The sequence below is a fragment of the Sciurus vulgaris genome (genome assembly GCF_902686455.1).
Source record: "Sciurus vulgaris genome assembly, chromosome: 14".
Taxonomy (NCBI): Eukaryota; Metazoa; Chordata; class Mammalia; order Rodentia; family Sciuridae; genus Sciurus; species Sciurus vulgaris.
The window spans coordinates 13,343,417-13,487,595 of record NC_136475.1 but is presented as its reverse complement, the minus strand read 5'-3'; the positions used below and the strand labels follow the sequence as shown (position 1 = coordinate 13,487,595).

Genomic DNA, 144,179 nt, shown 5'->3' with positions numbered 1-144,179 from the left:
TCCCTTAATGGTTAATGATGCTGGGTGCCTTTTCATGTTCTCAATGGCCATTTGGACATCTTCTTTAGAGAGATGTCTATGCAAGACCTTTGTCCATTTTTAAAAATGGATGTTTTTGCTGCTATTATTGAGTGGTAGGGCTTTTTCATACATTGTGGATATTCTTGGGTATATGCTTGGCAAATATTTCCCATGGCTTGCCTTTTTATTGTGTTGACAGTGTTCTTTGATGCACAAAAACTTTTAATTTGGATGAAGTACAACCTTTTCTTTTGTTACCTGTGTCATACCTGGACATTATTGGAGGGATCATGACAACGTGGGGACATGATAGCCCTTCCTCCCAGAGGCCCACACCCTCTGGAGTGTAGTTCCCACTGAGCAGCCTCTACGTAGCCAGCAGAATGTGTGGGGCACAGTGTCTGCAAATTCTATTTATCAGACCCGGAGCTCCCCCGTGGCAATGACCTTACCGCTCTGTTCATACAGGGCCCTTGCAAAGTACTGCACCACGCAGACCCGGGGCCGTTTAAAAGGCAGAGAAGTAAATAAAAGGGTAACTGAATAAATGGCTCCAGGAAGGAAGAAAGCGGCCTCTCAATAGGGCTGCAGAGCTTCAGACCTGGTTGTTTTCAACAACTCCCTCTCTCTTTAATTTCTTACTGCCCTGGGAGTTTGACTCCCAATGGAACCTGGCTTTTACCTAGTTGTTTGCAGCACAAAAATGTTGCTCTCCAGCTCCCAGGTGGTGGCCTAGTTTCCCTCCTTCTTTAATGAAAGGGAGGTGCCTGCTCTGGGAAATCTGTGATGTATTGAAACGCCCAGGACTGTTTCTGTGCCTGATACAACCAGGATAGACAAGAGACTTGCTGAGGGTAAGGAGGGAGCTGGACCAGCTACCTCTGGATAGGAAATTAATTTCCTCGTTCCTGGTATGTCCTTGCTGATTTGGAGCTGAGTTCATCCTGATGTTCTCCCTCAGATGGATGGCCCTGCTCAGGACATCCAGTCCAAACACATTTTAAATGAACTTCATATATAATTTCCCGCAGAGCCCCTGAGTTCTTAGAATGCACATTCAGTACGAAATCAAAATTGGGAGCATTCATTCTACAATATAAGAAAATCTACTGAATGGGGCATGAATGGTTGTTAATTATCTTTTCCTAATTTTTCATTCCTTTTTGGATTACTGATGTCATGAGCAGATAAGAGGTAGCAGGCATCAAAGCTTAGAAAAAGTAATAATAGGAGAAAAACATAAAATTAAGAACATTTTCTAAACTAATTATTTTGTGCAAACTGGCAAAAGACAGTCATTGTAAATCATTATTTGATTTTGGCAGCACAGTATTCCAGTCAAGTTTATACTCTGCCATTCTTGTCCTGCTGGAACAGGTTTGAAAAGTCATGACATCCTAGAAGGAGCAGGACTTTGAACTGAGACGAATCAGATTCAAATGTTTGTAGTATGTCTCTTCTTCATTTGGCATGATCTTTCATAAGTTATATAATCAGTTTGGGCCTCTGTTTTCTCATCTGTAAAATGGAGATAATGAAAAATGCCTTACTGAGCTGCTATTATTTTGAAACAGAATTTGTAAAGCATGCAGCACATGCTCAATAAATATCAGCCCCTACCTCCTCCTCCCACTGTATTAGCACTGGTTATGAACACTTCACTTCAGGGGTCAGGTGACTTGTGAAGTGATTGCTGATTTAAGTGATAGATGCATGATAGACCAGATGGCCAGGAAGATTATTTATTTGTTTATTTGTTTATTGCAAAATACCATCTCTATGCCCTACTTATTCCTTCAATGAACATTTGTGGGTGCCTTGAAAAGGGAAATTTTAGTAATAAAAGAGTAAGAACTGGACTTGGGCCTCAAAGCTTGACCTGGTTTATAGTTTGCTCTTTTCCCCTGATTTATTTCCGAATTGCTTCACTCTTTCAGGTTAATTTGGTGATCTGTGGTGGCTGCACAGGCCGGTGTCTGAATTTCCCATGACATGAGCTTCGATGGGCCCATGGATTTCATTCACGGCCACATCCCAGAGTCCAGCACACCACCAAGAGAGGTCTCAACAGTCACCACTGACCACTGACTTGCATCTAATAAACCACAGTTTTTGCCTTGCCTAACACAATATCATTTCTTCTTTCTTGAGATCCCAAATTAGAAAAGAGACTAGGGCAAGATGTAGCATATTGGATGGTTTGAATTCTTCCTCTTTCATTTCAGCGGGGCAGGAAATAAATGGAGAAACTTCCACTAGGTGCTGTCTCCCACCCCCACCTCCGGCCCCCAAGAAAACAAAAGGAAATGGCAGTGCATGGAAAGAACCTTTCAGGGTTGCAGGATTTATAAGAAACTGAACAGATCGCACTGTGCAGCCCAAAGGCAAGCGAGGGAAACTGGAATCCTGTTCATGGAAGAGATAGGAGGCACTTCCGTATTATTATTTTTTATCACAAAGTTGCCAATTTTTGTTCCCCATGGATAAATCTGTCTCCAGAAAAAACAAACTATAATTCAGATAACCAGAGGGAAGAAACCTCCCATCCTTGCTTCTCAGAAATTTTCTTCTGCTGACAAGATAGAGGGGAGGCAAGGACCCTGCCTATGGGTCTTACAAGGTGGAGAGACTGGCCAGCCAGGACTTCTGGGAGGAGAGTGGTTTCCCATCTTCCTTTTGGAGAAACAATTCTCAACAGAGGTATTTTCATTCTCTGTTCTCATCACTCTTAAAGAAAGAAGGCAGACAAGCTCAACCTCTGTGTTAGTTTGCATCACTATAATAAAATACCTGACTCAGGCCACTTATGAAGAAAGGTTGATTTTGGCTCTTGGTTCTGGAGATTCAAATCTAAAATCAGGTGAACTCATTTTGCCCAGGGTGTCACATGACGGTAGGAGCACATGTCCAAATGGCTGTTCACGTCTTAGCCAAGAAAGAGAAAGAGACAGACGGGGACCCCACAATCCTTGTTGACCTCAGAACCTCCCCCTGGACCCCACCTCTGTAAGGCCCACTGCACCTCCCCATACTGCCCCTCTGGGAGCCGAACCTTTATCTATGGACACGTGGGGGATGCTCATCCAGATCAGAACTATATCTTTTTTCCTTAAAGTTGTCCCCAGGTTGGCAAAGTCCCTCACCCCACTTTATGATTACCAGAGGTAATTTATTTACAACTAGGAGGCCCTTCTCTGCCGATTTCCTACCTCTCTCCAGAATAAGTGACATCACATGCTTGCATGTCATCCACGGTAGAAGCAGGTGTTCACTCAGCTCCGTCTTTTCCTGCTGAAGTCATCTACTCATTTATTGGATGTTCACTGTGGAGCAGGATGGTGCTAGCCCCCTGGGGACAACCTTCAGAGGTCACACTGGCCATCCTCAAGTAACTTAGGTTCTAGGGGGAAAGACAAAAGCAAGCAAATGTCAGGACTGTTGAGAGGTGGCTGTGTTTGATCCCTAATCACTGTGGGGATTGATGGGTCAGGACACATCACCCAAGAGATGAGGGCCTGTGAGAAAACAATCAGGAAGTTCATTCCTACCTGCCCACCAGCCCACCCCATCTCCCTAACATCCTTACCCCTGAAGTCACAGGGACGCAAAAGAATCTGAAGCAACAGGCCTTGCTAGATTTCCCCCAGCTTATTACCATTCAATCACCCATTTGTCCTTCAAACCTAGCATAAAAAAAACATAAATTTAACCATTTCTTTGGACATTCATGTCCTTAACCATGCTCCCAGGTCATGTAAAACCTCCATGAAACATATTTGTATGCCTTCGTCTTATTAATCTGTCTTTTGTTGTGGGGCCTCAGCCATGGACCTAGAATGGGCGATGAAAAATTTCCTCCCCTGTAGTGTAATGGGGTACAGGTGTGTCATGAGCAAGCTATGCCATTCACACAGACCAAGCACGTTTGTGTCTTTCCATATTGTCAGTGAATGATAAATCCACAGGCTACACCACTTTCAGTAGTGGCAGTTCACTGAACACCTGTGGGTCAGCTGTTAGTCATGAGCTGGGCAGTCACAGGTCCTTTTATTCCAATCCCAGCCACTAATACCTACAGCACTCAAGTCACACATCACGCTTTGCTCATTTACATACATATATATATACACATAAATATCAATGAATGCACATGCACACACACACATACACACACAAACACACACACACATTACAGAAAAGCTAAGAAAGTGTAGAGGCAGCCCACAGGATTTCAGGAGGCTGGGCTGAGGACAAAGGCAGAGAGCAGATATGAACACAAAAGTCACTATGAGCAGTCAAATAAGATGACAAAGCAATTGAAGAATTCATTCAGGCTACAGAGTCGTCAAGCACAGAAACTTCTAGGCCAGGATCCAGACAGACAGCCGTTTTAGAGTGGCGACTTGAGATGCCAGCTTGGAATGAGTAGGAGAGACCATACTCTGCTGAAGCCCGAGGACAGAAGACTTGGGGATGTGTGTCTGTGGCAATTTGGTGGGGGAGGCTTGTGGCGAGTGACCAGGTGATGGGTCAGGGTGCCTGTGTCTAGTCTTGGGGTGCTCTCCTTTTGAAGGGGTTGCTCATTGGACGGTCTGTGTGTTTGATAAGCTGAGGTCCTGGTTTTTCCGATATGAGTTTGATGCACTCATGCATTCATATGCTTCTGATTAATTTGATAAGTCCACCTGTGATCATTTTTATTGACACACTTCATTGGTTTGTGGAAGATGGTGGTTGTTTACTTGTACAAACAAGGTATATATAGTCATCTCTTTTTCTGGTACTAGGGATTAAGTCCAGGGGTGTTTGATCATTAAGCCACATCCCCAGCCCTTTTTAAAGTTTTTTTCTTAATTAAAAATTTTTATTTGTTTTAATTAGTTATACATGACAGTAGAATGCATTTTGATACATTGTATATAATGGAGTTTATTTTCTCCTTCTTCTGGTTATGCATGATGTGAAATTCCACCAGTCATGTACTTACATATGCATATACGGTAATAATGTCTGATTCATAGTTTGTATTTTGAGACAGGGTCTTGCTAAGTTGCTGAGGTTGGCCTTGAACTTGGAATTCTTCCTAGCCTCCTGAGTTGCAGGATTTCAGTTGTGTGCTAACATGCCTGGTAGTATAGACTCATTCCACATCTGCATTTAAATTCAAAATGAAGTAACTCCTGGCAAACTACTGTGTTACACAAAGGAGTAATTTAGGGTCAGGCACCATCTGAAAACAACAATGCTATCCATCCTGCAGTAACTCAGAATAGGATACCCAGTGTTCTCTTCAGTGGGTCATAGAACGGAACACGGTCCCGCAGGGCCATGGAGCCAGATGGGGAGCAGGTGGGCAAAGACTATTTTGAGCAGGTGTGAAAATATTTGTAAAGCTCAGGGTGTGACAGGGGGTGTGGCTCAGTAGTAGTGTACACAATTCGCATGCATGAGGTCCTGGCTTCAATCCTCAGAACCAAACAAGAAAAAAAAATTAGGGGAGGTTATAACAGGGCACAGTCTGGCAGCAGTGCAGGGCCTGGCAAGGGTGGAAACTCAGATGGTAGAATCACAGGAGTTCAAAGGGGAAAGGTCAGGGGTGAGGCATGGCAGTGTGCAACATCTTCCCCAAAGGACTTTGTACATGACTGTGAAGGCAAAGGATTCATGACACACTCAGGCTTTGTTTTGCTTTTTACCCACAGAAATGTGAAAGCATCCACAAAACAGCACAATGAGCATCCCCATCCTTGTTATCCGTGTTTTTAAACTGTCAGTGTATAGCCAGTTTTGTGTCACTTCTATTTTTCCCTTGCTTCCCTTCTCTCTCCTTGATTATTATCAAATCAGCCTTCTAGACCTCATATCATTTCATTGGTCAATAGCTCAGGATGTCTCTTTAAGAGAAAAATATTCCATTTAAGCAGACCATGATCTCATTTTATACATTAAAGTGAATAATGATTTCATAATGTCATCTAATAATGATTCAGCTTACCAGTTCCCCTACTCGGCTCAGGAATATCTTTCAGTAGTTGTGTTAAGCATTGGTGTTAACCAGCTGGATCCAGACAAAGCCCACGTTGGATCTGGTCTCCTCGGTCTTGTGAAATCAGCAGCAGCTCCTCCTTCCCCCTCTCTCCACACATACTTATTTGTTGAAGAGACCAGAGATGTGCTGCATTTGGGATTTGGTCACTGAGGGCATTGGAATAGGGGCACATCATGGCCTGGGGCTACTGGTTACAACAATCCCTCTAGGAAGGTAGACTGAGGAGGGCCTGCTACCTCCTCCTCACTCCAGGTCTACAAGGACAAGGTAGTAATTGTGGGGCGGGCACCCAACAGGTCAGAGACATTTAGGAGTAGAACTGGAACTTTCAGAGAGTGACAGGTGGAAGAAAATGAGGAAAGGTGAGGTTACCCAGTTGCACCAAGCTTTCTGGTTGAAGGAAATGGAAGTATTGGGTATGATTAACTAGAAGGAGGGAGTTGGGGAAAGAGAGAGTACTAGTCGAGGTATCATTGTGTCAAAGAAAAAACTTTTACAAAGTTGATTTGAGCAAGAATTTTCTAGAGCCTGGCAGCATCCTAGAGGGAAGATGGTTCAGAATGTCCCATCCTACCACATGTACCAGCTATCTTTGTAGCCAGAGATAAAAGGATGTGACATACAGAAACCACCTGATCAGCTGTAATCAGTGTCTGCCTTACGTGGACGTGGTCTGTGGGCAGCTTGATGGACTGAAGCTCGACTGCAGTGATTGGCTGAGACTCAGCTGCTTGGTTATAAGGTACACTTTTTGGTTAGGTTACAATTTATTTCAACCTCAAACTGGGAGACAGTTCACCATGTACAGAGGCTACTTTGGGTCAAACTTTATCACCCAAGTGCAAGAACAGGTTTAGGCCAAATTCATTTCATTTTAACATCTGGGATGCAGAGTCAATTGTATTAAAAAAAGAAAGCACACATGCACATGCATAGAGTGATTTAAATGAAAGAGGAGCTCATAACAATTTAGAACTAGCGTGGTAGCTCCATGGTGTCAGGACAGGAACACCCTCTGCCTTGTTCCATCATCCGCTGTTTAAAGATGGCTCCTTAAGGAGACCATATGGTCCCAGGGAAATGGAAGGAGGAACAGAAGTCTGGGGAACAGCTCCTTTTAAGGTTGTGACCCACAAGTCACCCGCATCCCTTTTGTTAGAACTTAATCACCTAACTATACCTAGCTACAGGGAAAATGGAAAATGCTGGCAGACACTGAGTTAAGACTCTGGGTTTATACTGCTAAAGGGAGGAAGGTATGTTAATCAGCTTTGGGTCACTGTGACCAAAGTACCTGATAATACCAACTTAAAGGAGGAAAGGCTTGGCTCGTGATTTCAGAGGTTTCAGTCCATGGTTGGATGGCTCCCTTGCTCTGGGCCTGAGATGAGACAGAACATCATGGTGGAAGGAGTGGTGGAGGAAAGCTGCTCACAGGAAGCAGAGACTCCACTCACTCTTCAGATTCAAAATATGTACCCAACAGCCACGCCCCCAATGAACCGCTTCTTGCAGCCACACCCCACCTGCCTCCAGTTGCCACTCAGTTAACCCCATCAGGGATTAATTAACTGATTAAGATATAACCTAATCATTCTCCTCCAAATCTTCTTGAGTTTTTCTCACATGTGAGCTTTTGGGGAACATCTAAACCATAACACAGTCCATGGCTCTGTTGCTCTGGGCTTGAGTTGAGGCAGTACATCATGGTGGAAGGAATGTCGGAGGAAAGCTGCTCAGTTCATGACAGCCATGAAGCATGGCGAATGAAAGGAAGAGGCCAGACACAAGAAATACCCTCAGTGACCTACTTCCTCCAACCACACCCTACCACCTACAGTTTCCACCATCTCCCAGGGGTGCATCCAGCCAATGGATTAATCCTCTGATGCAGTCAAAACCCTCATGATCCAGTCTCTTCACAAAAACCTGCCTCTGAACATTTCTGCACTGGGGACTAGCCTTCAGTGTGTGAGTTATGGGGGGGATATTCCAGCTCTAAACCATAGCAGAAGGTCACATGGATGGGATGAAGCAGACTTTGCAAACAAAACTTGGTAGACTCTAGTACAGACAGGTGTGACTTACAAGAGAGTTCTCAGGAGGAATGTTGGGTTTAGGATTGGCCCTTTTCATAGGGAGGCAGAGGATGTTTCATTAAGGGAGGCGCCTGACAGATCTGGGATTTAGGAAGGTAAACCTTGTGTGTTATTTGTGGGATCTAGTGGAGGAAAACAAAGTTGGAACTAGATCATTAAAGAGCAGCCATCATGATGTAGAAGACTGCAGGAGAAATAGCCATAAGACTTAGCAACTGATTAGATAGGCTAAAGAGGCAGAGTCGGGTCCTAGATGACTCAAGATCCCCAGCCTCTGTGTCCAGTAGTCAGAAAGAGGGACAGATCCCTGATGGGGTGGTGAATTGGGGGCTGGGTGGAGAGGAAGAGGAACTTGGTTTAGGCATTTTACTATGAAGTGCCAAGGGCCATCCAAGTGTCAACGGGATGGAGGGTGGTGAGCTCAGAGGTCAAATCCAGGTTCTGCCACCTCTTAGAGATGTGACCTCCAGCAAGTATGTAGCATCTCTGCCCTTCAGTGCCCTCATGTGTAAAATACAAATAGTAATTGCAAGACACATAAAAAGGGATTATAAAAATACAAGCAAAACATATACACAGTACATGTTCTCTATATATTTGATTTTCTTATTATAAGATATCAGAGTAAGTCCTTGACAGTTGGAAAGACTACATGCCAGAAGCTCCAGGGAGGGGTTTGAGGTAAAGACTTGGAAATCTCTGCAAGGAGGCAGCAGTGTGTGAGACGGGGAAGCTGGGAACTGTAAGCACACTCTTTGGGAACATGCATTTGTTGGGGGGACATCCCCAGATCCCACCACCTTTTTCAGACTGCAATTTCTGCACAGCTTTATATTTTGTTTTTAGTTGTTGTTTTTGTTGTTGTTGTTGTCTTTGTACTGGGGATTGAACCCAGGGGCACTTAACCACTAAACCACATCCCCGACCCTTTTTATTTTTTATTTAGAGACAGGGTCTCCCTACGTTGCTTAGGCCCTCACTAAGTTGCTGAGTCTAGCTTTGAACTTGCCATCCTCCTGGCTCAGCCTCCTGAGTCCCTGGGATTACAGATACGAGCCACTGCACCTGGCCAGTTTCATGTGTATGGGTCTCATCAGCATTACTGCTTTCCATTATCTGGTTTTCTGTTACACTGAAAACCTGTCTCCCTTAGCATGGGAACTTGTCCACACAGAATCCATCCCCTGTGCTGGCCATGCACCAGGTCGGTGCTCAGTAACTCACCATTTGAAGACATTGGGGGTGGAAGGATAATTTGCTGGGGAAGGAGCGTGGAAATTTTTGCCAAAGTGTACTTGATGGAGAAGAAAATCCTACGGTGAGGCTGAGGAGGGGGAGGACCTCTGAACTGGCTTCCCACGATTTACAGTAGGTACGCTCTACCGGAGGCTTAGTAGGCGGCCAAACAGTTTTAGCAAGGACGGAGTCCTGAAACGCGGTCAGCTGAGCAGATCTGATCACATAAGCCAACGAAAAATGAACAGCCAATGTCAGGAAAGGCCAATCAGCAGCCCCAAAAGGCACATTTGTGACTTTCCTCAAGGTCCTGGGGTCACCTTCCAGGTGTATATCCATAAAGCCCCGTGGGGACATCCTATAACTCGGGTGCTTATTTATTTGCAAACGACTGTCATGTGTTTTATGAACATAACAAATGACTCTTGGGGCAAGGAAATGAGTCTACCCATCTTCCAAGAGGGAAGACGGCCCGGCTGTGGGCACAGCGTTCTCCAGATGATCCATCCCTGTCAAGGTCCCCACAGAGGCTCCCACGTCCGGCTCCATGGTTGTGGCTAGAGCGAAGCCTCCAAGTGGATCAGGGAATGAGAGCAGGAAGGGCCTGGAGAGAGGCACAGTCGGAATGCTTGTTACCCCCACGTGGTAGGAGGGGCGGCCTTTGGGAAGCAGCTAGGTCCTGAGGCCGGGATCCCACAGGCACAAGATCGGTGCCCTCGTGTAAAGGACACCCACGAGATTTCTTCCTATAAGGAACAGGAGGCTGTCTATGATCTGGAAGAAGGCTTTCTCCAGAACCTGACCATGTTTATGTCCTGATCTGATTTTCGGTGTCTAGAATTGTGCAAAAATGAATTCCTGTTATTATAAGCCACCCAATCTGTGGTTGTTATAACAGCCCAAGCTGACTAGAGACCATCTGCTCCACCCACGTTCCCTCATCCTAATGATGAAGAAACTAGCTTTTCCTGAGTACCTACTATGTGCCTGGCACTGTGCTAGTGGCTCTCTCCCCCCATAAGTCCTCCACTGCAGCCTTACAGATACTTCCTGTAGCTTCCTGGAAACATTCACATGCATGTCTTACTAAGTGACAGCAACCTTGCCAAACCCCCTCAGCTGGTTTGTCATCGACAGATATCTGACCTAAACACCACGTCCATGCCTGGTAACAGCCCACAGAGTACCGCAGGGTCAGTTGTGACTCCTGTCCCTGTTCATCACAGATTCCCCAGGGAGGACAGAGGGATCCAGACCAGAGGAGGCGACACCATCACGTACCAAGAGAGGAGAAAGAAGAGAGTGACTGACACTGGCTGTAAACATGAGCACGTAAGGGCACAGTTCACTGGCCAACACAGAAGGCTCACCACACCCATCCCCAAAGACAGAGAGAGGAGCCCAATGGCATAGCAAGGACACCCTTGGGAAATCTGGGGGGCAGCGCCAATGGCTACCACTTATGCTCTTGCCGCCATCCCTCCTGGCCACCAGAGAGGCAGTGAGATGATCCCTGGGTGACAGATCCCCCAAAGTTCACACTTTTGCTGTTTTCTCAAGCTACCTCCCTCTATCTATCCAAAAAGAACCAAAATCTTAATTTTTTTTCTTCTATGGCGAATGTGAATATATGTCAGCAAACATTTAAAGATGCCAGACCTAAAAGGTGATACACACGGGACTAAAATTATAGGCTATATGATATTAAAAGGTAATATTTGGGTTTCCTGTATTTAGGAGATTAATGTTTCATTTCTGCATGGTGCTGGAAAGACTTTCCCAATTCGTTTGTTCATTTCTTTGTTTGCTTTCCTTCAAACGGCATGAAAAACTTTTACATTACTTTAATCTGAAATGAATTTAGGGAAGTAAAAGTATTTCCCAAATAGCCTAACATTCTAACATTCTAAACATGCACAAAAGTAGGATGAATGCAATTATAGTTTTTTAAAAAGTGTCTGCAGCCAGGGGTGGTGCATGCCTGTGAGCCCAGTGAAGCTGAGGCATGAGAATTGCAGGTTTGAAGTCAGCCTCAGCAACTTAATGAGGCTATAAGCAACCTAGTGAGATCCTGTCTTAAAGTAAAAATAAAAAGGGCTGGCTCAGTAGTTAAGTACTCTTGGGTTCAATTCCTGATACCAAAAAAAAAAAAAAAAAAAAAGTCTGCAAATTCTGTGGTGAGGTAGCACAACCTGGCAGTGAACACCTGGAAAACTGCTCACCTCATGACCAGGAAGCAACAAAGAGAAGAAGAGGAAGGGGCTGTGGCTCCCATATCTCCTCCAGGGACACAGCCCCAGGGCCAAACTTCCTCCATCTAGGCCTCACCTCCTAAAGGTTTACCATCTCCTCATAGCACCTCCCAGGGACTAAGACTTTAACATTAAGATCCAAACTATAACAGAGACACAAACCCAAAGAGACGTCAGGATGATGAAGGCAGAGATTGGAGTCACACATCCACAAGCCAAGGAACTTCAAAGGATTGCAAAGGATTTCCAGCAACCTCCCAAACCCAGGAGACTGGGTTGAACAGTCTCTCCCTCAGCACCTCGCAGAGGAAGCGACTTTGGAACTTCTGTCCTCCAGAATCGTAATAGACTAAACTTCTGATATTTTAAGCTATCCCATTTGTCTCACGGTAGCCCTAGCAAGTGAATGTGCCAAGAAACCCTTCCACCTCCAGTTGAACATTGGGTATATGCTCTTCCTCCCACGAGATACCTCTCATCTTTGCCAAGACTTATTAACATTCTAGTCATATGTGGAATTAGAATTTTGTACCAAATAAAAATAGGAGATCATCAACAGCAGCGAACCTATTACTCCAGTTTCCCTCTTGCTCAAAGGTCTTATGGTCCTATGTAAGCCTTTGCTGCCAGGGTCCAAAACATGTTGTGGAACCAGACATTTTTTTGTAGAGAAAGAGAATATGAGCTTTGGCCTCAGATAAAAAGGACTCCCCTTCATGTGGTACCACTTTGACCGGTGCATGTGGCTTTTGGGGAGCTGGTTCTTTTGTCTAAACCTTATTTACTTATTTGTGGGGAATAAAAAGGTAAACCCTTTACATTCCAAGTTATTATTGTGGGTTAAATGAGATGGCTTATGAAAAAGGCATCTCAGCCACATCTTCCAGGATGCTGACATGAGCTTTGAGTTGAAAGAGAGGAAAAACTGTGGCCAGGGCAAGAGATATGCATAATTAGAGTCCTACTCAAACTGTGATCTGGTTATTTTTCTCTCAGTTCTGGTTTTGGAGGAGGTGACTCCAGAAAGTTCTTATCACTGGAGGAAGCAGTTTCCACTTGCTGGTCAGGATGTGTGTCTATCAGGCCTGTGACCCTGGAAGGGGAGAGCATGGGGGGACTTCTGGGTACCACTCCAGTGATCTGAAGTAGGCTGCTGTAAATCTTGCCTCTGTCTTCAAGGAGGATGAGATGAGTTGGGTAAATTTAGGGCTAAAAAACCTATCATTAGTTTTTAGATGAATACTCCTTAAATGATTAACATGCCTACCTGCAGAGCTGAGCAGGAACCTGACCCAAAGTTTAAGGTAATAAAGGAGACAGACAGAAAATGAAGACAGAGATGCCAAGTTTACCCTGCTTTTGGTTACCCCTAAGGATCCTGCACATATACGAGTCCCTGCTTTTAGCAAAGGCGGCCTCCCTTAGTCCCTGTTACACAGGCAGGAGGTCACTAGAGGGTACCAGTGAAGATGAAGACAAGCTGCATCTGGGCCTGGCGTGGAGATGGTGCCCACAGGATCACCAATGCATTGGGGATGCAATGGGCCATAACCAAGTGACAGAGTGGACTGCAGGGGGGAGGTCCACGAAGAACAGGGTTCCTCATGCATGTCACTTTGCTCCTGAGCAGGAAGGGATTAGGAGGCAAGTGGCCTGCTTTGAAAAAATTTGAGATGGGTTTCAATACCAAGTCAGGCTGTCAAGGTTTAAGGTTGGATTGAGGAGTCAGGCATTTGGGGATCAGCCTGGGCTGGAGGTATTCACAAGGTAGTTAGGGCTTGTTTTAATCAGCTTTTTTGCTGCTGTGACCAAAAGACCTGACAAGAACAACCTCAGAGGAAGAAAAGTTATTTGGTGCCCGTGGTTTCAGAGGTCTCAGTCCATAGATGGCTGACTCCATTCCTCTAGGCTCAAAGTGAGTCAGAACTTCATGGTGGAAGGGTGTGGCAGAGGAAAGCAGCTGAGGACATGGCCACCAGCAAGCAAGAGAGACAGCCTCCTCACCAAGGACAAAAATCAAAACCCAAAGGCACACTCCCCAGTGACCCACCTTCTCCAGCCACCTGCTACTGGCCTACAGTTAGTTACCGCCCAGCCAAGCGCCCTTCAGCTGCAATCACTACCTCGCTGCCTGCCTACATAAGCAAAGAGGAAAACTTCCCTTTCCTTTCTGGAAGGTCTCTGCTTCCTCTTCTTCACCCACATCCCAGATACTTAAAGCACAAAGAAGTTTCTCAGTCCCTGATAGTCCTAGTCCCAGGGCTGGGAGGTCAATAAGAGGTCCATGACCTACTTATTTTGGGTGCAAAAGTTAAGGTGGTGCCAAAGAACCCAAGGAGCAATATAAATCATAAATACAAATGTTTCCTAAATAAAAAGTAATGCCAAAAGTCTATGTTGAACAAAATAAACACAGGATCATTGACCTATTGGAACCAGAGGCAAAGGGAAGTCAGGAATTCCCATTGTTTGTACTATGTGGAAAGGGGGACTTCTCATCCCTACTCAGCTTGGACAGCCTAAGGCCTGGGGCTTTTGTTTGTGGTGCTGGGAATGGAACCCAGGGCATTGGGCATGCTAGGAAAGTGCTCTATCACTGTACCACGTTCCCAGCCAGGATGCACACTGGAGGCAATGGCTGAGTCTTTTATGTCTGAGCCCCACACCAAGACGGTGTGAACAGAATGATAGGGAGTGGAGCCTGAGGCAGGCGGCCTGAGGGGGTGGAGCCTGAGGGGTTGGAGCCTGAGTGAGTAGAGCTTGAGGGGTGGAGCCTGAGGGGTGGAGCCTGAGGGGGTGGAGCCTGAGTGAGTAGAGCTTGAGGGGTGGAGCCTGAGGGGTGGAGCCTGAGCTGCTGTGATGTCTGCCCTCTCCGAGTGATCTTATTACATAGACAGGACTGAGAATCATTAAGTTAAACAAGGAAGTCCTAAATGGCTTAATCACTTTGACTGCCTGCCTGGTGGCCCCAACCACCCCTCTTCCAGGAATTTTCTTAGCAGAGAGAGAAGGAAGTGAGTAATGGTTATTTTTTTTCTGCACAGAAATTGAAGAAAAGCCAAAAGTTAGGGATCTTTATGCCAATTCCAGATTTATGGATTCCTGGAGAGTCCCTTATTAACCCAGGTTGCCTGGGGGCTCACTCCTCAACCCACCTGTCCATCCACCTGCATGTTGCTGAGTCTTGCTTCCTCACAACAAGCCATTAACCATCAGTCTCCCCTTCAGTAGCCATCAGTGTCCCCTTCTCCCAGAAACAGCACCCTTCTGTGCAGCAGGAACATGCACAGAGTCAAGGGCAGTTCTGGTCACTACTCTTGTTATTTAACCAACATTAGTATGTCTAACAGTGCTAGTGAAGATGGATGTCTGTATTCTTTTAGCTGAATCAACAGATTCTACAGGTGTATTTGTTAAACACCTCTGGGAAAATGTGCTGTGCTCTCCTCAGAAGCTCTATCAATTTTAGTCTGTCCATAAGTAGAGACATGGGCCACTCAATGATGGGACATGTTCTGAGAAATGCACTGTGAGTCAGTTTTTTTGGGTAAAAGTCATCATTATAACCCACACAGAAGAGATGTTTTCTACAGCAGAGCTAGTGGGAAACTGATCATGACCCTGAGTTCAAAGGATTCACTTCCTCAGGGCACCTGAGCTTCAGTGTATGGGATGCCCCTCTTTCCTGTCTGACCTCCAAAAGTTATGATTTTTAATTTGACTAAGTGAATGATGCTACAGGGTTTATTTAGTTTTTGGTTTGGTTTTGTTTTGTTTTCTGGTAACAATTTCATCTCCCGCAAACATTCTGCTCCTGTGGTTTTACCAGGATCTCATGATGGGTTTGTTGAACAGAGCACAAGGGTAGGAAAGCAACCTGCCCTGCTACAGAGAGCGAGAGTTTATGGTGCCCAGGAATTACTTGGTTGTTCCAGCCTTTGGTCCTGCCGTGGTGGTCCCGGATGTCTCCCCTTGTGTTTTAGTCAACTTTTTCCCTGCTGTGACCAAAAGACCTGACGTGAACAATGGTAAGGAGGAAAAGTTTATGTGGACCTCACAGTTTCAGAGGTCTCAGTCCCTAGACAGCCGACTCCATTCCTCAGGGCTCTGGGTGAGGCAGAACATCATGATGGAAGACTCTGGCACAGAAAAGCAGCTCACATGATGATAGGAAAGCAGAGAGAGAGACTCCACTCACCAGATGCAATATACACACCCCAAAAGCACTTTCTCAATGCCCGCACCCTACCTGCCTTCAGTTACCACTTAGGTAATCCCTGTGGGAGATAAGCCTCTCACAACCCAATCATTGCACCTCTGATATTCTTGCTTTGTCTCATACGTGAGCTTTTGGGAGACATCTGATATCTAAATCATAACACCTTGAGTAACAGTAAAGCAGGGATGATGGAGAGAGGGAAACTGGGGTGGTATTTAGCAGGGGTGAGATAGATAAAGGAGTGCCGATATCATCATGTGCAGAAGATTCCAGACAGGAGACCCACAGTGCAAAGGTCTTGGGGTAAAAACACTCTTGGCTGTCCCAGGAATCACGGAGGAGGAATGGAGACTGAAGCAGGGTAGGATGGGAAGGGACTGAGCTCTAGATTTTTATTCTGGATGCAATGGGAAACCAGTTGGAGTTTTATCATGACCACAAAGTCTAAGAAAGTCTAAAGACTTAGGGGTGGTAGACTGCTGTAGAAGCTGTCCCCCTCAGCTCTTCTTGGCCCCTCAGTTCTTCCCATAACCTCAGAAGGCAAATCCTCTGTTAATATTTCTCTGGACCCTGCCCAAAGCTTAGTGTTTGGGGTGGGCTCATGCTTGCAAGACAGGGTCCCAGCTTTAGCCCTGGGTACACAGGGCCACTCCAGAGGTCCTCTGGCTCTCAGGGTCTTCCTGATCTGCAGCCAACACTCTCCGGTCCCACAGCAATTTTTTTCACCATAATATATGAACTGCTGGGAGGGTTTATCTTTTTTCACTGTCTTCATAAAAAGAAAGAGAATAAGGCCCAAGGAGTCTGGAGCAGAATTTCTGAACCAATGGATTATTGACAGGACCCCTGAGTTCAAAGCGTCCAATTCCTCAGGGCTCCTGAGCTTCAGTGTATGGGCTATCCCTCTTCCCTGCTGGTGCCTTGGTAATGACTGAAAATTGGCTTGTGCCTGGGACCTCCTGTCTTCAAGGATGCTGGCTAGGGTTTTTCTCTAACCTGAAATAGCTGCTTGGCTCTCTGGTATTTGCTGCACTTCACAGCAGGTTAGACCCAGGTTCGACCAAGTGAGGCCGCAGCAGGGCACTAGGCAAGAAGGGGTGAGTATCTAGGGAGAACTTCCTGTGGGCAGGTTCAGGAAGGAGGGCTAGAGAACACAGGAGAGGAGGCAGGAGGCATCCAATGAGCCCAAGTGCAGCTTCCACTAGGTGCCAAGAAGATCCCAGATGCTCAGGGTGCACACTGAACACAGCAGGTGGGGGCCCTGCCTTAACAGAGCTTTTAGACCTGTGGGAGATGGCTCCTGTTTCGGTCAACTTTTCTATCACTGTGACCAAAAGACCTGACAAGGATAAATTAGAGGAGAAAAGGTTATTTAGGGTTCATGGTTTCAGAAGCCCATAGACAGCCAATTCCATTGCTCTGGGCCCCATGAGGCACACATCATGGGAGAAGCTTCCAGAAGAGGAAAGCTGCTCAGCTCATGACAGGGTCTTGAAGCAGAGAGAGTGATCTCCTCCTCCAGCCACATCCCACAGCCTACAGTTACCAACCAGTCAGTCCATTCAGACTACTATGGACCAATTAGGTTGCATCTCTCATAATCTAATCATTTCTCCTCTGAATATTCCTGCATTGACTGAAGCTTTGGGGGGACCCCTCACGTCTAAACCATTAACAGTTCACCCTGCTGAGCTACTGTCCCTGCCTCCCCAAGAAAAGTTTCTGCTGTCACAACTGAGGGATCAAAATTCTCTACCAAAGGCTTTGGTTGCAACCTTTCTACTCATCTCTTCCTTTGCAGAGTTGATTCAGAAACATCACAGTGACGAGAAAACCACTCAGCAGCCCCCACAGATGTGCACGTGGACCTATGTGTGCTCAGCACTGCTAGCCACAGAATGCTTATTGCTATTCATTTGATTATAAAAACGTCACATTAAAATAATTAATTGGAAGGTGCTATAGTTTGAGCCTGAAATGTCAACCAAAGGCCCATGTGTTAGAAACTTGGTTGCCAGCCTGTGGCAGTGGTGTTGGGAGTGATGGAAAATTTAGAATGTGGGGTATCGTTGAAGGAAGTTAGATCATTGGGGGGCATGCCCTTGAGGGATTATTGGGACCCAGACTCTCCTCTCTCTCTCTCTCTCTCTCTCTCTCTCTCTCTCTCTCTCTCTCTCTCTCTCTCTCTCTCTCTCCCTCTCTCATCTCTCCCTCTCCACTTCCTGGCCACCATAAACTGAACAGCTCACTCTGCCTCTTGTTCCCTGCCATGATATGCCACTGTACCTCAGGCTCAAAAGCACTGGGACTGACTGACTATGGTTAAAACTTTTGAAACCATGAGCCAGAACAAGGTTTGTCCTTTTTAAAGTTGATCTTCTCAGGTATTCTGTTATAGTAATGGAAAACTAACACAGAGGTCCATTAAATTGAGACAGCTCCCTGGATTCCCATGTAAGCGACTTAGTGTAAATGGTCATCTTCTAGGTCAATCAGGAATCATCAACTAACTTTAGGGACTTGCCACTGGAATGAGCTAAATAAGGCTACTGCTCTACTTTCACCAAATATTTCCTTTCCTCTGCTTCTATAAAAGTCTTCTCCACATGCCTCTTTGTTAAAGCCCTGAGTCCTGAGGTTTGAAGCTGTCTGACTCATTGATCACTATCTGCTCAAATAAACTCTAACATTTTATCATTTGGTATGTATTGCATTTGTATTTTTTTTTTTTGTTGGGTTTTCTGGCTGTGTAAAAGCCACAAGCATAAGTAGTTCACACCAATGTCTATGTGCATATTTTAAATGATTATAATTAAAATTAAAGTCACATGTCACATAACAGTTTTTCAGTGATGGACTACATACATGGCAGCGGTCCCATAAGATTTTAATGAAGCTGGAAAATTCCTGTTGCCTAGTGATGTCCTAGCTGCCATGACATCATAACACAATGCACTCCTCATGTGTTGTGTCACTGTTGGTGTGAACACACCTGCTGGCTGCCAGTCACGAGAGTAGAGCCTCATGCCATTCTGTACTGTAGCGAATACTTGGTAATGGTAATAGATGGCGGTTACTGATTTATGATTTACTGGGCCACGCTTTTTGTCATTATTTCAGACTAATTTTAAAAGGCGCACTATGTAGCACCGTGCCATGCAATGCTGTTCTCGTGCCTCCTGTTTACTACATCCCTTGACTGCACTGGGCACCCATGTTGAATGACTGACCTTTCCCATCTTGGACTGTGTAAGTGCACTCCACAGCAACACCTAGGAACGAGGTCTCAGAACGTAATCCTGTTGTCGTCAGTGGACACGTGACGGACCTAGATCAGGGTGGGTCTGCTCCTAACTTGAGTCTAACACTAAATTCAAAGGCAGGACTTGAAGACCAATAGCAGACTGAAGGGGCAGGCTGGGGCAGGGCTTGCCCTCTGGGACACGGTGTGTGTCCTTGGGTTGGATCCTGTGCTGATCTCCAATCTTGGCAAGAACATAGACAATCCTGAATCTGTGTTGTACCAAGAATTTGGACTTTTGTTCTAGTTTGAACTTCCTTTTCATTGACAAATCCTTCCTCCATGGGTCTTAAGTGTACTAGTGCAGCCGCCTTACACTTTATTCACGTGCCCTTCCCAAAAGAGCTCCTGACTGTGGGTGTTGTGCATAGTAAGGATTTAATGAATGTGGGTAAATTCCATACCTTTCTCTTTGTTTGTTCTTACCAACCACAGGAGAATGCAGCTGTCAGTATCCTCCAGGAAAGCAATCATTTGCTCTTCAGAAATGACATCATCTTCATTTTTCTGTATCAGTAGCACACTTCTCCCCTTTCCTTCCAGTCTTTTCTATTTGGTTCCATGTCTTCTTATTGGGGAAATCAACTGGAGGCTGCTTTTTATAACCTTTCTCGTTCTGGTTGATTTAGCTCTTATTGGACCATTTTTATTTCTTCCTAAAGTGTTCAGATTTAATTACATGTTTTTCTTCTGACTTTGGTTCAAGAGTGCTAATTACATGGTATTTAGTCTGTCTCAAGTTTATTATTAGATTTTTCATTGTCCCTCTATTTGCTAAATTGCAGAGAATTCGTATTTTTAGGATTCTCTCCATTCATAGTGTCACTGCTTGAGGGAAGCCAAAGAGATGGTTTAAAGTAGGCTTAACTCAATATTTCCAATGCAGGTGTAAATTTCTCCATACTGAATTGAAGCTGATTAACTCTGTTGTTGGCCAACTTGTGAGCGTTACTTTAATAAAGCCATCATAGCACCAGAGATTTCCCTTATGATAAATGGTTGCAAAGCCAGGGAAGTTGAAATTTGTTTCATCCATTGCTTTTGGTACCTTCAGTGTGACTCCTGCTGAGGATGTTGCTTTGCAAATAAAGTTATCCACGTGACTAAATGATGACTTGGTTCAGAACCTATGCCTTCTTTCTCCCATTGCGGGTTTCTGATTTTAGGAGGCCATTACTCCACAGTTGTTGCAAGGCCTTTGTTTCAGAATCAAGGTAGCCCATCTGCCCACTTTTGCCCACCTTTGGACCATTTTGCAGCTTATTAGAAGTTCTACCATAGACTGGTTGGGGTATGCCTGTGCTTGTTACTGTTCTCACCTGGCTCATGGCTCACTCGCTCCATCAACAGATACCTGCTGGAAGACTCACTGTTGGGGACAGAACTGTGCAAAGAACAACCATGGTCCTGATCTCATGGCATTTACTAGAAAGTGGCAGGAAACGCCCTGGTTCATTTGACCCATCGCACCTAGGTTTGTGTGAGTGAACTCCAGGAGTTTTCAAAAATGAAAGGTCCCAAGGCATGTGGATTGGAACACCCTTCCCCAGTGACTCACACTGTGCTTGTGTTCAAACTGCACATCGCGGTCACCATGGGCCAGTGATGTTCCTCCACCAGGGAGTAGAATAGTTCTCTGCCCTTTGGACTTGGCTGTATGGCTCCCTTTGGTCTATGGGATGCTGATGATGAGGATGTGAGAGGGGCTTCCTTGCACTTGCAGAGTTTGGCCTGCAGCCTGCCCTTCTGTCATTACCATGAGAACATGCCCTGAATAATTTCTGGTCCCAGAATAATCAAACACCTTGTGGAGCCAACTTGGACCCAATGTGCAACTTAGAGACAATCCCAGAAGACCTGAAGACAGAAACAGGACCACTTAGTTGAATCCAGCCTGGGTCAGTACTTCCATCAGGCCTGCAGATATGTGAGCATGGGAATAAAGGTTTACAGCCAAATCTGAGGGATGATTTGTTACAAAGCATTATGGAGGGAAGAGCTGACTAATAGATGCAGTGGAAAAGACTAGAATAAAAATAAAGCAGAGTAAGGAACAGAATGTACCCACTGCAAGAGAAAAGGAATAACATTATTTATTTTTTTTTAAGACAGCAGTGTGGACTCTCTAGATATGGTGACGTTTGCCATAAATTTATAGAACTCACTGTGGTTCATCAGTTAATACAACAGACACTGAGTTATCTCATTTATTTTTCAAATATTCAGTGTGGTAGGTGATTCTGATATCATCATTTTGGGGGGTACTCAACCTCTGAGCCACACCCCCAGCCCTATTTTGTGTTTCATTTAGAGACAGGGTCCTATCGAGTTGCTTAGCACCTCACTTTTGCTGAGGCTGGCTTTGGATTCATGATCCTCCTGCCTCAGCCTCCAGAACCACTGGAATTACTGGCATGAGCCACTGCGCCTGACTGATATCATCATTTTAAAGATAAGGACATGGTCACATAGGTTTTTTGATTTGCCCAAACTCTCACATATAGGGAAAGGAAAGTTTGGAATTATGTTCTGTTTCAACTCCTTCTGATTCTAGCCACCCAGCAGCACAGGCTCCACATGTTAAAGGGTACTGTCCCCAACAGTGCCATTACTTTAGACCTCAGCTCCAATTTGGAGGAGCTTAGGCAACCCACACACATCTGACCAACTGTCTATAAATTCAATGGTTTCCATAACCCCCTGAGGTTCCATAATTTTCTAGAACAACTCACAGAACTCAGGAAAGCACTATACTTCCGATCACTGTTTCATTCTAAAGGATACAATGAGGAGGACCAGCCAAGTGGAAAGACACGGGGTCTGAGTCATAAGGAAAGACACAGAGTTCTAAGGACTACGGTGCTCCCGCTCTCTCCTCATGGAATCAGGGTGTTAATTTCCCAGCACATTTTTGTATGCATATGTAGGAAACTTCCCTGAGCTTCAGTGTCCAGAGCTTTTGTTGAGGTCATTATGTAGGTGTGATTGATTGACTCATTGGCCATGTGATGGAACTCGATCTTAAATCCCCCTCTTTTTACTGGAGGACAGGTGACTTCAAACACCAATCCTATAGTCATGTGGTTAGTTTTTCTGTTGTCCACATCCATACTGAATTACCTAGGGGCTCAACATGAGTCATTTCATTAGTGTAACAGATTCCTCTATCACAAATTCCAAAATCTTAGAAAGCTCTATACTAGGAACATGTGAATGAAAATGTACTTGATAAAATTCTCTGAGCAGAATAACAGCAGAACAGATACAACAAGAGAAAGATTTTATAAACCGGAAGAAAAACCCGAACAAATCATCCAGAATGCACCGAGATGATAGTGAAACTGAGAGATAGTGAAATATAAATTAAGAGAAGTTTGAAGGTACAGAAAAGAAACCAAGAACTTCCCTCAAGTGTCTAACTAGGAGGGACAAAGTGAGGTAAAGGAAGAAAGAGAAAGAGAGAAGCAAAACTTGATGACATCATGATTAAGAATCTCTAAAAATTATGAGAAAAACTTTATAGCTTCCTTGACTTCCAGAAGCTTGGCTAATGTCAAATAGGATATTTTAAAAGACATCTGCATCTAGTATAACATAAGTTCTTGAATATCAAAAATAAAAATAAAAATTATCCAGAGAGGCCAAAAAAATCAGATTATACACAGAGGTATTACAAATAGACTGACGGCTGATTTCTCAAGCTACAATGAAGCACAGAGATAGTGGAATATCTTCAAAGGATTGAAACTTTTGACTTAGAAAGGACTAGAATGCAAAATTATGCTACTGAAATAAAGTGATAAGAATAAATAAATTGTTTTCAAGAAACCTGTTGGAGGTGCCATCAACTGGACAAGTGGATTAAAGGACAGGTAGCCCTCCATCTCAGTTCTAAGATTTTCATGCGGATTGTCCCAATGATGGGGTGTTGCTATTGTCAGAAACAGGAAGTCAGGAAGACCCGAATTAGAGGAAAGGATAATAAATTTAGGGACTTGTTATTACCAGTATTTCTGATTATAATGTAAAAGAAGAACCAGATAATATGTATGAGTGCTCCTTTCAATAACTGTACATCTCTATAGGTTGAAATATTTCACCATTTTTTAAAAAATAGAGTAACATGTGTCCCTGGAACAAAATTAAGAAATTACCAAAATACACCCTGAAGGAAACTTCCACGACTCATGACTGAAGGGTTAACTACAGCTAAAACTTTGTGGGTTGGGATTTTGAATACCTCAATGTTTTGATGCCAGCAGAACACCCAGACAAGTGTTTGGAAGTATAGACAAGTGTAAATACTGATTAATTTTTGATGGTTGACTGAATGTTTGTTTAATCTTTGGTTGAGACTTTGGTACTTCAAACAGAAGAGTGGGGGAAACATAAAATGATGTTCTCAGCACTCTTCCCCCATGCTTTATGCCCAGTGGGGTGAACTGGGGCTGGCAAGGCAAAAGTCAGGCGTGAATGTATTACCCTTGTTTCCTTGGGAACCACTGAGCCGAGGGGCGAATGCTGGTCACACTTCTCAGCCTGCTATGTGTAAGGCAATTAGTTCCAGGATTTGTCAGATGACAGTTCTATTTTTGAGCACTCTCATCAGTTCAGAGAAAAATACCTGACATGTGGATGTCTCAGCAGTTTGGGTTGTGACTTAGTTTATAAGCAACAGGAAGGCAGGTTCAAATTGCCTTGTGCAAAGATCATTTTAATTTGTTCCTCTCCATGGAGGGTCTTGATGGATCAACTTACAGTTGGGTCACAAGCGGGGAGTGAAGAGGCTGAGGTTTAGCTCCTGCTCCTTGGAATGAAAACAGACTGTAGCAGACATCTGCTTGATCCTCAAAGATGGTACATGCAGTCCTGCAGCCATTTGCTCTGGAAATTAACAGTGGTGTGGATTGTGAAGTCATTCTTTTCTGTTAAACATACTGGTCTGGGCAAGATTGAGCAAGAATAATACAAATAATCACTGCAACAGTAATCAGTTATTATATGCCTGGTGGTATGCTAAACATCTATTTCATTATATCATCTGTTCAGCCCAAAAGTCCTGGGGACAGAGGGAGGTGATGACAGATTGGACTCTGGTATTGGCATCATCAAAGGAAGTATGACATTTGCAAAGAACTCAGAAACTAAAATGTTCCATGGACATGGATAATAGACATTATCTACAAATTTGGAATATACTTAGGTCTGTTTCAAATGAAGAAAACTGAAGGTTGAAGATCTGAAAGCTGCAGAGTCAGTTAAGGAAGGAGCAAAATTTCAACTCAGCTCTGTCTATTTGCAAGCCACACTCGATCTCCATCACCCTCGCTGCTCAGAGCATGAGCCAGGACCCGCAGCCTGGGTTTCCCCTGGAGCTTGGATTGGAGTCTGCATTGGAACCTGCCCCCAAGTGGGCCCGAGGGAAGTCTGAGATACTGTGCTCTACACCTTTGCAGTCACTGCCCACTGAGATGGGAAACGTGGCCCAGAGGGCATTACTGGAATGATATGAAATACTAAGTGAATGGATAGACAGAGGAGGCCTGGGGTCTTAGAGAAGTTAGTGCGAGGGTGGAGAAATCTACCCAAAGAAGATGAACCTGGAGGGAGTAGTTAGGATCCAAACCTATTAGCACCTTACAAATTTTTAAAAGACATACTCACTACCTGATCACCCTGTGTCTCCGTGCACAGGGACCACTACTGTCTCCACGTTGCCCCAGAACCTTCCTTTCTTGGGGTTCACCTTGTCCATGACTATGACCCTGGTGACTTCCTCTATTAGAAACACAGTCAGGTTGTGAGGGCAGCTCAGGTGACATAGGACTTCACACGGAAGGGTGTCTGCATTGCAGCCTCAAATCCTGTTTGAGGTAGGTGTCGAGAGACGGATCATTTATTTATTCATTCCTGTGCCTCTCTCAAAGCAGCCTGTGGCCAAAATTAGAAAAAGACTGCTTCTAATGACAGTGCTTTCCCTTTAGACACTACCTTGGTTCATTCTGGCTGCTGTAACATAAGACCATAGACTGGGTGGCTTCTAAACAGACGAAATGGACCTCTCACTCTGGAAACTGGAAGTCCCACACCAAGGTTCAGCAGATTTGGTGTTTGATGGAAGCCCATTTCTCTGTTTGTGAATGGTGGCTTCCTGATGTGTCCTCAAGTGGGGGAAGGGTCAAATGAGCTTCCTGGGGTCTCTTTCATGAGGACACTGGTCCCATTCAGGAAGGCCCCACCTCCTAAGGCCGTCCTGGTGGAGGTGAGGATTTCAGCATATGAATTTGGGCTGGGGATGGGGGCGCATTTCACAAACATTCAGACTCTAAAAGTCCCAGACAACAATTAAAGTCTGTCTGCTAAAATAAGGACATTTTAAAAGCAGCTTTAACAGCCTCCTCTGTACACGGTCCCATCTGGCATTCGTTCATATGCTTATTCACAGCAGAGAGAGCGGTGCCATTACTGATGCCGGCTCAATCTTCAAGGGTCAGATGAAAGAAGGCCTCACCTCATTTCCACAGGCCTGCCCTCCACCTGGCCTCCGCCGGCCACCCATTCTCTCAGGAAGTATTGCGTTGCCCCCTCCGCAGCCTCTCCCACCGCGACCCACCGGCCCTCACAGCCTCCAAACAGCAGAAGAGCCAGCCCCTCCCGCAGCCCCGTTCCTGCCTTGCTTCCCTTCCTCGCTCACCGCACCCGACGTTTCCATATTTAATCCTTCTGTTTGCGCACTATCTCCTGTGACTTCAGTCAATGCAGGGACTTTGACGATCTTAGTCACCACCATGGCCCCAGCCTCTAAAATAGTGTCTAGCACAATAAACACTGTTCAAATAAGTAAATGCGCATGTAAATAATAGACACCTAAATAGGGTGCTGATTAAAAGTCGGTGATCTAGTGAGTAATGTCCAGAGACGGGAGCACAGAGGCTCGCACGGTGTAGGGAAGGGCGCAGGGATGACCAGGACGCACCTCTGGCCCGGAGGTGAGAGTGGGCCTTATTAAAGGCACCCTAAAAATCAAGGCCGGCAGGAAGGGAAGGAAAACACAGACAGCTGCCATCAGAGCGAGGAACGCAAGATAGGGGTCCCAGGAAGGCTCCTTGGCTGAGGCCTGCAGAGTGGCCCAGGGGCCAAGGAAGCCACGCCCACCCGCCAAACCCTGGAAGCAGCTCCCGACAGCCCAGAATGGAAGGGCTCCAGCCCAGGAGTGCCTGCCTCGGGACAAGCCGTGGGCATGCCTCCCTCAAAATCGGCCTTAGCACAGTCTTGGGAGATAGGCTGGGGAATCACATGCCCTGGTCAAATGCGACGTAGAAACCCCAGTTCATCAAGCTGATGAGCTGGCAGGACTCCTCAGCCGCAGCTAATTCAGCTGCTAACTGGCCCCGTGGCTGTGGTCTAGAGAGAAGCAATGGCGGAAGAGAGATGGAGGACACAGCCAACAGGCACTGGCAATGAATTGGGAGGGGGTGTGGCGGCCAGCCTGATTCCTAGGCTCTCTGGGTCTCCATGGTGGGGTCATTTGCAGAGGGGCTCCTGTCTAGAGGGGAAGAGCCTGGATTTGGTCTGGCATATTGAGCAAGGAGAGATTTTGAGAGATGCGGAGGATGGACAATGTGAGCAGTGAAACTTGAACTCGGCCTTGACCCCAGGCTGGAGAAAGGATCTGCAGACCGCCTGATGGTGAGTGCCGAGCCAGGGAGAAAACAATAGGACATGTCCTGCACTCTGAATTGTCAGAGAATTGGGGATGCTCCAGGAGTCTCCAGCTGCTCCGAGGGCACCCGGGGAATCCTCTGTAAGGGGCAGTCTAGGGACCCAAGAACCCTCACTCTCCATACCCTAACCCATCTTAGCCTCTTGGCCCTTTAGGCGAATTACAGACTAGAGCTGCAGGATTCAGGGAGCTACTGCAACAGTCCAAACAAGGTATGATTATGAGTTGAACTAGGGTGAGGGAGGTAAGAATCGTTGAAGTGGTCTTGGGATATGTATTAAAAGTAAAATGACGCCTGTAATCCCAGGGGTTCGGGAGGCTGAGGCAGGGGGATCGCAAGCTCAAAGCCGGCCTCAGCAGAAAGTGAGGTGCTAGGCAATTCAGTGAGACCCTGTCTCTTAATAAAATGCAAAATAGGGCTGAGGACATGACTCAGTGGTCAAGGGCCCCTGAGTTCAATCTCCAGTACCAAAAAAAAAAAAAAAAAAGTAAAGTGTGCAGAATTTGCTCATGAGTTTGATGTGAGATGTAAGAGAAAGAGAAGAAAAGGATTATTAAAAGACTTTTGGGTTAAGCCACTGAAAAACCAGTTGCCATTGGCTGAGATAGTAAAAACTGGAAGCAGAGCTGGGTTTGGATGGAGTGAGGAGTGAGTTTGAGATGCCAGTGAGACTTCCTAACAGACTTCCTAACAGAGGTGTTGAGGACATGCTTGTTAAATAGAGCTCATTGCCTTAATGAGAATTATACAGCCGGAGAAATGTATCATTAGGTGATTCCTTCATGCAAACACTCTAAAGTGCACTTACACAAACCTAGATAATACATGTCAATCACCCCACGTGGCCCCTTGAAGCAATCAAGAGGTGAGTTAAACACAAGTGGCTGAAGCTGCAGCCCCATGATACTGCATCCTGTTTTACAGTAAGAAAAATTTTAATGAATAGGAGTACACTCTAAAATGACGATCAATCATAGCACAGTAAACACGCAAACCAGTAACAGGTTGCTTATGATTATAATCAAGAATGACGTACTGTACGTGATGGTATGTGCTACAGTAGGTTCTTTCACGTGAGTGGCAGCCCAGTTGGTTTGGTTACACCAGCAATACCACAAAAGTGAGTTTTTGTGCTGTGGCATTAGGGTGACTAATGTTTCAGTTTTTTATAATTGATGGGACCACCATTGTATGTGTATTTCATTATTGACCAAAAATTATTACATGGCACATGACTATGTAAGTATCAGAGTTCAGGGAAGAAGTCTCAACAGGAAATATAAGCCCAGAAGTGGTCAGCAAACAAATGCCTTAAATATGCAGAGATTATATACCCCAAAGAATTACCAGTTGTAGGTTTGGGGATATAGCTCAGTTCGCAGAGTGCTTGCCTGTCAAGCACAAGGCCCTGGGTCCAGTCCCCAGCACCGAAAAAAAAAAAAAAAAAGAATTACCAGTTGTAAAGTCCCAAGTCTTAGGAGGTCACCTTAAGGACCCAACAGTGGGAGGTCTGAGGACTGAGCCAGATCTGATAAGGGGTATGGAAAAGAAGCACTTTATGATGTAGAAGGAAACCCCAGAGGCCACACAAAGAAAGAAGGGATTGGCTGACTGTGTTCAACGCTATTGTTGGGTTACTTGGGATAAGGACTGAGCAGTGACCACTGGGTTGGGCAACATGGACTTTGGAGTGGGACAAAATCTTTCCCACTAACAGGCAACAAGGGCTATGTTTGCTGAAGATAATTTTAAAATAACAATTAACTGATTAGATACAAGTCTGCTTTTATCATCAATATGGTGGCATTTCTAAATAACGTCAACAAAAGACATTTTTAGTTGGTCTAAAATCAACTAAATTGTTGTTGTTGGCATTGAGGTAAAATAATATATATGAAGATTTTAAATGACCACACTGATGTTATTTTCTCTTAATAAACAAGGTATCCTCCAGAAACTGACAGCTATATGGTCACCCCCAACTCGTGCATCCTCAACAACATGGTTTGCTCCTGGAGTCACTTGGAACTTTCCAAAATCCTTTAAGCTCAGTTCTTGGACTCCAGATCCTGTGGAACTAGAGATCTCAACATTTAAACAGATTTTTCCATGGACAATAATGGCAGAGATTGTCAAAACAAAGATGTAGAACTGAAGTCACTCCAACTCATTCATTCTGTGTAATCAGCAGGCATTTTTATGTGTGCTTAAGATTCACAATGTACTGGAGTGCAAACTCAAGGTGAAATATTTTGGTTGGATAAATGAAAACTTGAGTTGTGAGATCTACTGAATTGGCAAGGCTTTGACATGGAAATTTAATCGTATTTCAAATTGGTAATTGTTTTACAACTAGAGAATGAACCAAGAGCACTAAAGGAACAAAGAGAACAAAGATCACTGAATACAATTCAGTGGCGCTTGGGTGGGAGATATACCAGGGAGGTCAGCCTGTGGAGGTTGTCAGGCAACCCCAGAAAAGAACAGCTTGCTGAAGTGGTAGGGAGAACATGACTAGAATGGAGAGAGAATGAAAGAAGAGAAAGAAGAATTAAGAAATAGAAGCAACTCTTGGAAGGAACCTGGCTCTGCTGCGATGCAGCCCTAGCAGGTCCAGGGAAGCTGGCCAACAATGTGATGCATCTGTGTGCTGGCAGGAGCGTCCAGGGGGGAAGTCACTAAACCAGAGACAGAGGGGTGTTGGGCAGTTCAGGACCAAGGACAGTTCTATCAAAGTTCAGAGGGGAGGAGGCCCTTGGCGTGGTAGTCTTGGAGGTACCCCTGGAGGCTCTATCCCAATGCTGCTGCTGATTCTGTTAAGTGGGACACGAGACATCCAGCACAGGGGTGGGGAGAAGGTCTGAAATAGTCCTTTAGGAAAGCGGGAGGCTGAGCTGACCAGGAAAATCTAGACAGCTGTGGTCAGAGGGCTCCCCAGAAGTTCTGTCCGTGAACCTGGGGGAAGTGCAGGCAGCATGCAACACATCCTGGTTCTGCCACTCACCAACCATGGCACTTTGGCTGAGTTCCAGAGCCTCCGTTTCCTCATCCATTAGGTGGGAATTAGAACCCTTGCTCATAACTGTTTTCTGGGTACTCAGTGAGATCAGTAGTACGGAAAACCGCCGCTTCCAGCCCGGGTTGATTCAAGTGGCTCGTGCTGCTCCTTGCTCTTTCGGCCCGACCAGCGGGACAAAAGACACGTACTCTTCAGAAGTTCATGAAGCAGCTTCCCCTTTATTCAAATAACACCTTCAATATATAAGCAGTCTCATGCAGAAGCAATTGTAACCAGATATGTCCATCCAATCCTGTTAAAGGTCAAGCGATCACTCGCTCAAGCATACATGTAAAGTATATCTGTCCACGCGCTAGGTGGCAGAACTGATTATCATATAGCCAATTGTAAATGCTTCCTGCCTTTCTCCAGGCATAATCAGGATGCCGTTTGCTCTCTGCCAGTCGCCATCTTTAGATGCACGTGGTGTAACCCTGAGCCCCAGGTTTCGCCTGCCACAAGTAGGGCCCCAGACACCAGATCTCACTTACACAACTGCTGTTTTCCTTTCCAAAGTGCAAGTCTCTAAGACACTGGCACCACAGGAAACCAACCTCTGATTTGTTGCTGCTGGAACCGGATCCCCCCAGTCCCCTCCATGCTCCCCAAAAACATTTGCATTGACATAGAACTGTATTCTCTTAATGGTCCAAAAGAGTCACCCATCTAGCTCTAAAATGACTTGCCTGTAACCCTGCTCCCTGACCCAGCAACCAGCACACCTCAGTGGGAGAAAAGATGCCTTTGTTTTACAGGTGGGTCAGAAAATCTCGCCTCAGGCCAGCTTCTCCAACTTCCCTACAATATGATGTCACAGTCACAAGAATGGGCTTGGAGGGAGGTCTAATCCCACCTCATCTAGTGCTACAACTTAGGGAACATTCCTCAAACTTTGAAGCTTCAGTTCACTAGCCAGTGTGTGACTTGTGACTTGGGCACAGGATTTACCCTCTAATCTTTAGTTACTTCCCCTGCAAAGCACATTAATTGACAGTCCCTCCATTAGCAGACACAGGGCACTCATTGTAAGTTTACATGAAATGATATGGGTAAGGAACCTTTCTGCATCTGGCACATAGAGATCACAAATGGGATCAGTTTCTTCTCTCAAAACTATGTAAGTAAAAAAAAAATTGTGGTAAAAAAATATAACAAAGTTTGTTACATTTATGATTTTTAAGTGTATAGTTCAGAGGTACCACGTACCTTCACCTTGTTGTTCAACAGATCCCTAGAACTCTTCAATCTGTAAAACTCCAACTCCTCACCAACTAAATGATGACTCCCCATTCTGCACCCCCCCCCCAGCCTCTGGGACACACCTTCTGCTCTACAGATTTGACACTGGGTGCCAAGTAGGTGCATAAGTAAAAGCACACAGTGTCTTTCTTTTTCTGACTGGCTTATTTTGCTCCGTGCAGTGGTCCTTAAGGTTTATCAATGTTTTAACATATGTCAAAATTTCCTTCCTTTCCAAGGTTGATTGAGATTCAACTACATGCAGAGACCAGATTTTATACATTCATTCACGTATCATTGGACATTCGGGTTGCTTCCACTTTTTGTCAACTGTGAATAGTGCTGTTAGGAACATAGGTATGGAAATGTGTTTTCAAGATTCTACTTTCTATTCCATTAAGTATATATCTAGTAGTGGGATTGATGAGTCATATAATAATGCTATTTTAATTTTTTTTTTTTTTTGTACTAAGAATTGAACCCAGGGACACTTAACCACTGAGCCCCATCTCCAGCCCTTTTTGATTTTTTAGTTTGAGACAGGGCCCCACTAAGTTGCTGAGGCCCTCGCTGAGTTGCTGAGGCTGGCCTTGAACTTGTGACTTTCCTGCCTCAGCCTCCTGAGCTGGTAGAATTACAGGCATGCACCACCACCCTGGGCCTATTTTTTAATTTTTGAGAAACTTCCACACTGTGTTCTGTAAGGGCTGATTATTTCCCACTCCCCCCAACAGCGTACAAGGGTACCAATTTCTCTGCATCCTCACCAACTTTTCTTATTTTCTGATGGTGGTTTTATTCCTGTAGTGCCAACCTAGTGAGTAGAAGTGGTTTTGATTTGGGTTTCTCCGAGGATTCATGACATGCACCATCTCCTCATGTGCCGTCTGCCTGTTTGCGTATCTTCTTTGGAGATGTGTCTAAGCCAGTTCTTTGCCCATTTTCAAATGAAGTTATTTGGTTTTTGTGGTGGAGTAATAAGAGTTCTTTATATGGCTGTTGGGAGAAATCCTAGTTCTTGGCTGGCAGCAGTGAACGTCTCAAGTGTGTAAGGAAAACTTGCGGGGAGGAGCATTCTGCTTCAGCTACCTAGGAAAGTAAACAATTGCCCCAAATTGATTCAGTGATACCAAGAGAACCCATATAGGAGCCTGGTGGTCTGATCCCCCGTGGCACATTGTGATTGGGCAAGAAACCTATAAAATGAATAGCTGTTCCTGCAATAACAAGTTTGCAAGCTGCTCGCCACAAGCTTGCTTCCACCCAACTCCCGGAGTCTGGGTCTTGACTCTGTGCCCTTACCCTGCGTGTGAGCTAGCCTGGCACAAGAGAAGTTACATATGGCTGTGTCTTTTTTTTTTTTAATTTAATTATTTATTTACTTTTAAATTTTTTACAGACTGCATTTTGATTCATTGTACACAAACGGGGTACATCATCATTTTGTTTCTATGATTGTACCTGATATAGATTCATACCATTCATGTAATCATACATGTACATAGGGTAATGATGTCTGTCTCATTCCACCATTCTTCATACACCCCCTCAATTCCTCCTACATAATCTAATGTTCCTCCATTCTTCTCTCACTCCCCACACCCCGCACCCCCATTATATATCACTCTCCACTCATCAGGGTAAACATTCGGCCTTTGGTTTTTTGGGATTGGTTTATTTCACTTAGCATGATATTCTCCAATTCCATCCATTTATTTGCAAATGCCATACTATTATTCTTCTTTATGGCTGAATAATATTCCATTGTGTACATATACCACAGTTTCTTTATCCATTCATCTGTTGAAGGGCATCTAGGTTGATTCCACAATCTAGCTATTGTGAACTGAGCTGCTATAAATATTGATGTACCTGTGTTACTGTAGTATGCTAATTTTAAGTCTTTTGGGTATAAACTGAGGAGTGGGATAACTGGGTCAAAAGGTGGGTCCATTCCAAGTTTTCTAAGGAATCTCCACGCTGCTTTCCAGAGTGTCTGCACCAATGTGCAACTCCACCAGCAATGTAAAAGTGTACCTTTTTTCCCCACATTCATGCCAACATCTTTTGTTGTTTGAGTTCTTGATAATAGCCATTCTGATTGAAGTAAAACGAAATCTTAGGGTTGTTTTAATTTGCATTTCTCTAATTACTAAAGATGTTAACACTTTTTCATATAGTTATTAATTGCCTATATGTTTTCTTCTGTAAAGTGTCTGTCCATTTCCTTGGCCCATTTATTGATTGGGTTCTTTGTATTTTTGGTGTAAAATTTTGTAAGTTCTTTATAAATTTTGGAGATAAGTGCTCTATCTGAAATACACATGGAAAAGATTTTCTTCCACTCCGTAGGCTCTCTCTTCACGTTCTTAATTGTATCCTTTGCTAAGAAAAAGTTTTTTAGTTTGAGTCCATCCCATTTATTGATTCTTGCTTTGATTTCTTTTGGGAGTCTTGTTGAGGAAGTCTGATCCTAAGCCAACGTGATGAAGATTCAGGCCTACCAACTATACAGATTCAATGTAATTCCAATTAAAATCCCAATGACATTCCTCATAGAAATAGAGAAAGCAATCATGAACTTCATCTGGAAGAACAAGAGACCTCAAATGGTCAAAACAATCCTGAGTAGACAAAGTGAAATAGGAGGTGTCACAATAGCAGACATTAAACTATACAGAGCAAATAGTAACAAAAACGGCATGGTTTTGGCATCAAAATAGATAGGCAGACCAATGGTACAGAATAGAAGACAGAGAGACAAACCCACATAAATACAGTCACCTCATACTAGACAAAGGAGCCAAAAATATACTATGGAGAAAAGATAGCCTGTTAACAAATGGTGCTGGCAAAACTGGAAATCCATATGCAGTAAAATGAAATCAAACCTCTATCTCTCACCCTGCACAAAACTCAACTCAAAATGGATCAAGGACTTAGGAATTAGACCAGAGACCCTGCACCTAATAGAAGACAAAGCATGGTTGTGTCTTAACGCCTGGTAGATGGAAGGTTTGCAGACACTCTCTCCCGTTCCATGGACTGCCTTTTCACTCTGTTGATTGTTTCCTTTTCTGTAAGTTTTTAAGTTTGCTATCATCCTGTTTATCAGCTCTCACTTTCATTGCCTGTGCTGTGGGCATCATATCCTACTGATCATTGCCAAATCCAATGTCAAGAAACCTCCCTATGGTGTCTTCCAGGAATTTTATAGTTTGGGGTCTTATACTTAAATATCTAGGTGGCAGTTGCTGCTAATATTGTCATTATTATTACTACTCCTGATGCTGCCTAGTAAAGGCTCCTGCCACTGATATGGAAATGTAAGAGTTTTCCATAATGCATTGTAACCTAAAAAATTCTCATTGTGTTCACTCATATACAAATCTGTCTACTGCCAGATGCATGCCACCTGTAATCCTAGCAGCTCTGGAGACCGAGACAGGAGGATCACAAGTTTGAGGCCAGCCTCAGCAACTTAGAGAGACCCTGTCTCCAAATAAAAATAAATAAAAAGGGTTGACAATGTGACTCAGTGGTTAAGTGTCCTTGGGTTCAATTCCTGGTACCAAAAAAAAAAAAGTCTGTCTACTAACCTCAGTAGCAGGAACACATGATCCCTTCTCTGAAACACGCTCTAATCCAGAGCTGCTCTCTGCCCCTTGCAGGCTCTGTTCCAGTGGGGGTGAGTCATTCATTGAAGCCATTTGCTCCTAACCCTTCATCTCTTGCAGCTGCCTTCCTCTCTGTCACTCTGTGTGTACCACAGAGCCACCACAGTTGTCACTGGCCATTTAGAGGGCTTTCTCCGGTGGCATTTGAGCACAATGAAAGAGCGCTGTAGAAGACACGAACTGCAGGTTGTGACTGCTGCTGGAACCAAGCCAGCCTTCCAGAAGCACTTAGTCATGGCGGAGCAGAGCCCTGGCTCTGCTCACTGGGCGGCCTTCCCGTCCGTGAAGTCTCTAGGCAAGGCCAAACACGTTCTTTTCAGCTTAGCACCCCCATGCCACAAGGCCAGCACCAGGTGCCTCCCCTGGTGACTTCTGGAGTCTGTGTGGACCAGAGAGATCACAGCACATGTCCTGTCTGATTTTCTACCACCCAAATTGTGGCCTCAGTCCTTCCTCTTCCTGACGCCCTCCACAGGTCTGGGCTTCTCTGCATAGGATGGAGATGTTCCTAACATTCTAGATGAGAAATGGTGAAGACCGATGTGGATCTGAGTTCAGGGAGGAGGCAGCCTTCTGGCCTGGGTGAACTCACCAGGCAAAGGTTCCAGAGAGACTGCCTGAGCCAAGAGGTGTCCCAGAAACCCGCCTGGGGGCTTCAGGGGGATGTGAATTCATTGCTGTCCACTTCTTCCTGTAGAGAAGGACTGAGAAGAGTCACAGATACTTAAGAGGTGAGAGGACGCTCCCTCCAGGAACACTCGCTACATGCCCAAGAGACTCGGTGGCCTCGTGGGACACTGCGGAGCCTGTTCGCTTGGCGACCTCCCTCAGGAGACTGTGCTCTCAGTGAAGATCTCCTTACAGGCCGTATTTCCCAGCACAGTATCACCTCCCCCGAAGACCCTCAAGATAAACAGCCCCCTAAATGCCTCCTCTTCCTCGACTTTTCTTTCCATTTGTATGTATTTCTTCATTGTCACTTTCCGTGGCCCATAAGCGTGGAGAGGGTGAGATCTACTTCTTCCCTCCTCCCCTGGCTGCTCAGGGCCTAGAGAGGCCTGGGATTGGTGATTTCGTTGCATGATGAAGGAGCCAGTGGATAGACACGTGACCTTGAACCTTTCAAAGACAGCCTCCCATCGCTTAGCCTGGTGCAGGCACAGGAAGTTTTTGGAGTCTCACTGCTCAGAAGTTAATCTGACCGCACCACCCGCCAGCGAATAACCCCGGGCAAGCAGAAGTGATGGACTGACCTGTGGCCCCTTTCTCACTGTGACCACCTTCCTCCCATCCGGAGTGACACCACTGTTTTTAGTCGTAGTTTCAGGATTCTCCAGAGAAACAAGCCACACACACACACACACAGCGCACAATCGGCTCATGAAGCAGCAGAGGCTGGCAAGTCTGACGTCTGCAGGGCCAGCCATTGGGTCAAGAACCCAGAGAGGCCGGATATTGGAAGTCAACATCAGAATGGCTTCTTCCCCTAGGGACCTGGGTCCTTTCCTCTTAAGATCTTCAACGGATTGGCCCACCTACATTATGGAGACTTATCAGCTTGACTTCAAAGTCAACTAAATTAAAGGTCAACCTCTCTAAGATAGACCTTGACGGTAACATCCAGACTGGTACTGCGCTAAGTACCTGGCTATCATGGCCTGGCCAAGGCGACACATGAAATCTCCCCTCACGCCCATTTGGGCAGCAGGAGGGCAGACCCACAGTACCCACTGACTCCTCCCAGCCTTTCACCACCCCGCACCCCAGGTGGGAAGAGCCCCAGGGGCCCCTCATTTTCCTCATTTCCACAAATTTCTTACAGAAACGCTTCCAAAGTCTGACTCCGAGATTTTCTCCGGGGAACACAAACCATCTTTCCTTTCAAGCCTGATGTGTTTTCTGCATGTTTTATATTACATGTTTGGAGAGATGCAAAAACTCCCTGGCCTGGTTTTTATTAGCTTCCTCAAAAGTATGGGTCCAAGCGGTCGTGAACAAAGGCGTGGGGTATTGGGTTTCCCGGGTCCAGCTGGCCTGGCCTCCGCTCTCGTTTCCTGCCCTCTTCCAGCACGTCAGGAAATGGGGAGCACACCGTCCCAGCTGCTGCTCCCAGGCACACCCACATCAGATAAGCGGGACGTCTTGGAGGCCAGCAGGCAGCACGGAGGTGCTATCCCCCCTCATTACTTCCTCAGACGGGCACTGTCACTGTCTGTCTGACTGGGGGGGATGTTTGCTGGACACAGAAGCTCACATTCTATGTAAAAAATAAATAAATAAACGAAACAGATGCAAAAGGTGCATCTGAGGGCCTGGTGGCTTTTAAGGTCCCTCTTTACCCCTTGACCACAGATGACCTGACTTGATTCTTACCCTCAGGGTAGGACCACTCTGCCCAGGTTGTGCACCAGCTGCCTGATCCTGTCCCGTCCCCCACCCAGGTAGAGCCTTCTGGAGGGTTGCCGACGTCCCCTTCTGTTGTAGAGTCACTTTCCTACCTCCTGGCCACTACAGGATGCCCCCGCTGCCCCCACTGTGTGGGCACTGCACTGAGAGTTAGGCTGAGATTTGACCCCGACTCTTGCTTGTGTTCATCCTTCTGTCGAGCACGGTCGGAGAGGCTATTGCCCCTGTTACAGGTCAGCGAACTGAGACTCAGAAAGATCAGGGGCCTTGACTGGCCCTGTAGGCAGGCAGGGCCAGGGCAAAGCCAGGATCAGGCAGCCTGCCCCCAGTGCCCAGCAGGCCCCGCCACGCTGGGGCAGGATGGGAAGGTTGTCCAGCCCTACTTACTTCATCTTTCTTCTTCCTCAAACTCCTGGTCTCATTGGCTCGAATGTTCTACTTCCTCGCCCTTCTGCCCTTGTTAATTTAACTTGAGAAGGAATTCATCCTGAGGTGTGAGTAACTGCTATTTCTCATGCATTTCTTTTCCTCTGGTGTTTTGAGCTTGGTCAAAACCCCTGTGTCTGGCCTAGGTCTGGAGAATGACTTCTTGACCTTGTCCCAAAACAACAGCGTTCAGAGTGACAGGGGTGGAGGCGCCTCTAACAAGGAAAGGTGTTTCAGGGGGAGGAAGTTTTATTTTTATTTGGGGCCACACAGGAACCTTCCTGAGTCCCTCAGAAGGCCTCACCTGGGAGGATGCTTTGCTCACAAACTTGCCTGTTTGTCCTTCTTGGAGAGAGAGGCAAGCCTGCTGCAGGGGTCAGGGGTCTATTTCAGAATTTGAGTCAGGAATGCTGCCTTGTTTCTGTCTGTCCACAGGGTCAGGCAGATCAGAGGGGCCCAGGAAACCTCCAGAGAGTGACCTTTGATTGAGTGACTGGGTTTATTTGTTCATTCAGTACAAGATGTTGGAGTACCTCTGATATGTCAAACACACAGCTAGGTGCTGGGGACACTGAGGTGGAAAGATAAACATAATTTCTGTCCTCATAGAGCCAACAGCAAGAAGGCAGATGCAAAGCAGGGAATTGCAGGACAGTGTTAGCATGACCTACAGCAGGTGACTTATCTCTGCCTAGAAGTTGAGGAAAACTGGCTTGCTGAGTACAGGGAAGCAAGGAGCTTCAGGGTAAGAAGAGCATGTGCAAAGGCCCAGAGGCTGCTGAGAGCTGTGTGTTTGAGACACGGCATGTGGCTAGAGAGTGCTGCAAATGGGAAGAAGTCAGAGAAGAAACTGGATGGACAGACCAGATCCTGATGGCCTTGTCTGCTAGTGCTCCTCAAACTCATCTTCATGGCACCCCCCATTAATAAATATATCTTACATCAAACTCAGGACACACACATATGTATGAAGGAACAGCCACAAAACACACTCATCCTTAAAATGCACAAAACATGCTATATCTATTTGATCCTATTTTTAAAGGTGCTGGTTATGACTGAATAGATGGATTTTGCCACTTTCTGACGAGTCTTCTCCACCTTTGGAAATCATGGGGCAGAGTCTGAACTGGATTGCAAGATTGGTTGGTAGCTAGGGACGGGTTTTAAACCCAGGAGTGAACTGGTCTCTTTTCCTTTGTGGAACGATTGACAGTCTAACTGCTGCAGCAGATGGAGGGTGTGGGCATTTAAAGGTGCACCCTGAGGCCTGTGGGCTGCCAGTTGAGAGGTGAGCACACCCCAACAGGAGCGCTGGCAGCGTGGGTGGGAGAAGGGGGTTGGTTTTTGAGATTCCTAAGACAGAGAAGAGGTGTTTATTTAGAGGCGTAGGGTGAGGGGAAGGTGTGGCCGGAGCGACTCTGGGATTCTGCTTTTGTAACGGTCAGGACAACAGGCCTTGCTGAGACACAGAGCTAGGAGGAGAGTTGCATTTGGGGGTGAAGGCGCTAAATATTTGGGGCACGTCAGGCGTGAAATTCCAAGTGTTGAAATTCCATGGACTTTGGAAATGGGGAGGGGGGCGTTGGTGGCATGGGGACTGAGTAGCATCATTCTGGAACTTGAAAGAGAGTCGATCTCCTTCTCTGTAGCAGAGACACAGACAGACCCTGGGACTCTCCTACTTCCTTCTCCAGAGCGAGCTCTGAATCCAAGGAAAAAAATCCAGCCATCATTCTCTATACACTGCAGAACTTGCAATGATATTGCTCAAGGAGGCTAACGCAGAACAGGTGTGCGTTAGACCCGGGCGTCAAACACTATCTCAAGAAACCTGACCCGAGCATCTGCAATGGCCAAGGAACCTCTTCTCCAGGCTGAACTGGGAGCAAGCCCACGTGGAAACGGCCGACCTGGAGGCCGGTTCACCCTGTGGCTCACCACAGACTTCACGTGTTTCCCATCGTGGCTCCTTTTGAACTAAATGTGTTCCTCCTGCCCGAGGAGACATGTGTTTGGTGTTATTAGAAATCTGAATAATTAAAATATGTTGGAAATTATTAGAAATTGAAGCAGCTGGTATTGAAATATTCTAGCCCTAGGTTTAAATTAGTATGTTGGCTTTCTTGATAAGGAGTGGTATTAAATTCCAGCCCCTTGATTCAGCCTTGGCTGCTGTCCAGGACATGGCTTGAAACAGCAGGCTCTGTCTGCCTCCTTTCATCTCACTATGTTATTTCCATGCCCACCCGGCACATCCAAGAAATGGCATAAAATAAAAACATGCAGATAAAAGAGCACTCAGTTTTAAATTGACCTTCCAATTATCAGAAAAATAAGATGCGCTAATGGCAGAGAGATTACAGCATTTCAATTCACAGTGGGAAAAAAACAAACTAATTCGTAGGTTGGGTAAATGTTCAATGAATGGCTACTAAATTCTGAAAGCTGTTCTAGAACGGGAGATACAATAGCCAGCCAAGTCACAGGAATTTCTGCCTTCAAATGTGTTGGGTAATAAGTGCTAAGAAGGGGACACGAACTAGCAGTGAGATGGTTGTCAAGGTGGTAGACAGGATGAACAGGAGGGTTGGCTGGGGAGATGACTTTCAAAGTAAGGTTTTCAGGGGGGGTAAGGGAATGAGGTATGTGGACAGCTGAGAGAGGAATATTCTGGGCAGGCCAAAGGGCAAGTGCAAAGGCCCTGAGGCAGGCAGGAGCATGCCCCACTTGTTGGAGGCAAAAGAAGAAAATCATCGCGGAGGAGTACAGTGGAGGAGGAGGGAGTAGGTAGAGTTGGGTTCAGAGAGCAAACAAGCAGAGCTTTCTAGATTTAATAATAATGTTGCATTTCACTCCCACTTCTGGGTGATTCGGGTGCACATGGAGAAATTAAGGTACACAAGTAACTTGAGCCTACTCACATTTTAGGGGCTTCCTGGCTGCCACACCCAAGAGGGACTGCAGGAGGGGAAGTTTGGAAGCAGGGAGGCAAAGAGAGCTCTGCACGTATGGAGACAAATGGGTCAGACTGTGTGAGCTGCTTCTTAACTTCCATCTTTCACTTGCTAGCTCATGAGCATCTTTCTGTGCTTTTAAGTGGAAGTCTACGCTGCCAATTTTTATGCCTAATTCTGTCCTAGGGCATCCTGTGAGCCAACGGAAGGGATAGGAAGCAAGCTGATGCCAAGAGCCACTATTCTCCAGGCTCTAATAGGCTCCTCTCTACACCACCATGCCCACTGTTAGATGAGGACCAAGGCTAAGGACCCCACTCAGGTCCAGAAAGGCTTGCAAAGGGCAGAGTCAAACTGAGCACGTGCCCCCAGGTGCCTGGGCAGCCCGCTCTCCTGGCAGCCTCGCTCTCTTTGCATTCACAGTACGTTTGCCGTCTCCCCTTCATAAACAAAAAAGCATCCCTGTAGCTAAATGTGTATATCAATAATTGCTTCCCTAGAATTAATTCCAAACTCTAAGTCAGTTCTCCTGATGTGACCAGGAAACAGCTTTTCTTTCTTAAACAAGTCTGAATAGATTGTCTCAGATGCGTAGAGGAAACGCATACGCTGTGAAAGTCAACCTAAAAGCCATAATTTCCACGGGTCTGAGGGGCTTTCTTTGGAATGGGAGCTCCCACTTAAGAGGGACTCTGAGCAGGAATTCGACTGGCCGTGAGCCGGCATTTCTCTGGATTCAGCTCTTGGCTCTGCGAGCCCAGGGTGGATTGGTGGCCACATCTGCAGTGACTGTCACACCAGATCCCAACCCTGGGCAGGATTTCCTGAGCAGCTGTGCCATGAGGTGCCAGTGTGCTGGGAAGGACAGAGGTTGTCACACCCTAGGTGTCCCTCGGCCCAGGGATGAAAGGTCAGGCAACCTCCGGACCCTGGAAAGGCAAGTTATGCAACCTCTAAGTCAAAATAACCCCGAACTCTGGGTTTGGGGTGAAAGTTAGACAGATAGCCATGCTACCATCTGGCCAAGACGAGGCTCATGGCAAACTGCAGCTGACATCAGCAGCAGCTTCATTTCAGATCTACCATCCTGAGCCCGCCCCACTTCTCTGGCCTCCTTCCAGTTCTCTGCTGCTGGAATACAGTCAGGCATTGCTTAGCCACTGGGACAGAGTCTGAGAAATGCGCCCCTCAGTGATTTCATTGCCGTGCGAACATCACAGAGCGTACTTACACCTGGATGATGTCACCCACCGTGCGGGTATTGTTTCTGCCTACAAACCTGTGCAGCCTGTTACTGTCCCAGACACTGAAGGAACTGTAACATGATAGTAGGTATTGGTGGGTTTAAACATAGCTAAGCAGAGAAAATGTACAGTAAAAAGAAGTTGTAAAGATAAAAAGAAAAGGTAGCCCTGACTAGGAGACTTACCATGCACGGAGCTTGCAGGACTGGAGGTGGCTCTGGATGAGGGCGTGGGGGTGGACAGGAAGGCCTGGGCCATTGTCCAGTGCTGCTGCAGACTTCCCAAAGGCTGGAGGCCTGAGCTGCACTAAACTTATGCAAAATGTTATTTTTGTCTTCAATAACAAAATAAGTTGTAGCTTACTATAACTATTTTTACTTAGAGAACTTTTTAATTTCTCACCTGTTTGACTCTTTGCAATAACACGTAGCTTAAAACACATATTTGTACAGCTATACCGGATTTATTTTCTTTATGCCCATATTTCATAAGCTTTTTTCTTTTGAAATTCTTGCTTCTTAAACTTTTTTGTTAAAAGTTAAAACAGACACACACACATTGCCCTGGGCTTACACAGGGTCAGGTCCACCAGTTTCTCTAACATCCACCTCCACACCTTGTCCCACCAGAAGAGCTTCAGGGCACTACCAGGAAGGAAGCTGCAGCTTCCTGTGAAAGAAGGCCTCCTTCTGGAACCCTCCTGGAGAACCTGCTGAGACTGATTTATGGTTAGGAATAAGTAGAAGGAGCACACTCTAAGATGATTATAGGAAATATATAAACTAGCAACATAGTTGTTTGTAATTATTATCAAGCATCGTTTGTAATTATTATCAAGCACAATGGTGGTATGGGCCATACTCTTATATGATTGTCAGCCCATAAGTTTGTTTACAGCACTATCACCAAAGACACGTGAGAAACGTGCCACACTATGACATTACATGGTTGTGATGTCACTAGGCAATCAGAATTTTCCACTTCGTTATAAACTTGTGGGACCCTCGTCATACATGTGGCCCCATCCTGACTGAAACATCCTTGCCCAGAGCATGATTGTATAAATATGTGCCAAGAGAAAACAACTTGTTTCTAGAAGGGACCTAGAGGAGTCAAGTTCATGGAGACAAAGGAGAAAGGTGGTTGCTAGGGCCCGAGGAGGGGGAAACGGAGGGTTGTTTAATGGATACAGAGTTTCAGTTTTGCAAGATGAAAAAGAGATTGTGTGCTCAACAACATGAATATAGTTAATGCTACTGAACGGTACACTTGCAAGTTGTTAAGAAGGACTCCCTTTATCTGGGACCACATGTGTTTCACACTTCAGGTATTTTTGGATTTTGGAATGTTTGCATAGACATAATACCATATCTTGGGGATGGAATACAATCATAAACATGAAATTCGTTTGTTTGATAGACACTTTATATATTATTTTAACAATTCTGTGCCTGAAACCAAGTGCAGAATTCTTCCACTTGCGTCAAGTCCATGCTTGAAACTTTCCACCTTTTGGATGTTATGGTTTGGATGTGAGGTGTCTCCCAAAAACTCACATGTGAGACAATGCAAGAAAGTTCAGAGAAGAAAGGATTGGGTTGTGAACGCCTTAACCCAGTCAGAGACTTAGTCCCTTGATGGAATTAACTGAGTGGTAACTGGAAGAGGTGGGCATTGGGGACGTGGCTATGGTATACATTTGTATCTGGCGAGTGGTGTCTCTCTCTGCTACCTGATCACCGTGTGAGCTGTTTCCATCTGCCACACTCTTCCGCCCTGATGTTCTGCCTTTCCTGGAGCCCTGAGCAATGGAGCCGGCTGTCTATGGATTGAGCCTTTGAAACTGTGAGCTCTCAAACAAACTTTTCTCCCCTAAAATCCTCCTGGTCAGATCTTTTAGTCACAGCAGCAAAAAAAAAAAAAAAAAAGTGACTAAAACAGGAGCATTTCAGATTTGGGATTTTCATATTAGGGATATTCAGCCTCTGTTTCCATGATGGTGTTTATGTCAACGACCAAGGCTGGGGACACCTCATGCTTTCTGGTTCTGATTTCCAAAGCTCTTTCATAGCCATGGTCACAGAGCCACAGGAGACAGGTGTCGCTCCCCCTCCTCCTCCAGGTGGGGAGACTTCCATCTGCAGAGAACTGCTTCTGCCCCTGCCAGGCAGCTCCCACACCTGTGAGTGGGTCTCCCGGTCTGTCTTCAGACTCTCCTCTGTGACTTTCAGGCCTCCCCACATTCCTGGAAGCCCTGGCCTGGGAGGCAGGGCAAGTACATTCCCGGCACAGAGAAATCTCTTTAATAAAATCTTGTTGTATATTTCAAAAGACGTAAGTGTGATTCCAAGACTTCTACGTCCCAGTCACATAGACATTATTACTGTAAGAAAATGCAGCTCAGTTTGGGTCCCAAGGTGACTCAGACCCTTGAATGCAGGGGAGCAAGCACTCTGGGGAGCCCGATCTGAGTCGTGGCCCCAATGAAGGAACCCAGAAAACCACTCTGGATGTGGGAACTCACACAAGAGATTTTACTAGGTGGACGACCAGTGTCCATTCTCAGGGCTGGGGGGGGGGGGGGGGAGAGAGAGAGAGAGAGAGAGAGAGAGAACGAAGGTCGGGCCAGTTGCTGACGAGGAAGCTCGTGGGTTAATGATCAGACCGAAGGTGCTGATAAAGTTCGCAGGCTGACGAGCGGCCCAGTGGCTGGCTAGGATGTTCGCAGACTGACCATCCGATCGTGAGATGGGAGGGGAGCAGTAAACGATTGCAGCTTTATATTATAATTGCAATGTAAGAAAACACAAAGCTTCCCTGTGCCCCTACCTCCGACCAGCCCAGCCCGTCCCTCACACTCCTCCTCTCCATCTCATTCCAACTTCTCCTTTCCCGCGTCCAACACTTCAACTCACATCTTTCTGTTTTTAAATGTGAGTTTTACTATCATTCAGGTAGAGTGAGGTCAAGGGATTAAGAGGCGACTGCCATTAAAAAGTCAGTTTGTCACCTGCAGTTCCCAAGGGAGGGAGCACAGGTTCTTGCCGCGTGCCATGCAGGGCTTCTCGGCCAGGACCTGGGTTGTGGTTTCTGGGGAAAGGCAAGGCAAGGAAGGCAAACTCAGGACTGGGGAGCCTGAAGAATTCCAGCAGGCTCTAGGGCGTAAGGGCTGTCCTGAGTGGTCTGGTACCTTGGAGTGCGGGGGTGGGAGGGATGGTAATTGTATTTCTTTTTTTCCTGTCTTCTTGATGCTGTTGAATCTGGGCCCTTACTGACCCTGAAGAGACTTCCCCTCCCAGGGACAGCCAGTCCACCTGCTTCTCAGCAGCTGTGGAGAACATGGAACTTGGGTCTCAAACAAGCAACTCTACATTTCCAGACATATCCTTAAGACTGGTCTATTTTGTTTTATTTTATTTAACTTTATAATTTGGGGGTGTCCTGGGGGTTGAACTCAGTACTCACTCAACACTGAGCCACATCCCCAGCCCTATTTTGTATTTTATTTAGAGACAGGGTCTCACCGAGTTGCTTAGTGCCTTGCTTTTGCTGAGTCTGGCTCTGAACTCTAGATCCTCCTACCTCAGCCTGCCGAGCCCCTGGGTCATTACAGACATGTACCGTGGCACCCAACATTTAACTTTATAATATTTTTGTGATGTTGAGCTTGAATCTAGGGTCTTGCTGGGCACATGTTCTACCACTGATCTGTCCCTTGGCCCCAAGATGGAGCTATTTCTAGATGCTTATTTTCTCTTCTTTTATGAAGTGCTCTTCAATATATTTTTTCAACCATAGTTACATCATCAGAATTAAAATAGCTTTTAAAAGTTTGGAAACTAGATCCACTTCAAATCATACCTAAATCTAAAAGCCCCTATTTTCCTATAATAAAATTCTGGGAAATGTTACAGGAAAAACTTATATTGTGTTCTCTTTTTATATAATATTTTATCTCCCAGGCAATGAACTCCTTGCTATTCATTTTTGGGGTTATCATGGAATTGAGAGAGAAGATCAGGAAAGAGAAAGAGACAGGAGGAGAGAGACTGTGGGTGGAAATGATAAAAGGAAGGGAAAACTTCTTCTAGGAAATGAAAGCCAAGGTATCATTTTGCTGTTAATTAATAGTAATTTTCTCCAAATGTTAATACTCTAAATCAGGGAACTGTTAGTTCATTCTTCTATATTATTATGAATTATCTGTTGCCAAAATTAGAGTTTTTAAAATTCATTTGGGCTCTTTCCAATTCACAGACCTCACGAGCACTGTTTTGTGTTATTTATTTCAAGATCATCCTCAGTAAATGTTCTTAGAAAGGAAAAACCATATCAGGAGGTTTTTGTTCAGATTATTCTGCACAGTTAGTGGTCGGGAGAGTCTGGAAATGACCCTGGAGATCTGGCATGCAGTATGTATGCTGGCAGGTCTTCAGTGGGTTTCTCCCTGCCGTCCTGGTCTAGGGAGGGACCTGGGAATGGACAAACCAACTTGTTCTCATTGGTGTTGAAAACCTGCTGTGCTCAGCCCAGGTGACTCTGTGGAGAGTTGGATAGTGTCCACCCCACAAAATTCACGTCCACTGGGAACCTTGAAATGGGACCTCACTTAGAAATAGGGTCTTTACAAATGTCCTCAGGTTAAGATGAAGCCATATTAGACTAGGGTGGACCTTGAATCCAGTGACCAGTGTCCTTATGAGAAAAGGAGAGGACAGGCAGAGACAGTGAAGAACCCCAAGTGAGGACAGGTGCGGGGACTAGAGCGACGTGTCTGTAAGCCAAGGAAATCCCTAAGAGGGCTGGGAACCATCATAAGTCTGAAGAGGCAAACAAGGCTCCTGACCCAGAGCTCCAGACAAAAGCACATCCTCTTGGACCCGCCCACTGGCCCGATGCTGGATTTCTTGCCTCCAGAACTGGGAGGGAATGAAGTTCTACTTTACAAGTCAGCTAAGATGTGTTGGTTTATTGTGCAGCCCTAGGAAAGGAATAGATTCCCAAAGGCCAAAAAGTCCAGCATGAGCCAGGCCTCAGGTCAGATCAGGAGTCCTTGCAAGACAAAGAGCTCAGCGAATCAGGGAGCCTGAGAGAAAGATGACGAAGGACCAGAAAAGGAAAGCAATAATAGCGTAATAATAATATCAGTAATGGTGGCCCTCTATCATGCACCAGACAGAATACGTTGTCTAATCTATTCCTCACAACCACCTTGGGTAGCGAATATTACTGTCTATATTTTAGACATCAGGAAAATAGGATTGGGGTAGCTAAGGACTTTCTCCTGGTCACATAGCTTGTACAAATCAAATCTGAAGCTCACCATCCAGCACTAACTGGATTTAGATGACCATTTAATGAGCTGGGCTACTGGCTGTCCCAGGGGTCCTCTAGGAAGGACCCCGGACATCCCTAGCCGAGATGCACCTGGTTGGTCAGGAAGGATGGAGGACCACATAGCCCTTTTGCTCTTCCACTTTCTTTCGTTAGCTAACACCCATATTTCACCTTCTCCATTAGCCCAACAGGAGCACTTCCTATTTAGAATGGTGGTTTCTTAGTCATCGATCCTTGACAAAGGTGCCAAAAATATATGTTGGAGAAGAGCTAGTCTTTTTAACAACTGGGACTGGGAAAACTGGATAACCATATGTAGAACAATGAAATGGAGATTCCCTCTCTCTCGCTCTGCACAAAAGTCAAGTCAAAATGGATCTAAGACTTAGGAATTAGACGAGAAGTCTTTCAACTGCTCGAAGAAAACGTAAGGGCAACATCCTGTATCTGGTGCTGGCCTTTACTTGCTTAACAAGATCCCCAAAGTGCAAGAAATAAAATGAAGAATCGATTAGTGGGATGCCATCAAACTAAAATCTTCCACACAGCCAAGGAAACAATTAAGAGCATGAAGAGAGAACCTACGGAATGGGAGAAAATCTTGGCCAGCTGCTTCTTTGACATGGGATTGATAACTAGAATACACAAAACTTAAAAAGCTTAAGACCAAGAAAGTAATCATCCAATCAATAAGGGGCAAAAGAACTAAATAGACATTTCACCGAAGAAGAAACACAAATGGTCAACAAATATATGAAAAATTTTCAACATCTCTAGCAATCAGGGCAATGCAGATCAAAAGTACACTAAGATTTCATCTCAGTCCAATTAGAATGGCAATTATCAAGAGCACAGTAATAAATTTTGGTGAGGATGTGATGAAAAAGGTAAATTCATACACTGCTGATGGAATTGCAAACTAGAGCAACCACTATGGAAAGCAGTGCGACAATTCCTCAAAAAATTAGGAATGAAACCACAATATGACTCAGACATCCCACTCCTTGAGCTTTATTCAAAAGAACTAATACAGCATACTATAGCAATATGACCACCTCAAAGCTTATAGCCACACAATCCACAATAGCCAAAGTATGGACTCAACCCAGGTGCCCATCAGTACATGAAGGGATAAAGAAATTATGGTATATGTACACAATGGATTCTTTCTCAGTCATAAAGAAAAATGAAATTATGCCATTTACTGGTAATGGCTGGAAATGAAGACTATCATGCTAAGTGAAATAAGCCAGTCTCAGAAAATCAAGGGCCAAATGTTTTCTCTCCCCTGTGGAAGCTAGAGCAAAATAAAAGAAAGAAGGAGGGGAGGATAGGATATCATGAAAATAGAGGGAAGATCAGTAGAGTAGAAGAAGGTGACCAAGAGGAAGGATGGGAAAAGAGAAGAAAGACAGAATGAATTCTTCAAAATCAAGCTACGTGTATAATATAAATGAACCACAGTGAATTTTACCCTTAAGTATAGGGAGAAAGAACCAAAACTACATAAAAAGATGAACAAAAGGAACATCAGTAGAGTAGAGAAAGGAGATGTGGAGATAGGAGGGGAGAGAAAAGGGAAACGTGAATTGACTTTGAATTCTATGCAGTACAAACTTGTTAAGATGAACCCAACTACTATGTATAACTATGAGGCTCTAATAAAAAAATTTAAATGATGGCTGTTCATATAGTGAGGATGGCAATCACTGACCTTGGACAAAAGAGGAAGGGCAATAAGATGGAGACCAGGAGCCTTTTTAACCAATTGTGTTGAGGCAAGTGGACATCCATGTGCAAAATCCATCTAAACACAGACCTTACATCCGTCACAAAACTTAACTCAGAATGAATCGCAGGCCTACAAATCAGATGCAAAGCAATAAAACTCCTAGAAGATAAGATACACATTTCAGGTAGACTCAAGTTGGGTGATTTTTTAGATATGCTGCGAAAGGCACAGCCCATGAAAGAAAGAATTGATTAGAAGAACTTCATTAAAATGAAAAATACCTGCTGTTTGACAGACACTGTCGAGAGAATGAAAAGACAAGCCACAGAATGGGAGAAAAACATGTGAAAGACTCATCCGCCGAAGGACTTGTATCCAAAATACACAAAGAACTCCTAAACACCAGCAGTAAGAAAGTGAACGACCCCACTCCAAGTGGGCGACCTGGAAGAAGCTATATAGAGGGCAAGCAAGCACGTGAAAATATGGTTCATCAGCATGTCATTAGGGAACTGAAATTAAAACTATGGGATACCACAACATACCTATTAGAATGGCCCAGATCCACTGACAACACCAAACAGAAACACTGCTAGGAGGAATGCAAAATGGTAGAGCCCCTTGGGAAGACAGTTCAGGGCCTTCTAACAAAGCTAACCAGACTCTTACCAGCTCTCAGCAAACGTGTTCCTTTGTATTTACCCCAAATTGTGAAAACGTAGGTTCACACAAAAACCTGTGTGTGAATGTTTATGGCAACTTGTTTTTTTCACCGCTGTGACTAAGACTTGACCATAACAGTCATAGAGGAGAAAAGTTCATCTGAGGGCTCACGGTTTCAGAGGTCTTCGTCCTTAGACAGCTGGCTCCATTCCTCTGGGCTCAAAGCGAGGCCTAACATCATGGCAGAAGAGTGTGGCAGAGGGAAGCAGCTCGTATGATGATCAGGCAGCAGAGAGAGACTCCACCCACCAGATACAAAATACATACCCCAAAGCCACATCCCCAATGCCCACCTCCTCCAGCCATACCCTACCTGCCTTCAGTTTCTGCTCAGTTAATCCCGAGCAGGGCAATAATTCACTGATTGGTTTAAGCCTCTCACAACCCAGTCATTTCTCCTCTGAACCTTCTTGCATTGTCTCACACATGAACTTCTGGGGGACACCTCACATCCAAACCATAGTACAACTTTATTTATAATTACTAAACCTTGGAAGAAATCAAGGTGTCTGAGTCCATCCAGGATACTGTAACAAAATGCCGCAAACTGGGTAGCTTAAAAACAACAGAAAGTTATTTCTTCTTGTTCTGGAAGCTAGACAGATCAAGATCAAGGGTTTGGCATTTGGGGATGGCCCACTTTTGGGCTCATTGACCACGTGTCTATACATGGTGGAGGGGGTGGGGATCTCTCTCTGAGGTCTCTTTAGAAAGACCACTCATCTCATTCATGAGGGCTCCTCCCCCATGACCTACCCCCAAGGCCTCCCCTCCTACTACTGTCACCTTGGGTTAGGATTTCAAAATAAAATGTTGGGAGGAAGCAAACATTTAGATCATATCAGTGTTCTCAGCTGGTGAATTGATAAATACATTGTGATTCATCCAAACAATGGAATATGATTTGGCACTTCAGTGAAAGAAGTCATTCCGAAAAGGCTACATGCTGTATGATTCCCACTATATGACATTCTGGAAAAGGTAAATCTATGGGACAATAAAAAGATCAGTGGGTGCCAGGACTGAGGAAGGGAGGAACAAATAGGCGGTGTGTAGAGGAATTTCACCACAGTGAAGTCTTTGCCATAACACTGAAGTCCTGGAAGTTGTACCTCCATCAACTGCAACGAGCCAAAGGTGATGGTAATGTCTCCTCATCGTTTCATGATTTGTGACAAATGAATCACACTTGTTAGAGGTATTGATAGTAGAAGAGGCTGCAGAAGAGAGGTAGGGGGTAATTGGGAGATCTCCGTACTCTTCTCTCGATTTTGCTGTGAACTTCAAAGTGGTCTAAAAAAAGCTAAGTCTTAGGAAAATTGTGACGGGAGCAAGTAGAACAGGGTGGACCAGTCTGAGCACAGGCAGGATCAGGTGACCCCCCCAGTTCAACCCCTGAGAGTTTTTTATTCCGTTAGGAGTCTGGCAGAATTTTTTCACTGTACCTGACACATTGTCTTTGCATCTGGAGGCAGACTGTGCCGTTCACTTCTTTTATCTTCTCTTTCCATCCATTGCCAGTCTCAAGAGCTGGGGCACTAAGAACCCTCAGATTCCTGGTGGTCCAACTGGAGATTTCGACCCAGTGATTCTGCCCTGGGTTCCAAGCCATCTCCCTGCTGATCATCAACAGGCCACCTTTGGAGAGAAGCAGACAAGATTTTACATTCCTAAAAGGCAGAGACCATCACTGAGCCCCTTCTGCCGGCTCTGCAGTAATTGCTCAGTAAATATGAGTTAAGCAAATAAATAAATAAATTTCTTGCCCAGGGTCTTAGAAACTTGGCATTTTAAATTCAAGTTCTTTTTTTTTTTTTTCCTGACATGACAGAAATAAAAATGGTGTAGTGAAATCATTGCCTCAAAAAGGGTTTGACACTCCTTGAAATTCTGGGTATGTACTTTTGTCAGCTGGAGGGTTCTGAACCTCTGTTAGAGCAGAATCATAAAAGTCCATCTTGGAAAATCTTAAAAACGATGTTCCAGGGGAAGATTTTTGGCTTCCGTGTGAAAAGCTTAGTGAACTCTTGGGAGTTAAGTGGCATAAATAATGAGGTCAGGCACCATACATTGAAAATGGACTTAACTAAAGAGAAAAATGTTCATAAAGAACTCAGGACCCACCACTGAGCATCCACGTACCCACAGCTGGTTCCAACAGCCCCCAAAGACAGCATGCTGTATGCCCAGGATGGACTTGCCAGCTGCCCTAACAGAGAATTTCAGGGCACTTTTCTAGATATTTAATCTTCATAATCTTCACAATAGCCCTACGGGGTAAGTTACTCCAATCCCACTTACAAAAGAAGAAATTGATGCTAAATAGTCAGGAACCTAATCCAGGTTACAGGGCTAACCAGAAGCAGAGCCAGGATCATAGTTTAAATCTAAGTCCAGGTCCTGGAGATTACTTATTTGCCAGTTCTCCTCTGCCTGCTGTAATTCTTCGATTTATCATGAGCTTATGATTGGTGGATGGTACTTTGGACACTTTATATGGGCGAATGAGTTAAGCTTTCCCCATGAATACCTATTAATTCAGGATCATGAGTATCAGCATGGACCAAGGCACAGGGACTGAAGTGACTTAAATGATTTGTCATCTTTACTAGGAGGGTATCACAGACAGGAATGTGGAGTCAAGGGAGCTACTGGGATTATAGGGTCCTTTATTAGAATGGTCAAGTTCTTGGGTTGTGTTGGAAATGCTTTATATGGAAAATAAATTTAAAACAACACTATTAAACAATTCAACTAGTCAACTGCAAGCACACATTAGGGATATTTTGGGGGCGACAGAAATGTTCTCATAGTGGATTGTGTAACACCTGCATAACATTTTATATGGACTAAAAATCATTTAATTGCTATTTACAAAGGGAAAGTATTATGACGCGCAAATTGTTTCAATAAAACTGCTAAAAACCCTAAAATACCATCAAAAACAATTTTGATAGAATATATAAGCTATATCTGTCTTCTTTGTTACAATGAAAAGGCATATTTTCCACCTGACTTAGGTGAATTTTTTTCGTTTGGTTGGTTGGGTTTTTTTTCCTTCAAAATTAGGCCATAAAATGTTTAGGATAATTGCAAAAAATGTTTTTTAAAAGTTTAAGGATAATTTTTAAGAAAACCAGGAAAAATGGAAGGAAATGCTGCAGACATGAATTTAGACAAGCTCAAACCCCGAGTCGGCACCGGGTTTCCCTCCGTTGTGAGCCGCATCTGTCTTGGGAGCCCCTCGGCCAGACTCTTGGGTCACATGCTGTACCTGCAGAAATGCACGTTGGCAGATTTTATTTTTTTTAGCATCTTGAAAATGTGCTAATTGTCTCAGATTTTGTTAAAATATCAAGTCATATCCATTTTAAATGAGTACCATATGCTTTGTGCCTCAGAGAAAAATCTTTATATGTGGTTCAGGGATTTAAAAACCTTAGAGATGACACTTCTAAATTAGTTGAGCAAAGGAGTGAAAAAGTTGGCTTTTAATAGTGCACAATAATGCACAAATAAAATTCTCAAGGATCCACTTGGAAACTGGTGATCCTAAGTGAGTCAGATACTTTAGGCCTCTCCTAACAAAAAAACACATAAAAACACGTGTTTTAAGAATGTTCTGTGGCCCACTATTATGCATAATTATAGTTGTATTGATATAGTTTCCTTATTTTATAGAAATAGTAATACATAGGCCTCCATATCTGTAGGTTTCACACCCTCAGATTCAACTTTCCATGGATTTGAAACATTTGGAGAAAAAAATAAGTCTGTACTGAGCATTGACAAATTTTTTTGTGTGTGACTATTCCCTCAACACTACAGTGTAACACCTGTTTACATAGCATCTACATTATACTCGGTATTATAAGTAATCTAGAGATGATTTACAGCATACAGGATGACATATGAAGGCTTTATGCAAAGACGACAATTTACATCAGCTACTTGAGCATCTGCAAATTTTGGTATCTATGATTGTTGTTGTTGTTGTTTTGTACCAGGGATTGAACCCAGGGGTGCTTAACCCCTGAGCCACAACCCCAGCCCTTTTTATGTTTTATTTTGAGACAGGGTCTCACTAAGCTGCTTAGTACCTCACTAAGTTGTTGAGGCTGGCTTTGAACTTGCAATCCTCCTGCCTCAGCCTTCTGAGCTGCTGGGATTATAGCTGTGTACCACCAGGCCCATCCCATCAGGGCTCTTGAACCAATCCTCAGGGATATCCAGTATGACAGTATATCATCAGGTAGATGTGAAAAACAACTGAGGGTACATATTTTGAGGTTTTATTCAAATACTAGATGTTATCACCATTTCTTGGCTCAGAGTAGAAGTTCAATGATAATTAAATTTTGTGTAAGTAGAGGTCTGAATGAAATATCCAGTTGGAATGAGTCTCCCCCATCCACAATGGACCTGCAGCCAAAGATGGGTTGCTTGGGGTATCTAAGACATCAACCTGTCCACCTGGTGGCAGCAAGACTGGCCTCTGCGGTTGGTCACTCTCTTAGGCTGTGCAAATACCTCTTCTACATGTTTCGGAATTGGAGAGGGTAAAGAAGCACCGCAGTTTGAGCAAAGAGAAGGGCTAATGGCCAAACCCCTGCACTGCCTTGTGTATCCATCAGTCCAGCATTAAATCCTACATTCTCTACAGCCAGCAAATTGTATATTTGAGGGGAAAAATAAGTCACTGTCACCTGAAGGCCCACATGTTGAAGGCTTTTTCCAACTTTTTTGGGAGGTGATGGAACCATTAAGAGGTGGGGCCTAGAGAAAGGATGTTAGGTCTTTGCGGTGGGGGGTGTCCTTGAGTGGGATTATGGGCTCAGCCTCCTCCTCTCCCTGCTTCTTAGCTGCCATGAGTTGGGCACCTCCCTCCCTCTTGAGCACTCTACCATAATGTACTGCCTTGACAGAGGCCCAAAAGCAACATGGTCAACTCTCCACAGACTGAAACCCCAAAACTATAATCCTAAATAAACCTTTCCTCTTTTGAAGTTGATCTTCTCAGGTATTTTGTCACAGTAAAGGAAAAGGGATTAACACAATCTCTTCCACATTCATTAGAGTAGAGTCCGTGAAAACTCCTCCCCCTGCTACACAGTATATGATACTGGCCTAAGAGCAGCCCAGTCACCTGGAGCCTGCCTGGAATACCAGTGGCCCCGAGACACTCCCACAATCCTTGCATCGACTTTTCTCTCTTGTATCTTTACAGTTGAAAGATGCTACTGTTCCTTATTCATCTCTGACATAAAAGTCAGATGGGAATTCCATTTTGCCATTATGCAAGTGACCACTTTGTGCATAGTCCTGGTGTTAAAGCTATGGGTGTTGGAGTCAGACTACTTGGTCCTATTGCAGGATCCTACTAGGTGTGCCTCAGTGACCGAGACTTTCTTGGATACTAAAATCTGCAGCTACTCAAGTCCCTTATGTAAAATAATATAGTCTTTGTGCAGAACCCATTTACATCTTCCTGTGTACTTTGAATCATCTGTATATTACTTATATATTCATTACAGGGTAAACACTGTGTAAATACAGATATGCTACATTGTTTAGAGAGTAATGACAAGAGAAAAGTCTGCCCATGCTCAGGGCAGATGCCATTTTTTTTTTTCCAAATATTTGCAATCTGCCATTGGTTGAACCCACAGATGCAGAACCTGTGTTCAGAGTGGGTCCCCTGTACTCTCTAGGTAAAATAACTGCTCACCAGTTTCCTGATCTGTAAAAAGTAGTCACTGTGAGGGTTAAATAAGAGAAGCTATGTCTTTAGTTCTTGCCACTAAGAACATCCAACCTTGTGTGCATGTGTGAATACATCACAATGAATCCCACTGTTATGTATAATCGTAATGCACCAATGACTTTTTTAAAATCCAAACCCCTTGGAGGACTTGTTAAGACATGGTTGCTGTCCCCTTCCCCATCCTGGGGTTTCTGATTCATCAGGTGCTCCTGAAAGTTTACCAGGTCCTGAGGGCTGCTCTTGCTAAAGGCCCAGGGACTGAACCTCAGAACTACCCAGGCTACTCTGTAAAGGGCTTAGTCTGGCACAGAAAAAGCTCACAAGAAATTTTAGACATTCCTAGAAAGAATGTGCTGTGAAGGTTTGCTTCATTAAAAGCTTTCCCAACTCTCTTCTATTTGAAAATTTCCACCCCCAAGAATCTTGCTTGACTTGAAGAATAAAACATCCGGTTCCTTTCAATTCAACTTTCTGGGAAGCTGAGACACAGCACCACCACGTGATGTATTGCCTTTGCATATTTCTGTATTGCCAATAAAGTTATTGAGATTGAAATACACCATCTGCTTGAGAGGTCGCCTCAAAAAATCAGGTGGTAAGTTTGCAGGTAATGACAAATCAAGCTGTTTCCACACCAAAGGGCTGTTCCTCACTTTCCCACCTCTCAACATCAACTCTGTTTCCTAGATTTGGCATTTTGGAGCCAATATGTTCTTCCCTGAAGTAATATTAAAGACTATGAAGAAAGAGCCTGTCAAATTTCCCACCATTTAGCTGAGATACAACTAGCAGAAGAAAAGCAAATTCTCTGGATGTATTGGGGGAAAAAACCCTATCTATATAATATAAATTATATATACTATATTTATAAAATATTTAAATTGAAAAATATATATATGGATATATTGAATATATCTATTTCTAAATCTAATCGATAAAACACAGTGTATCTCTGTGTCCTATGTACCTGGCTTCCTTCCAATGTTTGTGAAAGGCAGTTCCAAAAAGATCCACACGTTCCAAGGTGCAGCACATGTAAGCATCTTGATCTTTCATGTGTGTGTGGCGGCTTCCCTCCAGGAACACACCTGGGCGGAGCCTGGACCAATCAGTTAAGTGCAGTGTGACACGATGCAGAAGACATCTTCTGTAGCTCACAGCCGAGGAAGAGGATGGATATCCCAATGGCAGGTACAAAGCACCTGGGGACAGGGAGGAGCCCAGTGTAGCCTTGGCTCAAGAGGCGGGGAAGGTGCTACCGAGGGGTGAGGAAGTGCCTAGGAAGACCGGATGTGGGACTTGCCTCATGGAGGAAGATTCATTCAGAAGCTGCAGCCTTTCCGGACTGGACAAGACCTGGACACAGTAATCCAATCCGCTGTCTACACTAGGCCTGCCATTCAGCCTTTCTGTTTTGGAAGCATGGGGAAAACTTAACTTCCCTACATGAAAACTTAAATTCCGGGCTTCCAGCCCAGCCTTGGGGAAGTCTTCCTTCTGGACACAGAAACCACACTGCTCTTCGGCACACTGAATTCCCCTCTGCCCTCAGTTTCCAGCCTGAAGGGTCTTTTCACTTGATGAGAAAGGGAGAAAGGTGTTTTAAGATTTCCTCTTCTGGTCAACTTAAAGCCAGACACACTAGCAGTTGCAGATGAGATTGGTTTCCTGCAACTAGAGGTCTGCAAAGCAGATGGCTACACCCCAGCCCGGACTCTTCTCTGGCTTTGGGTTCATTATGAGTTTGAGTCAAATCCGTACCGAGTTGCAGGCAGTGTCTTCTGGAGTCCCTGTTCCCCCTGTGTCCCTGTCCCAGGAGACTCCCCTGGGTTGCCATTCCACTCCTGTTCTCTCCACGTCTAGCGGGTCCTCTGCCTCCCAGCCCGGCCTCCTCCCCCCAAGAAAGCCTGGCAGAATTTCCCCACCGTGTTGGAAACAGCAGCCTAGACAGGGGGGCACTTGCACTTGGGGATAAGGAAGCACCCACTTAAATGGAATGGGAGACACTTCTCAAAAGCTGAGCCAAATGCGACTTTGTTTTACTCACTCATCTACTTCAGTAGTTTACAATTTACCATAATAGAAAGAGGCAAGAAAGGAAGGAAACTAACAAAGAAAGAGAGAAAGAAAAGAAATGAATAAGGAAAGAATGGAAGAAAGGCTGGAAATAAGGGAGAAAGGGAGGTGAAAAGGAAAGAGAGAAAAGAAAGAAATAGAGAAAGAGGGAGGGAGGAATAAAGGAAGGAGAGAAAGCCGGTTTGGGCGGGGCGTCTCTGGAGGCTGAATCTGGAGGCTGCCCTGGCCCAGGGTGACACCTCCAGGCTCCACCTGGTGGTCCCATACGAAGTTGTAATATTTAGGGAGTTCATCCTTGCAGATTATCCACCACTGAAGCTCAATTTTTAATTTAATTTAATTTTTATTTTTGTGGTTTTGGGGATCAAACTCAGAGCCTCACAAAGCTAGGCAGATGCGCTACCACTGAGCTACATCCCCAGCCCTGCCAATTAAGTTTTAAAAGTCCAATCTTCCCCCACCAGAAAAGGAGAATAGGGCATGATCTCATTTTAAGATTTTTCCTGGGGCCAGATACGGTGGCAAGGAGGATCATGAGTTCAAAGCCAGCCTCAGAAATTTAGCAAGGTTCTAGGTAACTCAGCAAGACCTTGTCTCAAAAGTAAAAATGGGGAGGGTGACCAGGGCAAGGATGTGGGGCTGGGGATGGGGCTCAGGGTTCAGTTCCCCTGGGTTCCATCCCCAGTACCACAAATAATAATAATAATAATAATGAATTTTCCTTGGCTTGTGGTCTGGGAGTGGGGGGCATTGTCTTTCTCTCCTCCCAGCTTATCAGTGTCGCAGATCTGAGATCATCCTCCACAAAGCCATGACCCTAACCTCAGACGCCCCCTCTCCACAGCGTAGGACCAGACACTCAGTTTCCAGTCTCCAGTAGAGGGATGAACTAGTTGGACCAAACTTGAGCTCATCAGGGCTGTGCCTGGCTTCCTGGGCATCATTTCCCTGTCTCATCCTCCAGCCGTGAGGATGAAATGGTGGGTGGCTTGGAAAGGAATGGCTCACTGTGCAGAGGGGACAGTAGCATGGATGGCTTCCATGCAGGAAGTTCAGAGCCTTGTGGCCAAGTTTCCTTTCTGCTCATGGCTGAAAGCACCTCTTTCTTTTGTGTTGACATGACTCATTGAGGACGATGAGCTGTATTTCCCTTTAACGTAATGATCTGTCTCTGACACCTGCCCTGCCTCCCAATTCCAGGGTGAACATTTGGAAAAGAACTCTAGCCACAGCCTCAAGATGGTTCGGTTCCCAGCTTCCTTCTTCCTTGGCTTATAACTCCCATCGTGCTTCCCAAAGTGAAAACCATCAGAGATGGTGAGCGCTATTAAAAGATATTCCAACAGTGGAATGTCGCTGACTCACAAATGACATTTTCCTTTGATCTTTAATGTGCCCAAGTCCCTGGTAATGAAAGCACCGTTGATTCAAGTATTAACAACAGGACCATAACAAAAACACAGGTTGGTGCCCAGAAGCCAAAACAATTTTAATCAGATTCAACCTGAAGACACAGGTATTTTTTTTTTTAAATCTTGGCCTATTTGTTCCTTTAGTTAAGCATGAAATCCGTCTCTGTAATTATCATTGTGGGGAAATCCAACCCTACAGCATCAACAGTAGGCATGTGATTCATGGGCGCAGGGTTGACAGGCACATGGACAGATATGCAAAGTGTTTTCATTTAGGTTCCCTGATTCTGTCCTCCAAGAGTAGATTAACCCAAGAGGGCTTCCCCGTGTGGGTCCTGGTTTCTATCCTCAAGGAGTTTACAATTCAATCCAAGAGACAGAAACCCATGAACTCAAAACAATGAGGGACATAGAATTAATTTACAAATGCCCTTCTTTGTACCAGGTGCTGCCTGTGATATTTTACAACCCTGATCTGTATTTCACAGATCTGAAACCTGACGTGCAGAGTGCGTGTGGTATTGTATTTTTATTTAGCATGAGAGATATTTCTCACTTGTAAACTAATATACCAGATTGCTGATTTTACAGCTCAGTCTGATGAGTTGGGACACTACTTACCACGGAGAGTTGAAACCATTCTGGGTGTATTTGACCAAACAAGGTCCTAGACCTAGGATATTAAGGATTAGCAAGATCTAAGTACCTTGGTAGTACCACCAAGAGTATACAGGTTGGCTGACCCAGTCTGAGGCCTCCTAACTTTCTACGTTGCTTACCTACCCTTCAATTTGAAACACTTATGACATGGAGCATAAGGATCTTAGAAAAAGAAATTTCTTGAATGCACAGAAATGGAAAGCAGGTATGGACTTCTGAAGAAGAAAAGTATGAGCTACATGTCTTTTTCCTACGCCTGGGAAACTTTCAGACTGATTTTCCCATGATTCACTATATTCATGAGCCACACAGTGACAGCTGGCAGCAATGGACCCCATGTACAACGGTGGTCCCATAAGAGGCTCTCACCTAGTACGTCGTAGCCATCTCAGTTTGTGTAAGTCCATCCTATGATGCTCACACGACCCCAAAAGTGCCTTATAATACATTTCTCGGAACCGCTTCCTGCCCTTAAGTGACATGTGACTGTGTTTTGCTTTTGGCAGAAGGCATGGTTGCCCTGGGACAATGGCCTACGGCAGAAGTCTCTAGCTGGTCAGCTGTCCTTTGGTTTATCTTTTTTTTTTTTTTTTTCCTGGGTGGGGAGGGTATGGGGGATTGAACTCCACCACTGAGCCACATCCCCAGCACTTTTTTTTTTTTTTTGGTATTTTATTTAGAGAAAGTGTCTCACTGAGTTGCTTAGTGCCTCGCTTTTGCTGAACTCGAGATCCTCCTGCCTCAGCCTCCAGAGCCGCTGCGATTACAGGCGTGTGCCACTGTGCCGGGCTCCTTTGGCTCATCTTGAGGCCTGGCCTGTGCCATCTCCAGCTACCGTGCCTCTGCCACTCCCACCAGGGCCAGAGGAGATTTCCCAGGAAACATGGTGGGGCCAAAAGCTGCCACCCACCCCCTCTCCTGCCCTCATGGCCACTCTGTTCACCTTGAACTCTCAACTACAATGTTCTTTTTATTGAAATTACTATATATGTCTTTCTCAGAAGGAAAAAAAAAATCTGGGGAGCAAAAGAAAATTAAGTCGAATTGTTGACATGTTAGATACCTATGTTTTAAAAATTTTATTATAATTTTAGGCAATTTTGAAGCAAAGAACATGTCAAATAACATGTTTTTATTGCTTCTTCTTAGTTATACATGGCAGTAGAATCCATTCTGATAAATTTATACAAGCATAGAATAAATCTCATTCTAGTTAGGACCTATTATGAGCAAATCAATATTATTATATTTTATTTGTTATTATTATTTATTATTAACAAATTATAAGCACCTTAACGACCTTTTGCACAGCTAAATGAAGTGTCCATCCTTGACTTGAAGACAAATGAGCAGCTCTACTCACCTTGGGTCCTTTCCCTGAAGGGCATTTCACAGTCACCCTCTCCACTCGGTTCTATTGTTATTCCCATGTTACACATGAAGAAACAATGGCTTAGAGAGGCTGAATAGCAAGATTATCAGCTCAGAGGAACTACTTCAATCCAGGACTGGGTATATATCCCCGATTATACACAGAGCACTTCTTAAAGGTGCATGATGAGGTTGGCATAATCTTTATGTACTATGTGAAATTCTTTCCATCATCATTGGAAAACAGAGACCCACCATGTATTGTTTTGTTTTGTTTTGTCTTTTTGTGGTGCTGGAGATTGAACCCAGGGCTTTGAGCATACCAGGCAAGCGCTCTACCTCTCAGCTACATCCTCAGCCCCTCAAACTGTATTTTTGAAAGGGGATTCACCCTACATGAAATTCAGGCTATTGCTACTTTCCTCTCCTCTGATGGACAAAAAAAAAAAATAAAGAAATCTTCAGTAAGTGTATTAACCTTACCGTGAATGGTAGTAAAAGTGTGCAATGGGGATAGTGGGGTCTGAGAGGAAAAAACCTACTTTTCCTGGCACAGGGAAGACCCCATCGTGAGGGCTGGCTTCTCATCCATTTGCCCTGAAGCAAATCCTGCTCTATACAGGGTGACCCATGGCCAGGCCACGCTGCCAGAGAACTTGTGAAAAAACTGACACACAGCAGCTACCAGCTCTTAGATGTGAAGCATGATCAAGATCTGTCACCAGTCAGATGAGGAGAGCCAGCAGTCTTAAAGAGAAAGACAAAGATGAATCAACTCACTCTAGAGGAACCAAGTGTAATTCATAAAACAGATGAGGACCTAAAATAAAATAACTACAGAGAGTTCGACAATGTAGTACATCCATATGCAAGAATGAAGTGCTATGCAAAAGGCCCAGAAAATAAGAATAAACTTATATTTGAAAAAATGATTGTCATAATTAAGAAATTAAATAGGACTAACATAAGTTTTTTTAAGTACCCCAAAGTATAAGGACCAAAAACAAATACAAAAATTTTATTTTTAATTAAAGGACAAGGAAAGAAAAATTGAGACCCAATGAATGAAATTTAGTATCTGTTGGGTCTCTGACCCCACCCCCACAGATATCAGTGGGGAGAAAACACCCAAGATATAAAAAAAGAAACCCTTCCAGAGTGGAGCTTCATGTGACTTTGGGTTTAAAAGATCCATCGAGCACCCAGCACAATAAAGGAGAAAGAACACAAACCAAGGTACATCTCGTACCAATATTGTCTCTGAATGATTCAGAGACAAAAATGAGTCACTCGCAAAGAAAAAGAATCAAATCCTCTTCAGGCCTAGTATCAGCAATGCTGAATGCTGAAGGGATTTTCCAAGGGAAAGTGCTTTCAGCCTCCATTCCATAGCCGCCAAAGCACTAGTCCATGGCACGGCAGAGAAAAGATTTTTTTCAGAGACCCAAAGACTTAGAAAACTTACCTTCTCTGAACCCTTTCTTAGCAAATACTTTAAAGGCGTTGTCCAGCAAAACAAAGGAAACCCAGCAGGAAGACAAAGCAGGGTTTAGAAACAAGTGGGTTCAGGAGATCTAGGGAATCCGTGAAGAATAGCATACATGGAGGCAGTGCTGCTACCCAGTGGGCAGACCAGCCCTGGAGCAGAGGCAGGGCCTGCGGGAGGGACAGTCTTGGGAAGAAAGGACCATCTGCAGAGGGAAGATAGGATTGGAAATGCTACATAAGGGCGCATGGTGTTGCCTAAGGAAAACATCAAGAGTGCACGAGACCATCATGGATCACATATGCAGTGAACTGGAATGTGTCAGCTTTCAGCATCAAAGCTATGATGAATGGTAAGAAAATGGACTTCATTTGACCTTGGTGCTGGGAATGTACTCCTTGCAAGCATTTGTGTAATCCCCCCTGAGGATCAGCATGTCAAACCAGTTCGAAGATCAAACGCCAGCAGATCATCTGTCCAATGCTGAACACTATCACATTGTTATAAAAATGTAAATATCTTCAATGGATGTCAAATACTTAAAGTTAATTGCAAAAAAAAAAAAAAATCATAGAAGATCTGGTTGTGGATGGACAGAATGTGAATGTTAATGGCCTTAACTAGGGAAGAGCATGGCTGATGGCAGAGTGGATGGAAAGAGGAGAGAGGAGAGGAGGTGTTGCAGCTTGGATCTGAGCAAAGGCTCATGTGTTGGAGGCTTAGTCCCCAGTGCGGAAATGCTCCCAGGTGGGGTTTGAGGGAAGCAATTGGATCAGGAAGGTTCTGATCTCATCTGTGGATTAATCCATCCATAGGTTCACAACTGAATGAACTATTCCGAGCTGGAGGAAGTGGGTCACTGGGGACATGCCTGGTCTCTTCCTCCCTCTCTCTGCTTCTCCACCACAATAAGGTGAACAGCTTTGCTCCACCACACCCTTCCTACTGTGAGGTTCTGTCTCACCACAGGCCCCAAATCAACTGAAACAGGTGACCTTAGTCTGACACCTCTGCCACTGAGCACAGGTGGTAAGAAGAAGGGGTATTGATTGTGGGTCATACAGGGTGGAGATGAAGAGGTACTGTCCATATTTGATGGAATAGGATACAGACATTCAAGTATCTCTTTGATAGGCACAATGGTAGTCAAATGATTTTTAAAATAATCAGAGATCAGTTATTCAGAGAATAGCGAGGCAGCAGAGAGTGAGCTAAACCCTCATCTTTCCTATGGTGAGGCCAATAGCAGTGTCCAATGTGAATAAATGAAGAAATGAGATGTAAGTAATCATCCAGTACTGCAGGGATACCATCGGCAAAGCCCAGCAAGGTTGAAAGCAGTTATCTCTGACATGATGGAGGGGAGGGCAAGTGATTAGAAAAAAACAAAGAGAAAAAAATGCATTAAAAACAGAAAAAGAACTAAATATCATAAACTGCAGTTGAACACCTGCCAGCAACTGAGGAAGATTTCTGTGTCCCACTTACGGACATACACACTTGCACACTCACACGCATATGCACGCGCACAGGCTTTTCTCTACCTCCTGTTATCTGCTCATCTTGCTTTCTACTTCCTCATGACCTCAGTTTGCCAGGACCCCTTGCCATGGTGCGGCAGGCAGGCAGGGAAGAGGTGACCGCCAGGCATAAGGCGAGTTCATGAAGAGCTTCCTGTCGAAGGTCAGCGATGTGGGACGTGGTGGGGGAGGAGGGGCATGAAGGTGGATTTCAAAACACCCTCTCTTCACTTGCTGGCTGGTCCAGTACACGTGCAAATGCGAGCACTCTTTTTTTAACACACAGATTAAGCAGTTGATATTGTAATATTGTTACTGGTTGGTCTTAGGGCTGAAATGATAACAGTGCCATCTCCTGAGTACCTTCCACCATCCAGGTGTGGTGATGTCACCCTGCGATACACATAGCTACCCTGTACACAGGCTGGGCAGCATCTCATCAGCATCTCTCCTGATGAGAGATTCCTGCGGCAGAGATTAATCCGTGAGCCAGAGGATGTCCAGGGAGGGATAAATGGGAGAGGCTAGATTTCATCCAGGCTGTGCAATCTGAATGAGCCATTCCTGCCCCAACTCGGAGAAAGAAAATAAAAATCAACATCATCTTTTTTAAGGGCTTATCTTTGGGGAAAATTCCATAATATTTGCATGTAACCCATGTACATCCTTCCAAATATTTAATTCATCTCAAGATTACTTTTACTACCCAATGTGATGTAAATACTACATAAAGAGTAGTGATGGTGTATCGTTTAGAGAATAATGACAAAATCCGTACAGGTTCAGTTCAGATGCACTGTTTCTTCTTACCATTTCCCATCCTGGTTGGTTGAATCACAGATGTGGAACCCACCAAGTATGCTCATTTGTATCTGCCAAATTTAAGCAAGTGCTCTATTCTGCACCTACTGGGAAAATCTAACTCCCTTCTCTTTTGCATTCTTGCTTGCTGCAGGCTGCAGGCAGTGTCCAAGGAGGAAGCTTGTGGCCACAGTTGGTTGCCACCGAGATGATTGGATGTAATTGATGAATGACAAACCACAAGCACAACACCCAAAGAAAACCTTTTCTCCCGACCATTTCAGCAACCTAGAGAATCCCGGATACGGAGAAAGAAGATGCAACCAGCAGACAGAAAACGAAAGCCACCAGAGCGCTGAGGGGCGCCCTTGCAGCCATTTCTGCCCCAGCTCCGAGTTTCTCTCCACGATGGCCTGTAATAGCACATCCGTGGAGACTTATGAATACCTGCTGCGGAACGCGAGCAATGTGTCGGACTCGGGGGCCGCCCCGCTGTCCGCCCCGCTCAGGATATCGCTGGCCATCATGATGCTGCTGATGATCGTGGTCGGATGCATGGGTAACACCGTCGTCTGCATCATCGTGTACCAGAGGCCTGCCATGCGCTCCGCCATCAACCTGTTGCTGGCCACGCTGGCCTTCTCGGACATCATGCTGTCCTTATGCTGCATGCCTTTCACCGCCGTCACCCTCATCACCGTCCGCTGGCACTTTGGGGACCTTTTTTGCCGGCTGTCTGCCATGCTCTACTGGTTTTTCGTCCTGGAGGGCGTGGCCATCCTGCTCATCATTAGCGTGGACCGCTTTCTCATCATCGTCCAGCGGCAGGACAAGCTGAATCCACGCAGGGCCAAGGTTATCATCGCGATCTCCTGGGTGCTGTCTTTCTGCATCTCGGTCCCGTCGCTCACGGGCTGGACGTTCGTGGAGGTGCCCGCACGGGCTCCGCAGTGTGTGCTGGGCTACACCGAGTTCCCAGCTGACCGCGCCTACGTGGTGACGCTGGTGGTGGCGGTGTTTTTCGTGCCCTTCGGGGTCATGCTGTGCTCCTACCTGTGCATCCTCAATACTGTGCGGAAAAATGCTGTCCGTGTCCACAACCAGTCCGACAGCCTGGACCTGCGACAGCTGACCAGGGCGGGCCTGAGGCGGCTCCAGCGGCAGCAACAGGTCAGCGTGGACTTGAGCTTCAAAACCAAGGCGTTCACCACCATCCTGATCCTCTTCGTGGGCTTCTCGCTCTGCTGGCTGCCGCACTCCGTCTACAGCCTCCTGTCGGTGTTCAGCCGGCGTTTTTACTACAGTCCTTCCTTCTACACTACCAGCACCTGCATCCTGTGGCTCAGTTACCTCAAGTCTGTCTTTAACCCCATGGTGTACTGCTGGAGAATCAAAAAGTTCCGGGAGGCCTGCTTGGAGTTGCTGCCCCAAACTTTCCAAATCCTCCCCAAAGTGCCTGAGCGGATCCAAAGGCGAATCCAGCCTAGCAGAGTCTATGTGTGTAATGAGAACCAGTCTGCGGTGTAGCAGAGCGGTGGGGAGCCAGCCGTGGCACAGGATTGGTCCCAGGACCCGGCTCTGCTTCCTCGCACTTGAGTCCTTTGCCTTTCCTGGTGACTGTTTAAGCACAAAGTTACTCATTTGTTACCCAAGGAGCTCCCAAATTTCAAATTTCAGCAAAGCAAGTTATTCCTGTTTCTCATTGCTGAAGAATCACATGTGGTTCTGGTGGGAAGGACAAGGTAGTCAAGGCAAATGGGAGTTGGATAGGGACTGGGGAAGTTGGGCAGGAAGTGAGCAGAGAAGAGGGGGAGCAGGAGGGAGCTGGCTAAGGGCCAGGCAGGAGGAGGGTCTGTCCCAGAGCTCAATTCCTCTGTTTGAGCCTCCTTAACACCCGCCTAAGAGCAATGCTGTCATGCCACATTGTGGCGTGAGAAGCCCACGTAGGGTCATTCCTTGCCTTACCATTGGCTCCCCTGAGGCCAGTGTTCTTCAGGGTTCGTTATGTTTGCGGGGTGTAAGGAAACACAGAAGGCTCTGTGCATTGGTCAGGTGTCATTTTTGATCATGCCACATCATCCTTTCCAAAAAGAAATGGAAATCACACTGGGAAGCAAAAGAAACTGCTCTTGTTGAGTTTCCTGGTGTGACTCGTGCAGGGTCTCTGCAGCTTGGAGCTCAGAGGGTGTTCTTCGGCAGCTCAGTTGAAAGGAGGAGACGATCTGGGCACTCGTGCGCCCCTCCCCCCTACACCTGGCCTGCCTGGCTGTCCCTCAGCTCCTTCCTTCTCCCTCCATTGTCTTTTCCACCCTCCCTTTATTTTCATCCTTCCTAGCGCTGAAAAATAAATACCTGTGATTCATCCACGGAGCAAGTATTCGTAGTGACTTGCTTTTAGAATCTGGGGGCTTTGTTTACACGTTTCCCCTGGACACCCCAGGGCTTCAGAGCCTTTGGGAGGTTCCAGATCTGTTCCAGCACTAGAACTGTTGCAGGGGGGCAGAAAAAACAAACCCAAGGAACTGGGCATCCCCACTGACCTCTGTTCCTCCTACCTCATTCACATCCACTGCCAGACCCACCTGCAGGGGGCTGGATCTGGGAGCCAGCCAAGCTGCCTAGAGGGGATCCTTCTTGCACTGTGTACTTGGCCACTGTGTCCACAGGCCCCGATAACCACAAGGAGCTTCCAGTGTGGAGAGGGGACAGCATGGAGTTCATCGGGCTCTCTTGACTGCCAACTCTGAAGGGAGTGAGGAATTTAAGGAGAAGTTCAGAAAATCTGAATCCAGATCTTACTATCAGGGACTAGTCAGGTGAGCTTGTTCATTTCACCTCCTTCAATAGACCTCAGTTTCCCCAATGAGGATGTGTGTCTAGGTGACCTCAAGCTCTTGGATTCCAAAATGGGTGTTTTAAACACACAAGCCCGGGTCCCCTGCATTCATGGATTCATCCATGCAATGAGCATTTATTAAGTGCCTACTGGACGTAAGGCACTATGGGGGAGCTAGTAATGAATGAGGCGCGGGCCATATCCAAAAGCAGTTGTCTGATTGATCTTAGGAGAGTAGAGACACAGCCCAAGAGCAGACACTCCATTTTTGCTTCATTTATTTCTTTCCAAGACATACTCAGAGTCCAGCTCAACATTCCCACACCTTTCCTATGCCAGTGGTGACAGAGGCAGGGAAGGAAGGGAGATAAAGAGGAGAACATAATTTACATTAATCTCAGTCCAGGGGAGGGTTCGTCAAGAAAATAATTGACACCTGTTCCCTCCAACCAAGATGGTGGGGAGAGATACAGGCAATGGGTACATGGATGACTAAGAATGGTCACATCAATTCTTGTTCCCTGTGCCCCCAGCAAGGACAGGGTTTGCCTTCAGCTCCCACAGGGTAGGTTTTCAGGACCCAGTGGTGGCTAAGAGCACAGCCAGACCACCAAGGGGACCAAGCCTATGGGTACCTCTCCTCTGGTGGGCCTTTCAAGAGAATTTTCTTCAGGAGCCTTGAGCAAAAGAGAAATGACAAAATTGAATGAATGAAAGTACCAAAATTTATGTCAATCCATGTTATATGATGTATGTTGGAAATAATATTTATGTTTCAAAGTAATAATTTTGTATATATTTTAAATAAAGTATTATTGCTCTTTCAGTGTATAAGACCATGTTCTTGCCAAAACTTGCACCAAGACCATGAGTAGTAAACCTAGGATCCAATGCCCAACACCCTTTGTCAGTCAGTTCAGGCTGCTATAACAAGATACCTTTGACTGGGTAATTTATAAACTAGAGAAATTTTTTTTTTGTCCTTTCAGAAGCTGGAAAGTCCAAGATTAAGGCACCAGCAGATTTAGTGTCTGGTGAGGGCTCACCCTCTGCTTCACAGATGAGACTTTGTTGTGTCTTCACATTGCAGAAGGGGGAGAATAGCTCCCTCGAGTCTCTTTTATAAGGACAGTAAACCCATACTTAATCACCTCCCGAGGGCCCCATCTCTTAGTGCTATCCCATTGGTGACTAGGTGGTGACATATGAGCATCGGGCTCTTGCAACTCCTAAGAAAAAAAATGACTCCAAGAAGTCTAGAACCTGCTGGGAACAGAAAAGAAGGATGTCACATAAGATGACAACCCAGGACTGTTGGGGTCATGGGAGGCCCAATGAGGTGCCCATATTTCTTTTGTTTGCCTGTGTCAAGGCCCTGCTGCGTCACTTCAGTCAGTCAGTCTTCCACGCTCACTTGCGGATGGCTACTCCATGGTACTCTCTGGACCTCATGGACTGCCCCTCTGACTTCCTGCGATAACTGGTCTCCAAGGCTGGCTGGACAAGGTCGGCTTCACCCTTTCAATTGTTTCCTTATTTCTCATCATCTCTTTGCCCGGTGGTTCACACTAACCCTGGGATCTTTGTCACCTCAGAGAAGGCTTCACACCTAAATGGTTTCTGAGGGGCTTTGAGGGAGAGACAGAAACCTGCCAACTACAGTAATAACTAATTCCCCACCCCAGCAGGTGCCAAGGCCCCTTGGAAGAGCCTTTGACATGAAACACAAACACAGCAGTACCCTAGAGAAGTCCTAGAACCCGTCTCCCACAGATATCAAAATCTGGAGATGCTCAGTCGCTTATGTAAAATGGTGGGGTGTTTGCTTAGAACCTGGGCACACCCTCCTAAGACTTTAAATCATCTCTAGTTGGCTTCTAATACCTAAGACTAGGTAATTGCTGTGTTGTTCACACTACACTGCGTTGTTCAGAGAATAATGACAAGAGGGGAAGGTCTGTACCTGTTCAGGACAAAGGAATATTTTTTTCCCAATATTTCCCCTTTGCGGTTGGTTGAACCTGTGGATGCAGAACCTGAAGATAAGGAAGGCCTGCTGGGACTCTCAGAAGTTATCCTAACTGTGACCAGCCCTGTACATCTGTCACCTTTTCATCTTAAATCATGGTCTCCACAGGTGAGGTGAAATAAAAGCAGTTTCCCTAGAAGCCAAGATGGAGGACAGAAGTCTAGATCCATCCCCGCTTTGCTATTCTGAGCCCAGCTCAGGGTGCATGCTGGTTTGGACTGCTAGCTCTCCACATAGAGTAGTCTCATTGGTGCTCTGCTCCCCTTTCTCAGGCAATCCCTGGTGAGCAGGACTCTCTTGCTCCTGGTACTAGGCCCTGAGCTGCTTGCCTCTGCCATACCCTTCCGCCATGATGTTCCCCCTCACCTCCAGTCCAGAGCAATGGAGTCGGCTATCTACGAACTGAGACCTCCAAAACCATGAACCCCCAAACAAACTTTCCCTCTTCCAATTGCTCTTGTCAGATCTTTTGGTCACAGCAGTGAAAAGGTGACTAAGATGAGGGGCAAAATTCTGCTCACTGTCCTCAAGTACACCACCTCACTCCATGCAAAACGCCCCACTGGGCTGAGGAGATGAACGAGTTGAGGGAAGACTGCAATCCCAATCCCACGTCTGCCCCTACCTGTTATTCTTAGGGCCACAGCATATTGAGAACATGGGGAGGCAGGAGGGAGATGTCCAGGGGTTGTCACCAAGAGGGCAAAAGTGGAACACAGTGAGTCAACACTAAAGTGACTTTGAACAAATAGAAACAGTGGAAGTCCAGGGCTGTTGGCCGGGCTCTGCTCTTTTTGTGGTTGTTCAGGACTCAGGGTCCTTTCATCTAGTTTCCCATGATTCCCTGGGGCATTGTCTTCATCTTTGTGGTCAGTCTAGATTGTAGCCACTGTCACGTTCAAGGCCATGAGGGGACAGGCATGAAGAAACCTGTACAGAAAAAAACACCACATGCTCCAGGTCGTTTTTGGCCACATGACCTAGCTGCCAAAGAGATTGGGAACTAGGGTCTCCAGTCAGGCGTTCATGTACCCAGTTACAGCTTCTTACCCTGGAAGAAGAGAAAGATTGGGTAGACTCCCAGCAAGGTCTGCCAACGCAGTGTACAATTTAAAAAACAAGAGAACCTAGAACATGTGTGAATTCTGAAGTCCTTTGTACTGATTTCACAACTGATCCTTTACATGTAGTACAATAAGCATATCTCTATTACATCAAAGAAAGATGGCTGCCTCCCTTTGGCCTCTAGCAGATAGAGTCCCACGTACAGAGGCAAAACACATGCCTTTACATCTGTGGTGAGGAGAAACTTTTGCCCTATGAAACCTTTGAGATGCAAAAGATGGAAGATATATAAACAAAACTGTTTGAAAATTTGCAGCCACAGGGGATGGACTTTGCCAAGATAAGAAGAAAAATACTATTAAAAGAATAAGAATCCCAGCGGCTCAGGAGGCTGAGGCAAGAGGATCATGAGTTCAAAGCAGTCTCAGCAAAAACCAGGTGCTAAGCAACTCAGTGAGACCCTGTCTTTAAATAAAATACAAAATTGGGCTGGGGAGGTGGCTCAGTGATCGAGTGCCCCTGAGTTCAATCCCTGGTACCGGAAAAAAAAAAAAAAAAAGAGTAAGCAAGCAACACTGAGGTCAACTCTGCCTAAGAGTAATTTCAAAGTATCCTCTACTGAATGGAACCTGGTTGCCGCTGGCAGTGTGGAATGGGGCACAGGCCAGACCAGTGTGATTTAAATATTTAAGAAAAGGGAAGGCTTGGAAGGTTAGCATCTGGATTCTATATGAATGAAAAGATGTTTGAAAGCAAGAGTATCAGGCATGAGTGTCACTCTGGGCAGGTGTCCCTGGTTACTTGAGCAGAGAGTTCAGATTGCTTCCTGCTCTCTGCCCTTCATCTAGCAGAAGTCAAGAAACAGGTATTGTGGGGATAGGAGAGATGCCAGACATTGCCACGGTCCAAGAGAGATCAAGTGGGGACGCTCAACACGGATGTTTCCTCATTGTTCTGGAAGGAATGGAAAGGGCTTATCTATGTGGGAGAAGAACTTAGCTGCTCCCGGAACTTGACCTTCTGCATTCACAAATCTGAGGGCCCAGATGTGCAAGTTCAGCCCCCAGAGAAGATCCCCATGGCCCAGTTCATAAGAACAAATGACTTGCTCTGGATCTCCATGTTCCGTGCTGTGGCCTCTGACATCTGCTGGCCCTTTGCCAATCACTCTGGTCGAGGAAAAACTAACCATACTCATTTAGCATTTTTTAAAAGAAAGACTTGCTGTTCCTTATGCAGGGTTCTTTGGGAATATTTCTCATTTCCTCCCTCATTGAAATGCTGCTGCCTTAGTCTCTTATTTCAGGATTTTTGTGGTGGAATCAGGAAGGCTTGGCTTGCTTTATTAAACCATGAAGATGGGGTCAGAAGCTCACCACGATAGACGGTCAAGACTGAACCTTTAAAAATGCATAAGGAAAAGTGGAAATCTTAATTTGCTTTTAAGGGTGAACAGAAAAAGAGAGAAACTACCTGGAAATTGAGGCTCCTTCTCCTCAAGGCCTCTATATTATCACTGAGATTCAATGGGTCTCTCAGGAAGCAGTCAGGTCATTAGTAGGAAGAAACTCCCCAGGCAGGGGCTCTGGGGGTTGACAGATGCATCCCCTTGAGATCTGCACAGGTAGCCATGAGCATAAGTTTCTCTCCAGACAGACCCAGACCAGGACTCCAGGCTGCTTCTTGCATTCTCCAGAGATGAAGCTGCTCTAGTTTTTTGTCACATTAATCTCTAAATCTCCCTTACACCTTCCTGTGAGCTTCCTTCTGCCTACATGTTCTCTTTATTCCCTGCCCCTCCTCTATGGTATCCTGTTTCCTGTGGCTATAACAGAATGCCTGAGACTGGGTAATTTATAAAGAAAAGAAGTTTATTTGGGCTTGTGGTTTTGGAGGCTGGGAGGCTAAGAGCATGACACATCTGATCAGCTTCTGGTGCAGCTTCAGTGCATGGCAGAAAGCAGAAGGGCAAGAAGATGCGAGCAGAAGAGACGAAACATGAAGGTAGCATGGATCCCTTCTTGTGGTGTCTGACCCAGGCCCATGAGAGGAAGAGCTCACCAGCATGCAGGAGGCCCTGGGTTCAGTGCCAGCACTGAGGGTAACGGGGAATCAAATAATGCAAAACCAGCATGTGGATGTGATTGAGCCCTTCACCTGATATGAGACGACATTCACCTATTAAAGTTTAGGCTTCAGATTCTGTAGAAGGATGGCATGTTCTTCATGCTTCTGACACGTTCCCTACTTTTAAAAAAGTTAAAAAATTATCTGTTGATTTTTCTTCAATTATAAAAGTAATTTCCCCCTGGCAGAAATAAAAACAACTAATTCACTTCTTAGAATTTTTTAAAACCCCAAAGCATAAAGAATATGTAATTTTTTTGAAATCTTTTAAAATTGTATATAAAAATGTATATGTTCTTTTGCAAAATTCAGATCCTACCATGTCCTCTTATTTTTGTTTTGTGTTCGTGTTTTGAAGTGATTCCTGGTGACTGTATTCTTCTATTGTGTGGATGTCATGAGATGCTTAAGTGCTACCTGTTCTGAATATTCAGAGATGGTTTTCTGTTTTTCACTACTTTTAAAAGATACTGTAATGGACATCTTTGACATAAATCTCCCTGCCTCCCTGATGATTATTTTACTAAAATTAGCTTCTAAAAGCAGAATTGGTGGCCAGGATATCATAAAATTGCTTTTCAGATCATTCATCTTTCCTCCCACTGACTGTGCTTGTGAATTACCAGAAACTTAGAAAATCCTGTGGGCAGGCCATGAAGTACTTCCCAGGAGCCCCTGACACCCGTCACCAACAGGCTTAGATCAGGAGTTGAGTTATGAAGCAGGTCATCAGGTACCGGGGAGGCTAAGCACACAGCCATGCTAACTGGGGAGGCATTTTTAAAGAACTTTGCATTTTGGCCAATTAATACAGATTCACTAGCTATATAGAGAGATATATAAGAGAAAAAGATTGCAGGGATTTTGAACTTCTCTGGAAACCAGTTTAGACTAAAAAGACTACTTGTGGCAAACTCGGGCCAATTGGAGTCAGCCAGACTCAAGAATCCCTTGAATACAGCAGGCTGGCTGGTTGGCTGGCTGGACCTAGGAAGTTTCTAGACTATCTTAACTTCTGCTTCTCACCCTGCACTATTCCTCTGGAATGAATTGCATCCTTCCAGATTCCTAGGTTGTAATCCTAACTCCGGATGTGATGGCATCGGGATGGGGGTGGACTGTGGGAGGTCTTGAGGATGCCACCCCCATACGGACGGGCGCCTTCTCCAAAGAGGAAGAGCCATCAGAACTTCTTCTTTCTGCCACGTGAAGTCAGGGCAAGAAAACAGCCAGCTGCAAGCCAGAATAAGAGTCCTTACCAGTATGGTGATATTGGGCTTTCAGGTTCCATAACTATGAGAAATGAACATTTGCTATGTGAGCTCCTAGTCTATGGGGTTCAGTGAATGTGACCAAAATCGTTCTCCTACGCAAACTTTCTTGCCTTGAAGTGAGAAGTATATTAAAAGCTTTTCCTATTCTCTGTCCTGAGAATGGAAAGGAATACAACTGTGACCATCCCAGGGTCCAAATCAAAAAGATGTATTCATGTGTCTTTTTTCCCCATATTTCTTACACTTCAACATCTAAAAATACCATCCCTCCCAGGATAAGTCAATTCCAAGAGAGTGAATTAACAGCATGGCCACGAGCACACTTCTCAAGCCAACCAACCAGAGCCTGTGCCCCCCCCCCCCATGCTCCTGCACTCTGGGCCATAATATCCTGCCTCAATCACCCCAGGGCCAGCCAGAGGCAGTCTCTTCGCCCCAGAGTACGTGGAACTTATTCAGATAAGCCAAGCCTAAGCCTACCTGCTCTGCCTCACCTGTTGCTCCCTGAGGAAACCACAATAAAGGCTCCTGTTTGTGTCCCTCACCCTTTCCTGTCTCCTGACTGACCCTGGCACGTCCCCATGTGGCCTGCGTGGTGTCCCTTGGGGAGCGGTACACCAGTTGACCTCACCAAACCTCAACATTTCTATTAAACACTATTATTTTTTAAAAAGCACTCTCCTAATTAGCTGGTTGGCCAAACCATTTTGTACTTTGTCTTTCTGCCCCTATCCTGTGCCATTAAACATTTGACTCTGTAAAGCCCAAATGAACAGGCAAAATACCATATGGAAATGTGGGCGGTGGTTCCTGTGGGTGGGCTTCTTGGTCTTCCTACAGCATGAATACTTGTTTCTTCTTCTGCTTAGAACCAGGATAGAGCTTGACCCTCCAGCCCATCTGTCACCATTCCCTGGTTACCTCTCTAGCCTCTGGTCAAACTGATCCTTTCGTCTAAGTTCCAAAGGGCCATAATCTGACCCACCTCCTGAGCTGGCCCTGCTGTTCCTTTGCCTGTCCCCCAGAGTCAGGGCTCCTTCCTCACTCTTCCTCTGCTTCACCTGCACTGTCCACCCTCAGCCTTGGTCCTGCTCTGTTGTAATCTTCTCCATGTTGAGCACCGGCCAGGCCAACATGCAATGTGTCTTCTTTCCCATTTTATCTACAGCATTTAGCACCAGGCCTGGCACATACTTTTGAAATAAATAAATGGTTAAGCATATGAATAAATGAGTGCATAAAGAGAAAAAGGAAAAACTGTCTCCTTCACAGGAAGTGGAATTCTTTCTGAGAGCTTTAGTCCCTCCTCTGCCTCCCTCTGCAGCAAGGCCATTTCTAATCCTGCAGGTGCAGGATGTGATCATGAGCTTGGAGTAAGACATCCTGGCTTCAGCTCTGCTCCAGAGGGGCCCACAGCTACTCATGGGTACAGAGAGCGCCTTCCATCTTCTTGCCCATGTATGTGATGGTTAATTTTATGTCTCGACATGATTGGGTCACAGAGTGCCCAGACTAAACCTTATTTCTGGATATGTCCCTGATATCATTTCCAGATGAGATTAACGTTTGAACTGGTGGCCTCGGTGAAGTAGATGGCCCTCCCCTGTGTGGATGGGCATCAACCAATCATCGAGGGCCTGAAATGAACGAAAGGAAAAATCTACCCCTTAAAAAAGCTGTCTCGGTCAGTGTTGAGCTGAGGTGTCTCCTCTCATCGGCTCCCCTAGTTCTCAGGCCTCTGGACTCAGTCTGCATTAAGCACTCTCATTCCTGGATACCCATTTTGCAGATGGCAAATCATGGGGCTTCTTAGCCTCCATAATCGTGTGAGCCAATTCTTCATGATCTCTCTCTCTCTCTCTCTCTCTCTCACACACACACACACTCCCCTAGTACCCCATTAGTTCTCTTTCTCTGGGGAACCCCGGCATGGCCACTGCAGGCTAGAACCAGCTGACCAGCTCTGTCCATTGCTTTAGAAACAGCTCATTTTCTAGTCTTTGTATAAACACAAAGATATCGGAAAGTCATGCCAATAGGTGCAAATGGATCACAAATAGACACTTGCCCCTCCCCAGTCTGCTTTCGAAGTTCAGTTGCATGAACTCACTGTGACAGGGCAGATAAGGATGGGTGTACAGGATGCTCTCACGTGCAGGCTGCTGGGACAGCCAGCCCTCCCTCTATAACTACATCATCTTTTGAATTTTTTGTTTGTTCTTTTTAGTTATACATGACAGTGGAGTATATTTTGGCATATCATACCTACCTGGAGTCTAGCTCCCCATTCTTGTGGTTGTACATGATGTGGAGCTGCACTGGCCGTGTGTTCATAAACGAGCATAGGAAGCATAACTAGGTAATCTTTGCTGTGTTCTGGAGATTACCCAGGACACAGGCCTACAAAGTAGGCGTTGACATGTGATAGGAAATCCACAGCAGCCAGGGTCCCCACAGCAGTGTAAAGGAAACAAACCGGTTTTAACTGCGAATGCTCTTGGTCCCCTGTCTCACACACACGGAGAAATGGTGAATGCCAGCCCTTCCCATCCTAGAACCAAACCCACGCATGCATCGTCTACATTGCCTGCAAAGTCACTTCTTGTTCTTCCAGGAAAGCAAAGCGTAGAAATGATCCTCCTATCAGTTCATCAGGCTGTTGGCACTCCTGAATGTCAATGACATGGCAGGCATTTGAGTAACCATCCAAGCAGAAAATAAAACGCACATTCTTCCCTTCCCAAAAGATGTGACAAGCCAGGCACAGTGGCGCATGCCTATAATCTCAGTGGCTTGGGAGACTGAGGCAGGAGGATGGCCAGTTCAAAGCCAACCTCAGCAAAAGCAAGGTGCTAAGCAACTCAGTGAGACTCTGTCTCTAAAATAAAATAAAATACAAAATAGGGCTGGGGATGTGACTCAGTGGTCGAGTGTCCCCGAGTTCAACCCTAGTACCTTAAAAAAAAAAAAAAGAAAGAAAGAAAGAAAGAAAAAGATGTGCCAGTTTTTCTAAAGGTAGGGTGGGGGAAATGCTGGGAAACATGCAAAGGTGGTTAGAAGACCTGCCATCGAGACACGCTCCTAACTGCTGTGACATGCTCTGACCTGTAGGTCCCCACCCTGACTCTGGATCTCTTTCCTTTAAGTTAGTCTGGCTTCTGTTCTGAATCAGCTTTATGCAGACCTTTGCAAATGAGCAGGATCTTTGTGCCTCTCCTGATTGACTAAGACTGTGTGCTGATTTGGAACCTGTTCTTAAGGGGCTGCATCAGACAAATCATGAGCTTTGCTTGTTGGTCTGTTTAAACCCAATGGAAGCGAACAGGACAATCATCGAAGACTGAGATGCGTAGATGGAAAGTCATAGTTTACACATTCATGTGAATATATAAAATTGAAATTATAATTTTCTGTAAAATATATACAGGGAAACAGACTGTGCACACGTGCACGCGTACACGTACACACACCCACACTCACACACACACACACAAACACACACTTTGTAAATATATAATGTAAAAGCCATGAAATGGAACATGATTCCGCATGAAAAAGGAAATTCTGACATGGGTGAACTCTGGGGACATTATACGAAGTGAAAGGACAAATACTGCATGATTCTACAAATTCAGAGAGACAGGAAGTAGAGCAGCAGTAGCCAGGGGCTGGAGGAGGGGAAAACAGGAGGCTACTGCTCCCTGGGTATAGAATTTCCATTTGGAATGACGGAAAACATTCTGGAGATGGGCAGCAGTCCTGCGGGCACAAGAATGTGAATGTATTTGTCACTTACCGTACCCTTAAGAATGGTTAACATTACAAATCTTATGCGTATTTTACAATTTAAGAGACGAACGTACATGGAAAGTATTTTCAAATAGAGCCATCTTGATAATACAGTAATGTGTCTTTTTTTGTAAGGGGGTGGACAGAACATGGAGTTCCTGAGTTTTTTAATTCATAAAAGATGAATACATTCTTGTAAATGAAGTGCAATCAAAGAAGTCAAAGCTCTCGAGAAGCATACATTATTTTGTATGTGCGCTTGGACTTTCGTTCTCAAGAAGGTGGACGTTTAGCATTTTGGTTATACTTAATGATGAGCTTCAGTCAACAGCTGTAAGTCAGCAATGTATTGAAAAACAATTTAGAAACAGACATTGAGTTTCTCCTGTAACGTCCTGGTGGCAGGCGTGGGAGCCAGGGAGGGGGGCAGCCCGAGTCCCCTAAGTCCACTGTGCACACCTGCTGCTGCAGGTAACTCAGAGAGGTGCCTGAGCAACAGCAGAGGAGAGGCAGACGAGCCCACTCCACGGGCAGCAGGGTGAAGCAGATGGGGTCATCTTAGCTTCAGTCCTATGGAGATGAGGATGGAAATTTGCTCCCCAGTCTGAGTCTGGCACAAATGGAATTTGAAAGGGAAACACTGATATTCAAGTGAGACAAATGGAAGATGTTATGTAGAGAAAGATGATTATAATGGTGAAGGGCTCATGGAAGCCAGAGGAAAGCAAAGAGGTTCTCAGCCCAGACTGCTGCGGGCTGGAGGAAGAGGCCACGGAAATCCCAGCTGTTGACAGTGGCAGAGCTCGAACCAGGCGGGTAAACTATGGAGCCACTTTTCTGATCATGGTGAGGCAGGATACAAGAAATATGAATGGGTAGAAAGGAGACAACCAGGGCTGGAAAGAGGGGCTGCAGCTTTCAATCTGAAACTCCTTGAACACCCCGCGCATGCTCCCCAGGACTGTTTTCCTCCAGCTCTGGTAAATGTTAGAGAGCTGTAAGTCCGGTTCATCAGTGCCTACATTCCTTGTAGTTTACAGAATAATTAGAAGAAGGCTAGAGATAATGTAAGAAAATATACTAGGATACTGTCCAAGTTAAGTAGAGGTCAACCTGAAGATTCTGAGAACCACATCGTGGCGACCTGCTCTGCGCTCCACTATCAAAAGAATGGAGCTCATAAAGCTGATGCCACCCCATGTACCTCACTATTTACAAAGTCTCCTTAAAAAGCAGCAGCCTGAGACCCAAAGCACACCCACTCTTACACTCCTGCAAGCCCGCTCCCTGTGAGTGTGCCTCTTACTCTGTTGCTTGCTTTCCTGAATAAATCTTGCTTTTCAGATTAAGTCTTTGCTTGTGCCTCTTTGGACGTATCTTGAAATTCCTTGCTGGGGCATAAGTCAAGAACCTGCTAGGACTGCCTTGAGGTCCCCTTTTCCCTTCTAAGGAACTCCTTGGACCATATTGGGTGACGATGAGATCATGGAATGAGATTCTGGATTTACAGACACACGTGGGACACATCCTTGGCCCTGCTGAGTAGGACTTCCTGTGCTGGGTGACATTGGTCCTCCCCGAGAGCCCAGACACTGTAGGATAGCATTCAATACCACAGGCTGATGTCACGCCCACTACCTGGGGCTGACTTCCCTTGCTTGGAACAGTGTTAGTACCTGAAGGTCACCTGGATGCTACCTAGCTCCACCTCCCACCTGAGACTTCCCAGGTCTTGGGGCCTGGTTGCCATGGCCACAGTCAAGTGTGTCAGAGCCTAAAGGACTCGGGTTTCCCAGGTTCTTACTTCTCAAGTCCCACAGCCTGTCGAGTTGTGTGCATTGCTTTCTAAACCCTTCTTGCCACGTGATCTCATTTAACAAATTTACGACTCCAGACTGCAGACTGAATTATAGCAATTTGTTTCCCTTCCCTGGTTGCAAACTGAAGAAAAGCAGGCTTCATTAATTCAAGTGCTTATCTTCGACCAGCGTGTTAACAAGCTTTTAAATGCTGCTCCAGCCACTGAGTTTTTTTGAGGAGGTGAAAGGGCCTCTGGTCCATATGGTCTAGATTCTTGTACATTTTCATTTCAAACGCTAAGGTTGACAGATCTGCTAAGAGCAAATGGGGTGTTAGTTAATATCTAATTACTCCTACCATGAGTCACAGCCCATTTCACTGAGGCAGACGCCTGTCTCTGCTTCCACCGACGGACACATTTAGGACATCAATTTACACTGTCTCTCAGCCACTTGCCTGTCTCTTCCATCCAGTGTGAATCCATACCCGCTTCCCTGCCAGTCAGGCTTAGACATCTAACGTCCCCAATCCACTCTCTTGTTCCCTGATATGCTAATGGACCTTGGGATCCCAGTAACAAAAGACCATCAAAGATGGTCTGCTTCATGGTTTTCTAAACGCAGCAACACTCAGGTTTGAACACAGTAAACCCTGGGCTGGTTTCAGGTTGCATCCTGGTTGGTAGAAAAGCACCAGGCAGGGGAATCTGCAGGCAGGAGCTGATTTTCTGGCATGGTTCCCAAACTCCAAGAAAGTCACCAGAATAAAACAATGACTATTTCTTTCATCGGAAATACAATGACTCATGACACCTCCTTCTCTATTCCCTCATATTTGGATGTGCCTGACCACATGTAGGCAGAATGGGGTTAGAATAACCGAGATGGAACCTATGTTAACATATCCTTTCTGTAGGACAGTACCTGGAAGGAAGGGCTGAGATTGAACAGGGCTGCTCAAAGACGTGTCACGAGCAATGTACTCAAGGAGGGAGTAGAATTTAAAGGTAAGATTTGATTATATTCCTTGAATATGTTCAGGGCTAGAAATGTAAAGGAGACCTGATTATTTAAAAGCATTCAGCTAAAAGATGGAGTAGGTAGAAGTTATTGGAAATCTTCTCAGTGTGTGATTCCTCAGAAAAGGCTAGAAATGTCCAGGAGCAGACTGCAAACGTGCAGGAGATAAATTCAAAGGTGGCCCAGTAATAACAGAACTCAAGAGGCAGCCACTGGAAAGTCCTTTGTGGGTGCTGAGAAGAGCCCCGAGGGGTAGATCTGGTTCTAGAACTCCTCAGACTAGGGAGAGTGTGCATGGAAACCATCACTTCAACAAAGAGAATTTTTATATTAAAAAAAAAAAATTGCAGAAAGAACAATGAATTAAAAGAATTTTAATAAAATCAACATGTTTACATTTGTACATCATGTGTATCTGGGACCCAATCAGGGGAGAAGGATAAAGTTGCAAGGACAAAGGGTTCCACGGGACAGCAAGCAAAAAGCAAGGGCTACCCCCAGCTGTGCAAGAGACATCTGTGTGACAACATAACCCCACAGACACCTCCATGTGCTCACCAAACTTCCCACCTCGGAGCACATGCTCAGTGCCCCACAGCTGACATGATGCTCCTACATTAATACTTGATAGGCAATGGCAGATAAACAGTCCATAGACTTAAACAGTACTGCCCACAGAATATTAATGTAAATTGAGTTCTGTTCATGCTGTTTTAACTAGAATGGTTACGCTGCACCTAATGACAGGGAAAAAGTCTGAGTGACAGTTCTAATTGCTCTATTCAATGGCAGTCACAAAACAGCAGGCCTGTTAGAAAGAACCATGTATTTGTCTTAAAAATAGGATTTAAGAAAAGGACCTGGGGAGAGAGAGTGAGGAGGGTTAGAGAACACAGTTCTTAATATACAAGACAATTCTGCGCGTTGTCATGTTATTCGGCTCCTGTTAAAGGATTCAGTAGAGATGGGAAACTACCCAGTGTAGCTCTTATTCTTGGAAAGAAGGGCGGGCATTTCAAAATATCGATCAAGCTTCAGAGGGGGAGAAAAAGAGAGACTAGTGTCCCCAAGTTAGGAGTGAGCCATCCCAAGCCTTTTCCAAGATGGTACCCATTTTGTGTACAGAGAAAACTGTTTTTTAAAGTATAATGCTGCATGTACAGGTAGCTTGCTCTTGGGGGAATGCAAACCCCAACTCACAGGTTGTAGCCATAACCCACGCGACAAGGTGAGTTCCTTGGCAGTCATCCAGGAGCTGATGCTCATGACCCGGCATGACCTTGGAAGTCAGACCACTTTACACAGCACACATTTGAGCCGCAGGAGAATTTCTCCAATGTTTATTCTTTAGATAATTGAAACATGGTTAGGAAAAAAAGATGTCAGTTCCCCAAACAACACACGGATGCTTTAGTTTCCTGGCTCACGCAGAATCCCAAAAGGAAAAAAAAAAAAAAAAAAAAAAATACGGTGATCATTATTAGCACAATGAACATTTTTTAGAGAACGGAGAGTGAGCTCTTTATTCGCCTCGGGAAGGCCCAGGCTGATGAAGAAAGGGTGTGTTCCACGGTCCTCCTGTCCCAGGCACCAGCGGAGACCTGTTTCCCAAACATCACGGATGGGGGGTATGTTGTCTTCGTGGAAGTTCTTCCCAGCAGAGGTCAGCCCTCGGACGAAATGCAAAAGAGGCAGTGAAGTGGTAACAGCCAAAGCACAAAACGAATCCCCAGACGGCTCTGGATGAGAGACCTTTCTTCTGCAGGTCCAGGAAGTCTCAGGGCAGGCATGGAAAGTGCTGGCAGGTAAGACAGCCTGGCTGGACCCCTTGGAAGATCTTCAGAAGCACCTGTCGGGAGCAAGGGCGCCTCCCTCCAGGGCAGAAGCTGTTGTGCCCACAGTCTGCCCTGCTGAGGGTGCGCTGTGAAGACCAGCCTGTCTCTTGAAAAGCAAGCTAGGTTTAGCTCCTCACGTTTCCCTTTTCATTTCTCAAGTTTTCAGTAGGAGGTATGTTTTCATAAGAAAAAAAAATAGCCCTAATGAACATGACAGATGAATTTCTCAATGAGAGAGAAACTGCAAAGAGGCTATGAATTCAAATAAAAACCTTCAGTGGGACCCGTCCGTCAGGGGGTTTCCAATCAGCAGGTGATGCGTCTGCAAAGGAACCTGTCTTTGGGTCCCCAACACCTAGGGCTTCCCCTCCCCGCTTCAGAACGGGCAAAGTAGCTTCTCTCTTGGATCTTTATCAGTTTCTGAAAAGACCTCCCTTTGCTGGGCAGTCTGAAGCACAGGAGTTTACCCAGAGTGACTGCTGAGAGTAAGCAAAACAGAACCTTTTGGGGGTTGAGAGCTGGATGGGATGATGAAACAAGGCTGGCCATTTGGAGGGGCAAAGGCAGAGCCTGCGTGGATGGACAAAGCTCCCGTGGAGGACAGCGAGGTGCCTATCTCAGGGCTCCGTGCCCTGTGCATGTGCCAGGCACTTGCCTGAAGACCATGCAACACCTTTCCAGGGCCCACGTGTGTCTCAGGAGGGCTCTCTCACCTGTCTTGACCGCCCGGGGAAGACTCCCTTTTCTTTCAAAGGAGATCTTCGTTCTGGGTGACTGTGTATCTGGACGGGTGAATTCTGGTCTACTTTTGGGATTCTCAAGGATTTCCATTTACATTCATACAAAGAATCATCAGCAGTGAGGTGTCCCTGTTTCACAGGGACCGATGTATCCCCAGCACCCAGGTGCCTTCCCTTCATCCTGCTGGCCTGAAGCACGGCAGCTGTCTGCTCTTTGTGTCCAGCAGGCTTAGAAAAGAACTCGGAGTCCCCCTTGCGTGCTTGAGCCCAATTTTTCAAGTCCGGGTGCCAGGACTGGGTGAGCTGGGAGTCGTGTGTCTGTTGGTGGCACAGTGAGTGTGCACGAGCCCTCCATTTGGGTATCTGACAAACACAGGCTCGCCAAAGGGATTCTGGCACAGCTGGCAAAGCTTCTGGTCTGAGAGCCAGATTGCACTTCCTTTCAACTTCATCTGCAAACAGAAACCAAGACTGGTAATGCTGCCACGCAGTTAGACCCAAGTGAAGCACATCCCCCACCCCAACCCTGCAAGGATTATTATCCCTGATGTAGACTCTTTTCACGGCAACTTTGTCAAATAGTACGCAGGCAGTGGAAATAAGCAAAACCATCCTTAGTACCCAGAGAAGTAAAAAAAAAAACTACGCAACTGTTTTTGTTGTTTTTTTTTTTTTTAATTTTTACTTTATAAAAGAAACCGCTGCTTGCTGGCATTTCTATCCCAGATCCTCCCTCCAATGTTCTCAGAGTTCTTACTGTTTCAACCTTGGCCTGACGGGAATGTTGGAGCCACATGGGACCATGCACAGCATCTCACTCCCTGGCCCTCTCACCTGCCAATAAGAAGAGTACAAACACGGGGCTTGGCCAAGAGCGCACCTTCCTGAGGAGTTGGCAAATGCAAGCTCTTTTCTTTAGAAGTAAATAATGAAACTGAGTGGCAAAACCATCAGCCAAGGTCTCATAAACTGGACTTAAATTCTGCAAATTAAAAAGTTCTACACAATTCGCTCTTCACTTCCTGTTGCCATGTCCTGAGCTGCTCTCCTTCACTGGGATGTTTCCTTCAGCCACGATGCTCTGTCTCACCTTGGGCCCAGAGCTGTGGAGTCTGTCAGCTGTGAACTGAACCTCTGAAACCCTCTTGGACTCTGTGTACTGTCATAAGAAGGCATGTACAAGCACAGAAACAGAAGAGGGAAAAATGATTTTCCCGGCTTAAGTCCTTCAAGATATGGAAGCTGAGGAACAGAGATCAAATATTTTACACAGGGTCCTAGAGTTGGCATGTGGAGAAGCCAAGCTCCATCCTTAGGAAGCCCGGCTCTGGAATTGGTTCTCTGATTCATCTTACCTGGAGCCAGCTGGACATTTTTGTCTGCTGACCTCAGAAGAGAGAATACTATTCCAGAAATGGCAGACAGAGTTCATCGTGAATGCCAATTTGATTGCTTTGTGGCTGCTGCCTGGAGTTGAAAAGGACCCAGATCTGGCAAGAGCTGGTTGATTAATGATGTCTGTCACTCAGAACAAAGTAGCAGCAGGTTCATGGACTATTCCACCGAAATGTTTAGATCCTGGATAATCTAATCATCCCCACCCCTCGGGCGGTCAGATCGCCTCCCCTATCATTAGCCCCTTGTTCTTCTCTCCAGCACCCACATGCATTGCTTTGGCTTCTCCGTGCTCCCTAAAATGCTGCCCCTCCTCCCACAGCCTGACCACGCTACCTCTACCGCCCATGTGTGATGCCCACAGCCACCCAACCTCGCTCTTGGAATCTGGGTTGTGGTATGTGGTTCAACACTCGTGAAACAGTCAAAGACAGACTTCAAGATCACCTCCAGAAGTTGAGCGCCAGCAAAAGGAATCCATCTCTGGTCTCCGTTTCTCCTTAGAGCCCAGCTCAGAGCAATCTGGCTGCTCTCTTAAACATTCATAAAACAAATAAACAAATGAAAGAATGAACGGATGGATTCTTCAGATGTTTCCCATTTGTATATCTGCCAGCTTTTTGAGGGCAGGGATGTGTTATCTAATTCTTCTGGGCTTTCTATAGCCTCACTCTGATGCACAGTAATTACTTCAAATTTGTGGGGACAGACACTGAGCCAACCAAATCCTTCATGGAAGGGTTACTGAGTAATGTGAATGAGATGGAGAACAATCAGAGTTTATAGCAGGAACTCGATAAATATTTGACTTACATGTCATAATAATGAAAGCCATGTACAGAATCTACTATTTTCTTCATGCATTACTCAATTCTTCTTTTTACTTCCAATATTAATAAACAAGTCATATCAGTTAGTTTGGCTGCATAGCAAGCAAACCTAAAACTTGGTAGCTTAAAGCAATACTGGTTTATCGACTTCAAATGGGTGATCTTTAATTCATATCTCAAAAAATTTATTAAAAAACAAAAAGTTTGGGCTGGGGTTGTGGCCCAGTGGTAGAACACTTGCTTGGCACATGTGAGGCACTGGGTTCAACCCTCAGCACCATATAAAAAGAAAGAAATAAAATAAAGGTATTGTGTCCATCTGCAACTAAAAAATAAAAAAATAAAAAATGAAAAAGTCCTACACAATTCACTTCAGTCAACCCAGGCAGGTGAGTCTACTGACAAGATTGAGCAGAAAGTTAGTAAATTCATCTTGTACTTGTTAGTTGTCCCCATCTTTCAAAAAACACTTATTTAACACCTTCAGCATGCCAGGCTTGGCCCTAGGGAATGGAGATAAATAAATGAAGTTCCTGTCCTCAAAGAACCCAGTCTAATAGTAAACTGATACGAATGCTGCACAAAGCAAGCAGATGGGCAGAAAGGGGTAGTTCATCTGTTTATGGGTATGAGATGGTGTCATTATGGACAAATCAGTAGGCTGAGGTCTGATCTGGTGTTTACCAGACTGCAAGGAGGCGACAGGAGTATTGCAGAAGGTGGGGACAGGACATGCAAAGGCCAGGAGGTAGGGGCAGTATGTCTCCCCGGGAGGTGCCTGGCTTAGGCCAGGATCCATGCCAGCATGCCAGGAAGCAGCAAGAGGAAAAGACCCAAAGGGCCAAGACTGTATCTCCCAGGCCACGGGAGTCAACGCAGGCTTCTACCTGTGGGAGGAATATGGATTCCTGCTCTGCCACCATGTGGAGCATCCAGACAGCGAGTCTAGCTTGGGGACAAGAACTGGCCCGGAGGCAGCTCTGGGCTCTTCCTCTCACTACCCTGCCCTCCCTGGGCTTCAGTGTCCTTTGCTGTGCAATAGAGCTGATACTAGTGGACACGGCATAAAGCCGTTGTGGTGTGAGATGACCGGAGGAAGGTGTCCAGAATGTGCCTGGCACCTTTCTGATGCTTCTCCTTCCTCGCCTTCCCCGGCCACCTGCTCTCTCGGTCATGGCGTTCAAGAGGAGAGAAGAGCCGCCCTGCCCCGGCCTCGGCCCACTCAGACCCTCAGTATGTTGAGTCACCAAGACCATTTTCCACAGGTAAAACCTGCCTCGTATGACTCACGGCCAGTGACAGTTGGACCAGCCCATCCAAAAAGCCAGGCGCTCACCTTATTGTACGTGTAGATCAAGTTTTCCGACCTGGCCAGGCCGAGAGCCACCTGTGCGGTCCTCCTGGCGTGGACGCTGTCCCTCATGGCCCCGGTCAGGAACGGGCAGAGCAGCTGCACCGACCAGGAGCCGGGCAGCAGCTGCAACACCTGCGTGGCGTCGAACTCCGTGGCGTGGCGGTTCAGCAGGTCCACAGCCGCCACGGTCAGCTCCTGGGCAGAGGGGCCGGCGCGGAGGTACATGGCGAGCAGCGTGTGGAAGAGGTGCCGGCGGCAGGGCGCGTCCTGGCCCTCGGAGCTCCACAGGCAGTAGTCCTCGGCCGCCGAGAAGTCCCCCAGTTCGTGCACGAGGATGTGCAGGGCTTTGCCGTGCTCACCGAGCTTCCCGTGGAGGATGGCCCTCTCCACGGGCAGGCCAGCGCCCTGGATCCGCTCTGCGGGACGAAACTGCCACTCAGAAACAAGCAGGGCTCTGCCAAGGGACCCTGTGCATCCAGCTGCTCCGAGCCTTGGAAAGGGCAGTCCCCCCGGCTACCTAGACGTTGCTAAGTACTGCCAGCTGGACCACCCAGGGAAGGAAGCTTTCCTTGTATTTTCCCCTCGCCATTTTTCTCAGTACAACAGGAGATGGACTCTAACATTTTTGGAGGAGTGGGTGGGTACCGGAGTTGAACTCAGGGGCACTTGACCACTGGGCCACACCCCCAGTCCAGTTTTGCATTTTATTTAGAGACAGGTTCTCACTGAGTTGCTTAGGGCCTCGCTAAGTTGCTGAGGCTGGTTTTGAATCGTGATCCTCCTGCCTCAGCCTCCTGAGTCGCTGGGATTCCAGGGCTGGGATTCCAGGGCTGTGCCACCGGCCTGGCTGAACTCTACTTAATATATTCAGAGAATGAACAAAACAAACTACCCAGGATCCCAGAAGACCTGAGTGAATTGCTCCTCACTCCGGGTCTCCACCTTCCCAATGTGGTATTTTTTTTGACTAAGGTGGAAGGGCACTAGAGTTGTCACTGAGTCCTTGGGGGACTGTTTCAGGACCCACCCTCTATGGTACCAAAATACCCAATGCTCAGGTTCCTTATAGAACCCTCAGTTCTTGCACAAGGATACACTGTATGAGTTCAAAAGCTGTCTGAATGAAAGCAATGATCAACAAATTCATGACTAGCATGAGATTTTAAGAAAGGGATTAGTAAGGCAAAAAGGATGTTGAAAGTGTTAGGAAAAATATTTAACCATCTTTATAGCATGGGCAGCCACCAATAAAAACACACAGTGGCTGCGAGCAATCCCCATGGCTGCTTGTACCACAGGCGAAGGATAGACCCCGGGGGTAAGAGCAAGCTAGAATCAGCATTTGCTGTTCATGCAAAATATCAGTACACATCCATGTTCTGGTTCAACTGCTCAAGAATGGTGGGACAGGGGGCAAGTTGGGCAACCTCTTTCAGCTTCGAGTTGCTCTCCTGTAAAAATGGAGAGAGTGCTAGGATTTACTTCATATAAACTGCAGAAACGGAGTATCATAACACGTGCTTAGCATTTGGACCTATGCCTAGTGGATAAAGTTGATCCTTTTTATGCGTGCATTTCAAATGTGTGAATTCACCTACTTGCTAAAATTTACTTGTAACCTCAAAATGAACACTCACAGCAATTTCAAGGTCATTCTTGGCCAGACACAAAGCAAAACATGTTTTAGCTGCCCGACCTACACAGCTGAGGTTGAACAAGGTGACCCTCTGCCTTCTTGCTTCAGGTCTCAAGCTGCCTTCCAGTATCCTTTACCCAGTCTATTTAGTGAGACATTTATTTATTTAGTTTTTTGCATTTTGCTCTTTGTTAGTGATTTTACTGAAGGCTGTGCTGAGCCTTATGGAAAAAATATGTGCATTACATAGGCTTTACTTGGGCATGAGTTATAGTGCTGTTGACTCTGAATTCAACAGTAACGAATGAACAATATATATTAATTAAGGTATTGTTAACAGAAACACACATAAAACAAGCTCATGTACTGACAAGGTTATGAAAGTGGTGGGCAGGTTTGCAAGAATCTAACCCTGTATTTCCCCTAGTGACAACAGTTCAATGCTCTCCAATTCCATGTTTTCGGAGACTTCTCCGGAAGACTTCTTCCGGAGACTTCTCCCGGAGAATACAGCTACTATGCACAATGAGATCTGATGTAATGGTCAGAAAATGCCACTGATGCGTGTTACTAATCCACGTAAGTACAAATCCAGAACTTCTGTAATGTCCAAAACAGAAAAAAACTAAATTCCACCAGGTGCAGGTACCATGCACCTGGAAACTCTGGTCTTTGCCCCCTTGAGAAACTGGAAACATTCCCTCTAAGGGAAGCACCTGCAGCGCTTCCATGGCTTAGGGCTCAAGGGACTCCAAGTCTTGAGTAGACCAAGAAAGGGAGACCAGGACAGGGCCAGCTGGCAAAGTGTTAAATCAAATGCAGCTGGTCCTCAGTATTCACAGGTTTTGCACCTGAGAATTCAACCAACCACAGATCATAATTATTAAAAAAAAAAAAAAAAAAAAGAACAAAACCAAATAATAACGACGACAACAACAACCAAAAAAAAACAAAAAAACAAAAAACTGTCGGTCAGGTGCAATGGCGCATGCCTGTAATCCCAGCTCCTCGGCGGGCTGAGGCAGGAGAATCGCAAGTTTGAGGCCTGCCTGGGCAACTTACTGAGATCCTATCCCAAAATAAAATTATAAGGGCTGGGTGTAGGCTCAGTTGTAGTGTTCACCTGGCTTCCTTCCCCTGTACTGCAAAGAAGATAAAGTAAAAAAAAAAAAAAAAAAAAAAAAATCTGTACCAAATAGGTACAGACTTAAATGATACAGCACAGCAATTATTGACCTAGCCTTTACACCGTGTGAGGGATCAAGTAATCTAAATGGGAGGAAGTGTGCAGATTGCAGATCACATACCAACACCTGCCATTTCCTCTAAGGGACTTTGGTATCTGCAGACTTTGGTGTCCTGGGGGGTCTGGAACCAATCTCCCAAAGATACCCAGGGACCACTCTATTGGAATCATCAAAAGGAACTAGGAGTTAGTGCTTCAAAGCTGAATCCAGAGGTTAAATGAAGGTCTAACCAACAGCCATGCACATGGTCAAGACCTATCAAGGCAACTTCAACATCACCAGCTAAGGCCACTGTCCAACTTGAGAGGGGGGGACACAAGAGGCCTCCCCCTCCCTCCAAGCAGGCTGACTCTGTGTCCAAATGGGCCCAAGGAATCATCTTGTTGGATCAAAAGGGAGCTCTGCCAAAGCCTGTCTCCCTGTGCCCCATGCCCAGGACAGAAGCATCTACCTGGAGAGAACGTCACGCTCACTCTTACCTATCACGAAGTGTACTCGATACAAGTTGGACTTCTGGAGCAGGTGCCGAAGCTTGGTCTGTGTCTCCGTGGGCTCCAAGCCCTGGCTGTCGGTGGCCGCCTTCTGCTGCAGCACCTCCTCCAGGTAGAGGACCGCCAAGTGGGTGTGGTACTCTTCTTTCTGCGGGAAAGGGGACCCGACAGACAGAGAGGGTTTGCGAGTGGGACGCCTGCAGATCTCCTCCATTGGCCACTGTGCCCACGACCCGGCCTGTTCTGAGGGGACCTGGGGAAGATTCTCAAAAACAGTGGACGCAGCACCCTTGCTGGATGGGAAATCTCCCAGAAACCCCAATGCACAGAGGAGGAGCTTACAGTCTGAGGTGCTACAGTTTGAATGCTGCATGTTCCCCAAAGGTCCATGTGCTAAAGGTCCCCAGGGTGGTAAAATTGGGAGGTGGGGCTAATGAGAGGAAGTTAGGACATGTGAGTATGTCCTAGAAAGGGACTACGGGAATATAATCTCTTCCTCTTTCTCTCTTTCACATCCTGGCCATGAGGTAAGCAGCTTTGTTCCACTATCTGCTCCTGGCCATGACAGGCTGCCTCTTCACAGGTTCCAAAGCAACAGGGTCAACTGACCACAGACAGGAACTCTGAAAACCATGGGTCAAAATATACCTTTTCTCTTTATAAGATAATGATCTCAGATATTTTGTCAGAGTGGTGGAAAGCTAACACACACATATGGAGAACAAAAGGGTTACTTGTCATTTTGTGAAGAAAGGGCCACAGAACTTAGGTATTCTATAAAAAGGCACAAACTCTCTCATTTCTTTTGGAGATAATAACAGAAGGAAAACAGAAGAACAATATAAGCATAGAGGACATGAGGTAGCAGGTAAAAGGGCTGCCTATTCCAGTGGGTCTCTTTCACTAAGCCTCAAGCTCCCGCAGACATCCACAAGTACAGACTGAGCAGCCAGGGAACATGAACATGACATTAGAATAATCTGCTAAAAATGTCGACAGTCAGGCTCCATTTCCTGTTGTGCTCACCTGCAGCCTCCTGTCAATAACAAGATGTTCCAGATATTTAACGAGGGCTTTAGGGTATTTTTTAAGGCAATCGATGATATCATCTGGATTAAAACTGTTCTTCTGCTGTTCATCCCAAGGTCTCTTGGTGAAAACTTGGACTCCAACCTAAAGGAAGGGCAGCAATTTATCGTTACGAGGTTTTGAAGTCACTTTTCCTTCATCTTTATTTTGGTCACTGTGCATGATAAGATCATCATAAAAATATGATGATATAACACATGAAGTATGTACAACTTTTTGTGTGTCAATCACATCTCAATAAAGTGGTTAACAAATGTGGTTATGAAGAAAGATGGTCCGGCATGAAGCACTGACAAAGACCAAAGAGCAGGACGCAAAGACAGCAAAGCACCCTGCACTTGGAAACCTCCTCTCAGACACTCGGCTGGAATTTCTTTAACAATAGTTGGAAACTAAAGAGTGAAGTGTTCATTGGTAATGGATTTTGACAACCCATGCAGTAACTATTTTGGACTATTAAGATCACCCCCAATCAGGGATATTTCTTTGCAGAAGAATAAATGAAAAAAGCAGAGTGCTGAAAATTCAATACCATAAACTCAGATCTCTAAACAAAGATTACCTATTTGGTAGATTATTTATGATAGACGGGTAGTCTGGGATCTGACACTCTGGTCCCTGAACAAGTATCCAGACTGCCTTCCTGTCACATTGAAGTACTCTGGTCTAATTCCATCTTCGAGGAAATGCTAATGAGAAAATTATATCCATGCTAGGTTCCCCTAGGCCCTTATGTGTGCATGTTCTGTTACATGCAAACACACGCACGTCTTTGTGATCCCAAAACATGAGAAATCAAGCAGAACTGTTACGACTGTGAATTTGGGTTGTAAGTGTGGATCTGTGAGTTGGCACTACCACCTCTTGGCAAAGTTTCAGTTTGCCACAGTCTAAAATCAGGCCCAGTTCTGGGCTAGGGAAGGCTCAGTGGTCAACACTTGCCTAGCTGCACAGGTCCTGGGTTCCATCCCCTCTACTGCATAAACAACAACAACAACAGAATAATAATAACACACACTTGTGGAGTTGCAGTGCCATTCTAAGGAGAGGCAGGTCAAGAGACGGGACTGTCACGTGGCAGGCACCCAGAATTCCAGTATATTTTGCTGCCATCTGGGAACTCTGGGAATGGTCCACCCCTCTCAGTAGCACCGGGTCTGTGTTCCAAGTGTGAGCGAGCGCGTTGGGAGTGTGCTTGGCGGCTGTGTGCTCAGGCGCAGGAAGGATGGAGTCAAAGGTAAAGGTGCCAAAGCCCAGGGGCTCCAGCCTTCCGGTAAGGCAGCTGGATGCAGGCAGGAGCCCCATTCCAGTCCGGTTTAGGTGCAAGGCTTGGGGCTCTCCACTTACAGCACAGGCCCTGCGGCAGCCGGCGACGCTGCCTCTCCCGGGACAGCCAAGGAAAAACCCACGTTTTTAATCATGAGAATCAAGCTTACTATCTCCGTTCCAGTTGTCTGTGGGCGTCACTAAGGCCCTGGTCCCTCTGTCCTGAGCAAGCTATCCCCTCAACAGCCCACAGCCAACGGGCGCTTTATCACTCGTCATTTCTCAAAGTCACAGATGGGTCGACACAGAGAAGAAAGAAATTATGGCATTTGCCAGTAAATGGATGGAACCGGAGACTCTCTTGCTAAGTGAAATAAGATAATCCCCAAAACCAAAGGCCGAATGTTCTCTCTGATACATGGATGCTGACTCACAACGGGGGTGTGGGGGATGTGAGGAGCGGTTCACCCCATCGGACAGGGAGGAGTAGGGGAAAGGGAAGCGGGTGGGAAAGAGTGGAATGAATGGGACATCGCTTTCCTGTGTTCACATATGAGCACACGACCAGTGTAGCTCCACATCACAAGAACGGGAAGTTACACTCCGTGAATGTAGGATGTGTCAAAACACATTCTGCTGTCATGCATAACTAAAGAGAACAAATAAATGTGTTCAAAGGAAGTAAAAAAGATGGGCTGAATCCTGCTCATGACCCCTCTTTGGCCTCCACACCCACGATCTCCTTGGCAGGGTGTGGGAGCAGAGAAGGTCACCCTGGTCTCTCTGGTGTGGCCCAGGCCTGGGGCCGTCGCCTGACAAGGACCAAACCCTTCAGGGCAACAGACTGAACTGCCCCAGCGACAACAGTGCCAAGGTAGCTGGGGAGACACAAACTGGAAAACGTGCGTTTTCAGGACGACATGAAACTCGGGGCACTGGGTTTCTTGCTTTTCTAGGAGAGCGGAATTCTAACGGTGCATCTCAGCAGCACCGTGATGCAGAACTTCTTGCAGAGCTGGAGTTCAGATGACTCAAAAGAAAGCATTAAAAGGGAAACAAAGAAAACAGAGGCGGGGTGAAATGGAGCTTTCCTTCCCACCTGAAATCAAGAGCTCCTGTGGTTCGTTTGTACCAGTCACCCTGACAAAGAAGGCATTTCTCAAGCACACACCTCCTCGCTTCTCTGCAAGACCCAGTCGGCATAGGTCCACACCAGCTCCTGGTCTGAGCAGTAGGTGAGAAAGTCAACGATGTACTCATACAGGTCCGAGCGTGTCGAGTCCTGGATGTCCCCATTCACGATGTTCACCCACAGCTGGAGAGGAATAAGAAATACAAATAAACAAGACCCAGAAAGTAATGAATCTTGTGGAATCAGCTTAGAAAGGCTGTCTGTTTACTTACTTGACCTTTCAAGACCAAGTAAGTAAACCTCTTAAAAGTGCAGGTTAAGAATCTCTCCCTAATCTGAAAACCCCCAATCCAAAACTTTGAACCCAGGGGTGCTTTACCACTGAGCACATCTCCAGCCCTTTGCATTTTTATTTTGACATAGGGTCTCACTAAGTTGCTGAGCATCTCGCTAGGTTGTTGAGGCTGACCTCAAACTTGATCCTCCTGCCTCAGGCTCCCATGTTGCTGAGCCAAAACTTTTTAAGCATGTTGATAATGCACTTTAGACTTCAGATTTTCAAATCTGGGTTGGTCCACCTCTAAAGTCTATGCAAATCTTCCAAAATCTGAAAAACTCTGAAATTTGAAATACTTCTGATCCCAAGCATTTTGAATAAGGAGTATTTAACCTATAGTAGGACAAGTCATGAATGTCTAAATCAATTTTAATTTTCCTTCTTTCCATCCACTAATGCAAACAGTAAACAAAATTTATGGGGACAGAAGAGTGCTTTTAATCTTTCTTCATAAAATAAATAAAACAGTGACATCTAGACACAGAAGAATTCACCTGCAAGCATAGGAGAGCACCTATTTCATCTTCTCCATCACCTGAGTTCCCATTCCTGAGCTTCTCCTTGGACTGTGATGGGCAGATGTGCTTTTCAAACTGCCTTGGTGATTCTGGTCCCAAATGTTCCTGTTATCTTTTGCCCAGAAGGCTCAAAACTGACCCCCAATGACAAAAACCTCTCGCTATTCCAATCAAAAAATTCCCTACCATGCTAACTGAAGCTTACTCTCTGCATCCAGAAAGAGGGAGCATCACGTGGAGCAGGAAGGTATAGAGGCCACATCCCCTGCCTGGTGAGTCTCATCCAGCTGTCCACCTGGCTGGGCTTCTGAGCCCTGGCAAAAGCAGTACATCTGAGAAACAGGTGATGCCCATCTGTCATTCTGACATCAGCATACCAACATCTTTTGTGATACAGGTTGAGTGTCCCTTGTCCCGAATGCTGGGGACACCGGTGTTTTGGATTTCAGATTGCTTCAGATTTTGGAATATTTGCACATAGGCAGTGATGTATCTTGGGGGTGGGACTCAAGTCTAAACAAGGAAGTCATTTGTATCAAGTACACTTTATGCCCAAAGGTAACTTTATGCAGTATTTTTAACATGAAACAAGTCGCATGAAACAAGGTGTTATGCAGTGGAATTTTCTACTCTGGGGCCTCACATTGGCACTCAAATAATCTTAGATTTTAGAATGTTTCAGATTAGGGATGCTTAACCCATACTTGTTTCTTCAACACTGAATTCCCCAAACCAAATAACATAATCTACTTTTGGCTTTGGAGTACATGTTAATGATGTTAATGGAGAACCCTGTTTTTTTTTTTTTTTTTGGTACCAGGGATTGAACCCAGGAGCGCTTAACCACTGAGCCACATCCCTAGCCCCTTTTGATATTTAGAGACAGGATCTTGCTAAGTTGATTAGGGTCTCACTAAGTTGCTGAGGCTGGCTTTGAACTTGTGATCCTCCTGCCTCAGCCTCCCAAGCTGCTGGATTACAGGAGTGTGTCTGGCTTCCTTTTTTTTTTTTTTTTTTTTAACTATGCTTTCCAATTGTGCTATCATGATAATCTCTCTCTCTCTCTAATTAGGGTTTTATGGTTATTATACATGCACAGATATTGATGCAAACCTCTGCTTCCCCCTCCTGCCCTCCCTCCCTTCTCCCCTTCTCCTTCCTCTATTCCACTAGACTTCCCTTCACCCATCTATTAATTTGTATTGGACTGGTTCTTCCTGCAATCTTATCCTTCCGTCCCTCCTTTCCTATATTTTATTCTAGCTTCTGCATATGAGAGAAAACCTTTGACTTTTCAGTTTCTGAGTTTGGCTAATTTCACTTAGCGTGGTGTTGTCCGTTTCTATCCATTTACTGACAAATGCCTTAATTTCATTCTCTTTAATGACTAAGGAGAACTCCCCCGTGTATATATACCACAATTTCTTGATCCATTTCTGTACTGATGGGCAGGCATCTGGGTTGACTCCGTCATTTGGCTATGGTGGATTGTGCTGCTATAAACACTGAGGTGGCCGTGTTGCTAGAGTAGGCTGATTTCAGATCTTTGGGGAAAATACCCAGGAGTGCGACAGCTGGGTCACATGGCAGTTCCATCCCTAGTTTTCTGAGGAATCTCCAAACTGCTTTCCAGGGCTGTAGTCTGCAGTCCCCCACCAGCGTGCAAGTGTTCCTTTCTCCCCACGACCTCGTGATGGTTTCCCAAAGCAACCAAAGACTAAAAACACATTTGGCTTTGCAAAGTCAGGGAGGTGACATTAGTTTGGTGCATGTGGCTGATGTTCTTGGCCTCTCACGCAATGAAACCAAAAATGTATCAGAAAACCAGTCCGCAATGCAAGAGGAGCAGCTAACAAAGAACAAAGGGGAGAAAGTGTCCCGAGAGTGTGAGAGGAAGCCGTCAAGCTCAGAGGCCAGCCGTAAGATGCAACAATGCATGGTAGGAGACGAGGCTGACAAGTGCATGCCCTTTCTCTCCAGGTGCAGTACCCCACCTGGCCACCCCCGGTGCTGGTTCAAATCCAGCTCCACTGCAAACCACAGGCATGGACTTGATCAGCTCAGTGTTGTCACAGTGCTATGGGGACAGTGATTCACCCAGCTTGTTGGTAACAGTTATTGTCGAGGACAGTGGAAGTGATAAATCCAACTGCTATTGGTTGCCCTGATTGTCTTATAAGGCAGTGATGTCACATACCTTGTGGCTCAATAAGAAGTCAGACTTCAAACTGATTTCAAATAAGTAGAGAAAACAGTGGTTGTTAAAGGTTAGGAAGGAAGTAGGGAGAAGGGAGATAGATGGAGGTTGGAAAGTAGAAACCAAAATACAGTTAGATAGAAGTAGGTCCAGCTCTTCTAAACGACAGCTTACAAGAACTGATTACATGTTTAAAAAAGAACAAAAACAGAGGAGTTTGAAGATTCCCAACACAAAGAAACAGTAAATGTTTAAGGAGTTGGCAATGCTAATCCCCTTGATTTGACCACTTCACGCTGCGCCCGGGTATCGAGTTATCAACTGTACCCTATAAATGCGTATGGTTAATACATATTCATTTTTAAAAACTGAAAAGAAATTATCAGTACTTTTTCTTCAACTTTCAAAACCCCAATCTTCAAAGAAATAGACAAAAAGAAAAAGAAAAAAAAGAAAACTCTCGGCCAACATTTCTCAAGGAATTCACTATCTAAAACAGTTTTATTTTTGTCCTGGATAAAAAAGTTATTGAGCAGGCAAAAGCGGTTTCTATCAATTTGTGGATTTAGCTTTTTTCTTTTTTTGGTGACACTGAGTTAAAGAACACCGATTTCAGCATGATGCTGACGTGCTTTGGACCCACCTGGACTGCTGTAGCGTCTTGGTGGTTGTAATGATAGAGAAGTCCAAGTGCAAAATACCTGGAAGAGAACAGAGTGGTCAGGACAACGTGTCCCTGTGGCCTGCTGCAGGCGGAACCGACACCGGACCTCCCCTGGCTTGCTCCCCTGGATCCTACTCAGCTCAGAACTCGACAGCTGATTTCAAACAACAAAAGGATCCTCACTTCTATTTATTTTATTTATGGCATTAAAAACAGGAGCTCTCTCAATCTCCAAAAAGGATGATTCCGATCTCAGGAGAGCCAAGAAAAAGAAAATACTACGATACTGGGGGGAAATCCCATGTGGAATGGCTTTCTATTTTGCTCCAGATATTCACAGAACTTCGTGAGTCTCCAGTTACCACAGTAGCCCTGGTGAGGTGGTAGAAGCACAGGGAAGCCCCACTGTCTGAGCATTTCTCGAGAGAAGGGGCAAGGAGCTTGAACTTGAACAACAGCAGAGAACACAGATGGTGCCCGGGTAGTGCAGACGACAGAAAGCAGGGGAGGCCAGAGGAGGGCCCCAGGGGTCAGAGACCGGAGTTCCCACTAAGGCTTCATGGCTTAGGAACTGAATTGCAGTGAGCAAGTAGACTAACTTTCCCGGGCTTCTATATCCTCATTTATAAATGGGAAGGACTGGCATCACACTCAAAACGTTTCAGATTTTGGAGCATTTCAGGTTTTGGGTCTTCAGATTAGGGATGTTTAACTGCAGAAAACTATGCAAATGTTCCAGAAATCTGAAAAATCTCTGAAACCTGCAATGCTTCTGTTGCAGGCACCTTAGATAAGGAATACTCAGCCTGTAACACCACTCCATGGCAAGTTCTGGTAACCCAGGAGACTGTGACAGAGCCACTACCCTCGTGGAAGCCCAGGTCAACTGAAGCCCCAAACAGGACCTAGCATGGTGATCCCCAGGGTCTCTGGGGGGACTTCGTTAGTCCTTCTGACACTTCAAGTTCTTAGCAAAAGTCATAGACAAAAAAAAGTTTTAAAAACTTCACTGCTTCTATGAAATTTAGAGATCATTCAATGCCCCTCACTTTTGAAGATAAGAAAACTGAAGCCTGGAAGGGCCGGGCTCTGTGACTTCCTGTCCCAGATGAAGAAGCTGCCAGCCCTGATCAAACTGGCCATTATGTTACCAACTGCCCTGGACACGAAGCTGCTACTGATTCATGGGTGTAACAAAGGCAGAGTTTTCAACCACGACCTTGTGGGACCAAGATCAAAAAGCCTCCTTTCTCATCATTTATCTGGGTATCTACTTAAGCAATTTGGTTACTGATGACTCCACGTACTCTGTTGTTTGGTACCGGGGGACTGAACTCAGGGGCACTCGATGCCAGTCCTGTTTTGTATTTCATTTAGAGACAGGTCTCACTGAGCTGCTTAGCGCCTCATGGTTGCTGAGGCTGGCTTTGAACTCGCGATCCTCCTGCTCAGCCTCCCGAGCTGCTGGGATTACAGGCATGCTGGGTCTCAATGCACTCTTTTCCTGACAGTCATGAGGCATCTTCACGGTGAGCTCTCAGTTGACACAGGAGAAACTTAAAAACAGCTTCACTGACTAACAAAGCCCACCACCAGTTCTAAACTGTACTCTAACTATTGAAGAAGAGGAGAGAGTGAATGCCCTGGGACCCCTTGGACAGTAACAAGAATGACAGCATCTGGGAGCCCTTGGTCCCTGAGGTCACTATGATTTCAAGGCAGTCACTGCGTGGACCCACGAGGAGCCAGTGGCTAAGTCAGCCTGGCAGCAGAGGCTGGGCGGGAAGCCTCCTCGTGACACGAGGAGGAAGCTCACTTTTTGTGCTTCTCCAGCCAGGCAGCGCTGTCCGTCAGGAGACAGAAGTTCTCGGTGACCAGGAGGTCCAGCAGGCTGTCGTGGTCGGCCTCCGCATACAGCTTGAGCAAAGCCGTGTCGATGTCTTCCTTGTAGCCGTTGGCCACCTCTGTGCTGCGGACTTCGTTCAGGTAGCTCATGAGGAAGCGTTTGCACTTGGCCATCTTCTCCTGGTCCCCCTGGGTCAGCTGGTTCAGGTCTGCGTACTCATGAAGAGGAGGGTGGGACCGAGTGAATGAAGAGGAGGTGGGCAACAGGAAGGGGTAGAGAGAGATCAGCTCCCGGACGTCAAGCTGGCCGCTTCTGCAATTACAGTGGCAAACTAAATGAAGCAAAAAGAGAGAGAGAGTACACATAGGCACACAAAAGGACACTGGAGGGCAGCGCCTGTGGGCACGCGTGGGCGGGCAGACACGGGTGAGCCGCGGGAGCCGCCATCAGGGTCTGCAAACGCAAAGCAGCGCCACCTACCCCGGGACACCACCCGGTTCCCCAGGAGAACCGGGTATGACAGGGAGAGACACACGCACACGTGGTGTGGAAGTGGAATGTCAAGACGCCGGCGCTGCCAGGAAAACCCAGGGTAGCCCTGGCACCTCAGAACCAAGGCGGGCAAAGCCCAACCAAGGTTGTCACGCGTCAGCATCTGGGCAGACAACATCACGGTTCTTCTGAAAACCATGGTTTTCCTGACACTAAATGATAAACGAATTGTGGGACAGTCCTTAAGGAAGAGATTTATAAGAACCTGATACAAGCCAGGCATGTTGGCACACACCTGTAATCCCAGCAGCTTGGGAGGCTGAGGCAGGAGGATCACAAGTTCAAGGCCAGCCTCAGCAATTTAGCAGGACCCCGTCTCAAAAAATAAAAAGGACTAGGGATGTGGCTCAGTGGTTAAGCGCCCCTGGATTCAATCCCCAGTAACAAACAAACACACACCAAACCTAACACAATTTCCTTGGCAATGGTCTGATAACACAAGGAACAAAGTATTCATGCTCCCATTTCTGCTGTGATGCTTAACAGAATTCAGAGCGGAACATTAGGATGCAGCTTTAAAATGGCCAGCACAGCATCCTGAAACCATATTTGTTGATGTCCCGTCTCTCATTCATTGCCGGGCCCTTTTCCTCCAGCCTGTAGGCCCCCTTGGCGATGACAAAATGAACAGAGTCGTCACCAAGCTGTAGGTCTCCACCTGGGCCCAATGTCACCGCCCTCCCTTCTGCTCCACCTCCCTGTGCCCTCACCCTGTCTCAACCTGTGACAGTCTGTATGGCGCACAGGCTGGTGACACAAGGCCCTTCCTGTGCAGACCCCAAACCACCTTACCAGTTCAGCCCAACCACCGGCCCACACTGACACTTCACTGCGACCTTGCCATTGTCAATGTCACACTTTGCCTAAACAGCAGTTCTCACTAGGAGGCCATGTTGCTCTCTGGGGGACACGAGGCCTGTCTGCAGACAGTTTTGTCATGACTCAGAGTGTGCTACTACCATCTAGTAGGCAGAAGCCAGCTGTTGCTGAACTTCCCCACCAATCCCACACACACACCACAAGGAACGATCTGTCCCCCGATGTCAAAAGTGCCACGGCTGAGAAATCCTGGCCTCAAGTGGGATTCTTGATTTGGGAGACTTCTGCTCACTGTTTAAGATCCAGGATGAATCCAGATTCTTCTCACTAGCCAACGTAAGCTCATACCACACTCTCAAGATGAACAGCTGTGGGCACAAGTCTCTTCCCCAAACTAGCAAGGGTGTCCCGGTAAAGCAGAGGCACTGTCGTGTCCTTATAGCCCTCTTGCTACTAAGGTCATGTTTACTGAGTGAAAAAAGAGCCACACTCATTGGACACAAAAAGATAGGCGGCAGACTGTCCAGAGGAACACTCAGTACTGTCCCCACAGCATGAATGGCATGTGGGTCTTCTCTTCGGAACCCACCATGATTAGCTGACGGCTACAGCACAGGAGGGGACAGTGGAATCATCCTTGTCTTAGGAGCACCTTCTCCACGTATCCATTCTTTCAGACACACTGTTGACAAAACCCGAGCAGCCGTCAAGCTGAAGTGGAAATAGGAGAGGCTAGCGTCTAAAAGCACTTTGTCCTGAGGACGGACAGGCCCAGCTTCTACTATCTGATCCAAACAGGAGACTTCTAGGAATACACCACGGCCATCCGCCTACATCTAAGATTGACCCACAACAAAAAGAAGATGTCTGGGGATAAACACACCACGACACTAACGCGGAGGCATCGGCCACTGCAGGCATAAGACAAGGAAGGGCAGGAAGGCCTTGAGGTCAGCAGGCGCCAAGAATCTATCTACACCCCAAAGCTGCTGGCCTCCTAGGAGCAGAGGGTCACGGCACACAGGATCTGCGGGAGCAATGGTGACATGGGTCATCATTCCTCACAGAAAGAGTCCTCCTTTACACAGAAACCCACTCTCTACAGCCCATTTTGCAATGGTGAGATGTCAGTACACGTGCAGGTCATATGTGATCATCTCTGAAAACGGGCAGCAGGTGACACGACACAGACAGGGCTCCCCTCGAGTTGCCACCGAGCTGCACATGACCTACATCTCGGTTCTCAGTAGCTACGAACTGAACTGCAGAATCCTTAATGAGGCGCTTTGAAAAGTTATTCTACAGGCGGGGCTTCCGGGGGCGGGGGGCTCCAGTGGGATGTTCAGGGCCTGTCCCAGCGGGTGCGTGACTTCACCTCTCGACAGAGCTGAACAGCTCCTACCCCGGGGCCTCACCAAGCACCCCCTGGGAGCAGGTGCCGAGGCAAGGGTGTGCCCGTGGACGGGCACAGGCGAGGAACAGCAAAAGCGACTCGGGGCACTCCCTGCAGGAACAGGATTTGTCCCAAGGCCAGAGGGACCTCCAGAAGACGGACTCAGCTTCTGACTTGCTAACAGAGCTGGCTAGGAATATAACAGTGGACAATCCTTTGGAAGAGGAGGAAAAGCTTTCACTGGTGTTTTCCAGAAAGCCCTTGCTTTTTCTAAACTCAGAATCTGATAAAATCTATGGAGAGAAGGGGGCACAAATAGTGGGTTCCTCCCGATCCCCACTCTTCAGACGCCTCCTCCAGCTCGGCCACCCAGGGCCTCCACAGAACCCTCCTCAGACTGCCGCTAGGCCGCTCCTCAGCCCCACGCTCCCGAGAACACGGGACCCTGGCCTAAGGCTGAGGCCCAACCCCCCGCGCAGGAGGCGTGAGCCCACTACCCATCCGCGGCTGACCACGCAGCGTTTCCCACCATGTCACAGGACAGGGGGACACTGTCATGGCAGCCTTGCTACCAACACCTCAAATTACCTGAAGAGCTCTTTAGCTTCCAGGAACTGGAGTTGTGCAAACTGGATGAAGCCCGCCTGCTGCAGAATCCTTCTGTACATGACCTGTAAGGAAACACAAGTTCATCTCTTAGAGACACCTTAAAGCCACCCCAGAGGGCTGCAGGCGTCACCCAGGGTCACACACTTGCCTAGCCCAGCACTGTAAAAGAAAGACAGAAAGGGGGAACCTAAATTCTAATCCACAACCCAAGCTAAATGCTTACCATTATAGAGAGAGAGGACGTTATGAGTTAGAGAAAAAGGTGTGTATGAAATTCTATGTACAGTCCATCCTTCAGAACCAAGAGGGAGTCATCAGAGGGACCTCTACATACACCAATATCCAAGGACGCCTTATATAAAACAGCGCAGGATTTCCACAGAACCTATGCACACCCTCCTGTGTGCTTTAAACCATCTCTAGATCAGTTAGAATACCAAAGGCAAGGCGAGCGCCGTGTGAATAGCTGTCAAGCCCTACTGCTTATGGAACAATGCAAGGAAAAAGGTCCAGCTTGGTCGGCACACAAGCAACTTTTTTTTTTTCCTTTTCCATACTGGGGATGGAACCAGGGCCCTGTGCATGCTAGGCAAGCACTCTACCACTGGGCTCCACCCGAATTTATTTTCTGAATAGTTTTGGTTAACAGGTGTTTTCACAGATTTGTGTCCATGAACCCCCAATCCTTCCTCAAGGAACTGCTTTAACTTCTCTCCTCTTCATTAGCCAGCAGGACTTCAAGGTCTGCTTCTGCCTCTGGCTGCTCAGGTGGACAGAACAACTGCAAGATTTCTGGCAGTCTGGGAGCTGGCTGCCCATCTCTCTGCTCTTCTGAAACCCACACTCTCCAGGACCGTTTCTCAGAGTCTCCCTCAGACACAAGGTTGTTCCTGTTTAATAAGCACACGGGTGCCTGGGCTTTCTCAGCACATGACGGTCTGAGTTCCTGCAGCCAAGGAGCGGTTACCTCTGTCTGATCCACTGTGATGCTGCTTTCCTCAACCATAGGGTCCTCTGCTCCTGTAACGCACAGCAACAGCAGTAAATGCTTCAAGAATCTTCTTGTGGCGTCACGCCCACCTGTCACTGCCTGGGTTCTTATTTTTGAGTTCTGCTCACTGTTTGAAATGGCTTCTAGACATGTCTCTTCACTCTCTTCTCAGGTCAGTCATCCCCATGGTTGGAAGATCCCGGTGGTGTCTTAACTGTTCTCCAACATGGATCCTCCTCCTGATCCACTGTGCTGCTCACAGCCATTGATTCCCCATCCCAATGCACACGCCTCCGCATCCTCACGCTACTGGCTGAAGAACTGCCACTCAGACAGAGCTTGTGGACCAACAGGACTATCTGGTTCATTTCTGCAAAACTCTACTTACTGTCATTCACCGTTCCCACGTGAAAGACTGCTCAGAGATGTTAAGCTTTTAGGTCAAAGTAACTCAAGTAACAAATGGTGGAGCTACGGCATAGAGCCAGATCTTTCAGATTCTATAGCCCAGTGCTTTCTGTCATTGCTTTTTTAGAACACACCTGCTCTCAAATAGCTTTAAAAGGGCTTTGCCTGAAGTTTTATTTTCTTTTGTTTTATTTCTTTTAGTGCTGGGGATGGCACCCAGGGCCTTACACACGCAAAGCGAGTGTTCTACTATCTCAGCTCACCAGGTTCACAGAGCTCTCAAAAGTACTGCAACAGTTCCTCCCTGACCCTCAGTGGATATTCCCTCCTCTCTGTCAGTCTTTATTTTTCTTCCCCTAAAGAGCCATTTCTGACCTAAAGGCAGGCCTAATTATACCACCCAACAGCACCAGATAGCAGGTCAAGATTCTGTTGCTTGGGGATGTCAGTTCCATTTCTGAAAGTAGAAATGAGGGAGGCCATTCTTGCAGCAGAAAGGATTCTCAGTCACACTTGAGCTTGTCAATGAGACATCAGCTGAGTGGCAATCTACTCCTCATGGCTGTAGGACTCAGATGTCATCTACACTCCCACTACCTAAAGGAAAATAGAGATTTTTTTTTTTTTTTTCTTTTTGGTACAAAGGATTGAACTCAGGGGCACTGGACCACTGAGCCACATCCCCAGCCCTATGTTGTATTTTATTGAGAGACAGGGTCTCACTGAGTTCTTTAGCACCTAACCCTTGCTGAGGCTGGTTTGAAACGCATGATCCTTTTGCCTCAGCCTCCCAAACTGCTGGGATTATAGGCATGTGCCACCTTACCGGCAAGATTACTTTTGCTAACATCCCAAGTCTCCACAAATAAGGAGTGCTATGGTTTGAATGTGCCCTGAAAGGTCCTGTGTTGGAAACTTAACCCCCAAGTACAAATGTAATGGCATTTAGAGTTGCAGTCTTTTGGTATTAGTTTGAATTAGGTGAGGTCATGAGGGTGGGGTCCTCATGATGGCATTAGCGGCTTTATGAGAAGAGGAAGAGAGACCTGATGCAGCGCTTGCTCTGCTCACCATGTGATGTCCTCTGTCATGTTATGATGGGGCAAAGAGACCCTCAGCATATGCCAAACAAATGCTGGTGCCATACTCTTCCAAGCCTCTAGAATCACAAGCCTTATAAATTACCATGTCTCAGGTATTTTGTTATAGCAACAGAAACCAACTAAGATAAAGTGCTATTTTCTATATCCTACTCGGGGAATGATACATGTAGATCTGACGGGAGCGTGCAAAAATATTCTTTCATCCTGGATTTAAGCCCCAAGGATATTGAAATGAAGAACAATATAAAGAACGATATCAAATTTTACCTTAAAATGCCTGATTAGAAACTTTACTAAGCACCACCAATTCTTGGTTCTCTGAAGGTGCCTAATTCTCAGGTGGTCTACTGTGTCTGACACCTCCTTCTGCTCTCTGGGTCATCCCAACTACAAAACCTGGTACACAACCTTGGGAAAATGACAGAAAGGATGAGTGGGTGGGAAGGACAGAGAATATTTTTAGGTAAAATTTGATGTTGTTCTTTATATCATCCTTCGTTTCAATATCATTGGTGCTTATATCCAGGATGAATGCATCTCTTTGCATGTCTGTTTATCTCCCGACACCATAGCTAACTTAACGACTTTCTTCTTTTCTTTTATTGTTATCAGTTCATCCTTCAGTTTTAGGCAGTTATCAAAATTCTCAGATAGTGCATAATTCAGCCAAACCGACATCTAGGTTGTCACTTAGTATCTAGTCTGCACAAAGCTTGGGGCCCAACACACTCGAGTCAGGCTGAAATGGTCACATATATCCTTGGAGCAAGTGGAAACTGCAGTTAAAACCCATGTTAGTTATGAGTGATTGTGTGTGTGTACACACACACACATATATCCATATACACCCACACACCCACCCACACACACACATATCCATATACACCCACACACACACACACTCCTCGACTCTCTCTTTACACACACACACACACACACACATATCTATATACACCCACACACACACACACTCCTCGACTTTCTCTTTACACACACACACACACACATATATCCATATACACCCACACATACACACACTCCTCAACTCTCTCTTTACACACACACACACACACACACACACACACACACACACACACATATATCCATATACACCCACACACACACACATTCCTCGACTCTCTCTTTACACACACACACACACACACACACAGGAATCGAGATTTCTAACTTTAGTGATTTGGGGAATTGGAAATTTTGTGAAACCAGAAGAGTCTAGTGCTCAAGACTGCACTGGTGAAGTTGGACATCACCCAAAAGCTTCTGAAGAGCTCTGAAGCACAAAATTCAAAGTGCAGTTTGTTCTATGGCTCTTGGTGAAGATGCACTGCGTAGCGAAATATGAAATTCTGGCCTGGGGGTGTAGCGCAGTGGCAGAGCACATGCTGAGCACGCAGGAGGCGCTGGATCAATCCCCAGCACCACAAAGAAAAAAAAATGAAACTTCTCCAACTAATGGAACGTCACTCAGCCTTAAAAAGGAAGGGCATTCTGATGCGAGTTACACAAGAGACAAATACTGTATGGCGCCAAATGCGCGAGGCACATGGGACAGATGATCGAGATGGCAGAGAGAGCGGGAGAGTGGTTGCCAGGGGCTGGGTGCATGCCGGGGTAGAGTGGGGCACTGCTGCCTCATGAGGAGAGAGCTGCAGCCTGGGAGGACGGGGCGTCCTGCGGATGGACAGTGGTGGTGGCCGCACAGCACTGAACGCTCTTAATGCCACTGGAATGCACGCTTCCAAATAGTTGCCATGGTGAAGTTTTATGTTATGTGTATTTTACCACCACCACCCCCAGAACAAAGAAAGAAGGGAAACAGCTTCTCTAAGCAGATTTCTTTCCTTCAGTGAACCCGACAGCAGCCGGGTTTCTGACTTCTGTGGTGACCCCAGCTGGTGCAGACTGAGGCCCCCAGAGTCTGGTGCCTTGGTGGAGTCCTGGCTCAGCCCCTTGCTGGCTCTGTGGCTCTGGGCTGCACCCTCATCTGTACTGAAGGGCTCTGACCAGGGCCCACCTCACAGCAGTGGAGAGGAAGAGCCCCACTGTGTCCAGCCCGCTCAACAGAGCCTGGCATGCAGTGAGCACTCAATAAATGCCCTTTCTCTTGACGCCGAGCCTGCGGTCTGCATGCCTAACTCATGCCGGGAGCTACATTTTCCCATCATCCTTTCCAGACGACTTGCTCCGTTCTATCATTACGTGAGGACTGGAGGGAAGCGGCGTATATAAATCCTTTTCCGATGAAAGAAAAGGAGGTGAAGAAAATTTGGGTGTCTAAGCGGGGATCTTTCCACAAGCAGCAGAAACAATCCCACGAAGGCCGCACAGACACCTTCACTGTGACAAGTGCTAGTTCCTAAGACATGGCCTCTCTGGTGGTGGCAGCTGCTCGTGGGGCCAAATGTAACAAAGGAACGAGGCAAGGACAGGGCACGCAGGGGTCGTTTACAGGAAGATGTTTTCTTGCATGTCTGCAGGAACCCGGCAGGACTCGGGCTGCAGCATCCTTCAAAGCCGTAACGGGAGCGTTCTGCGGGAGATGACCACTGCAACCCAGCCACTCTGTAAACACCCGGCAGCAGGTTCACCCTGAAAACCCAGGAGCCGAGGGGTGAGCAGACACACGGGGACAACGAGGGCTCCCGCAGGCCCTGTCCCCTTTCCTGTCCCCTTTCTGTCAGCTACAGCTGGTTCCTAACCCTGGGGAGGGGCTGGGGGATGGGAGGTTGTAGGTCACCCACCCTACAGTAAAAGGTAACAGCTGGTACAGTTAATGACAAAGACAACCCAAGGCCTATTCTAGGAGTTTCCAACGGAAGAAGAGGTCCTTTCGAGGGCAGGAAAGTCTACTAATAGGATCAGGCTTGGGTCCCACGCCCACTCCAGGGAGCCCGGCCAGCCCTCCACACCTGTGGCTTCCACCGACTGCATCTGTACTGACCACGTACGTCCTTTCTTGTCATTCTCATTCACATCGCATTTATTCTATATTAGGTATTACCAGGCACCTGCAAATGATTTAACGTATACAGGAGGATGTGCATAGAGTCTATGTGAATATCAGCCATTTTATCAGAAGAATTTGAATATTCGTGTCTGAGTGGGGCCTTGGTACCGATCCCCTGTGGACACTGAGGGACATCAAGGGATGATTATTATTCAGTCTGCCAGTGACCTTATTTACAGGACAGCAGGGTTGACGAACACGCCCCTCCCTGCCAAGATTGACAGCAGGCCCAAGAAGACAAACCACCAAACATAGTCAGTACAAACAAGCTATCAACTCCCAGAGGACAGCCCGCAGCTGCTGTGGGACTGACCACTCAGATTCATGTTAAAACACACACTACCTCATATATAACCTGGTACACACACACACACACACACACACACACACAACTACTGCTACCCCTCTACCTTTTAGGATTTTCAGAAAGATAAAAGTATAGTAAGATAGGCTCACAGCACTGGTACACTAAAGGCTCCTCATAACCTTGAGTTAATTAGCCTGCTGAAACAGACTCTCCCCACTCCGCACCTGTTCCCATCCCTGCTTAAATATCTGGTGAGACACAAACCGGGAAGTCCTGACCTGCAAGGAAGCCAGGAACTCACAGACGCAAAAGCAAGACAGGTGGCCAGTTCCCAAGGTGGGGCGGTTGGGTAGAGGTGGGCGCAGGAAAGGAGGGACACACACATGAAAACCTACCGTGCAAAAGAGACCTGTGGTCTTGGGCGGGCATGCTAGGGAACGGGGACACTGGCAGCTCAGGCTGCTTTCAAGTGACTTGGGGTAGGCCCCCGGGGGTTCTGCCACCAACTTTTATGTGCATGGCCAGGTTCATTTGCTTCGCTTGCCTTTTATTTTGTAGGAATGGCTTCGAACATTTTAATTTGTTTTGTAATTCTGTGAAATGTTAATACACCTCAGTAGCTGAACTGACAAAAGAAAGCAGACTCAAAGAAGCCTAAACCCTTTTTCTCCTTTTCCTAGTTCACTTCCTGCCCGTTTTACACACTCCCTTTTATGTGCGCCTCCTTCCCCTCCCCCACTCTCACTCCTTACTTCCCTTTCTTCATCATCTGCCTTCTTCGGGTGTGTTTGTGTTCTTTATTCTGATGGCCACCTTAATAGTATCAATTTTGTGAAATTCCTTTGGTTCCTACTGGGCATTTGCTCTATCCAGTCTAGTGGAATTTTCTCTAAGGACAGAAAGAAATGAGGGTCAGAAAAACTCATGGGACAACTGGGGTGACGTGGGCGCTTCCCCCACCAGAAGTACACAGCGCGGACCTGGGGGGCCCTGATGATGGTACAGCGGTGACATTAAACAGGGCATCCTTGCTTTTAGAGACACATGAAATCCCTTTAGTGGAGATGGAAGGAAACTCTGTTGGAGCTCAGCTTCACTGTAAGCGCTGCCCCTACCACGAGGCACGAATCGGGTAACGCCGTGTGGCACAGACCTTTGTCTCGCACGAAGCCCGATGTCTCTTTACTGTCTCTTGCTGTATTGCATCCTCGTGCTGAATGCAACTGAAGCCCTGCGTTCCTACAGCTCTAAGCAACTCGGACCGTTTTGGATCTCTAGGAGAAACACTCCTGCAATCTCAGCCCCACAGTTAAACTCTCTGATGACCCCCTCACTAGGTCAGAGCTCAGGGAAGCAGGACTGGTACCTGCTTTCCACGCAGAAAGAGGGGCGTGATGGTGCAGAAGAGTCAGCTCCTCAGCTCTGGCCTCTCAGTTCGGGCTTTTCCTGGCTTCACCAAGCCTGGGAGCTAGCACTAGGTCAGCAGCATCCCAAAATTACAAAAAATAATGCACCTAACTCTGAGTTGCATCTGATCCTTAAAATGCATACATTCAAGAAAACCTTTTTCTAGACCTTTTTTGGGTCAATATTATCTTACTGTTCTTTTCTGGTTTGTATTTCAAAACAAAAACTCTCTGCTCAGTTGTTGGGAGACCAGTTCGAAGCTTTGAATCACCTACTCATTGAATCGTTTCTAGGGAGGGAAGAGTCTACCCAGGAGCTGGGAGCAGGGAAGGCACACAGCCCAGCAGCGGACTGATAAACAACAACAGGCAGTGTGTTCGTTACATACCAATGCAGGTGAGTGTCACTTATCCAAAATGCCCGGGACCAGAAGTGTTTCAGATTTTGAATTATTCCAGATTTCAGAATATCTGCATATGCATAATGAGCTATTCTAGGGATGGCAATTCCATACCTAAATTCGAAATTCATTCATGTTTCACATATGCCTCATACACATAGCCTGAAGGCAATTTTCTACAATATTTTTAGTACACCAACATTTTAAATGGGGCCCAACATATGAGGTCAGGTACAGAATTTTCCACTTGTGGTGTTACATCGGCATTAAAAATAGTTCGGATTTTGGATTTGGGAGTTAGGGATGCTCAACCCATATCCATCATGTGGAAGCAAGGAGGGAAGAACTCTCAGCTCTGCCTGGAGGGACGGGCAGGCTTAGTGACCAAGCCAAACTGAAGCAAGGTATTGAAACAGGATTCTATCAAGTAGAAAAGTGCACCCCAGTCATGGAAAATGGCACAAATACTGAGAAATAAACGGTGAGGGGGGGAAGCGTAGAAGTGCGTGGCATGTTCCAGAACCAGAGAGGCCAAGGCCAGCCAGGCAAGAGCGCTGCTGAGAGGGCTGGCGGGGACTTCACAGCCCAGTGTCCACAGGCCAGACTGATCTGACTGCCAGGCACGTGGGGCTTCTCTGTCAAATGAGCCCTGGTCATGACTGAATACTTCTGAGGATAAAAGAAGCAACATTTTAAAATGCTGCATTGGCTCAAAAGTTGTTGTCTTTGTTCTCCTTTTGGGGTGGCCAGACAGAGGTTAGACGTGTTTCACAGAGGTGAGGGGAACCACAGAAGAGGAAGCCGTGGAGGCAGACTACGGAGTGCTTGCAGGGGATGGGCTTTACCGGGGCGATGACATACCCACTCGTTAAGCAAAGGATTTGTTCTGCGCCGAGCAAGATCGCTCCTGTGGTGGCTGGCAGGGTGGACTGCAGACACACAAGAGCTGTTAACATGATTCAGGGGAAATACGAGAAGGTTCTGGACACCCACAGTAACAACATGAATTGAGAATAAAGGCTACATTCAATATAACGCTGAGGAGGCATCTCCAGAACTGCGTGAATGACTTCAGAGACATCCAGGGAGAAGGCAGGAGCAGGTGGGAAAGGAGAAACAACCCTGAGATACCAGACTCGAGAGCAAGATGCTCATTATTTTATCAGGCATTGTCCGTGAATTTCTACTCGTGGCAAAAAGAGTAGAGAAAACAAAACAGAAGGAGCGAAAATCAGATACAGAACACTGAACACTGAAAAGTTTGGTAAGAAAATGGCACCCACTTAAAGTATGCCTGTGGATACCTCCCCCACGCCACTGAGAACCTTGGTGTGCACCCTGCTCCCCAACAGGGCCCAGACAGCAGCAGACGTGGCCTCTCTTCACAGGAGGACAGAAGGTGCCAACAGGAAGCAGTAGACCAGAGATCGGCCTTTGCCCTGCATCCTGCCCTGCCCGGCACCACCATAGCACAATGTGGACCCAAAATCGCCTAAGTGTCCAACACAGTAACAGACCATGAACAGACAGCAGCTTTCTTCTTCTCGCTTTTGCTGCCCCCTGCTGAATGTTAACAGATCAGTCTCAAACAAAAGTTAGGAAGGAAGATGGAAAAATTCTTTGCTGCTTACCCATAGAAAAGGTGCCCCCTTTTCAAATCCCATAGCCACAAATCCCACGACACATCTACTCTGTGTTTGATTTCAAGAGCTTCCCCTTCCTGCATGAAGTAGCCGGGGCTCCCGCACACCATTTTGTTCTGCAGCAGTAACAGGATCGTGTATAAAATCTGACCAATTCCTGAGAACTTTTAATGATCAACTAGACAATCGTATGAAGTGCACGCGCACCATTATTTTATCACTCTCAAATATGTAGGCCTGAATACCCTACATCCAACTGAGTAATAATTTTCAGGGAACTTGACATCTACCAGTGACATTGACCATACCAATTATATTTAATGTTTCTTAAATGGATTAAAAGTTTTCTCCAAAGAAAATCAACTGAAGTGGGCTCCTGCAGAGACGTACTTTACCCATATGGTTAATAAAGCTTTGCTGTAGATGATGGAAATCTCAACTTTAATTCAACCCACTCCCCCAAAACTCAAAGTCTAAAATCGGAGCCCAATTAACCCATCCTCACTCTCCTGGTTGACAAGAACTGTGGCCTTGATTCCCCTGGGAAGTGTCATGGAAGACAAGTTGGTCAGGAATACAGCGTATTGTACCAAGAGAGAAGAATTAAACCAGAAGTTCAAACCCGATTATCTGCCGTGTGCTGCACAGCCTCGTGGAGCTGTTGCATGAGCTGAACGCTGAACAGGTGCAAATGTGGACACGATTAAACAGCAGACACAAAATCAAAGTGTGCGGTCTGGGCCACAGTAAGGCCGAGGCCCTCGAGTTGAATCCAAACGCTCCCTCTCGTGGCTGAAAGGCATGCTTTCTTGTGACCAGTTAATTACAAACCTGAAATTTTTCTTTGGGAATGTTCCTCCGGGCTCCTTTGGCTAAAACCAAAGCCTCCTCCACTCTTCGGCTTGCTAGTAGATCCTGTATTTGTTTTTCCAGAGGTAATGGAACCAAGATGTAAACTCCTTTACTTGTGGCAACGATCACTCTTCCTGGGAAGAAATTTCACATTGTTGGGAAGGAAGAAACACCGCCTGCGAGAAAACATGTTGCTTTCCCCCAAATGGATCATAATCTGATTTGTTAATCAATGTCACTGGTTTTTCCCATAGAATGCCTACAGAAATTATAAATTATAATGCTTCCCTTTTCTTCTGCCCACCCTAACAACTGTGCAAAAAGGGTCAACTCTTAATATTCTATTTCCAAAGAATAACATATGCTGTTGAGTCTTTTTCTATTAAAAATGCGGGTGAATTTAAAATCAGTGTAGGAAATACATCATAAGGGGTCAAATTAAGTTGTAGAGCTCTTTTGTGAAACATTCTCAATAATAATTATGATATAGTTCATATAAGATTTATTTAAAGGTTTATTTCCTTCCAAGTCAGTTAATACAGAACTAAGATTTTAATGCAATATTTTGAACCATGAGCTCATATTTTATGCTCACCTTTCCTTCAAATACCTCCAAGTCTTGCCAATAATGTAATCATTCCCCTACTTCCTGCCAGTTCACCTGACCCATGGCCAACACTGTTGTCTTCTCTGGACCATGAAACCCTCCACAGGTACCCCACAGAAGAGTCAGGACTGTAGTCCAAGACCAGCTCCTGCTATTGTGCTTTCAAGTTAGATTTGCCCAAGAAACCTCCATCCAAGCATTATCTGTTCCCGGGAAGTAGTTAATGGACCTTTGCTTTTTGCCTTCTGTATTCTGACTACAGTAGTTTCTCTCCTGCTCTTAGAAGATTCTGTCCCTTCCCTGCTTGGTGTCGTTTTCCCCAGGAAGCTTTCCTTTGTCCCCATACCAGGTCGGTCTCTTCTATGTCCACAGTTCCCTAGGCCCATCTCTACCACTCAATCGACACAGCCTCAAAACACGGCTACACAATGGCACTCTGTATCCACAGGTCCCACCTCCGAGGAGCAGACCAGCCAGGGAGGGAAACACTGGCAGGAAAACTGAATAGGTATAGACTTTTTTTTGTCGTGATCCCTTAAATATTAAAAAAAAAAAAAACAACTATTTACACAGCATCTACAGTGTGTTAGGACTCATGAGTAATCTAGAGATCACTTAAATCATGTGGGAGGATACATGTAGGTTCTGTGCAAACAGTAGACCATTTTATATAAGGGACTTTGGCACTCTGGATTCTGGTATTCAAGAGGAGTCCTGGAACCAGTCCCCAAGGACACCGAGGAATGCCTTATATGCTGTTCCAGGTCACATTTCAGTCTTCTACCTAGAATGTGAGCCACTGTGCACTGGGGACTCTGTTCCATATTATTTATGTCCCCGGCAGTAAAGACACAAGGAGGGCAATGTTTGGTGAACCAAGAATCTTAACTGGCAAGCACAATGCAAAACTCTGAATTAGTTCTTGGTTGAAGAAAATGTAATAAAAAGTATTCTTAGGATAAGCAGGTGGGATATCAGATGGCACCGCACTGCCAAGGCTGTGTTTTTGGCTCTGAACGTGGCACTGTGGTATTGGAGGAAGACACCCTTGTTCTTAGGAGACGCCTGCTGACCTATGTCAGCATTAAAGGTCAGGATGTCCTCACTTACTCTCAGTTAGCCAAACATTAACTAGGACTGAATCCAGGGGAAGGGTTTATGGGGGTTCGACTTGTTTCTCTTTCAATTTTCTGGTACATTTGGAAGTGTTCAAAATAAAATTGAGGAAAGGTGACACATATCTCTTAACTGGCACACGGCACACACGAGATGAGGTGGTCCCTGACCACTCTGGTCTGCTGCGGCCTAGGCTTGCTCGTCCTTCCACATACACGGTGCAGGGCTGCTATGGTGCAGAGCCTGACGGGCCTGGGTCCCTGGCCCCTACCAGTCCCCTCTTGCACAGATGTGCACACGCCTTTCTCTCTCCAGGAAGGGACTTCACACCGCATCTGCTTGGCCAGCTCTTCACACCCTTACAGGCCTGGCTCCAATCCCTTCCCTTCATGAAGCCCTACCTGGTATCTGCAGGCAGCGCCTCCTCTTCTGCTGGCCCAGGGAGCCTTATTCCCAGCCTGACAAATCCTCAAACTAGTCTAGCTATTGACTGAAATCAGCCTTGCTCTCCCTGAGATGAGAAGACTGCACTGCAGTCATCTGTGTTTCTCCAAAGCCCAGGCTGAGGCCCATTTCCCGATGGGCCCTTGATAACACTGACCGAAGAAAACAACATAAAAGAGGAGATTTTTGTTTGTTTTTGCAAAGTCATTTTCATTTCTATAACCAGGAACAAAGCAAAACTTACCAGAAAAATTTAAGCATACTAAAATAATATTTAAGATCACACAGTTATTCATTTTTATAAAGTTATTAAGAAGTTAAAGCCTGTCATGTATACTCTACTACACAGACTGACAACCCCTCTCCCCACCCCCCCGAAAAAAGGTTTGAAAAGTAACTTTAAGATTTCAACAGGTACCTTCGAAGTCCTGTAGGATGTGGCCTTCCTTAAAGGGCAGGGTCTGTTTCTGCTGTTGATCCAACATGCTGTGGACTGTGATGAACTCGTCATCGAGCGCTATGACGTACGGGAAGCAAACGGCTGCCCCAATGACGTTCTCTGCCCAGTGCACGGGAGCACGCTGGGATATCCCTGCCACGGTGGCGAACATGCCTGGAGAAACAGGGAGGAAGGGGCAGCTGGGTTTTCAAATAACTATGGGACCTTTTCTTCCTGAAGACATGTCTAAATGCAGAATATTCATCTCCTTGGTTTTCCTGTGCCACCTTCTATTTCAAGAAAGACAAAATAATACAATATAGTGTATGTGCATAATATACTGTATGTACAGGACTTAATATAATATACTGTATGTGCATAATACACTGTATGTACTGGACTTAATATAATACACTGCATGTGCATAATACACTGTATGTACAGGACTTAATATAATACACTGCATGTGCATAATACACTGTATGTACAGGACTTAATATAATACACTGCATGTGCGTAATACACTGTATGTACAGGACTTAATATAATACACTGCATGTGCATAATACACTGTATGTACTGGACTTAATATAATACACTGCATCTGTATAATATACTGTACGTACAGGACTTAATATAATACACTGCATGTGCATAATACACTGTATGTACAGGACTTAATATAATACACTGCATGTGCATAATACACTGTATGTACAGGACTTAATATAATACACTGCATGTGCATAATATACTGTATGTACTGGACTTAATATAATACACTGCATCTTCATAATATACTGTACGTACAGGACTTAATATAATATACTGCATGTGCATAATACACTGTATGTACAGGACTTAATATAATACACTGCATGTGCATAATATACTGTATGTACAGGACTTAATATAATACACTGCATGTGCATAATACACTGTATGTACAGGACTTAATATAATATATTGCATGTGCATAATACACTGTATGTACAGGACTTAATATAATATACTGCATGTGCATAATATACTGTATGTACAGGACCTAATTTTTGTGATGAGAATCACCTTACCCAGAATGGATATATCTACTTTCAATTAAAAATGAGATTAAAAACTGTTTGCAGTGAACCCACATACACATGTCCCCAGGTAGGAAGAAGTTACTTTTCAAACGATTTAGGATGCTTTCCAAGCTCTCTCTCACATCCAGTCCTTCGGCTGGCTAGTGTGTCTACATTGAGTTCTTCCTCATGTGTTCACTCAACACCTACTATGTGCCAGGCACTCCCCTGGGTGTTCCAGCAGGAATTGACCATGCTAAGTCGAGGCTTAATTTTGGATAAGTGGTTCTCTTCCTTTATTACAGAGTGTGTTATAATCTATAATAATGTCTGGCCTCTTTAATACAGAGACAGAACCAATTTTGCAATTCAAGCCAGACTGCTGTAAAGTGTTTGTCAACAGTAACTTCTAAATTAAATGAAGTTAATCTATTTTGCACCTAAGGCATTAATACTTGGATTTCCCAAAATGAATACCTCAGCTAAGTAGAGTCAGTCCATTTCAAGTGAGCTTTTAAGGCAGTTGACATAAAATGTCTTTGAAAATGGCTGCAGCAGACACAGGGCTTCCTGTATACGAGAGAGTGGGCAGGAGAGATGGGGTACAGAGAGGAAGGCACAGGAAAATATTCAGAGGTGAATCCAGGAAACATGGCAACTCATTCTCTGGGAGGCAAGAGAGAAGAGGGGGGCAGACAAGGCCTCCAAGGGGCCATTAGCCTCGTGAGTGAGCAGCACCAGAGGCCCACAGGAAAACGGGGCAACGTGAACAGTGCTGGCGAGGAGGCAGCGTTTGGGCTTCACGGAACTGCAAGCCAGACACTCCTGAAAGCAGGCAGACTGCAGTTCCAGTGTTTCTCAGAGGGTGACAGCACTCTTCCCAAATGGGGACTAATTTTTTCACGAAGCACACAAAAGTCAGAATAGCACCCAAATGACAGAAGAGACAATGTTCCTGCACAGCAGAATCGAGCGTGGCCTGGGGCTGCTGAGCGCTCGCCCGTTACATGCCAGAGTTAAAAGTTACACTGAGCGGAAAGAAGTCAATGCAAGCTCAGTGGAAATGCAGAAGAATCACATCCAGCTGACTAAGGCCTAAAAGGTAAGGTCGGAGAAGTAAGGTCACCTGGCTTTGTCCCCATAGTGGGACAATACATATAACTGAAGTCAGGGAGTTTGGCATTTCCAAAGTCATGGTAACCGAGACGGAATAATTAAAGTTTGAATTATCCAACAGTAGCATATTAGTCAGCTTTCCAACACTATAATGAGGCAATTAACTTACAAAGAGAAGAGATTTACTTTAGCTAAGTTTTGGAGGTTCCAGTCCAAGATCGACTGGTTCCACTGCCCTGGGCCTCTGGTGAGGCAGCACGCCTGGTGAGGGCAAACCCACTCACCTCGTGAGCCAGCGAGCAAAGCCAGACGACCAGGAAGAGGAGGGAACCAGGTCCCACAGTCCCCCTTGAGGACCTGAAGAGGTTCCACCACCTCCCAGCAGTGCACTGAGCCCGTGACTCACACACCCTCCTGAAGTCACTCGTCCACATCAAAGCCAAGAGCAACACCAAAGTGTTCAAAGCAGCACCAAAAATTCCTGCAGGAAGACACATGAGGTGCAGAGCTACCAGATGTATTAAAAGTCTGAAATGAACATCGGCCTTGGGAGGAAGAAATCAGGTTAGCACTGTCTCCACTTCTCCCTGCGTTTGAAAACAGGAAAGAAAGGAAGCTCGTGGATACTGGCGCTGCAATGCCACCCTCGCCCAGGTATCTGGCAAAAGGCAAACTGTTAAAGGGATGAGTCCAGAGTGACCGTGAGGCTTCTGCTAACTGGGGGGTCACAACCAAGCTCTGTTCAGCATAACGCCCATGGTCACCTGGACGCTGATAATGTCACCTTCAGCCTTAGCCTGAAATTAAAACAGGGTCACGACGAATACCTTGGCAAGGCTGGGCGAAGTCTGACCAGTGCAGTGCAGAGTATGGGGGCCCTGACTAATGTTCTCGACGTTGAAAGGGCAGACATCAGAGGTCAAGAACAAAGACTGTCACACAGAACACAAAGCACAGATTTCACCAGAATAAAAGGGCAGAGCCGTACCAGGCAAGTGGGAAGCCAAACCCAGCCAGAGAAGCGCCTGCTGGTCCATTTAGGAAGCGAGGCCGCTGCTACCAACCCCACCAGCCCATCCTGCTCTTGCTAAGCGGGCGGAAGTGCGTGTTTCTAGGTTAGTGCAGGAGCAGCAGCGCAGTCAGCGCGCAAACGCAGCTGATCTGTAAATAGCTCACCTTTTAAAACCATCACTTTCTCAGAGGGCTCGGCGCCCTCTGAGTTTCAGCTCATCCCCTCGTCTACGCTGGAAGAAGAGAGGGGCTCACGTGGGGTAGGCAGTGGCTACGTCATTCACCTTTTTCAAGAAGCATTATCAAGAGATACGGCAAAAGTGACCGTGATCAATTGTATGATGAAAATTTCTGCAAAGTATTGCTTTGCAAAAAGTTAAGAGCAATTTCCCAAGACACGGGAGTGCTCACGAGTTATATTCAGGGAGAAAGGCAGCAGATTAAATGAAAACAGATGCTTTTGTATTGAAAGGTGCATTTACATTTGTCATAGTAATTTGAACTATTAGTCTCTGAAGCCACGTGATGATGCTGGCGATGGCTACTCTGTGTCTACGACCTACAGATACACAGGGCAGGTGCGAGAGCCCTTACAAGTGACCTTTCAAATTGCCAACGATCAGACCAGTTGCAAGTAGGCTAGTTTGTTCAGCATGATGACCAGGCAGTCGACACACAGTAAATTTCGGGGGAAATGCAACCTCATCTCCCTTTCATTTTAACTACAACCAATAAAGGGTGCTGGAGTGGAATATTTTCACTACAAAGCCTTTATAACTAAAGCAGTTAGGTTCTGGCACAGGAAGAGGTGAGAGGACAGATGAACGAAGCAGAAAGTCCAGACACAGACTCAAGGGCAGAAGGAAATTTAGGTTTCCACCTACACCAGTGAGAAGATGGACTCGTGAGCTGAGAGAAGAGCCACAGAAACACACCAAACTCAATCTGCTCTTTACACAGGAAGAAGTGAGACTGTACAAGTACTAACAGAAAACCCAAGAGAATTTGTCTAGGACCTTGAAGATGGGGTAGCAATCCGAACTATGACTCATAATCAAGGCTGATGGATTAGATTATATAAATAAACAATCCTTGCATATCAAAAACTAGAAGCAAATATTTGAAACTTACAGAGCAGACAAGTTATTTTAAATATATTAAAAATAATTTACAAAAAAAGAGGCTACTGATAATAGATGATTTGGGGGCTGGGAACGTGTAACTTCGTGGTACAGCCTATGCTGAGCATGAGTGAGGTCTTGGGTTCAATCCCCAGCACCAGGAAAAAAAAAAACGATTTTAAGTAAGAAAGAACAGATAAATCTCATTCAACGAAGTGCAAATGGCTCCTAAGCATGGAAAATTCTGAACCTTGCACACACAGGAAATGCAAATTGAAATGAGACTGACACACCATTTCTCAGGTACCAGACTAGCAAAAACACACAGGTTTGGACGACAAACTGCCGGCAAAGCTGGGAGGTAAACAGCCATTGTTGTGCATTTCTGGGGAGAATATAAAATGGGTCAGCACTTACTGAGGGGATAATACCAGCAAAGTCCATGAGTGCTTGCCCTTTGACTCAGCAATCCCATCTCTAAAGAGTTTTCCCACAGATATGCTAGAAAAAGGAGGAGGAGGAAGAGGATGATGACAATAACAGCTCAAAAAGTTTACACCCAAAGGACTTAAAATCAGCATACTACAGTGACAGAGCCATATCAATGTTGATAGCAGCTCAATGCACAATAGCTCGATTGTGGAGCCAACCTAGATGCCCTTCAACAGATAAATGGATAAAGAAACTGTGGTACATATATGCAATGGAATATTACTCAGTCATAAAGAAGAATAAAATTATGTCATTTGCAGGTACATGGATGGAGTTTGAGAATATCATGCTAAGTGAAATAAGCTGATACCAGAAAACCAAAGGTCAAAGTTTTCTCTGATAAGTGGATGATGATACATAACCGGGGGTGGGGGGAGTAAGAGAAGAAGGGAGGAATGCTGGATTGTGTAAAGGGAAATGAGGTGGGGAGACGGTGGGGGGAAGAAAGATAGTGGACTGAGACAGACATCATTACCCTGCGTACACATATGATTACAGAAATGGTGAGAATCTACGTTGTGTACAAAGAAATGAAAAGTTGTACCCCATTTGTGTATAAGAATCAAAATGCAGTCTGTAAAAATAAAAATGAATAAACTTAAAAAAAAAAAAAAAAAAAAAGCTGAAGTAGCCTAAGACTCAGAAAAACCCAACTGTCTAACCACAGAGAACTGGGGAATAAACTGTGGTACCACCACATGGCAGAGTAATACACAGCTGTTAAAATGAAGGGCTGGGTGTGGTGTGCACACCTGTAGTCCTAGCCACTCAGGAGGCTGAGGCAGGAGGATCGCCTGAGCCCAGAAGTTCAAGGCCAACGTGGTGAGATTCCATTAGAGAAAATTAAAAATGAAGAAGGAACACTTCAGACTATGCTACAAAGTGACTGACGCCGTAACATAGTGAATTTTTAAAAACGAGGTAAAAAAAACAGTAGATTACCATTTAGGAAAGAAAAAAGGAGGTGAGATACAAATATTTACAGATTTGTTCATATGTTTTATTTGAAAGTGAAAGAATAAGGCCTGAAAATGAAGGCCACCTACTGGGGAAGGGAGCAGCTGGGCAGAGGGCAGAATATACACTAGTCCTCTGATTACACCTTGCTGCACCCCTGGGAATCTGTAAATATTTATAGACTAAAAAATAAACAAAACCAAAGTCATTTCTTAAGATCTGAAAGTAAAATAAAACAGATCGACCTGACTGTGTACCAACTGGTGGCATAACCACACACAGGGGGACCACATCAAGGACTTTGAAGACAGTAATTTTTGATTCTTAATATCCTAAGGACAAAAAGAACCACCAACGATCAGACTTTTTCCAGTAATTATGCTGTGGAAACAGCGGAGTTGGTACTGCGACTCTGTTCTTCGTACTGCGGGATGAATCAAAGGGATGGATGATCCTGGGGCGGCGGGCACGGGAGGCCTTGGCGTGTTTCCAGCCTCTTCTTTCTGGGCGACGCCAGCACACAGGCGGACTGTCCGTCCACCTGAGCCCACGAGGGAGTCTCCTTGAAATATGACTTCCTAGACTGTCCAGAAAAGGCCTAGAAACGATGGACAACACACACTTCCACCACCCTGACCGTGGTCTGTAAACAGCAGGGCTCCTTGAGGAAGGGCTGAAACCAGATCTGGGGCAGCAAACCAGGAGGTGAGCCCAGAACATTCCAAAAGAGAAGAAAGCTATCAGATTTCTAGGGATGTGTCAAAAGGGTCGAGGCCCATTTGTTCGTATTGGTGCTTAAGAAGTCATTTCTAGAAGTCAGAGGGACCTCCTCACGGTCTCACCCTATCTTTCCACGCAAGAGCTTGGGGATGATCAAACAGTTGAGGAGGAGACGTCCCGCTTCACAGAAGCACTCCTGAAAACAGTGAAGGAGGAACGGATGGGGACAGAGCGCTGTCCATCGGCAGCCCCTGATGACTGACCAGATGGGGGCCATGATGGTCAATAGCTGTGACCCTCACACAAAGGGAGATTAATAGGCATTCTGTAACCCAGAGTACAAGCATCCCACTGCTACACAGTAGCCTTGGCTCCCCACAGAGCAAGCAAGGAAGAACCCCTGAATCTCCTAATGACCCATCTGCAGAACACAGAGGTCAGAGAGGCACATTAATACAACGAGGATAAAATCACCAAAATCCAGGCGTTGGGAAGCCGTGGTTGAAACCATCCAATTTCTTCACCCAAAAATTAAGTAAAAATACAAAGCAGACAGGGAGCCTAAAACAGAGGAAGAAACTTTGAGCTATCGACCAATTGCAACATATGGGCCTCGGTTCCAACCCGTTCAAACGAACTGAAAAATATAAATACGAGACGGGGCAGGTGCGCCTGCGGGGACAGAAGCAAGGCAGAAAATCTCTATACCTTCCTCTCACTTTTGCTGTGAAACCCAAACAGCTTTAAAAAAAATAAAGTCTATTTTCTTCAAAGTAAACCTTGAGATTTAACTAGTTCATGACCCAGATTTTAGTTAATATAAGAAAATGTTTCAGTCACTTTGAAATGAGATATCCATGCAAAAACTACGGAAGGTGACAACATCTGAGAGTCAGAGCGCGTGATTCTCATGGCGCCCTGTGACGTGAACGTCTGCTCAGAGGGGCCACCAGCAGATGCCACTCACGCTGACCGCTCTGTACTCAACCTTGAAAGGCAGTGCAGGGAACCGGAGAGGGCCACCCGAGAACAGTCAAAGTCCCTTTCAAAAAGCGACTAAGACCTTTTTGGTGGGATGAAATAGTAGAGAACATAGGAAAAACAGAGAAAATCATGGACAAAACATTAAGCCCCCATCCCTGGTCTGGGTCTCAGGTGCTCCCCAAGGCGAGGTCCTGAGGGTGTGTGACGGGGAGCTGGGGGGCCCCTGAGAAGTGGGTCACAGGGAGAGGTCTTCAGGTCACTCCCTGCCTGCCCTTGAGGAGGACAGTGAGACCTCGCCCTCTCCTCCTCCTCCTTCACTTCCTGGCTGCCCAGGAGCTGAACGGTTTGCCCCACCACCCGCTCCTTGCCATTGCCATCTGGAAACCCCACCAGGGGCCCAAATCAGGGTCCACCTGATTGATCATGTGCAGCAACTTCACTGTATAAGCTGATTCGTTGCTGGGTGCAGTCACAGAAAGCCAACACCCTCCGCACATGGAAAGCAAGCTGCCTGGACTCCTTTTCAAAGCAACCACGTGATGGACCTGCCGACTCGGGAAGAGCGAGAGGAAGTCTTGCAGGGTTTTATTTTTTGTGGTCATTTGCTGGGAATAATTTTCCCAGCAGAGTTGGGAAAACTTTAACATAAAACAAAATTAATCGCTTTTGCTTTCTTAACCCCACATGCACTGTCTGATGTAGGACACTTTGTGGTGTGGTTTTGCCATGATCTGGCCACATGTCCTCAACGCTGGCAGACACTCTTTATGAGTGCAGCCATGTTCGGACTGCGTGCATCACTGTGGTCCCATGAGCGTATGATGTCATCCAGCAGCATCAGCCGTCCTAGTTGATGTAAGTGCACCCTATGATAACTGCACCATGAAGAAATCGCCAAAAGACACACTTCTTAGAACACATCCCCATCAGCAGGCCACACGTGACTGTTTACTTTTCACAGTCAAAACCTCTCTCCTGCTGGGAGAGGTGGCGCCTGTAATCCCAGCGGCTCAGGAGGCTGAGGCAGGAGGATCCCAAGTTCAGAGTCAGCCTCAGCAACTAAGTAAGGCCCTAAGAAACTTAGTGAGACCCTGTCTCTAAATAAAATATAAAAAGGGCTGGGGATGTGGCTCAGAGGTTAAACACCCCTGGGTTCAATGCCCGGGACCAAAAAAATTTAAAAAAAAATAAAAAACTTCTCTCCCACTACAGCATGCATTCAAGTGATCCTGCAGGTGACCCAGCAAGACAGAGGTGCTGCTGGTGGCAGCGCCCAAGTGCCCTCCTCACCTAGGCCTCCAGGGCCAGCCAGCAGGAACTCCTGTCTGCCTATCCTCTTAACGATGGGCCGCTTCTCCTCACTGCAGTAGGGGAACAGGTCCTGGGAGAGGCCAGTGCTGTAGTTCAGGATGATGTACTGTGTGGTCAGAGCCAGGCATAAGAAGTGGCCGTCGACAGCCACGGCCAGGGGCTGCTCCGGGGTGGACACTTCCTTGACGATCTGGACTCGGTCCTCGTACACAAGAAACAGCTGGATGGTCCTGCGTTTGACAGAGATGATGCACACTTCCACGCAGAACGGGTCCCCGCTCACAGGGTTCTCGTTCAGAGCCAGGGCCGTGGCCCCCTTGATGCGGGCGCCCGAGGGCACGGGCTCCAGGCTCAGCATGTTGACCAGGGTGATGGAGTTGTCGCACAGTACCAGCAGCCTATTGAGGGCTGAAGCCGCCCGCAGCTCATTCACGGGCTTCTTGAAGCCCAGGTGTCTGTGCAGCTGCTTGGTGGCAGTGAACGCCGCCGTCCCTGAGGGCAAAGTCTTCTCCTCCAGCAGGAAGTGGTGAATGAAGCAGTCGTTGGTGCCCACGTAGAGGTTCCGGCCGCTGCACTCCACGCATTCTACATTGATGCGCTCCTTGTCACCCATCAGCAGCTCCCGCTCCACCGCAGAGACCAAGGTGAAGGCCTTGATGTTCATCATGTCTACCGCTTGGTCTGTGGGAGGAGAGAGAGGAAAAGGTGATTTCGGAGGAACGAGGTGTAAGCAGAAGCATTTTGGGTTGCAACAGAGACCTACTGATTCCCCGTCATCATTTAAACCCAAGGAAACGAGAGGATGCTGTTAAGAAACGGAAAGAAAATGTTTTGTGTATGACCCGTCCCACCAGGCAGCCGGGAGACCCAGCACAGGGTCCCCGTGCGGGTGCTTGTGGTCACGGCGCTGTCCCCTCGTTCCAGCATCCTGGGAGACACGCTGACCCACGGGAACAAGAACACGTCTCAGCCACAGACGGCAGGACAGAGTTCTGAAGGAGGTAGGAGTGGTCCTCGCGGCTCTTCCCTGAGTTTCCAGGTTACTGAACCTGTGTTAAGAGAATGGTGGGATGCTACCTCAGGAACCTGCCAGAAACACCGAGGCAGGAACCAAGCCTCGGACTGTTCCTCCCAGACCCCAGTGCTGCGATCGGCTCCAAGCCTGTCCACGGCAGGTAGGGAAGGTGGGTCCCCAATGCCCCGTCTTTCAGGCAGCGAGTTGTGAAGAGAGACCACCTCGCGTGCTGCACTGGGCTTCCTCTAAAGTGGGAGGCAGCAGAATGGCAAGGTGGCCTTCCTGACTTCTGGGTGGCAGGAGACAGCCTCACGACACAGCCCCTGGCACCCCGGGGGCAGAGCGCCAGCCGCCCTGGAGAGGACTGTGAAGACTGGCAGTTACAGGGAGGCCGGTCCGGCTCGTCAGAATGACTTCTCCACGACTTCAAGCTACTCGATTTAATCTTCAACTTAAGCTCACGAGACATTAAATTCCTTAATCCTCTGAGGCATCCCAACGAAGGTTGGAAGGCCTGAGAAATATTCTGGAAAGATGCACACATCAAGCAAGAGGAGGAATCAAACAGCCTGACACCTTTCAACTCAGAGTTCACAGCCCCATAATTTCTTACGTCGCATTTTTCGCCAAGACAATGACAGCTACTCCTGAGTGAGACTCCAGTTCCTTTCCCTGAGATAGCAGAGGCCCCAGAAGGGCCTGGGAATGAGGCTCGACTAAGGACATATCAGAGTCCTCCTTACCCCCTCCCATCACTGGAGCACATCACTTGGTGCTGTGGACTGAGTGTCGGCACCTGCCCCAACTCATGGGTCTGGACTTCATCTTCACAGTGGTGTGGGGTAGGGGCACCTGGGGACTTCAGGTCCTGAGGGTGGAGCTCTCAGGAATGCTAGCACTGTCCTCATCAAAGAGGACTGAGAGAGCTTGCTTATCCCTTCCACCACGTGAGGACACAGCCAGGAGTCACCATCTATGAAGAACAGGCCTTAACCAAGTTCTGAATCTGCCAGAACCTTGCTCTTGGACTTGAAAGTCCCCACAACTATTAACAATAGGTTTCTATTGTCTGCAAAGTACCCAGTTTATAGGAGCACCCAGACACCTGACTTTTCCATCCTCGATTTCCTCATCTGTGAAATGAGTGAAAAAATAACAGTACCCACTTTTTTGAAGATTGAGTAAATCAGTTTGAGTAAAATGCTTCATATCTGGCACACTGCCCCCTAAAATATTTTTGATCTCACCATGACTAATTCCCTCCTGGTCTTGACCAGCTTTCACCCTTCTCTCAATCCCCAAGTTTGCTTCCACGTGTTAATTTCCCAAGTTGGGCACCAAGAGAAGAAATTGCCACGTTGTGTCCTCAGGTATGGGTAACCCACTCACCTCCAATGAAAGAGAGACTAAATCACAAACGAGAACAAGCTGACATGGGACACCCCCACCTGCATCTTCACACTCATTGACGTGTGCTCATCTTCAGAGAGATGACAGAAAAGAGGCAGGAACTGTGCACAGAGGCTGCAGAAACACCACCCACGGAGAAGCCACCCTGTCCACCTGTCCCAGGGCTGCAGGATTTTCAAAGCCACCCAGGGATAGCTAGGTGAAGAATGCCTGTAAGCTGCTACAAATAATTCTGGCACAATCAACTCTTAAACACCATTACCTATTTGTTACCACCAAATATAATCACCAAAACCCACCTGGACAATATTTTTTCCATTTAAATGTTAATGAGCAAGACCCAGATATTGAATATAGGCTTGGAGACATCTCAGTCAGTGAAAGCCAAATTAATACAAAATACTTCTTCCATCATTGGTTGATCAATCAGGGCTGTCTTTAAAATGGCAGGATAAAGCCATTCTGTCACTTAAAATATGAATTGCACCGCTCCCTTTGCAGAAAGAACAGGAAAACTTGCTCCAGGCACCTATAATCAAACTCCTCTTATTTAACTTCTTAAAAGCTGATTGTCTATACTTCTAGCCTCTGCCTTTACTTAGAATGAGGGATAACCTGAACATTTTGCAATAAAGAATATTATGGAAAGAGCCAAACACCTTGCATTTTGTCTAAGTACTGAAGAAGGCTGTCAAGGACAAAGAGGAAGAGGGACTTGTAAGAAAAACATGTTATTTATCAAAAAGTCATAATTTCATGATATTAAAAAAGAAGTACAGTGTTGTTTAATTATCTGCTAACTATATTTATTCCATTCTTGCCAAAGGTTTCCTAGCAGGGCTCTTCAAATAAAGGACCTCACCTAGTGAGACCCTGTCTCAAAACAAAAATAAATAAATTAATTCAAAGGGCTGGGGATAGGGCTCAGTGGTTAAACCCTCCTGGGTTCAATCCCCAATACCAAAAATTTTTAAAAAATTAAGGACTGCTATAATAATTAAGTGGTAATTTATAAAAATCAAAATTAGAGGGAGGCAAATGAAAGCTGACTACATCACTTAAAAATGGTTTATTCTTTTAAGCAGTAGGAAAATTCTCTCCATGACCTATTCACATGATTAATTTATGTAGCTAAAATATAAATCATAAAGAGATCAAGTTGAAGTCATAACTTTCTATTGAGTACAACTCAATCAGAGATTTCCACACAGTAAAAAGATTTAAAGTTTCCCTGAGGCACACAAATCATCCTTTACTGTGGGTTTCAAACTGATCTAACTTTTTGTTAGAACTGTGCATTAAAAGCATGATTGCAACTTAGAAGATTACCATTTTCACGTATGCTCCAAAATTTTCAAAATTTAGATCCAATGACAGAAAGAGAGAAAAAGTTTAGTGCCTTCATGGACCATAATTGAAGTAAGAAAAATATTACCTATGCAATAAGTACTCTAACTGTGCAAAATAAAATAAAAAGTTATAAGACACTGTCTCATTTCTCAAAGGTCTCCCCAACTCATTAAGGAAATAAGTCTAGAAAAATAATCAATGATAGAAGAATATGCATTAGCAGCCACAGTAAGAATATTAGCAATCATTTTCTACCAAGTTGAGTATGCACATTATCCTTTTAAAGATATTGCCACTAGTGAAAATCTGAATTTAAGTGAATATTTCCAAAAATGCCTTTTCTGTAAATGTTCACAGAAACATTTATCTTAGCACCTAGAGTTGTTCTTATAAGAACCTGCTGCTCTTAGGACCCTTAGATCATCTATACCTGTACCTAAACCTTGTCCAAATGACAAGTCCAATCTTTCTGGCTATATGTAGGCTAGTTAGCACAATTTTTCTTCTTCTTCTTCTTTTTTTTTTTTTTTTTTTTTGCATAAGCTTCAATGAAACACGTGCATGCTTTTCACTTGCAGAACTATTATAATAGTTATGTTTGCTGCTGGAGGCCCTGCCTCTTTGCATAGCACACGACCAAAGACAGGAGAGCTGATTTGGAGGAGGTTATGAGTAATGCAGAACACCGGCTATCTTCAGACATCATGGTCAGTATCTGTCCTATGAAGTAAAGCACTAGGTCTAGAGGGTTCTCCAGGCAATTTCTGCCAAACACCTGGAATCACATAACTCAAATTCTACACAATTTTCCTGAATATTAAAAAAAAAGGAGAGAGGGAATATATCCCATTTTATTTTATGAAGTCGGTATAAAATAAAACTTTTGATATTCAAACCCAGTAAGGATAAAGGGGAAATTATGGATCAGACTCATGATTAAGCACACCTAAATATTAGCACACTGAATCGACCAACATATCTTAAAAACATAAAACATGGCCAAATTGGATGCAACATTGATTTAAGGAAATAAAATCCATTGGCTTTAATGCATTGTATTTACAAATTCAAAAAGAAAAACATCATTATTTCAATAGATGCAGAAAAACATTAAAAAATTCAACATTCATTTACAACAAAAATTTGTAGCATATTATCCTGCTACCTAAAGCAAAAAAAAAAAAAAAAAAAAAATTTTCAGCATTATTCACTTTAAAACAAGGAACAAGACAAGGATGCCTAAGATTCTCCCTCCTAGCCCTCAGAAGGAACAATCCTACCTACACCCTAAACTCAGATTTCTTCCATTTGGAACTTTGAGACAATACATTCTGCTACTTAAGGGATACAATTTGTGTTACCTCTATACAGTGTTCTGGAAAACTAATATACCATCTCTACTCAACAGCTTGGGAGTCTCTGCCAATACAATAAAGCATGAAAAAGAACAGTTACAAAGAACTTTAGATATAGGCCTATAATTATTCATGAGTGACATTATTGCTTACATGGAAGCCCAAAAGAATCTATTAGAATTAATAAGTGTAGAAATAATTTCTTTAAAGAAAAAAGCTAACATACCAAAGCAGTCTGCATTTCTACACACAAACAACAATTAGCAACTTTAATCTTAAACAAGCAAAAACAAGGTGTAAGAAAATGATTTAACAAAGATGTACAAGATGTGATTTAACAAAGATGTACAAGATATTTATGAAGAAATATCTTGTTATCAGACATTAAGGAAGATCTAAATTATAATCTCAGCAGGAATAATTTCTACAGAAATTAATACACTGGTTTGAAAGTTTAAAAGGAAATTGAAGGGCCTAGAATAGCCAAAGGAATCTTGAAAATGAAGAACAAAGCTGAAGGACACACACTAATGGATTTCAGAAACGGCTATAAAATTACAGAATGCAATTACGACATAAGGCTAGACGATAGGTCAAGCTCCAGTCTGGAGAAAGACTTGCAATGCATTAACTTGGCAAATGATTCATATCCAGAATATATAAAAACTCCTACAAGCCAATAATAAAAAAGATAAACTTATTTTTCTAAGTGGGCCAAAGACTCAAATAGACACTTTACAAAAGGAGGTATATAAATGACCAAAAGAAATATGAAAAATTGCCCATCATCCTCAGTAGCAAGAGAAACTTAAGCCACATGAGGACACACTTCACAGCTCCTAGGATGGCTACCCTTCCAAAGACCGATGGCAACAAATGTGCATGGGGACCAACAAGTGGAATCTCACACTTTGTTGGAAGGAGTAAGTATAAAACCGCATTATCGCTTTGGAGATCTGATGGGCAGATTTTTAGAAAATTTAACATATTGTCCTACTCTTTTTTTTTTTGCGGTGCTGGGGATAGAACCCAGGGCCTTATGCTTGCAAGGCAAGCACTCTACCAACTGAGCTATATCCCCAGCCCCATATTGTCCTACTCTTGATTTTTCTACTTCTTTTGGATCTAGCTCTATATCCATAAAATACTCGTACAGATCTCTGCACATTGGGTTTATTCATGATAGCCCCAAACAGGAAATAGCTCAGTTTTATCCATTTGTACCCATTTAATTGTAGCATTTTCATACAGTGGAGTATTATGTAATAATAAAAGGAATAAACTGCTGACCAAGACAACACATGAATGAATCTCAAAAGGAACGTGAAAGAAAACATGAACATACTATATATTTTCATTTCTATGAAGTTCAAAAGCTGACGACATGAATCTATGATGACAGAAATCAGAAGTATTTACTTGGGAAAGAACAGAGCAACTAAATGGAGAGGGGCCCCAGGAACCTGCTGGGGTGATACAAAGAGTTTCTATCTTGTTTGAGGTATCAATTATGCAAGTGTACAGATCTGTCGAAATTCATTACCTGTGCACTTCTATTTCACTGTAGGCAAATTAAGTTGTACAAGTTTTTAAAAATTCCCCTAACTGATCCAGAGGAAAAAAATTGCCATTCCAATGCAAATTCTAACAGGACAGTACATGTAACTCAACAAGCATATTCTATAATTCATAGAGCAGAGGCCTGGGGTGTAGCTCAGTCACAGAGCACTTATCTAGCATGAGTAAGGTCTTGGGATCGATCCCCAGCACTGCAAAATCAATAAAATAAAATTCATGCGGCAGAGAAGGCCTAAAAACACAAGACACCTCTGAAAAAGGTAAGCTCAGGGGACCTGATTCAACAGGTAAAATGAAAAGCTTCAGTGCCTAAAATAATATGGTTACGAGGTTTAGCCAAGAGAACATACCTGGGTTCACATAGGAAAACATGTATATATGGAAACTTGAATTGTTTATTAAATATGTTTATTGTATGCATATTCAATAAATAAAAAATTCAAGAGGAAAATTTTAAAAACTGGGTTTATACCTTATAGCATGCATCAAAATGATTCTAGATGATTAAGATTCCTAAGGATGGAAGGCATAGTTTTTAAAACTTTGAGAACATGCTAAAATATGTTCATGATCTTAGGGTAGGAGAGAATTTCTAAATTAAGATTCTTTTTAAAAAGCACAAATCCTAAGTGGGGGGATAAATTCATCCACAATAAAGTGTTAAAACTTGTGTTCTTCAAAAGTCCCCCCTGGGGGCTGGTGATGGAGCTCAGAGATAAAGCACTCACCTAGCATGCATAAGGCCATGGGTTACATCCCCGGCACTGCAAAGAACAAAGAGAGACTCCATAAAAGTGAAAATATGAGATGGGAAAAAATAAGCATCCTGGGGGAAGAGATGCCAATGTCACGTATCTGACCATGTCACGTATCTGACTAAGGCCCCTGGATAACAGAGGGAACTCCTACTGTCAAATATAATAGAGGAATCGGCAAAATACGCAGGCAGGAGTTTTACTGAAGACAGATGAATATCTAGCCCATCAACATGAGAAAATAACTCAACCTGATCAGTCACCTGGAATTACAAATCGTAACTACGCGAGACTTCGTTCTCTACCCATTAAATGGACAACAATCGCAGGTATTAGCAAGAACAAGGATCGATGAGAACCTTGCACTGCTGGTGGAAACTTCCAAGCTGGAAAGACCGTCCGAGCCCAATCTAGGAAGCCCTTGACATGACTGAGTGAGCACATGGTGTTACGTCTGCGTCTAAGTCCGTGGAATTTCTGTCCACCGAGATGTGAGCAAGAAGGCTCACAGCAATCTGATGTGAGATAAGGGCGATCTGGAAACACCCAAGGCGCCCTCCACAGGTTGGAATGGGACACAGCAGCAAGAGCAGCAAGGAGGAATCCTACTCCTTGCTCACTACAAGAGGAATCCTACCAGTCAGGAACCAGGAACACACATCCAGGAGGAAGGGCCCAGGAAGGGCAGAGATTTTTTTATAAAAGTTATTAGTAATGTTTGCTTCTTAAATTGATCACTGCTTTTATTATTATTCTCTATGTCTTATCCAGATTATAAACATCCTTTTATGTACATTAAATATTAATTCTTAAATATACATATTTATATATGAAACATTCATTTTCCCAAACTAGTTTTCTCTGGAAATAGAAAATGAATCACAGACTGCTTGTTCCTTGTTGAAAATTCATTTCATGGAAGCATATTTATTATATGCATAAGGGGTTTACTTGTAATTTCTTACTTCATCTAAATTCAATAGTTTACATTGCATCCACATTTAAGGGTTATTTCTCAGACTATCAAAGTCCAAACTGGAGCATCCCATTGATCATAAACATTGAGAGAATAGATTATTAGCTCCTGTAATTCCACTGGCTCAAGAGGCTGAGGCAGGAGGATCTTGAGTTCAAAGCCAGCCTCACCAAAAGTGAGGTGCTAAGCAACTCAGCGAGACCCTGTCTCTAAATAAAATACAATACAGGGCTGGGATGTGTCTCAGTGATGGAGTGTCCCTGAGTTCAATCCCCAGTGACCCCCAAAAGAATAGACTATTAGAAGGCAAATGAAAGACTAGAGTTTGCTCAGGGGGGCAAATGCCCTGCCCTGGGTGAGCATCTGTGCCTTCCTGGGGGGCAGCTTCTCCGAGGCCAGCCTCCTCCCCTCTGATCTGGGACAGACATAAACATTCTGCTAAAAGACTGCTATGGCAAAGTGGCCTTTATTAAGGAAACTTTACCAGTAATTACCTTGAGTCAGAGAACAGCACCCTGTTATCTGCTGTTATCACAGAAGGTGCTCACAATAGGAGTCACCTTTAAGATGGGCTTGGTGTCCTGTGGATCTACAAAAAAGCCTCACTCCTAAATGAAACGAATTCTTCAGAGCCCCAGGCAGCCGTATGTACACCAGAACTTCATCATGTCAGGGAGGTGTAGCTAAAGGCACTTTCTATAACAAGCTAAGGACTCAGTCTTCTGTATTCTAAAAAGGACACTCTAGCTAAAGTTAGATTTGCTATTTTTTCATTACAGTAAGTTTTCCTGGCTTGTTTTTAGTTTATGATAGTCTACTATAAGTGAATAGAGATTAAATGATTATTCCACCACGTGGACCAGAGACAGGCCAGATTTAAAGCCCAATGTGGGAAGATGGGCAGCAATGCGGACCCCATGCCTCTTTAAAATGTTTTTGGGAAAAACAATCAAAACAATCCTTCAGAAGGGAATCCACTGACTGAAATATAAAGTGCAGATTTGGCATAAGATGTGAAACCCTTGAAAATCTAACCTCGGTTAACCTTTCTTCACTTACTAAGGAAAGTTACAGACAGCTATAATTCTTATTATATTCTATTCTAATATTCTATATTATGCTTTAATAATTCTTATTATTCCATAATTCTTAGTATTCCATAACACCAATCACTTGCTTGATAAGCTACAGGTAGTTTTGAACTGTGGAAATAACCCCTCTGTTCAAAAGAACCTCCCAGCATCCACTGCAAACCAACCAGTTATCAAAAGGGATCATGAGCTAAGTCCAGTCTCTGGACACATTTCCAAGAAATTAAAACCACTAGTCAGAAAGTGGTTACCATCAACTACAAGTGGGTAGGATCCGCTTAACATAATATCCCTAAATGAAACACAACCTTGTGGGCTCTTATCTGCCCACAGGGTCACAGGAGCCTATGGAAAGTTATAACATGTGTGGGGTCAAGGCAGGCCTCAGAAGAGGCATGTGGGGGACAGGGGAGAGCTTGGATTCCTCCCACACCTTCCACTGACTGCCTGGTTGGGGATTCAGGCATCAGGCATGAATATTCTTTTTCATCTTCTGTCAGTCTGCAGTTTTTCTATAAATACAATGACTTTTAAAAAGTTTCTATTTATGTCATTTTAATTAGGGGATTAAAGACATTTCCTTAAGCAGTCTCTCAATTAGCCGGAGGAAAGCAGGTTAGATGCCATGGACACCGATACCTGTTACAACAGAGCGCCCTGGAGAAAACAGGATGAGGTACACTGACTCTAAAATTTAGAAGGGAATCAATAGCCGAAGTCCAGCAGCTTGGAAAGGGCTGGGGGAGAATTCAGAGCGTGGCCAGCTCCATTAATGGTTCACAGCTCCATGTCGAGAGGTGACGACATAGGGGCCACTTGATGAGGAAAGAAAGGGCAAGAGCAGAAGATGCAGCCAAAGCAAATCCTCCTGAGGTGGAGGAGAGTCCCCAAGGGGGCAATCTGCAGGGAGGCCTTTGCCCAGCATCCTGAGGTGAAGAAGGAAACCAGAAGCATATGCAGGAGCCACACTCCTCAGGTCCCAGAGTGATACCTGGATTGGGAGGGTCCAGAAATGCCAGGGGATGGCCCAGCTCGGGTCACCCGGCAAAAGCAGAAGTGGTACGGGCAGTTACGAAGGTCGTGCGTCCTGCCATCAGACTCTGCACTTGCCACCCCCAGGGACTCAGCAGAGCCTGACCCTCTGAATCTCCTTCCTCTGTCCTGGCCATGGCACGGTTGGGGCTGCTGAGCAGGACAGGTGGTATGACTGCAGATACTCCTCTCCTTGCCTTTGGCCTGGAAACCTCTATTCCTTATGCTGTTGTTGGGGCTTGGAAAAAAGCAATACCCCAAAGTGGGGCACTTTGGTGTGCTGACTGGGGGACAGTAAGGAAGAGTGGACAGAGGCAGGCAAGGGATTTCTCAGAAGTCCCCTTATCTGCCTTAAGAAGGATCTACAAAAAGAGACTAGAGATCAAAACAGAACCTACAGGTAGAGTCCCTCTTACCTGAAATGCTTGGGGCAAAAAGTATTTCATATCTCAGATGGCTTCAGACTTTGGAAGATTTGCAAATACATAATGAGATATCTTGGGACAGGACCCAGGTCTAAACATGAACTTCATTAATGTTTCATATACCTCTCATACACACAGCCTTAAGGTGATTTTATACTATAATTTTAGTGCTGGAGTTCTGACTGCAATTGATAACAAGGTCCTGTGTGGAATTTCCCATTTGTGGCACCGAGTCAATATTTAAAAGGCTCTGGATAAGAGATGTTCAAAATGTACCACCAATTTACTGAGGGTTGTGGCCTTAGAGGTTTATTTGCATGACAAGAAAAACTTAATTCACCATGCATTTCCTTCCTTGCCTCCAGAAACTTGTGCGCCCCACCCCACACTAAGGAGCCTCTGGTCCCTAATCCTTTCTGTGACTTAGGATGCCAGGGAATCTTCACTCATGAGATCCATCTTTGAGTTTCATATTTTGTGTGGTTTTTGAATATATGCAAATAATAAATTTGTGAGCCTTTTCTCCTGTTAATCGCTCTACAGTCAGTTAATTCCAGAGATGCTCATTGTGGAACCTTCAGAGAGCAGAGGGAAAATTTTAACCCTCTCACACTATGCAGCTGGGTGAATAAAGAACCGAATCACAGTCTCAAAATTCTGTCTTGGTGGGGAAGAGGCAAACTTTGCTAAGGAGAACCTCTGTTGCCAGCTATATTCAGATGCATCTCTGTGCTAACCCAGGAAGATAAAGATGGGAATCCTCTACAAACATACCAATAGCCACCTCCAGTTCCCCAGAAGAATTCTTTACAATATGTAGAAATAACATAGTCATGTCTTTTTTGTTTGTTTGTTTGTTTATATTGCTGCTGACTGAATCCAGAGGGCCCCAATACCTCTGAGCTACAGCCCTCAACCCAATAACACATTTACACAACATTTACTACGACCACATCAGCATCTCAAAACTTTAAGTTGTACCTAAAAGATACATTTCAGTGGCTTTATGGACTTGTTCCATCTCTTCTTAGGATATAAATGGACTAATCAATGATCACTACAATGGACATCATCTCAAGATTGTGAAAAATGTGAATTATCTCAGCAACTGCTCCCAAGTCAGATGAAGTGTGGTGTGACTTCAAGTCTCCGTGGTCACACAGGATTATTTTTTCATGATAAGAAGCCAAGAAGTTTTATTTTTAAGCGGCAGTTGGCTTCAGGTTGGGGAGGGAGGGTCTTTCCTAAGTCCTCCAGATGATCTAACAGGGTAATGAGGGCACTGGAACACATGGACCCGCTCACTGAGCCTGGAGACCAGTGACCCAGAGGACAGCAGAGCCGCTGGAACCCCGGAACTTCATCTGAGAAGCTCCTACTGCTTGAGGTAGAGACATGCAATGCACCCCAGCATTAAATTTAAACGTAATTGCAGTAGGTCACCTCTGTGAGTTCTTTCCAAAAATACACCACCTCAACCTAATCATAAGAAAACACCAGACACACCCCAACTGAGGGCCATTCTGCAAAATCCCTGACAACTTTCAAGAGTGCTGAGGTCAGGGAAAAGACAGGAAAGCCAGAGGAACTGTGTCGCAGAGAGCAGACCAAGGACACATGCCGGCAAGTGCACTGGGGCAAAACGGGGTCAGAAAAAGGGTCCTGGAATGTTGGAAAGGGAAAAAGTCATTTGACCTCTGACTACAGTATGCAGTTTGGTTAATAGTATTGTTCTAATCTTAATTTATTCGTTTGGATCAAAGTGGGGTGGGGCCACCTAGGAATCTCTTTTCCAGCAGGAAAGGAGTTGATCCGAAGATCTAGGTATCAGCAACCACAAAGGACGAAATGAAACAGTGTCCAATATTCCACTGGAAGACTCCCTTAAAGTCCCTGGGGGCTACTGGAGTGACTGTATGAGCTGTTTTATTAAATCATTTGGAGAGGAGATTTGTCTCCAAAGTAGTATCCTAGCCTAATATTCCACATAAGAATGACATCTTTAAATTACAAGCTTTTCCTTCTGAAATACATTTCAAAGAGAATTTGGAAGCCTGGCATGGTGGCTCACCCCTCTAGTCCCAGGTATTTGAGAGGCTGAGGCAGGAGGATCACTTGAGCCCAGGAGTTCAAGACCAGCCTGGGCAACACAGTGAGACCTTGTCTCAAAAATAAATACATAAATACATAAATAAGAGTTTGGACTTTTGCTGATTTGAAATATTCTCCATAGAGGGGTTCCAAATGGATGGGGTAAATGACAACCGACTCTTGCTGGGGACAGAAGTGGTGAGACCGTGGGCGTTGGGGAGCAGAGGGCAGGTGAGCTCTGACAGGGAGCACTGAGGCTGGAAACGGGGAGGTCCTCTGTGAGGATCAAGGTCCCACAGCTCACCTGGGCCACCCTGGTGGTAAGCCACAGTAGACAACAGGCAGAGGGCACGGTGACATTCCCAGTATTAACTGGGAAGGCTGACTTCTGTTGTGGCTTGGCCGCTCCTTATGACCTTGGGCCAGTCACTGCCTCCTCTGTGAACAGGAGCTTAGATGGCTGCAGGCTTCCCCTAGGCTATTATTTAGCTGCTCTGGGCCAGGAGGGGGGAACGGTAGGGCAGAAGGTTGACTCACCACGGCTGGAGGGGAGAACTGGGATGCCATCCTAAGCACCTCTGCTCCAGAGCACATCCTTACCAGCTGCCAGACTGCCTCCCGGGCAAAGCCAGCTCCAAGCCTGGACGGCACCAGCGGCCTACAGCCCTGACACTGTGGCTGCCCTTCGTGACAGCCCCAGGGTGCTGGGTTTGGTAAGCTACTGAGCACCTGTAAGACCGACTTCTTCCTTACGATGACTGTGAAGCAGATACTACCAGGAGAGGTGGCGATGTGAGGTAGCCCGCTCAAGGTGCAAAGCTAAAAGGCAGTGACCAAGGGACTTTGCCCCGTTTGTTTCTGACTCCAAGGCCATGTCCTTCCTGCTATATTGAAGAAGGGTGGGCAGTATGATTCTAGATCTTCTCTTAGCATTCAGTCCGTCCTGCAACATCTCTAAGCAAAAGGTCACCAGGGTCCTTTAAGATAACTGACCGCCCTGCCGCTCATCCTGAGGGGATCCTGGTAATTAGCAGGGGACTTGCTTCCCTGTTGTGGGTCTAGAAGAGGATTCCCACTATTCTGTCTGCTCAGATACAGAATAACATGTTTACACATTTCCTATCAAAACAGGATATACATCTACATGACGTAAATTGTTCTTACTGAATGGCAGCCCAGGCTGGCCCTGTGCTTTCTAAGTACCCACAGCCGTTTGTTTATGACTCAATAATCATGAAATCTGCTGGGAGTCAGCAACAAATTCACTGACTTGCACCAAAGACAACTTTACCCCTTTTTTGAAAATTAAGAAGATAGCAAAGGATTAGTCACAAGCAGGTGGGCCTGTTTCAGTGACCTAAAGGAGTTCAAAAGAAAGAAACAGAGCTAAGCTCTGTCTAATTTGTCATCTTGATAGTATCCTGGTGTACACCTACATGTAACTATTCATAGTTGGTATCCTTTTTCCTGGGCAATACTAATCAAGTCTATTTAAAAATATAAATATATAGTCAGCCCTCTTATCTGTGGGTCCCACATCTATGGATTCAACCAACTGCAGACTGAAAATACATGGAAAAATTTGAGTCTTTTTTGGACAAACTTTTTTGGTTATTTTTCCCTCAATGATACAGTATAACAACTAATTAACAGCATTTACATTGCATTAGGTATTATAAATAATCTACAGATGACTGAAAGTATAAAGGAGGGTGTGCATAGGTTATATGCAAATACTATATCATTTTGTCTAAGAGACTTGAGCCGCTGAGGATTTTAGTATCAATACATATATATGTACAACATATGCACAAAACATATATACACTATATATATATATATACACATTTGTAAATGGTGTCTATACATGTATGCATACTATGCACGTGTCTAGATATATATATACATCATATACAATAAGAGTAACACCAACAGTTACAACTTGTGCTTTTCAACTATCCATTGCTGTGACAATACACCTGAGAAAAATCAACTTATAAGGAGAAAAAGATTTATTTTGGCTCATGGTGTCAGAGGTTTCAGTGCATGGTTGCTTGACTCCATTGTTTCTGGGCCTGTGGAAGGCAATGCAAGATGGCAAAGAGTATTCTCCTCATGGCAGCCAGGAAGCAAAAGAGAGAGGTAGCAGTTGGGGTCCCAATATCCCCTCCAAAGCCACATCCACAATGAGATCACTGGGGAATGACATCGCTTTTTTCCACTGGATTTTACCAACTCTCAACAATGTCACTGGCTGGTGATCAAACCTTCAGCATATGGTCCTTGGGGGACACTTAAGATACAAACTATAACACAACTGAAGAAGGGAATTGGGGAAGGGAGAAGAAAATGGAGAGCAGTAGGATGGGAATAGGCGTCTCTAAGGCATTTACTTGATAACAACTTCCTTAATAGAAAACTTTCTAACAGCAATGAAAAATTATCACTTGCCTATGAGATGTAGGCAGTTGTTTTTGTTGACAAACATTATTTTTTCTTGACTCTTTAAAGATTCAACAGCAGCTACTTGACTATGAGGAAAGATTTCAATCTCAAATCCTCAATATGACTTCTGAATGCAGGAAGCATTCAGTCTTATTTAGGGTAGCTCCAAATTAAGATGTTACTTCTACATTCATTTGGTAGATATACATATATATGTGTGTGTGTATATATATATATACATAATCATATAAAAATATAAATATATAAAGAAAAACGGATCAGATTTTCCACTGAGGAGACAAGTCCTAAAGTATGAGCCAAATAATTCAGCAGAATCCAAACACCTGGCTACCACAAATGATTACTTTAATGTATTTCTAATGAGGACTGGATTCTGACCAAGATGAAGACGCTCAACCCATTAAGCAAAATTTCCTCGAGTTTTCTTAAAGGATCACAAATTTTTAATATTAGCATGAAGAAGTAAGGCATAATAACTTCCTTTTCTTTTTTAATGAACAGAAATGCTAGTTGCATATCAATCCTAGAAAATATAGCACTTTCAAGACAGTGAGTCTATGCTTTTTAAAACTCCTCACTTGGAGCTTCCTTCCTGAGGAACAGGCCCCATACAAATATCTTTCTCCACAGGGTTCAAGACAAGGTTGGATCTGCCTTGGGAACCTGCAGTGGTGAACAGCTCTGTCCCCAACTCTAGGACAGATGTGAATGGAACAGACCGGAATTGTTACCATACTTCTTATCCAAGTGAACTGGAAGTGTATGTCTTGATGTGCACAGCAAATTGGAATTCAGAATCCACAATGGTTCTAACCCCAGAATAAAGCAGTCCCTGGGTTAACAATTACTCATGGCGTAAAACCATAGATTTTCAGAGCTGACAGAGATATGGCTCTATACTCGCATTTATATGTATTAACAGTGATTTACTGTGCACTTATTAAATGCCAGCCCCTGTGTCAGGTGCTTTTCAAGCACACCTTCCTATTAGAGTCCACGTACCTTCTGTAATAGTAACCCTACTTAGATGGAGGAAATCAAAATGTATAGCAAATTGTTTAAGGGCCCAGCTGGGAACTGAACCCACAGCCCACGCTCACCGTGGCTGTGGGCACCAGTCCCATGCCATAGATGAAATGGGGCCTGGGAAAGGCTGGTTGTGGACAGGTTCCAGGGGGTTCCATTGGTTTCCTAGGCTGCCTTTTGCTACACACCAAAGAGGCTGTTGCTATGACTGTGGAGGCTGCTTGCCTGGCAGAAATAGAAGGAAAAAGCAAAGGAAGCAGCTGGCCCAATGCTCCGTCCTATCTGCCTATGGAGCTGGAGTACGCAGTCATCCACCAGCTCTAACTAAAAAGGAGAAGTACATCCACCACCACGAGGGAGTAGTGGGCACCATGCAGCACACCAGCTCAAGCTGCATCAGGATCTTCCTTGCGCACCTTCTCAGTGCCTTAACTTGCCACCACAATCACACGCAATTCTGCCTTCCTTTCTGGTGGACCAGGCGTCTACCCAGGGCACTCAACAGTGACTCAACCCCACGAAGACCACAGGGCCGGATGTAGTCTCTTCACCTGTGTGAAGCCTCTTTCCAGCGTCTAGGAAGGGTCCCAGAGCTGCCTGGGAAAGAAGCTTCTTGAAGTAGAAGCGACAGCAGCAGCAGAAAACTGGACAGCCTCAATCTTTAAAGTCAACCCATGTAACACACGGAGGCAAGCCACCAACTCCCACCTGTCCCACTGAAAGAGAAAATCCCATAGGGTGCAGCTTCCAGCCCTCAATCCGATGGTAAAGACAGGGGTCAGGAACCCCGCGAGAGGCCTCTTTCCTCTGACCAGAATGCCCCCAGTCTCCCAGTTCAGGACAACAATTCGGGCCCCGTGACCCCGAAGTTCAGCTCTCAGATGCTAGGGGTTCAGGGAAACCTCAATTACGGCGTTCAAACCACTCAGAGTAGGGGCACAGGGGGACAGTCCTTCCAGGTCCCCTTCCCCAGCATCCGATTCAAGGGCGAGGTGTACGGATCCCCGCCTGCCTTCTACACGCGCGCTCAGCCTGACCCCGCGCTCCTGCACACCCGCCCCGTCCCGCACACACGCCACCATCCGCGGGCTGCCCCCGCCAGCACGCCGGACCCCCAGCCCACACCTGCGCACCTGCCCCTCCCGCGTCCCCTGCCTTCCTGCCCCAGAGCACCTGCCCGGCCGGGCGCGCACGCAGCGCTCGCCCTCCAGCGCGCCCCGAGGCCCTGCCGCCCGCGCCGCCCCGCGCCCGCCGCCGCCCGCCGCCGCCCGCCGCGCTCACCGGCGCCCGCGCCCGCCGTCCGCGCCGCCCCGGGCCTGGGGCCCGCCGCCCGCTCCGGCCCGCGGCTCCAGGGCTGCCGGGCCCCGCCGCCGTCGCCGCTTCCCGTCACGTGGGCCGGCCGCCCGGCGCCGCGGAGGGCGGGAGCTCGCGGTCCCCGCGCCCGGCCGCCTGCGGGCCGGCCAGGCGCTCCCGGCACAGGCCGCGGCCCCCGCGGCCCCCGGCCCCAGCCCCAGCGCGCCCGGCGGGGCGTCCAGGCGAGCGGCGGTCATGTATGGCCCTGACCGCGCGGCCAGCGGTGGCGCTTCTCCTCCCCCACCGGCGCGGGCAGCTGGCCGCGGACACCCTCGGCCTCCATCGCTCTCCACCGCGTCGACACCCCAGCGGCGCTGGGCAGGGCGGAGACGCTGGAAATACCTGCTGGCCGGGTGGATGGACGGACGGAGGGTTCCCGGGAGTCGCTGCACCCCGCCGCCGCCCGGCAGCATGGGCCCAGGAGCCGACTGGCAGGCGGACGCCCTACTGGGCTGAAAGGCGCTGTTGGGTTAGGCAACCGGTCCCCAGGCCCTCCCCTCGTCCAGGCCCCTGGACTGAAGGGAATTCCCTGGGGAGGAGTATATCTGAGTGAAATTCTTATTTAAGGAGGGAATCCCGGGCAGTTTTGCTGACTGCTTTTAGATCTACCAATGGCTATTTCTTTGGGTCAAGCCACAGCGAAAACTCCTAGGTTACCATGAATCCAGGAACCCCTCTTCAACATGTAGTCAGAATCTAATTTCAGGAAGAAAGAATTCGAAAGCTCCTTCCAGAATTGTCAGGGCTAACCATCAGCATACTGAAAGGCAAGTTTCCCGAGTGATTTTCCCAGACTTTTTAGAACCAGCTGTGACCTGTGGTTCCAGTCTCTAGGATTGTGAGACAAAGATGTTACCCCAAAACAAGCTGGAGGCAGATACCATATTCTACTCTGTGGCCTTCTGTTTCAAAGGATGAATAAAGGAATAAAAACAAATAGAAACTCTAATTAAAGAATCATCGAGAATTAATCTTTGTGTGGCCTACCCTCCTCCTGTGGCCTATTCTCCACCCTTTCCCTAGCGTGACTTCACGTGCACATACAAATCCCACTCAGACAGCGCTTCAGTTCTGACTCGGTGGAACCAGGGTCACTGGCTCAGCTTCCAACTAGGAGAAGCATGCACTTTGACTAGCATTTGGGTTTCAAGGGTGAACAGTCCTGAAAGGACCCTAAGATCCAAAGAGGTCAACAATGAATGGAGCCTGAGAGCCAGAAGGCACTACAGCAAACCCAGCCCAGGTTCCTCTTTAACCAGGTTTGCAGAGAATATGTGACTTGTCATTAACTCATCACTGCCTCAGCTTGTCCTAGAATCTACATTTGCCTTTTTGCATTTTAGTGTTTTCCCACACCACAAGACAGCTCTGCATAAGACTGGTTGCAGAGGTGACACCTACTGATTACCAGACACTGAAATAAGTACTTGAGAGCAATTTATTCCTTATACCTTACTATGCACTTAGGAGCAGGAACTTTGATTTCGCCACTTTACAGATAAGTTGACTGAGGCAGAGAGAGGTAAATGACTGGTCTCAAATCCCATGCTAGGTAAGGAACAGCAAAAACAAGAACTCAGAATTCAACAGTAAATCTTTTAAATTGTTTTAGTGATTGAATAGATTATGAAACACCCTTTGTTGTTCCACTTTAGATGATTTGGGAATGAAAATGTATAATAATAAAAAAATTCAGAAAAATTATCTCCTCTATAAAAGGTTTTACCACAGGATTCTGAGAATGGCAAGCTCTATGTGGCCCATTATTCGATCTTAGAAACACCTGTTCTTAGTGGAACTTGCTGAGAAGTTCATGTCCTTGCACAGTGCGGCAGGCACTGTGCTGGAGAGCCCAGAGAGAGAGGTGACCTGTGAGGTGAGTGCTGTGATGTGAATGCTTGTGTGTCCCCCAAATGTATGTGGAAACCAAGGGCCCAACGTGAAAGAATGAAGGGGTGGGAACTGTCCTGAGGGTGGAGCCCTGGTGAACGGGATTGAGAAGTCCAGCGGAGTCTGTTTGCCCTTTCCACCACATGAGGGTGCAGCCAGAAGCTGC

At 45.7% G+C, this 144,179-nt stretch overlaps 2 protein-coding genes across 4 annotated transcripts; one reads left to right on the top strand and one right to left on the bottom strand.

Annotated features, from left to right (window-relative positions):
* Positions 1-64,814: 64,814 nt before the first annotated feature.
* GPR45 (G protein-coupled receptor 45) lies at positions 64,815-67,504 on the top strand. The gene has a single exon (XM_079109808.1). It carries the CDS (start codon positions 65,016-65,018, stop codon positions 66,315-66,317), a length of 1,302 nt encoding a protein of 433 aa, XP_078965934.1. The 5' UTR covers positions 64,815-65,015; the 3' UTR covers positions 66,318-67,504.
* A 13,581-nt stretch (positions 67,505-81,085) lies between these two features.
* On the bottom strand, positions 81,086-143,861 carry TGFBRAP1 (transforming growth factor beta receptor associated protein 1). 3 transcript variants are annotated; one of them, XM_079111002.1, is made up of 12 exons: positions 142,466-143,861; positions 124,180-124,881; positions 115,404-115,598; positions 112,798-112,952; positions 102,659-102,741; positions 99,277-99,618; positions 97,440-97,497; positions 93,784-93,927; positions 91,284-91,430; positions 90,246-90,405; positions 86,866-87,299; positions 81,086-83,756 (listed from the first exon to the last, which is right to left on the bottom strand). In XM_079111002.1, the coding sequence occupies exons 2-12, from the start codon at positions 124,865-124,867 to the stop codon at positions 83,580-83,582; spliced, it is 2,583 nt and encodes an 860-aa protein (XP_078967128.1). In that variant the 5' UTR covers positions 124,868-124,881; positions 142,466-143,861; the 3' UTR covers positions 81,086-83,579. The 3 variants fall into 3 exon arrangements, with proteins under 3 accessions (XP_078967128.1, XP_078967127.1, XP_078967129.1); XM_079111001.1 differs by lacking the exon at positions 142,466-143,861 and adding an exon at positions 142,052-142,424; XM_079111003.1 differs by lacking the exon at positions 142,466-143,861 and adding an exon at positions 137,816-139,035.
* Positions 143,862-144,179: the final 318 nt, after the last annotated feature.

What these genes read in the sequence shown, in the direction of transcription:
- TGFBRAP1 (XM_079111002.1), bottom strand. Translation starts at nt 124,867, where the DNA reads ATGATGAACATCAAGGCCTTCACCTTGGTCTCTGCGGTGGAGCGGGAG. An exon ending in CATCCTACAGGACTTCGAAG is followed by an intron (nt 112,953 to 115,403) that starts GTACCTGTTGAA and finishes ATTTCTTCCCAG; the next exon opens with GAAGAGTGATCGTTGCCACA. An exon ending in TGGCTGGAGAAGCACAAAAA is followed by an intron (nt 97,498 to 99,276) that starts GTGAGCTTCCTC and finishes GTTCTCTTCCAG; the next exon opens with GTATTTTGCACTTGGACTTC.
- GPR45 (XM_079109808.1), top strand. Translation starts at nt 65,016, where the DNA reads ATGAATGACAAACCACAAGCACAACACCCAAAGAAAACCTTTTCTCCC.